General features: G+C 36.5%; 4 protein-coding genes and 2 long non-coding RNA genes across 11 annotated transcripts; 3 read left to right on the top strand and 3 right to left on the bottom strand.

The window, feature by feature from the left end:
* The first annotated feature begins 274 nt into the window (after positions 1-274).
* On the top strand, positions 275-9,163 carry LOC144967662 (uncharacterized). 3 transcript variants are annotated; one of them, XR_013644431.1, is made up of 4 exons: positions 275-626; positions 7,097-7,209; positions 7,736-7,812; positions 8,875-9,163. It is a non-coding gene; the product is annotated as an uncharacterized LOC144967662 (long non-coding RNA). The 3 variants fall into 3 exon arrangements; XR_013644432.1 differs by lacking the exon at positions 275-626 and adding an exon at positions 5,137-5,789; XR_013644430.1 differs by lacking the exon at positions 275-626 and having other exon boundaries at positions 6,090-7,209.
* An 8,205-nt stretch (positions 9,164-17,368) lies between these two features.
* Positions 17,369-20,775, bottom strand: LOC144967663 (uncharacterized). Its single transcript, XR_013644433.1, has 3 exons — positions 20,520-20,775; positions 19,372-19,551; positions 17,369-19,041 (listed from the first exon to the last, which is right to left on the bottom strand). It is a non-coding gene; the product is annotated as an uncharacterized LOC144967663 (long non-coding RNA).
* Positions 20,776-21,176: 401 nt separating this feature from the next.
* Positions 21,177-26,281, top strand: LOC144969538 (uncharacterized). Its single transcript, XM_078908673.1, has 3 exons — positions 21,177-21,568; positions 23,949-24,782; positions 25,369-26,281. The coding sequence occupies exons 1-3, from the start codon at positions 21,554-21,556 to the stop codon at positions 25,627-25,629; spliced, it is 1,110 nt and encodes a 369-aa protein (XP_078764799.1). The 5' UTR covers positions 21,177-21,553; the 3' UTR covers positions 25,630-26,281.
* Positions 26,282-31,097: 4,816 nt separating this feature from the next.
* LOC144967664 (DENN domain-containing protein 5B-like) lies at positions 31,098-91,384 on the bottom strand. Its single transcript, XM_078905191.1, has 25 exons — positions 91,102-91,384; positions 86,417-86,526; positions 85,330-85,619; positions 84,590-84,762; positions 83,234-83,359; positions 79,188-79,375; positions 77,559-78,390; positions 76,125-76,272; positions 74,550-74,646; positions 72,263-72,298; positions 64,869-64,979; positions 63,859-64,011; positions 63,054-63,144; positions 59,317-59,403; positions 53,884-54,013; positions 53,197-53,325; positions 52,163-52,284; positions 51,405-51,550; positions 50,017-50,135; positions 45,464-45,630; positions 44,898-44,980; positions 44,207-44,333; positions 43,268-43,442; positions 37,825-41,207; positions 31,098-31,234 (listed from the first exon to the last, which is right to left on the bottom strand). The coding sequence occupies exons 1-24, from the start codon at positions 91,202-91,204 to the stop codon at positions 41,018-41,020; spliced, it is 3,933 nt and encodes a 1,310-aa protein (XP_078761317.1). The 5' UTR covers positions 91,205-91,384; the 3' UTR covers positions 31,098-31,234; positions 37,825-41,017.
* A 269-nt stretch (positions 91,385-91,653) lies between these two features.
* Positions 91,654-102,671, top strand: LOC144967665 (WASH complex subunit 3-like). The gene is made up of 6 exons (XM_078905192.1): positions 91,654-91,831; positions 93,086-93,250; positions 93,626-93,760; positions 94,098-94,196; positions 95,452-95,516; positions 97,928-102,671. Exons 1-6 carry the CDS (start codon positions 91,781-91,783, stop codon positions 98,022-98,024), a joined length of 612 nt encoding a protein of 203 aa, XP_078761318.1. The 5' UTR covers positions 91,654-91,780; the 3' UTR covers positions 98,025-102,671.
* Positions 102,672-111,824: 9,153 nt separating this feature from the next.
* Positions 111,825-129,089, bottom strand: LOC144967666 (oxygen-dependent coproporphyrinogen-III oxidase-like). 4 transcript variants are annotated; one of them, XM_078905195.1, is made up of 13 exons: positions 129,072-129,089; positions 125,766-125,880; positions 124,841-124,901; positions 124,418-124,495; positions 121,978-122,115; positions 121,148-121,266; positions 119,746-119,812; positions 118,828-118,953; positions 116,244-116,355; positions 115,686-115,765; positions 114,865-114,944; positions 113,428-113,557; positions 111,825-113,020 (listed from the first exon to the last, which is right to left on the bottom strand). In XM_078905195.1, the coding sequence occupies exons 2-13, from the start codon at positions 125,855-125,857 to the stop codon at positions 112,934-112,936; spliced, it is 1,170 nt and encodes a 389-aa protein (XP_078761321.1). In that variant the 5' UTR covers positions 125,858-125,880; positions 129,072-129,089; the 3' UTR covers positions 111,825-112,933. The 4 variants fall into 4 exon arrangements, with proteins under 4 accessions (XP_078761321.1, XP_078761322.1, XP_078761319.1 ...); XM_078905196.1 differs by lacking the exon at positions 129,072-129,089 and adding an exon at positions 128,894-129,049; XM_078905193.1 differs by lacking the exon at positions 129,072-129,089 and adding an exon at positions 128,794-128,877.
* Positions 129,090-137,876: the final 8,787 nt, after the last annotated feature.

Raw genomic sequence — 137,876 nt, forward strand, 5'->3', positions numbered from 1 at the left:
TTGGCCCATAATTGCGTTCGGATGTCAGATCTGCTTATATGAACACGTTGCACTACTGCTTTTTGCTGTTTGAAGTAGTCCCCTTTGACTTACTTCCTCTCAAATGCTTTCAACAATTTTTATTTTCTCATCAAAATCCCTTTTCTGGCATAAAAATGATATGAACATGTCACAAGTGCTGTAAAAAACATACAAACAAAAATAGAAATCAGCGTGCACACGCACAGACACACACACACACACACACACAATAATAATAATAATAATAATAATAATAATAATAATACGAAGTGGTTATTTGTACTACCACTACAAATAGCGAAAACTACCGCTTTTCACTATTTGTACTCCCAGAACTCTTATGTGTTTAAAGTTGCAAACCACCGCTCCTTTACCTATTTGTAGCTACCTACTCCCAGCACTCTTATGCGTTTAAAGTTGCATTTGTGAGCTTTCAAGGACCAGCCGACCGCCGACCAGCCTCCACTTTTCGCGGTCTTTCTTTGAGAAGTGTGAAGCAAAAAAAATGGCCCTCTCGGTAAACGAGACATTCTCATCTTTTCTCCAATTTGAAAACATTCGAAAATGAGAATAATGTACTTTTTATTTAAAAGTCAACAAAGAAGGTAAGTAAACTTGATACGACAATTTTTTTCCTTAATTAAGTGGCAACTCATTTCTCGTCATTCTCACTCTAACTCTATCAACTAAGAAGAGTACACCACCTCAAACATTTGTCAGTTCATATCTTTGCTTTTATGAGGTCTATTTTCATTTTGAAAAGTTCAAAGTGAACAACTAAATGACGCCGATTCAGTGGTGTATTTGTTCTATCTTCATGTGAATAAATATTTTATTATTGACTTTTCCAAAATTCCAATGGGTCATTCAATCATTCATTTGTATGTCGTGATCTATTTTTCCTTGATTTCAGCTGTCTCAGCTCTAAACTATACTTTTCTTTCTCAATAAATAATTCATTTTCTGTTTGCAATGTATTACAGAGATGTTGATTTACCACATGTAAAAATTTCAAAGTTGTATCTGAAGCTGTTTCTGAATTATCCATTGGGATGCTGTGCTTTGGTCACATTTTTTCCTATTAAGCTATCTATATAGATTTTTTCCACCACAGAAACGGTCATAACTTTTTAACCAGTTGAGACAGAGCGATAATTTTTCACTCTAGTTAATGTTTCACTTCCCTTTATTTTTCTACGCTAAATTAATACCCATAGCCTAGGTAGTCGCATCGCCTGTGGCTGAGCCGCTGATCGAGCCCCGATATCGATGTTACGGCTCTGGAGTGAAAATTGTGTTAACCGGTGAACATAGTTTTACTTCCATTGCCGTGGAATCGCTTCCTGTGCACTAATTTCGTCACTTCCGGTCTCATTTTAAAGAGGAGAAGCCAGCGCATCAGGCGGCGTTTTCAGATTTTTAATCCGTTCATTCTTTGTTCAGATGCCAGCTGTTTGAAAATTTGGTAAGTTTTAACTTCATTTTAAATACATTTTTCATTATATTACCTATTTTTAATTAATGTTATATTATTCGCCAACCATTTTTTTCTATTTGTGTGAATTTTGGTGGTGATTGATGCTGGCGAAAGCGTCTTTTAGTGACTTTAAATACGATGCGTGTTCATGAAGTTGGCGACGGCCAACCAGGATTGCCTCTCGATGTATCCCCGAGTCTCCTGTGTACAGTGCAGTCTGTAAACTATCGACTGCTTTTGCTTTTGTGACTTGTATAAATAATTTCAAGCTGAATAATTGCTGTAAAAAGACTGAAAATAGTCCCATCCATAATTTTAGTTTTATTTTATGAATGAATGTTGAAACTGAAATGACTTTTTAACTGGGATGATACCGGACAACTAAAAATTATGTTCCACTGATATTATTTTTTATCTTTTATTTTTGTTTGTTCTGCAGGTTAAGTGTATTGGTTTAATTTAATGTGGTTAATTTCAATACAAATAATACAGAATAGCATGATAGAGTCAATTCAAGTGAAAGTATATTTCATTCATTACTTTACTCTTTACCACAACAAAAATTATTATATAACTTTTAATTTTGTTGATTTAATCATAATCGAAGTACTTTTTTTGTTTTCAGAGTCAGACGTTCATTATGACACCACATTTTCATGTTTCATTTCCTGCCTTGTATTTTTAAATATGAAATTGAAATAACAATATGAATTTGATTGTCTGCCACCTCCAACTCCCGTCGTCTGCCGCCTCGAACTCCAGTCGTCTGCCTTGTATTTTTAAATATGAAATTGAAATAACAACATGAATTTGATTGTCTGCCACCTCCAACTTCAGTCGTCTGCCTCCTCCAGCTCCAATAATCTGCCTTGTATTTTTAAATATGAAATTGAAATAACAACATGAATTTGATTGTCTGCCACCTCCAACTTCAGTCGTCTGCCTCCTCCAGCTCCAATAATCTGCCTTGTATTTTTAAATATGAAATTGAAATAACAACATGAATTTGATTGTCTGCCACCTCCAACTCCAGTCGTCTGCCGCCTCTAACTCCAGTCGTCTGTCTTGTATTTTTAAATATGAGATTGAAATAACATGAATTTGATTGTCTGCCTCCTCCAGTTCCAATAATCTGCCTTGTATTTTTAAATATGAAATTGAAATAACAACATGAATTTGATTGTCTGCCACCACCAACTCCAGTCGTCTGTCGCCTCTAACTCCAGTCGTCTGTCTTGTATTTTTAAATATGAGATTGAAATAACAACATGAATTTGATTGTCTGCCACCTCCAACTCCAGTCGTCTGCCGTCTCGAACTCCAGTCGTCTGTCTTGTATTTCTAAATATGAGATTGAAATAACAACATGAATTTGATTGTCTGCCACCTCCAGCTCCTATAATCTGCTTTGTATTTTTGAATATATGAAATTGTAATAACAACATGAATTTGATTGTCTGCCACCTCCAACTCCCGTCGTCTGCCGCCTCCAGCTCCAATAATCTGCCTTGTATTTTTAAATATGAGATTGAAATAACAACATGAATTTGATTGTCTGCCACCTCCAACTCCAGTCGTCTGCCGCCTCTAACTCCAGTCGTCTGTCTTGTATTTTTAAATATGAGATTGAAATAACAACATGAATTTGATTGTCTGCCTCCTCCAGCTCCAATATTCTGCCTTGTATTTTTAAATATGAAATTGAAATAACAACATGAATTTGATTGTCTGCCACCTCCAACTCCAGTCGTCTGCCGCCTCGAACTCCAGTCGTCTGCCGCCTCGAACTCCAGTCGTCTGTCTTGTATTTTGAAATATGAGATTGAAATAACAACATGAATTTGATTGTCTGCCACCTCCATCTCCAGTCGTCTGCCGCCTCTAAATCCAGTCGTCTGTCTTGTATTTTTAAATATGAGATTGAAATAACAACATGAATTTGATTGTCTGCCACCTCCAACTCCCGTCGTCTGCCTCCTCCAGCTCCAATAATCTGCCTTGTATTTTTAAATATGAAATTGAAATAACAACATGAATTTGATCATCTGCCGCCTCCAGCTCCAATAATCTATCTTGTATTTTTAAATGTGAAATTGAAGTAACAACATGAATTCGATCGTCAGTCTCCCCCAACTACTTCTGTATCATTGCTTGGACTTCGATGTATTTATTCAGTATCATTACCTGGATATTGCCTGTGTCTACATTCCATGCAGCCAACAACCCATAGTGCCTAGATTTTGTTGTCTTCTGTCTTTTGCCACATCTCAGCCATCTTATGGATTTAAGCGAGTCAGTACGTGAGTACCCTTTAATTATCTGTTCTCTTAGTGATGTTGAATGCAAAGCAATTATCAAATTTTCTAAAGTTCATTTCAATTTTAATGTAGTTTAATAGTTAGTCATATGATACATCTCTTCGAGATGTTCAGTTTGATATATGACATGCCTATGTTGCAGAAAGTTTGCAAAGTGTCGGTATTTATCGGCTTATTGTTTGTTATTATGTAATATGTTACGTAATATTCAATTTTGCATTTTCAGGTTAAGTTTTCTCTACCACTCTTATGTAGTTCTTGTTTTTAATTTTGCATTTTTATCACTGACCATGTTTGCATATATAAAGCGGCAAGCTTGTTTCTCCCGAGTACTGTTGGTGCCCAAATGTCTTGTCCAAGGATGCAAAAACATTGGGCAGTACATTTGCAAGTTGCATTTACTGACACTTGTTCAACTTTATTTCTAGCCCTGTTCATTGTTTTTTTGTTTTTTTTCTTCTCTCCGAATACCAGTCATCTTTCGTCTGTTGCTCATTTGCCAATGCCAAATATTAAGTGCCTTCCCCAAGGACACAACTTTAGTGTCTAAATTCATACGTTTCGCTCCTTTCCTCTTGTTTTAACAATTTTTGTGTTCAAAATTAATCATAGCCATAGTATTGTAAGCATGCTCTGGAAGAAGACCACCCTCAAATCTGTTTTTAAAGTTATTATCCGTTCCTCGCGCCTTTTTTTTTCATTTTCTAGGGTTATGTAATTGCATGACGTTGCATAATATTGCATAATAATCATTTAATTTTTTAAAAAATTGCTTCGTCTTTCCTTTGCGATCATTTTGATATATGGTTTTATATGTATTCCAACCCAAATAACCGTGATTTTCCATTTCCCCGCTTTTCGGTTGCTCTCTGGTCACAGTTTTAGTTTCTTTTTCCTCTTAAATTATATTAAGTATTTTGGTCCACTTTTGCGGACTAATAATCCCGTAACTTTGGTTCTAATTGTCACATTGTCATAATTTTGGTACCATTGAAAAGTGTATTTCTTGCAGAATAGCATGAGACTATTTTGAAAACAATTGCTGCAATCTCAAATTTTCATGCAACTACCTACATAGCCACTATTTTGAAAAATTCTTGCAAGTGCCTACTAAACTAAGAGGGTTGAACTTGAACCTGAACATGCTCCTTCTTCTTCTTCTTCTACTAATAACTACAACTAGATAGGTACTACGCCTCTCCTGAATGATCGGACCCGTTTAAGAAACTAAATCACGGGTTCCACCGGCGCAGCTCTCTAGACTTCCAGTCCCACAGTGCCCAGTATGGGCGGGAGACCTTACCCCGATGTTCCTCGAGCCTCGAGGTAGTTTCACTTTATAATTGTTTTAGCTTTTGAACTGTGGATCTTTTGTCAAACGTTTTATTTTAATTTTTCAAATTTAGTAGCACTTTAAAGGTCTGCGTTAGGTATCGCTCTGCTGTACTGTAACTGTAAGAGCGTAAGAATAACATGGTAAAAGTACTGTAAAAGTATGCTGATGAAAATGATATTGACAATGAAATTATAATAAAAGAAGAACAATAGAACTTATAAACAAATCAATAAAGAAGTAAGAAAAAACTGCCTCAAGAAGTGAAAAAAATTGTCCCTGTTGTTGAGATGTGAAGTGGACATAATCGTGTCTGTTAAGAATTAGAAGAAATGAAAGATGCCACTTTTTATTTTAAATGTAGATTGCACATTAGCAGAACACTAAAAAAAAAAGTAAAGAAAGAAAATCCAATGTGGCAACTTGGTTGCGAGTGAAAAAAGTAAAATTACTCCGCTCAGCATTGCTGCTGGTGTGATGTCTAGTGTTAGTTAGGTGTCACTATATTAGAGTGATATCTTGTTACTTCATATTTTCATTTTAAAACCTGTAGAACAACTTGATTGATTTGTAAATTTCCTTATATGACCATTGTTTTAGTTTTCCGCAGCCATTATAATTCAATTTGAAATATTGAAAGGTACTGGAGAGGAGTCTTAGCGGGGTTTTTTTTTGTCTGTTAGTTTTAGTTATAGGTCATAGTGCAGGTCCAAGTGTTGGAAATGTACAAGGTTTTATTTTTTATTTTAAGGTTAGTTGAAGGAATACTTTCCTTAGCTCAAGGAACGTGCAGAAGACCTCCCCTATTTACTACTTACTACTACTACCCAAGTACTAGTGCTAGACTACTTATTCCGCCACCTCACTCCTAAATCGACTGACACCACAGGCAACTGATATTACTTCTCTCTCTCTCTCTCTCTCTCTCTCTCTCTCTCTCTCTCTCTCTCTCTCTCTCTCTCTCTCTCTCTCTCTCTGAGTGTGTATCTGTCTGTCTATTTCTGCCCATCTCCCCTCTTTTTACTAATTAGTTTGTAGGTGTTTGGCAAATTCTCAAGAACAGCCAAGATATATGCGGCTGTGTGGCACTCACTTCCGGATTGGAAGGTCCTGGGGTCGAGCCTCGTCAAGGACTCACATTCTCTCACTGTACTCATGTGTATGATTTCCTATCCGCTAAGAGCGTTGTCTGTCAGAAGAAAAACATCGCCTAACGTTCTACTTGTTACGTGTTGCTGCTAGTCATGGATCCTTTGTAAAGTGCTTTGAGCATGTTTGGTGGATATTGCGGCTTATGAAAGCTCAATTCTTTTTTTAATATTTATATATATATATATAAAAAAGATGCAGGATGATGACGGGCATGCGCTACTTTATGATGTAGTATAAACCATTCCTAATATATGATTTTGCTAAATAGGCCTACACTCAAATTTTACGAGTGTATCTGGTGGCAAATATTAGACACTCGTTGCCACTGTGATTTTGATGAAACTTGGCTTATACACAGATACATGAATTTTCCTAATACGGCTTCAAACATGCGATCTGAACTTCAATTTATAATGAAGTAATTTTTCTCAAATGACAGCTTGATTGAATGTGACAAGATCCTTTTACTTAATACAATTCAATTTAGTGTGGTCTGTAGTTGTTTGCCTAATATTAGAATGCACAGAATTTGAATTTTTATTGACTTTAAATATTGAAAACAACATACCTTTGGGTTTCCATTTGTGCCATTCCATTCAGCTTTTGACCTAGTCCCTGATTTGAGTACCACGTCACAAATTTAAGTTCTTCGAGAAAACTCTCGACTTACTTTCTTATTCCTCTAACGTACTGAACTGTAACACCTTTGTCTCAGTTGGAGAAAATATTGCAATTTTTAAACTTAATATTTAGGTATTTATGTTATGATCTTTTATATTATTCCGTGTTTTTCAGCTTCCATCATATCACCCTGAGGAAAGTTGGCTAATTTATGACTTTTGTGTCTATGAATGCAAGCAGGGCAAAAAGCAATTGACTTCAAGCAAAGGAGTTCGCCCTAACCAGAGGTAGGAGGTTGTTTTTGGACGGGGGCAGGAGGTGTTTTTTTACTTTTACATATTTAAAAAAAAATGAAAATATTATATGCACAAGGTTATAATATTTCAGAATAACTCGGAAGTAAATTATCACCATCAGCTTTTCTATCTTGATTGCCAAGACAATTTTAATAAAGCAATCAAACTGATTCTGAATTTTAAAACATCCAGAGGAAGAGGCAATGTGTGCCTATCTGCAGCTCATTTACAGTCTTCAGTGGGCGGGCTGCACGATGTAATGCAGCAAGACAATAGTTAACTATTACCAGAACAGTTTTAAAAAGTGAAAGACTTGATTTGTTCAAAAAATCTGATTGCGCTGGATTAGTATTATTATTGAATGTCTTATTAAGATTTATTTTCAATTGCTCTATAATCTGCATGTTGAAATCCTTCACAATTGAGTTATGCAAGTGACAAGGCTATTAATATTTTATCATACTATGTTGTGGATAATTTTATTATTTTGTAATAAAAAGTTTTTCTTACCATGCAGGACTCTGAAATTAATACTGGCTTCTGAGGGTTACAGGGGCTAATCACAACCATGAAAATCACCCATGCGATAAATTGGTAAGACTCATTCATTTTATACTTATTTTCCATCGACATTTTGTCCCTGCAGTTTTTCACTGCCGAAAATTTTACACTTGACAGCAATTAATCGCAAATTCTATTTTAGTCGCAATTAGACTCAATTTTTTTTATAAATATGTATTATTTTTTCTTTTCTTGTTACTTTATATTTTCAGTACTTAATTGTCCCTCCCCCCTCCCACTATTGAGTGTAATATATAGTTCCATGTTGCTCCCTGTCTTTGTTATGGATTAAGATTGCTCATTTTTTTCCTGGTTCTTGCGGGGGTCTTTAGTTGGGAGGCAGACAGTCAAATACAGTACCTTTCTTCTTGAGATGATTTTTTATACTGTAAATCATCTCTCTGTTATGTACTGTTATAGTTATAGGTTTTGAATATTATTGCATTATGTAAATGTTTTAGCAGGATCCTTTGCTTGTGTCTCGGTGAGACTTTGAGGTAATGTCAAAATTGGTACATCTTTGAGGTGCTCGTGAAATCTACTGTTCCCTATTGAATCAGTCACCACATCATCATCCTTTTTATAGTGTTGTAAGCGCTATTAAGTCCTGTAAGACAATATAAGCAGATCTAGGTGGTGGTATTTTTTTGGGTCTTTTTTTTTTTGTCTTTGTTTATTTTTTGTTCCAGATAAGGAATTTTAAGATTTGATGGTTGTCCATAGACTTTTCAAAATAAAATTTGACTTTGACTATGAGTACGATGCAGTTATAAGTGCTTGATTTCTGAGGACTAATTATAAATGGTGACCACTCTATTGCGTTTTTGTATGCCATGAAAATGTTACAAAGACAATGAAGCGACGTTTTTTGGGAATTCTGCAGTCATTCATTTAACCCTTGAATTTGATGAGCGCCTGTTGCATTTTAGTTCATTCAAGTATTTTAGAGTGACAAACACAACTCGTGCATTATGGGTTTATATGCAGATTTTTGTCTTTAAATTGTCAATAAAAAATAAGATGCTTTTTTTTTGTTTTGTTAGCTGCTATTGCATACAATTTTGTACTTTTAATCTTTTTTCTTTTTACATTTAGCCATCCTCACTTTATCCGGAGAATCGCCTGCCCCTCGTGAATGAGACAGTGAAGGCTATGGCTCAAACAAAGGTGTCCACAACCCAACTTAGGCAATACATTCAATCAAGCCAAGGATAAAATGTATTGCCTAAAGATGTCGAAGATTTGCAGCGGAGATTGTTCAAGACTGATATTGACAGGACGGACGGTGAGACGGTACAGGAATTACTGAGAGAGATAGAGGAGGAAGGAGGTGTAACAAAGTTCAGTGTGAATGAGGATGGTGGTTTTGAGTATTTGTTTTAAGTAACGGAAGAATGAGGCGTGATTTGAGTGTTTTTTGTGATGTGTTTGTTATGGATGCAACATACAAAGTAAATCGATATTTGTATCCACTTGTGAATATTATGTGCATAGATGATGAGGGTCATGGCGGGCGAAAGACTGGAAATCCACGACCAACCTGAAACTGACATTGTACCAGTATGACGTGTGACAAATACACAGGAAGGGCTGTATCGAATTGTATCTTCAGTGACAAACAGGATCAATAGCTTGTTTCAAGTTATGGTAGAACATCAGTTTCTGCAAAGAATCTCCCAGTTGGAACAATTTTTGACTCTTGTCTCTGAAGATAAAGACTTTGACATTGTCGACATGACTGACTTAATACAGACAAATCCCCATTCTAACCCTCTTTCTGACTTTTCAGAGACACCAGACATTGTAAATGCTCGTACTGACCAGAGACCACAGACATTATAAATACACACTCTGCCCAGACAGAGACCACAGAAGTTATGGACACACAGACTGACCAGACAGAGACCACAGACGTTATGGACACACAAACTGACCAGACAGAGAGACCACAGACGTTATGGACACACAAACTGACCAGACAGAGAGACCACAGACGTTATGGACACACAGACTGACCAGACAGGGACTCCAGATAACAGAGACAGTTAGACTGCGAAATTTTTCAAATGTGACTCTACACAGGAAATCTCATACAGAATTCCCTTAATACCTTTACTCATTGTCCATTTGTAAAATTTATTTTCATGTAATAAACACCAAAAAAGTAAATTTTTAACGTGGGTGGGGGCTGTCACGTTACTGTAGAACGAGCTTAAGTCTCAATGGGATATTAGCTTTAGGCAACCACAAGTTGGTATTTTTCAAACCTGTTGCTATGCTATCTTGTAATGACAACGTCTCTCAGTCGCCAAACGTCACTAGCTATCCTTCACATAATGCAGGGTTGATTGTGTGAAGTACGTTTGGGGCCGGAAGATAACAAGGCATAGTGCAGGCTACTGTACTGTGTCAGTCCGTGAACGGGTGACCAATTCATAGTACAGAGAAGGCAAATCTGTTACTATATGTCCCAATAAAAATATAACACAGAGAAGGCCGAAACTGTGTTATACAGGTCGGTACAGAATAAAACAAATATAACACAGGAGACCAAACACTGTGTTGTAGAATATCAAAATTTCAAAGGTGGTCGGTCAGTGACGAAATAAAAAGGGACATTATAAGTCGTAATATCACATCCCAATAAAAATAGTGTGATAGTAAAAAGATGCCCGTTAACAATTGAGTCGGTCAAGTCTCTATCCAGATTCAAAAGGATAGTGCAAAGTCCTGTATGTAAAACAAATTTGAGAAGCATGGTTGTTCTCAATACTTGTTGGGTCGTGATCGGTATAGAGTGAAGTAGTGTTTATGCTACACATCTTCACGAAAAATCAGAGCAATGCTGTGTCAAGATTACAGAGGAGCAAGAAGACAAGATTTGTTTGTGTGTCTTTATATGTTACGGAATAGGTACATTTTGGTTGTCAAAACTTTCATTTTTATTTTGACATTTTCTTGATCTTTTAAAATAAAATTATAATTTAATTTAATCAACAGACTTGTTTAATAATTTAAAGATATACTTTTGTGGGGACCTTTTGTAAAATCATTAGTCCGATTGTAGTTGTAAATCTCTTTATATTCTAATGTCATAAAATCAGTGACACCACTGAATTCCTACCAGCGCTTTTACTCACCCAGTCCCTACCACCAGCGCTATTACTCACCCAGTCCCTACCACCTGAGCGGGGTTCCTGACCTCCCATAGTGGGCAGGGGGGTTCATACTATGTCTTCTATCCCCTTATATCTGTTTTCCAACATGCTTTCTGTCTTTGTCTTGGAATGAGATTACTTGGTTTTGTCCTGGTCCTGGCTGAGAGGGAAGCAGTCGAATGTATAGTTAGTTTTGGGAGATGATATTTCTTTCATTGTAAATCATCTCTCTGTTATGTACTGTATTATGTTTTATTTACATATTATATTTGATTTGTTAACATTTGAGTGTATTCCTCTTAGTCGGGACCTGTGCTTGTGTCTGGATGAGACTTTAAGTACTTTGATGGTGTGCTCTTGGAATCTACATCTGTTTCCCATTTGAACAAATTCCCCTTTGTCTTACCTTTTCTTGGGTGCTTTAATTGAATTCTATAACTTTTTACTATCCCATTTCTTCCTTTTTACTGGCGCTGATATGACCTTGATGTGTTGCAAGCGCCGTAAAACCCTCAAAAACAAACAAACAGTCCCTACCAGCAGCGCTTCTACTCACTGAGTCATAGAGCTTTTACTCACTGAGTCCCTACCACCAGTGCTATAACTCACCGAGTCCCTACCACCAGCGCTTTTACTCACTGACACTGTCCCTACCACCAGTGCTATTACTGAGTTATAGAGCTTTTACTCACTGAGTCCCTATCACCAGCGCTTCTACTCACTGAGTCATAGAGCTTTTACTCACTGAGTCCCTATCACCAGCGCTTCTACTCACTGAGTCATAGAGCTTTTGTTGAAATATCAATGAACAATGACGTCATTAGTTTTTGTACTGCAATTAGTTACTATCTTTTATCATAGAGTTAAGTCCGTTGGTTGTTGACTTTGTCTCTCTTCTGATTAAAACGTTATGGACTTGCAAGATGTCCTTTGCCATTATTTCTTATTAAATTCTACAGGTTATGGGCCCAGACAGGCTTAACAATTTTCGATGTTGAACATTAAAAGTGGAAAGTGACGTAAGTTTCTCTATTCGGTGTACTAGTGCTAATCAGCTAATACAATCAACAAAAAAAGATTGTGGTAGGGATAGTGAGATATAACGGCTACGTAGAAAAATGGCATCAGGAGGAGTAATGCACGTCCCTCTGTTGAAGGGGCATTTAAATTACAGTTGCTGGAAGATGCAAATGAAAATGTACCTGATTCACCAAGACTTATTCGAGTGCGTGACGGGGGAGTGCAGAGACACGAAGAAAACACAGAAGGCGCTGGCTACAATCGTGTTGGGCGTCGATCCGGGTTTGCTGTATCTGATCGGGACAGAGCCAAAATCAGCCAAAGAGGTCTGGCAAACACTCGAAAGACAATTTCAAAAGGATAGTTGGCTAAACAAGTTGTCACTAAAGAAGCGACTTTATAACATGAGGTTAACAAATAATGACGTGAACGGCCATATAAAAGAAATGACTGAAACATTTCAATCGTTATCGCTTCTAGGATGTAAAGTCGACGATGAAGAAAAAGTATGTTTACTTTTATCCAGCCTCCCGAAGCAATATGACATACTGGTAACAGCTTTTGGTGCTGCGGATAAGGCACCCTCTTTCGAACAAGTTACAGAAAGACTGCTAGCAGATGTAACTCGGTGTTCCATTGATAGAATGGTCCATCAGCCTGAAGAGGTTATGAAAGTGAAGAGCGCTGGCAGAGGAGTAAAAACAGCTTTAAAAGGAAAGTGTTATCACTGTCATAAAGACGGACATTATAAGAACTCTTGCCCTTTGTTAAGACAACACAAAAGAAGATTTCGTCGAATTCAAAGCCATCATCTTTACTTGTGGAAGAACAATGTTTATCCGGCAAACTCTGTGAAACACTAGATAATAAGTGGATCTTGGACTCAGGAGCAACTTCGCACATGTGTAACGACATAACGATTTTTCATGAATTCCAAAGAACTAACAATTTGGTTGTTACTTTAGGAGATGGACACAAAATTAATTCAGTTGGAATTGGTAAAGTTTACCTGGATTTAGAGGGTGAAAAGTGCATCTTAAATGATGTGATTTGTGTACCTGAACTTGCTCATAATTTGATAAGTGTAGCCAAAATCCTGAAACATGGGGAAGTGTAATTTTCTCCCAAGCTTCAGGAAAAATCATGAATGAAAAAAGAACTCTTGCTTATGCAAATTATGATCAAGAAGACAATCAGTTTATTGTAAAATGTATGCCTAGTAAAATCAGGCCAAACACCGACTATAATTCTGTTTTGAGTGTTGAAAGTAAACATGAATATGTTTCTCTTGATGATGGTGGTCAGAGTGTGTCAAAGGAAGACTTGTGGCATTGTAGATTTGGTCATCTTGGAGTTGATAATTTGTGTAAACTGTCACAAAAGAAGATGGTATCAAAGTTTGATTTTGATCACAAGAAGAAAATAACATTTTGTGAATTTTGTACCAAGGGAAAGCAACACAGGTCTCCCTTTCCTACTCACTCTGAAAACCAATGTCTCAATGATGTGCTGGGATTGATTCACAGTGATGTGTGCGGCCCTTTACCAAACTCATTGGGAAACAATAGATATTTTGTAACATTCATTGATGACTGCACAAGACATTGCTGGGTTTATGCTATACAAACTAAAGACCAAGTCTTGAGTGTGTTCAAAGAGTTCAAAACCATGGTTGAAAAAGTTACTGGGAAATCAATCAAAATCTTGCGGTCAGATAATGGCGGGGAATATAAGTCTAATGAATTTAAAGCGTTCTTGTTAGAATGTGGAATTAGACATGAGTACACCGTTCCTAAAACTCCTGAACAGAACGGAGTTGCTGAAAGATTAAACAGAGTTTTGATTGAGAAGGTCCGAACCATGTTGGTTCAATCCAGGTTACCCCAAAGGTTCTGGGCTGAGGCGTTAAATACAGCTGTGCATGTTCACAACTTGAGTCCTTCAAGAGTGTTAGGTGATAAGACTCCCAGGGAGCTTTTTACAGGCAAAAAGCCAAATGTTTCATATCTGAAAAGTTTTGGGTGCACTGCCTACATGCATATCCCAAAGGATGAAAGAAAGAAGTTAGATCCAAAATCTAGAAAGTGCATTTTTATGGGGTACGGTCAAACATCAAAAGGCTATAGGCTTTATGATACTGAGAAGAGAAGAATTATTCTAAGTAGAGATGTTATTTTCACAGAATGGAGATTTGAAGGTCTGCCAAGTAAGGGAGATGCAGCTCAGGAAAATGAATTTCAGTGTCCAATTCTTGATCTAAATTTAGAGTCTGAGACTGAAAATGATCATGAAACAAGAAACCTAGAGGGTAATGTTCATGAAACTGAAGCACAAATAAGAAGGAGTACAAGAGCTACAAAACCAGTTGAGAGATATGGAGAATGGATGTACACTAATAATAGTAGCAGCAGCAGCTATGATGCTGAGCCTACAACTCTATCTGAAGCACTGCAAAGGCATGATGGTAAGCTTTGGAAAGAGGCAGCTGATAATGAGTACAATTCCCTTCTTAAAAACGGTGTATGGAAACTTGCTAAGCTTCCAGAGGGAAGAAAGGTCATAGGTTGTAGATGGGTTTTTAAAAGGAAACTGAACCCTGATGGCACTGTTCAAAGATATAAGGCTAGACTTGTGGCACAAGGTTATAGTCAAGTGTATGGAGAAGATTATGATGACGTTTATGCTCCAGTTGCAAGGTTTGAGTCAGTCAGGGCAGTCATATCTCAAGCTGTCAAGGAGAAAATGAATATTCATCAAATGGATGTTACTGCAGCATTCTTAAATGGTGAACTTGAAGAAGATATATATATGAAACAACCTGAGGGTTATACTGAACTTGGAAAGGGAGAGGATCTTGTTTGTTGTTTAAAGAAAAGTCTTTATGGACTCAAACAATCTCCAAAGTGCTGGAATGAAAAACTAGACACATGTTTAAAGAAAATGGGATTTCAGAAAACTGTGGATCCATGTGTCTATGTACGAGAGAAAACAAAGGGTGATAAATTCGTTATTTGCCTTTACGTTGATGATCTGATCCTTATAACCAAAGATGCTGAAGAACTTGTTCAAGTCAAAAGTGACCTTTCCAACAAGTTTGAAATGAAAGATCTTGGTGAACTGGATTACTTTCTTGGTGTTGAATTTAAAAGACAAGAGAATGGGAGCATTTGGATGGGACAAGAATCCTACACCAAACAAATACTTACCCAATTTGGCATGGGAAATTGCTCACCGACTGATACACCGGTTTGCAACAGCCAAAAGCTTACTCCTGGAAATGAAAACAGTGAAAGAGTAGATCCTCGACATTACAAGTCTGCAGTGGGTAGTCTCTTACACTTAAGCAATAGAACAAGGCCAGACATAGCATATGCTGTAGGGTTGGTTGCTAGGTTCTCCTCAGACCCATGTAAGGAACACTGGGTGGCAGTAAAAAGAATCTTTAGATATCTAAGGGGCACAACAAATTTTGGCCTAGTGTATTCTGCGAATAACTCAGATGATGTTGTTGCTTGTGTTGGTTACTCTGATGCTGACTGGGCAGGTGATACTTCTGATAGAAAATCTACTTCTGGGTTCATTTTTCTTAATTCAGAAGGGCTATTCAATGGGGGAGTAGGAAACAAAATTGTGTTGCACTCTCAACTGCTGAAGCTGAGTACATTGCTTTGGCATCAGCGACTCAGGAAGCAACATGGTTGAACTCTTTGATGACTCAGATCAGTACTCTTACTGTTAATGAACCAACAATGGTTATTTATGAGGACAATCAAAGTACAATTTGTATTGCTAATGGTCAAGGGTCAAAGAGATCCAAACACATTGATATTAAGTATCATTATGTTCAGGATAAGATTGCCCAGGGTGATATTGTGTTACAATATTGTAAAACACAGGAAATGTTAGCAGACATTCTCACAAAAGCTTTACCAAAAGACCAGTTTGTGAAACTAAGATCATTGATGGGGATAAGAAAACCTATTTGAACTAAATTTGACAAGTTGAAGTTTAGGAGCTTCTACTTTACTGTATAGCTTGTTTATTAGTTACGTTTTTTGTTTTTAAAAAATGTAAAATTGATAACTCTACTGGCTGTAGATTGTTGATTTCGTTACATTTTTATATAGCAAATTGATATTTGCTGTTTTTTAAAATTTAACTCTGTGGGAGGAAAACTATTATAAAGTTTGAGTGTTCATTATACTAATGCAAATGATCATGGGCATTGTTATTGTGAATTTGATACAAGTTGATCATGAATTGAAATTTATGATGGGATGCTTTAGTTTATAAAGTATAGTTGTTTTTAGTTGTACAAATTCAGGGGGAGTGTTGAAATATCAATGAACAATGACGTCATTAGTTTTTGTACTGCAATTAGTTACTATCTTTTATCATAGAGTTAAGTCCGTTGGTTGTTGACTTTGTCTCTCTTCTGATTAAAACGTTATGGACTTGCAAGATGTCCTTTGCCATTATTTCTTATTAAATTCTACAGCTTTTACTCACTGACACTGTCCCTACCACCAGTGCTATTACCGAGTTATAGAGCTTTTACTCACTGAGTCCCTACCACCAGTGCTTTTACTCTTCGAGTCCCTACCACCAGTGCTATTACCGAGTCATAGAGCTTTTACTCACTGAGTCCCTACGACCAGCGCTATTACTCACTGAGCCCCTACCACCAGCGCTTTTACTCACCGAGTCCCTCCCACCAGGGCTATTACAGAGTCATAGAGCTTTTACTCACTGAGCACCTACGACCAGCGTTATTACTCACCGAGTCCCTACCACCAGCGCTATTACTCAGTGAGTCATAGAGCTTTTACTCATCGAGTCCCTACGACCAGCGCTTTTACTCACTGAGTCCCTACCACCAGCCCTTTTACTCGTTGAATCCCTATCACCAGCACTTTTACTCGCCGAGTTCCTACCACATGGCTATTACTGAGTCCCTAACACCAGCGCTAATACTATTAGCCACCAAATCCCTACCACCAGGGGGACAATATAAGCTCAAATTAGACCCCAAAAATTCTTACAGTGATGCAGAAAAAAACAACGAACAGATCTCTTTCAAATTTACACAAAATGTTTCTTACAACAAGATGGATAGGTTTAGCAATAGTCTTGAAAATAAATTTTTCAGAATTTTTTTTTGATTTCTTAGTGAAAATTTGGTGTGACTGACATGACAGGAAAAAAAAATTGATTTAAAAATTCATAAAACTGCTAAATTTTTGTTTAGCCCAAAACCCAACCATCATGATGCAAAACACATCATAAGAAAAATTCTGACCAAATTTGAAGACAATCTGATGGGAAACAATCCAGATGTGAATGTTAGAAAATCAGAGAATGACGCACAATGAAATTTTGAGAAATGAAAAATTTGTCTTTAATTTGATAATAAAGCTAATTATGCAGACAAAGGCCAACATTCATCAAGTATAACCAATATGGAACAAGAAAACAGTAATACTTTATAAATTGATCAAATTCTGAAAAAAATTATTAACGATTCGCTCACCCATACCTCTAAGAAAAAAAATTGCGAAATAATTTAATATCTGCTGTTATTCACCAAAAAATTACTTTAGTGGTCAAATATGCTTTATAGTTCTAAAATTCTTTAATTATATCTCATGAACGAATAATGTAATGTATAATTTGATGCTAAACACCAAAAATACCTAACTGAATTAAAAAAAAAAAACTTTTTCAAGGGGCAACATAAGCTAAAATTAGACGTAAAACCCTAAAATTTCTAACATAGATGCACCAAAAACTAGCATATAAATTTCTTTCAAATTTAAACACAATGTTTCTTTCATAAATAGCTATATCATGAAAACTCTTGGAATAATTTTTTTAGAATTTTTATTTGATTTCAACTGAAAATTTAGCGCGGATCGACAGGAACAAATGAATTTTAAAATTTATAAAATTGCTAAATTTTAATTTACCCCCAAACACTTACATCATGATGTTTTTTTTTTGTTTGTTTGTTGCTTTAGGTCTCTTCCAACACAATTGAGGTTATATGAGAGACCGCTGAAACAAAAAAACAAGCAATCTAACAAAAATAGTACAAATGTCAATCAAAAGCATAACCTAAAGATATCATAAGCTAAATTATAAATAACCAAGAACAAACAGGCAGAGGATTTACAGGAAAAAAAATATCCCCTGTCAAAAATACAATCACAAACCAAAGAAGCAGGATAGGCTAGTAAAGAGAAGAAGAAACGACATCACTATCGGATCGTACACCCATGCGAACATCATAGGTATATGATTCAAGGGTGATGCTCCCATCCAACCACCTGCACATCATGATGTAAAACACATCATAATCATAGAAAAGATTCTGAATAAATTTGAAGATAATTTAAAGGAAAATGATTGAGGTAGGATCGCTAGAAAATCAGACAAATGACATAAAACAGACATTTGAGAAAGCGCAAGCTTTTTCTATAATTTGACATAAAGTTAAAAGGCTGATTTTGCAGACAACTGAAAGAAATGATCCATCAAACTTTCAAAATATGACCGTAATAGGACAAGAAAACGAAAATTTTGTAGATTGATCTAAGTCTAAAAAAAATTATAATCGGTTCACTAACCCATACCCCTTAGATAAAAAAAAATGCTGTAAAATTGATTTTTTTACGCCCAGAGATAAAATAATTTTGTGGTCAAATATGATGTCATACCTTATGAATTCATCATTATAATCACAAAACCCAATTATTTACTGTATACAATAGGTTATACAGATGATTTCTAGATATATTAAATGATTTTTCAAAATATGATATGGCACGCTATCCTCATTTTTCATTTTTTTATTCTACTAGAGAGACAAGTCGTATAAAATTAGATATCTAGTCAAGTTGAACTGCAAAATCAATTCTATTTTAGACAATAAAACAGTTAAATAGTGCACTAGCTCTGAATAAAAAGCAATTTGCTTTCCCAAACCCTTGGAATAAAAATCTCTTTCGCCTCAATACAGAAAAAGTCCACACGACTTGTTTGCCACCACTTTTTTTGTAGTTCCACAAAGAGGGTTGATCCTGCTCTGGATGGAAAAATTGAAATAAAAAAGAGACACATTTCATTAGCAATTTTTGGAAATGGCATTATTGTCATAAAATGCATTTGTCAAAGACATAGCAATTTTTAAAAAATGATCATTATTCACACCAACACACTTGAAATTTCATTGGTTTTACATCCATAGAACAAAACTCTTGGCAACAAACTATAGTCTGTCGTTAAGTTAATACATTCAGTCGTGATTCAATTCAAATGATGCTTTGCCATTTTCATTTAGAAAAATGAGCATTTATTTTATTGATCACCAATAAAAAATGTAAAGGCGCAATGGAGATTTGAAAACATTACTAACCATTGTCAAAAAGTGCATGCAGACACTCTGGTCTGCTGGCCCAGATGATGGTTTGCTGATTGATGAGTTTTGCCACAGGCAAAGGTTTGCCTCAACACACCTTGCCAGAATAGCCCTTGAGCCAGCATCTTTATGGATTGTCAGGACACCAGTAACGTCAACAGTGTTCCTTCATGTTAGCTGTCGATGAAAACAAAAAATTAAATTTAATTCACTACAGCAAAATAGGCACATACATGCCAATGCTAAAGTTTATAAAAGCAACACTTCGCATGTTGAACGGGACATAACGTCTGTTAGGCGATATTACAATTTCTTCGGACAGAGACAACGCAGTTAACGGCCAAGTACACATTTTACAACTGAGTCCGGTGAGAGAAAGTGAGCAAAGTGCCTTTTCCAAGGGCTCAACTATGCGCCGAGCGAGGCTCGAGCCCAGGACCTTCCGGTCCAAAAGCGAGTGTCATACCACTACGACATAGCCGTACGTAATTTTTAAAAATATAATAAAAATAATCACACTAATATAATTATCTCACATTGTCATCATCATAGGCATTTCAAAACTACTAATAATACTACCACTACAGATATCTTATCATTATAAAATATTACTCTCTCTCTCTCTCTCTCTCTCTCTCTCTCTCTCTCTCCATGAACATAACATACAAAACCCAATTTTCCGATATAAAAAAAACAGCCCCCCCCCCCCCCAAAAAAAAAAGTTTTGAAAAAGTATGGACGATGCATGCTGTGTCGGCCATAATAAAGATAATAACAATAACTGAATGAAAAGTATTTTTTAAAGGACCCTGAGCCTGGAATGTCGTGAGTACTCGAAACCTCTTGATCTTGATAAAATTAGCAACCTTTTGACTGGGGATCGAACATTGAAACACCTGGTTTTAATCGCCTGAAAGGGAAGGGTGATTTAAATTATTTGGGGGGGGGGGGGGGGGGGGAATTAGTATTTTAATTTTTTTAAGCCCTGTTATTGTTATTTCACAAAAAAAAGTAAAAAAGTTAAGAAATTCGCGGGAGCGAAAAATGTGTCGTCAGCTGATGCACAATCAACAAACACACAACCCCAAAGCATGTTTAGTTATAAAATTAAGAAATGAATTAAAATGTGCATTTCGTATGCTTACCTTGTAAACTGAGTATTCTGTGACTTGAAAAGAGTGAAGAATTACCAAAGTCCGTCAAAATCAACTTGTAATAATAGATGTGATGAGATGAAGTGGTCACTTTTTGACTTCCAGTCCAGATAATTCATTGTATATTGCAGTTCTATCCGTATAAAATGTTATATTTTTAGTAATTACGCAAATTCTATTTTTAGTAAGAGTACAAATAAGCTCTGGCGTTATTTGCAGTGGTAGTACAAATAAGCGTAGCCATAATAATAATAATAATAATAATAATAATAATAATAATAATGATAATAATAATAATAATGATAATGATAGTAATAATAAATGGAGTTTTAAAATCGTTTTAAGTGTCCTAGTGTTCATGTGACGGAGAGCACCCTTGAAGGAGGAAGACAAAGGAAAGTTTGGACGGGCAATATCAATATCAAGGAATGAAGATGGAAGAACTCTTGGACATGGCCAACTATAGAGAAGAATGGGGGAAAGTGGTGAGAGCTGCATCCCACGTACCCCTCCCCCCGACGATCATCAGATCATGGGATGAATGAATGAAGTGTTCATGTTGATGCAAATCGCATGCATTTCCAAAGCTGTGCAAAAACACACGAGTGATTTAATGAACGGGGAGAAAACAATGGAAACTTCCGCTTTACTTTCACTTCATCGATTCCCGTCAAACCGATGTTATTCTGATGTGGGCAATTCACAGTAAATGCTCACTATTTTATGGACAGAGTTCCAGATTAACTAATTTAAATTCATCGAATGAATTGTTTTGATATAGACACCAATTGCCTTGCTCGACAAATCTACAATTTAGAAATATACAAGTTGATGAATTTAAAAAAAGTCAAAATGGAGACAATATTGAGGCCTTAGTTTTTGATAATTTTAGCAAAATTTAAGTTTAGTTAAGTCCATTTTGATACAACAGGTCATGTGAAAATTAGTTCGATTAAAATGTTTTCAGCGCACTTTTATCACGGTTGATAAAGACGCAGCATCCAGTTGTTTGGACTCCTGCCTTGATGTCAGGTTCAAATGTATGTCTATTTCATTATAATTATATGAGTGATTATTCGGGAGACCTTCCTAAAACTCCTCGTGCTTGCATTTCTTTCGATTTGTATTTTCACCGTGGGTCTTTTGTCATGAGTTTATTTATCGCTTTTATTTATTCAATTTGTCAATATATAGTAGCATTTTAAAAACTCTAGAACAAACCTTGATAGATTAGTGAAAGTTTAAACTTTCCGAATACGACCATTGTTTTAGTTTTCCGGCGCCATTTTGTTTTGTGAAGTATTGAAAGCAGTCATATGTTGTTTTTTTTTGTTTTTTTTTTTTTCTATTAGTTTAGCTCGAGGTCGGAGGATTTTTTTTTTCTATTAGGGTTTGTCATAAGTCTTAATAAAGGTGCTAGGGTGTTTGTTTTTCCTATTAGGGTTAGTTAAAGGTACTAGGTTTTATATTTTTCCTAGGGTTATTTGAGGGAATATTTGAGTTGTTTCCCTTAGCACGAGGAGCTTTCGGAAGGCCTTCCGATTATTCTATGACATGTGTTTGTTCTGGGTGTGTGTAACATTTGTCTAGGCCGACGTGCACTTATTTGCTGGTTGAAAAAAAAACAAATACCTGTTCAGGATACTGGGTGGGGATCCTGACCTCCCATAGTGGGCAGGGAGGTACATGCTGTGTCTTCTATCCCCCCATACCTGTTTTCCAATTGTTTCCTGTCATTGTCTTGGAATGAGATTACTTAGTTTTGTCCTGATCCTTGCCGGAGTTCCTTGACTGTGAGGGAAACAGTCGAATGTATAGTTATAGTTTTGGGAGATGATATTTTTTTCCTTGTAAATCATCTCTCTGTTATGCATTGTATTATGTTTAGTTTACATATTATATTATATGATTGGTAAACATTTGAGTGTATTCCTCTTAGTTGGGACCTGTGCTTGTGTCTGGATGAGACTTTTAGGTGATCTCAAACTAAGTACTTTAACGGTGTGCTCTTGGAATCTACATCTGTTCCCTATTTGAACCCGTTCCCCTTTGTCTTACCTTTTCTTTTGTGCTTTAATTGTAATTCTAGAACTTTTTACTATCCTATTCTCTTCCTTTTTACTGGCGCTGATATGACCTTAATGTGTTGCAAGCGCCGTAAAACCCTTAAAAACAAAAACAAATACCTGTTCAGGATATAGTCTGAAATACGTTTTTTCAATTCTAACAATCTTACATATTCTTTTTCAATACGATCGGAAATCATATTCGACTTATTTCCAAACTGAATAGCTTCCAAAGAATCCTGGCTTGAATTCAGCAAGTGGTCGTTGATGTTTTATAAGGATGGTACACCGTTTTACACAGAAATAGAATGAACAAGAGTCAATTCAAAATACTTGGAGATCGACTCACTTTTCAAGACATTTGAAAACCAATCTGGTCGTGGGGAAAAACGCCACGGAACAATCACAAAGCAAAAAGTGCGGCTATGTGGTCTTGTGATATGACACTCGCTTTCGGATCTGAAGATCCTGGGTTCGAGTCTCGCTCAGCGCATAGTTGAGTCCTTGGAGAAGGCTCTTTACGCACATTCTCTCACCCTACTTAGGTGTAAAATAAGTACCTGGTCGTTAATAGCGTTGTCTCTGTCCGAAAAAAAAATGTAATATTGCCTAATAGGCGTTATGTCCCGTCCTAAATGTAAAATGTTGGTGTTGGCCAGGGATCCCTTGTAAAGCGCTTTGCACATTTTGTGGGTATTGCGTGTAGGACAAGACACGACGCCTTTAAGGCGATATTATATTTTTTACGGACAGAGACAATGCTGTTAACGGCCAGGTACTCTTTTTACTCCTGAGTACGGTGAGAGAATGTGAGTTAAGAGCCTTTTCCAAGGACTCAACTATGCGCCGAGTGAGGCTCGAACCCAGGAACTTCCGATCCGAAAGCGAGTGTCATACCACAAGACCACATAGCCGCACATACATACATATGCGTTCATACATTTCTATAATGGGTTTGATTGCGGTAAAATTTCAGACTTGCACAATTTATAGTCTGGCGATTGAAGGGTTCTAAAATTTTCCCTTTTTTTTTTCTCGCATCTGATATATTATGGGATGGCTAGAGCGAATTAACAACTTGACAAGTTGGATTCTTCATACAATATAGACCATTCAAATACATACAATTATGATTTGTTAAAAAGTTGAATCTGATTTTGTTTAACTAAAAATACACCCCCCCCAAAAAAAAAAAAATATATATATATATATAAATAAATAAATAAATAAATATCACAGTGAAAATAATCTCAGGCAGTCGAGATCCCAGAACTCGGTCAGCCTGACCCAAAAAGGGAATTACGTCAATCAAGACGAACATTCTCTCAAATTCTCACTTTTTTTTTTTACGCAGAAAACACGGCTGTCGAATCGCCGAAGTTCATTGGAGGTGGCCGGAAAGTTCGACCCAGCGATTTGGGCATCCGATGAAGATGAAACGTGTTCACAAGAAAATGCGTCAAATCGAAAAAAAGCTGGGTGGTTTGACCGCTTTCGGATAATTGGCGTCCAGTACAATAAGGCAAAGGGAGCGGCGAAAGCATCAGAAAGACGTTCCCATAAAGCTGGTCCTTCGGGAATCCACGCACATTTTCCTGCCAGCAGAGGACCCAGGAAACTGAGCTCAACCCAGCAAGGGACATTATATCAAAAATCCATATGGCAAAGTAAAAAGACTGAGATCAAATTAGAGGAACTAATTAAAGAGTTTAATGAGCGGCATGGGCACCTAAGCGAACATCTTGTAAAATATCCGACAAGAAGCCACAATGGTGACGAACAATACAACCCGAATCACGACACCAATCCCCAAGACGTCGCGAACTGGGAAACGGCTAGCGACTCATTTGTGATTAAAAAATCCAACAGATGGCTTCCATGTTACATTCCAAAGTTCTTCAAGTTCATTCCAGAATTCTTATCGATTTCTCAAAGAGGTCTAAGTCAGGATTCGTCGGTATCGACGTCTTGTAGTGACCACATGTTTGCTTCCACTTCCGTCGATGACGGCAAATACGAATGGAACAGGCGTTGCGCTGCCAAGCACGAGAGAGTTCTGAGGAAATTAAACAGAGAATTCTTCGGTTCCGATATGGCATTGAGCTCCACGTCCATTGACCACAGGAAAAGTCACGTGAGATTCAGCGATGACGCGTCGCCTTTCCCGCCACTACCTCTCATTAATCCGGTAAGAAATTAGACTGAATCAGTATTCTGGAAGGGCACGTCATTTGGCCAAAAAAACAAAAACAAACACTCATCCTTCAAATATCGATCGATTTAAATGACCCTCATTTTGGCAAAAAAAAAAAAAAAAAAAAAAAAAAAAAAAAAAAAAAAAAAAAAAAAAACAAACCCAACAAACAAAACAAAACAAAAACAAACAAACAAAATCAAAACAATAAGAACCCCTCTCAAAACTGGGACTAAGGAAGACCTCGCGAGGTCCCAGGTTTGAGAGTTTTTGCCATGATAAAGGTCATTTATATCGATCGATATAAACAACACTCGTATTAATCTTTCGATTTGAAGAAGTATTCAAATTTACCAGATAGTTACAGAATTGCTGACTTCAACATTCTTATTTGGCAAATGTCTTTTTCTTCTTCCCCTTGTCCTCCTCCTCTTTATGTTCTTCTTCTTCTTCTTCTTCTTCTTCTTCTTCTGATGATGATGATGATGATGATAATGATGCTGCTGATGATGATGATGATGATATTTCAATGAGAATTGCTGTTCACGCACATTTACCAGATTGTATTTTCATTTTTCAGCCCAAAATTCGGCCGAGGTCAATATTCTGCTGTTTTCGTAGGGAAGATTCCCCTCATCTTCCACGAAGCGGGAGCATCCTGAAAAGTAATCATCTCAGTCGGACAGGATCTGAAAACAGCGAACAGATTGGAGTGGAAAGAATTACTGATACACAGTCTAAAGACACCATCGGCGAGGAAGGAGCGACACCGATTCCACGACAAGAGACTTACTCGATCCATGGGGAAGGGGGTCTCACTGGTTCATCGACTGAAGATTAACTCTAGGTGGGGTGTCACTGGTTAATCGACTGAAGACTATAGGCTAATTGGGAGAGGGGGTGACTGATTCATCGACTGAAGACTAACTTTATTAGTGGGAGAGGGGGTGTCACTGATTTATAGAGTGAAAACTACCTTTATCAGTGGGAGAGGGGTTGTCACTGATCATCGACTGAAGACTAACTTTATCAGTGGGAGAGAGGGTATCACTGATTTATAGACTGAAAGCAAACTCCATCAGCGGAGAAGGGATTATCACTGATTTATCGACTGAGGACTAAATCCATCAGCGGGAGAGGAAGTGTCACTGATTCACAGATTGAAAACTGTAAATGGGAGAAGATGGTCATGATGTACAGATTGAAAACTGTCAATGGGAGAAGACGGTCATTGATGTACAGATTGAAAACTAACTCGATGGTAGAGTGTGGCGTCACTGATGCCTAGTAGTGTCGAGCGGAAGTCTCGATGATACCTCAAGTCATCGGCCACCAACACTCAAAACTTCCCGAACTCGATGACCAAGGAAAAGTCGGGAATTCCCGAGAAGTAGCACTTCAACTGAGCTTTGGATGGCTTTTTTGTATTAAAACTTAAAATACATTAAATAAATTCACTTTGTATAATAATAAAACATTGATACCTATAACCATTTTGATCTATTTACGACGTTTGTGTTTTGTTAGCTGTTTAAAATATGATATAACGTCAATACCCAATACCAATGACTAGGTATTGAATGAAAGCACCGATGACTAGAGCGATGCTCGAGACTTTTTTTGAGTCTCGAGACTCAAAAAAGCATCGAGACGCAAAAAAGTCTCGAGCTTCGCTGGAATCATCGCCGACGAGAGAGGGGTGAACAATGCAGATAGTACACATTGTTAGTAACGCGTGCGTCGCTCGCGCAGTATAGTCTCGAGACTCGGGACTCGGGACTCAATACGGAGTTATAGTTAGACACCGAAGCTCGCCTAACGAACGACTTGCCCAACACGTGACCATTTTTTTTCTCGCGTCCTCTTCGTCTAATCTCGTCACTCCCGAATAGAAAGAGGAGGCGGAGCTCATATGATATAACGCAATGAAAGTTCTGTCCGATGACGGGTGGGGGGATATCACCTCTCCAAAACTTACCTTATTATATGAGATCTTGAGATTCTTATCCAATCATCGATTGCTCGTTTGACAGTTCGCTTGTGAACAGTTAGGAGACCATCTCTTGATTTATGGGCAGGCGGCTTTGCGTAAAGGCGGTGAGTGTTGTATACATCAAAGAGTACCGCTGACCGATGGGTAAATAGTGGTTGTGTAACCCAAAAGCCCTGCCGTCTCGACTGCAAGGTCTTGTATGTAATAGTTGCGTCACCATCTCAAGGCTCAGGAATTAATTAGTGAGCTGATTCAAACAATGTGGGTTTCAAATTTATCGTATACGTAATCATTTGGAAGCTACAGAGAAAGGTGTTTTTGTGTAATCCCTTTCACACACACACACGCGCGCGCGCACACACACACACACACACACAAACATATACAAACAATACACATCCCTGGTCGTCTATTGCCTATATTATTAATGTTAATATATACATCCCATGCTGATTGTCACTACCCCCCCCCCCCCCCCCAACCATTTCCACCATCCAAGTACCAGCGGCCTTTTCTCTTTGATTTCGTATCATGGTCTACCCGAAGCCCAACACCTCGATCGTTTGTGGGTCAACCCACCCCCCCCCCCCCCCACCTTTCCCCGTAATCAATTTATAATTTTCTCTCTGTATAGAGCGCCACATGCACAATTATATACTATTGAATGACACTGACCTTGCCCCTCCCCTAACACAAGCCAACAGCAACCCAAGCTATCCTCTATCACGTGACCTTAGATCCGATGCTGCATACCGCTTGAGAGTCTTCACTATCCAGATCTCGTTCATGGTCACGTGAGAAGGCTATATCCGTTCGGGTTCGGCGTTCGGGTTCGGCGTTCGACCCGATTTCGTTAAAAGCCTAATACGACAAGCATCGACGACCAAGATTCTCGAGACGAGAAAAGCATCGAGAACTAAGTGGAGGTCGGGAAGTTCTCAGTCGTCGATGACCTGACTTCTCAAAACCTAAAGCATCGATGACCTTTTGGTGACCCGGATGCCCTCCCCTAATGCCTAGGCAGGGAACTAACTCCGTCACTGGGAGAGTGCCGATTTGAAAGTATCGTGAAATTAAGCAAATTTTTGATGAGTTAAACAAGTGGAAACGTTCGTATAGGCTCAGAACGTGATACACTGTATATATCTCTTAAACACACGCCGTCTACGAAGACCAATTCACTAAAATATTTGCGGGGCAATGTTGAGCCCTTGGAAAAGACTGTTTACTCACATTCATTCACAGTACTCATTACACTACTGTAAGCTAAATTTTTATTTTACTGCACATGCCGCTTGGCGGAAGCTCTCCAGTATTTTTGTTATTATGGCTACATTTGTAGAAGGTCACAGATCCGTCTAGATCGATGTGTACATATGCGTATCTATATACACTTATGGGCCTAATTTAACATTGATGTAATGGACAAAATTGTGGTCATATTTTGAGATTTCCATTGCAACAATTAGCCACTTGGGTTATCAGATCTACAAATAAGTGCATGTCGGTCTAGATTCATAATTTGTAATTTCATTGGATCGTAGATTTGGCACAAATGACAGTCAGACTGACGGAGTGAATGACAGACTAATCACGTGACATAATTTATAAAGGTATAATGGATAAAGAATAAAATGGAAACAGAGAAGAGAAGACTCGTGGGACGAGAAAAGGATGGGAAGGAAAAGTAGAGTGAGTGAGAGAGAAATGGAGAGATGAGAAAGTGTGCGTGTGGGTATGTGCTTATGTGTGTATGTTAGAGAGAGAGAGAGAGAGAGAGAGAGAGAGAGAGAGAGAGAGAGAGAGAGAGAGAGAGAGAGAGAGAGAGAGAGAGAGAGAGAGAGAGAGAGAGAGAGTATATTTCTGATTGTTGATATAATGGTATCATTTATTTTGGTCTTTAAATTGCGTGTTTTCCCCCAAATCATTTCGTTATATTTTAACTTTTGTTTGTTATGCGACTTTGGGGCATTGGTGTCTGAGTATGGCACTCGTCTTCATACCAATTGGTCCCTGGTTCGATTCTCGCTATTGGAGGCGCAAGTTGAAACCTGAGAAAAATGATCTAGCTTTCTCTCTACCGCTCTGGTGTAAAATGAAGGCTGTTTTATGGCGCTTGCAACACGTTTAGGTCATATCAACGCCAGTAAATTAATAGGAAGAAAATTGGAATGTGAAAACATTCTAGATGTACAATTAAAAGGATTTGAGGAGAAAAAAATAAGACAAAAGGGAATTGGTTCGTTTTTTTTTTTTGTTTTTAAGGCTTTTACGGCGCTTGCAACACATTTAGGTTATATCAGCGCCAGTAAAAAGGAAGAAAGTGGGATAGTAAAAAGTTCTAGAATTACAATTAAAGCACCCAAGAAAAAGTAAGACAAAGGGGAACTGATAACAAATAGGGATCAGATGTAGATTCCAAGAGCATACCACCAATGTACTTAGTTTGAAATCACCTACAAGTCTCATCCAGACACAAGCACACAATCCAACAAAGAGGAACACACTCAAATGCTTACATTATACATTCAAAATAAAAATAATAATAATAATACATAACAGAGAGAGGATTTACAAGGAAAAAAAATACCATCTCCCAAAACAATAACTATGCATTTGACTGTTTCCCTCCCAGCTAGGATTCCGGCCAGGGCCAGGACAAAACCAAGTAATCTCATTCCGAGACAAAGACAGAAAACATGTTGGAAAACATATAAGGGGATAGAAGACACAGTATGTACCTCCCTGCCCGCTATGGGAGGTCAGGATCCCCACCCAGGGGAATTGGTTCAAATAGGGAACATATATGTAGATTCCAAGAGCACACTATCAGTTTTTTTTTGTTTTAAAGGGTTTTACGGCGTTTGCAACACATTAAGGTCATATCAGCGCCAGTAAAAAGGACGAAAATGGGACAGTAAAAAGTTATAGAATTACAATTAAAGCACCCAAGAAAAGGTAAGACAAAGAGGAATTGACTCAAATAGGAAACAGATGTAGATTCCAAGAGCACGCTATCAAAGTACTTAGTTTGAGATCACTTAAAAGCCTCATCCATGCACAAGCACAGGTTCCAACTAATAGGAATACACTCAAACTCAAATGTTTACAAATCATATATAATATGTAAACAAAACAATACAGTGCAAAACAGATTTACAAGGAAGAAAATAATTTCCCAAAACTTTAACTGTACACTTGACTGTTTCCCTCCCAGTTAGGGTATCCGCCAGGGTCAGGACAAAACCAAGTAATCTCATTCCAAGACAAAGACAGAAAGCAAGTTGGAAAACATACAGGGGATAGAAGACACAGTAAGCACCTCCATGTCCACTATAGGCATAGGAGGTCAGGAACCCCACCCAGTAAATGAATACCAGGCCTTGTCTCCACCGAAAACAAAACTTAATAAGCCTTGATAATGTCTCACTCTTCATATTAAAGTGCTGCTGTTGGCTTGGGACTCCTTTTAAATCACTTTGAGCAAATTTAATGAATATTGCTCTATATAAAATTTTACTTTTTTAGTATAAGCGTTTGACAGTGTCCATTGGAAGAAAAAATAATGGGATAGTCAACTTCGACAGAATCAACACTGTTCAAGGCCAGGTACTCATTTTACACATGAGTATAGAGCGAGAATGTGGATGAAGAGCTATTTTCAAAAAGTTAACTTTGAGCCGGTCAGAGTCTGAAGGCGAGTGTAAAAACACGGATTGCTATGGTGGGTATCAGATGGCACAGGACCAAGTGGAGATTGTCGTTGGTTTTATCGCTTTTAAGGGGTTTACGGCGCTTTCGACACATTTAGGTCATATATCAGCGCCAGTTAAAAGTAAGAAAATGGTGCCGTGAAAAGATTCTAGATTTACAATAAAAAAGACAAAGGGGAATGGTTCAAATAGGGTACATGTAGATTCCAAGAGCACACGATCAGTGTACTTTTAGTTTGAGATCACATAAAAGTCTCATCATGACATCAACACAGAATCCCACTAAGAGGAACACACTCGAATGTTTACAGAATATGTCTAAAACATAAAAAATAACTAACAAATACATAACAGAGATGATTTACATGGAAAAAATCATATCCCAAAACTGATACTTAACACCTGACAGGTTCCCTCTCAACTAAAGACTCCGACAAGGGCCAGCACAAAACCAAGCAATCCTATTCCAAGACAAAGACAGAAAGCAACTTGGAAAACATATTATTATAAGGGGATAGAAGACATCACGTGACCTCCTGCCCGCCATGTGAGGTCAAAGGTAGACATTGATATCAAATCCAAGTCAAAGAAACTCAGGCATTCGATCATGAAAATGTTATTTTATTTCTTCTTCTTTTCATATTTGCATAAGAAGATTTTTGTGATCGCTCTCTCTCTCTCTCTCTCTCTCTCTCTCTCTCTCTCTCTCTCTCTCTCTCTCTCTCTCTCTCTCTCTCTCTCTCCCTCGCTCACTCACAAACACACACACACAAAACAAATACACACAGAGATAATAAAATTACAACCATAAATGCACCAACATCACATCAACTCCATATAATAAAAGCATTTGACAATACATTTTTATAATCGACCCCAGATTGTCCTATTTGTGTACACACGTGGACCAGACGTCATCAGCAATGCTCACACACACAAACACACACACAGGGCAATAACGTATGCCGGCAGTACGGTATTAATTAAGTACAATATTCAACCAACAAGTCTTTTAACTAATCAGTAAACTGCCGTACTCTGGAAAATCTCGTATTTAAAAATTTGGCCAGAAAACTCGACCTTCAAATATCCATCGACTTAAATGACCCCCATCTTGGAAAAAACTCTCAAACCTGGGACTTCGTGAAGTCTTCCTTGAAGTCCCAGGTTTGATAGTTTTTGCCAAGGTGAGGGTCATTTAAATCGATCGATATTTGAAGGACGAGTTTTCTGGTCAAATTTTTAAATACATGTTTTTCCAGTGTGCAACAGTTTACTGATTAAAGACACATTGCGTGCTGTTGGGTGTATTTTATCTACTACACACTGATGGTGTGCTTCATTCATACACACATGTTAAAGGTGTGCAACATTCATACACACTATTTCAATGAGGACGATAGAGTCCTCACCACTACTACACGCATGAAATATTTTAAAAAATAAAAACAAAAACAAACAAACAAACAAACAATAAAAAACAGGAAAAAAATAAAAACGGTAAAAAAAGAAGAAAAAAAATTAAAGAAGAGAGATAGAGAGATAGAGAGATAGATAGATAGATAGATAGATAGATAGATAGAGAGAGGACAGGAAAAAATTGCCAACATAATTTTTACCCCCCCCCCCCCCACAAAAAACCAAAACAAAACAAAAAATACCCCTAAATTAAAAAAAAAAACCCAAACAAGTAACGAAACCCGTAGAAAACCCTACCTCCCCCCGCCCACACCAAACAATAAAAATGAATACAGACATCACTTATCAAGAGGTCAACCCAATGCGTCCAGCATTAGACAAAACGATTGGCAGCTGAATGAAGCCAATGATTCAAATTCAATCATGAAGCATGAACGGTGGGATGACCTTGACCTTTCCACACCCATCTCGAATTGCGAAACAGAAAACCTGACTAAATGAGGCGTTGGGGAAACAGGATTCCTGACATGACGAGATATCATTTCCTGGAGAGGTGACGTCACCAAGCAATGCAGGGTTGTAGCTGTCCACGGCGTGACAAGATGGTAGGGGATCTCATCCAGTGCGACAAGATTGTTTAGTCTTTCCATCAAATCTTTACTCAATGCTTTTCTTACTTCAGACCTCCCAACTACTAAGAAAAATTCGTAAAATTAGACAATTTTGGCTCCAATTTCAGAACTTCATGAATATTTCTAAGTCATTAACACGTATTGAAAATAAAAATTGATAACAGATTACATAATTTTCAGGATTTTGAAGTGTTATTTCATCCTTGTCAGGGTAAATAGTAGTCGATCAATAAAGTTAGCTTTTCATCTCCTAAAAATTAGGAATGATTAAATATTCAAGTCGGCAGGTCGGATTTTTCCATCTGTAAGAATTAAAAACCTTGTATGAGAGAATTCTTCTTCTAGGATCCATGCCTGGTCCAGGCTTCGGATACTGCATGAATTATCTCTCTCCATTCCTCCCTGTCTCTTGCTTTTTCAAACAGCTCTTGGATTGTTAGGTTGGTGAAGCCCTTCAGTTGGTCTATGAGTGTTTTTCTTTGTCTCCCCCGGGCGCGTTTACCAGGTATTTTTCCACAACTTGCCAGGTATTCATTCTTATCTTTCCTTACTATCAGTCCGAAAAAGGATAGTTGTCGATCTGCTATTAAGGGCATTAGTTTCCTTTGTTAGTATGTTTGTTTTAGCACTTCTTCGTTCGTTTTGTGTGCAGTATACGATATCAATGATGAGAGAATAAAAATGACAAAATAAAAATTAAAAAAAAAAAAAGAAAAGAAACACACTTAAACGAGAAGTTGAAAAATATTCCATTTTGCAAACAAAAATATTCCAGTTTTCAAACAACCTGATTTTGCAAAGAATCTGATTTTTCCCTTTCTCATCACTTATGAACGCAGACAGAAAGCCACATAGACAAAACTGCTACACTACCAAAACTTTTTTAAAAAAATCGTCATCCAATCCAACAACAAAACAGATAATCCCCAATCCTACATCCCATAATGAATTATGGATTTACGACACTCAATACATATGGCGATGGGTTATGAATGTTTAAATTTTAAAAATGGTACAGAATTGAACTACTCTACAGGCATATCTTGAATACACTTGGATCTGAGATGTTTGTTTGTTTTTAAGGGTTTTACGGCGTTTGCAACACATTTAGGTTATATCAGCGCCAGTAAAAAGGAAGAAAATGGGATAGTAAAAAGTTCTAGAATTACAATTAAAGCACCCAAGAAAAATTAAGACATAGGGGAAACTGGGAACAAAAAGGGATCGGATGTAGATTCCAAGAGCATACCACCAATGTACTTAGTTTGAGATCACCTATAAGTCTCATCCGGACACAAGCACAAAATCCAACAAAGAGGAATACACTCAAATGCTTACATTATACATTCAAAATAAGAAATATAATAATACATAACAGAGAAATGATTTACAAGGAAAAAAATATTATCTCCCAAAAAAATAACTATGCATTTGACTGTTTCCCTCCTAGATAGGACTCTGGCCAGGACAAAACCAAGTAATCTCATTCCAAGACAAAGACAGAAAGCATGTTGGAAAACAGATATAAGGGAATAGAAGACACTGTATGTACCTCTCTGCCCACTATGGGAGGTCAGGAACCCCACCCAGTTGGATCTGAGACCACATCCAATTGTTTTCATCAAGGCGACAGTGAAAGTGATGAATGGGGTTTTTGTTTTGTTTTTAAGGGTTTTACGGCGTTTGCAACACATTTAGGTTATATCAGCGCCAGTAAAAAGGAAGAAAATGGGATAGTAAAAAGTTCTAGAATTACAATTAAAGCACCAAAGAAAAAGTAAGACATAGGGGAACTGGGAACAAATAGGGAGCAGATTTAGATTCCAAGAGCATACCACCAATGTACTTAGTTTGAGATCACCTATAAGTCTCATTCGGACACAAGCACAAAATCCAACAAAGAGGAATACACTCAAATGCTTACATTATACATTTAAAAGAAATATAATAATACATAACAGAGAGATGATTTACAAGGAAAAAAATATTTCCCAAAACAATAACTATGCATTTGACTGTTTCCCTCCTAGCCAGGACTCCGGCCAGGGCCAGGACAAAACCAAGTAATCTCATTCCAAGACAAAGACAGAAAGCATGTTGGAAAACATGTATAAGGGGATAGAAGACGCAGTATGTACCTCCCTTCCCACTATGGGAGGTCAGTGAATGGGGTTTGTTTTTAGAGCAATGAGTTTATCCTGACTTTTGTAGCATTCAATGGACAGTACTGACGTGCTCTGGAAAAACACGTTTAGAAATTTGTCCAGAAAACTCGTCCTTCAAATATCGATCGATTTAAATGACCCTTGTCTTAGCAAAAACTTTGAAAGTTTGAAAGTTTTTGCTAAGACGAGGGTCATTTAAATCGATCGATATTTGAAGGACGAGTTTTCTGGACAAATTTCTAAATATGTGTTTGTTAAGAGTACGGCAGAGTAGAAATTGCTCGCCACCCTTTAGGCATCACACAAATGTGTGGTAAAATTCTTTCCACAAGATCTCAATGACCCAATCACTGGACAGGGTGGACAGGGGGCTCAGACAAAATCTCATCTGGACCAAGGATCATTTCATGTCATGACCCTCCTTTGCTTGTGACACGAGTGCTCTACTTACTGAGCTGTTGATTGGATCAGCCTGGTTGTGAGTTGGGTTTCCACCAAGTTCCATCGCCGTTACCCCCCGCTCTTGGTGAAAACAGTAGGGTTTGTAGTTGTAACCAAATGAAGACTAAGAAACATTTTGATTTAAAAATAAGCTCATTGTGGCCATGAAGGGTTAATTTGGTGGATTTAGAATACAAAAAGGTAGATAGGGTGAAAGACTCGTTGAATACACAGTTCCAGGACTGATGTTGATTCATCAGAAACAAAAAGTGGGAACTTGAATTTTCCTACTTCAATCGGAGAGGTCTGGAGGGATCAGTATTCGTCCTCCAATCAACTGCACTAAAAAAACAAAGAAACAAAAAACAAAAAAACAAAAAAGAATGATCGCTCCCAAAACTGACTTTTCAATATGAAAAGATTGACACGATCTCAAATCTTATTTCCATTGTGCGAATGACTTGTACGATAGAAACAAAAAATATACACATGTCAACCTGAATAACAATAATAACATACATATTTATAATGTCAATAACATGAATGGACCTGTATATTTATCAATAGCAAACAAAATACATGATATCTATGTGTAGTTATCACAAATGCAATGGCGTGTAATGTGTAATGTGTTATGAGTCAGGACAAGGATTGGATCAATAAATAAGTAGGAGGACGACATGTGAACTATAATAAAGTTTGACATGTTTGACAAAACAAGATTCTTTCAAACTCAAACCTCAGACAGACAAAGGCTTACAGTAACCAGACTGACGTTCCACTCAACCATTGCCATTCAAGCTCATTTATCCACAACATTCTCCCGTTTCCTCTTTCTACAACAAAATGTGACCAACTGCGTCAAAACAATGTTATGTTGAGGAAAACTAAAGATCTGAAAAAATGTGGATGAATCAGAGCCAGAAAAAACAAAGAAAAATACAAGAAAAAAACATCCCAAAATATCAATATCAGCCTGCCTCGACTGGTAAACTTAATGTTTTTTTCAAAGTGACAAATTGGGGACTGGGCACTGGTGGAAGATAAGCATGAAATAGTGTGTATCAAACAGTGCCACGATAAAGAAAGAAAGAAAAAAATCACCTTTAAGTTTACTAGTCAAGGCAGGCTGATATTTTGTGATTTTTTTTCTTGTATTTTTCTTTCTGCTTTTTCTGGCTCTAATTCATGTGTTAATCAAGATTCTGAACTCTGAATATCAGGTTAAAAGGGTCAGGAATATGGAAAATTGATTTTTCTCAATTAAAAAAGTCTGTTAGTTTTTGTTTCGTTTTTAAGGGTTTTACGGTACTTTCAAAACACGTTTAGGTCATTTTAGCACCAGAAAATGGGATGGTCAAAAAGTTATAGATTTACAATTGAAAGCACATGAGAAAAAGTAAGATAAAAGTGAATGGTTCAAATAGAGAACAGATGTAGATTCCAAGAGCAAACTATCAGTGCACTTAGATTAAGATCACCTAAAGTCTCATCAAGACAAAAGCACAGGTCTCCACTAAGAGGAAAACACTCAAATATTTACAAACCAATATATATGTATAACAAAAAAATGTAACAGTGCATAACAGAGAGATGGTTTAAAAGGAAAAAACAAAATCTCCAAAAACTATAACTATACATTCGACTGTTTCCTTCCAGTCAAAGACTCTGGCCAGGGCTAGGACAAGACTAAGTAATCCTATTCCAAGACAAAGACAAAAATCAACTCAGAAAACAGACATAAGTGGGATAAAAGTCATAGCGTGACCTCCTGTCCACCATGGGAGGTCAAAGACCCCACCCTGAGTCTCTATTCATTCTATTCAATAAAACATTAAAAAAAAACCTTCACCCATATCTCATACTGCAGATTAAATTTTCAGAATTTTAATCTTCCCGTCATAAAATTGTTTTGAGGCGATGGATCACAAATACACATTGCATGGATCATATAATTTGAGTAGAAATTTTGTGAATCAAAACTACCTGGCCATTTAACCACTGAAGTGTGTGTATGTGGCCACCTTCAATGTTAAAAATGGAGACATGAATATAAATAACGTGTGAATCCAAGTATTGTTAGGGCAGTTCTAATCATTGTCACTGTTATTCTAAATTGGCAATTCTTGTCAGTATGTAAGTAAATAAACAAATCATTTTGTAACGATGATAACAATGACAATGATGATAATGATGACGATGATGAAAACAACGATGATACAAAGAGTGACATTAATCAGGATGGTATGGATGGAACTTTAGAAATAAATAAAACTTTGAGGGGCGGAATGGTGGGGAAAGAGATGTCATGTGTTGATTCGACACGGAATGGTGCTGCAATAACACACGGGATGATGGGAGGTTGCAGCCCTGAACAAGGGGGGGGGGGGGGGGGGGGGGAAGAGGGGGATTAAATATAACATTGTACCAACCAATCAAACAAGGGAAAATGAAAACAGTAATATTCATGTAAGGACCACAATCATGGTATATCAATGGATGCCACCATTTGGTTATCCAAAAATACAACCAGAGATTCATTAAGATTTCAAGTAAATCACTTTCCAATGGAGAGGAAAAGTGCCAGATGAAAACTGAGAATAAAAAGTGACGTGGTCAGTTAGGATAGCTCAGTCAGTTGTGCGACAGCTCGCTGTCCTCTCTCTCTCTCACCAGGCAGAGGTTGTCGTGTCAAGTGGATCCTGAGTTTGGCACTGACCCTATGACATTTTATTCTCTGTTTTCATCTGGCACTTCTCCATACCCTATTTTCTCATCAGATCAATCAGTTCCACCTTGATCCAAGGTCTTGAATGACTGCGATAGAGCTGTGATGACACCATAAATACGATCAATATCATTGGTTGATGGGGGGAAAAAGTACGTAAATATTCATAAATCAAATGAATCCATCCATATAAATGCAAAGCTCACTACAGTCATAATTTGAGCATTCTGTTCCATGTTGGGGGAATGCATTTGTCAGCGATTATGTCCCTTAGTTGTGTCCAACTTAGTGAATATGATGAAAAGGAAAACTTAAGTCTTAAAAAAACCCCCACATTTCTCATGACTTAATGGTTTCTATGGGTACGACAATCACAAATTCCACCAACTCATGAGCACAAGCTGCAACGTGTAAATGACAGTCCTGTGTGTGTTTGTGTCCTTGTAAATATTCTGTCATCAATCAAGGGACTGAATTGGGAAGGGAATGCATTCACTCCATTTTATCTTCTTTTCCTTTATGAATCATTTTGCCAATCTGCACTGATGAGTTGTATTGAGTGGAAACACTGCTGGCGGCAGATTACATTTATCTAATATCCATACAAACTCATCCAGACACTAATAGATGACGGTTGAGCTGAATTGTAAGAGACTTTTAAATGTGATCCACTAGAACAATCGCTATGACATCAGGATGACACCATGGCATCAGGTTGACACCATGGCATCAGGTTGACATCATGGCATCAGGGTGACACTATGACATCAGGGTGACACTATGGCATCAGGGTGACACCATGGCATCAGGTTGACACTATGCATCATGTGACTCTATGGCATCAGGGTGACACTATGGCATCAGGATGACACCATGGCATCAGGTTGACACTATGCATCAGGTGACTCTATGGCATCAGGGTGACACCCAGACAGACATTGAAATATGTCACTTTACATGCTGATCATGAAAAACATTATAAATCAATGAACTTCCAATGTGGAGAATAAGCTGGTTAAAGGTCAACTTTTGTAACTCTGGTATTTTGGCTTTGAAAACTTCACTTCACAGCTTATAATAAAAATTATATAAAATTAATGCACTTCAAATGAGGAGAAAAAACTGTAAAATGTCAAATGTTGTAAATGGTGTAACTCTGTACCACTTTGAAATCCAATCTCCAGCATCCAGGTAACCCAGACACAATACCAGATTGAAGTGACGGGTAACAAATGATTGACTACAAAGAAAGTGGATGATTTGATTTCTAGTAAAGCTTTCATCATTTAGTATAATCTAATCTAGCCAAATAAAAACAATAAGAACTCTTTGCAAGGTAAAGCTGATGTAGACAATTAGGCAAGACGTGTCCCTGTCATAGAATACAACAACAACAAAAGACATATAAAAAAGTAAAGCAATAAAGCTAGGAATGCTTAAAAAAATGAATATAACAGCTTGAAAAAAGAACAAAATTCCAAACAGTTGACGTATCGGGCTGAAAACTGAAAACCCTATTTCAATCCATATCAAAGACAATTAAAACGTTAACACATCCCATTCAATCCAGATTAACTGGAAAAATACAAAACTACTCTCCCATGATTGAATGAGATGTATTAACATTGTTCAAAGAAGGGTTTTTGGCCCAAAACATTCTGTTTAGTATTTCTTTAATTAAAAAAACAAACTTATATAAATTGTTTTGGCTGGATAGCTCAGTTGGTTGTGTGAGTGCTCGCTCTGTCCCCCCCCTCTCTCTCCTGGCCAGGGGGAGGGTGTGGTGTCAATCAGATCCTGAGTTCGGCACTTACAACGTGACTTTTTATTCTCTGTTTTCATCTGGCACTTTTCAATACCCTATGAACTATTTGTGAAAACGGTTACATCTGACAATTTGTAAACACAGACACATTTCGTGGGAGAAAATTATGTTGGAAAAGAAATGAAGTGTCAACACATGTCCATTTATACAATCTTAACAAATGATATGGATCATATCAATACATTAGTTTACAATAATGGTTACTATTGACATTTATATTTATCACAGATCTACAGTACCGGTCAAAGGTCATGAAAGATGGCAAGCAATCAATATCTCATAGCAAAGAAAGGAAAGCACAGAGCCAAACCATGACATTATTTACTGCAATACACTAAACATGTTTTGTGAGATTAAATGTTTTTGTAACACAAACACTAACGGAACCCTCAACCATCAAAAGGTTTCACAGAGCATCCAATGCTGATCATAGTTGACTGAAATCATATTCTGAGAAGGGTCCAGATAGGTAATGCCATTTGAATTCAAATTCATAAATGAAACCAATTGTACAGCCGATCATGTCCAATAGATTGTACTATGGAGGAAGAAGGGGGGGGGGGGGGGGGGGGCAGTGAGAATAGTGGTGGAGAGTTGTCTGTTGGCTCTCGTACATTTTACAACACCTCACTCATATGTACGTACACACTCTCACACACACACACACACACACACATTCGTAAATAATCACCCATAGGCAAGTTGTCAACTAGATGTAATCCAAAACATCCCTGAATCATCCCAACCGTTCTACTGAAAGTTGCCACCTCCCCAACCTCAGTTTGATCATATTTCTCCAATGAGGAGAGATTAAGCTCAAAGTAGCGATTGGATGGTATTTGAAACGAATTACTTCCTACCCCAACTCCCCACCACTAACCAGTCAAACGACACAATGTGCTATCATGTCGGATTAAACCAGGTCATGCTTTAAAAGGGGTCCTAACCAACATCAAAACTTTAACATGTAGGACGAGACATGATGCCTGCTAGGCGCTTTTACAACCTTATTCGTCTTTAGTGTCTCATCCATTGTGTTTAGTTGACTAATGGGAAACCCGAAACATCCAAATCATCTGTCTTTGTGAATTAAATTAATGGTTCTATTCCATTTTATTATTGCTATCTACTTCTTCTAGATTCCAAGCTACGAACAACATTTGAAATATATGCACATTTGTTAGTACACGTTAAGCTAGGGTTCAAAGGTGAATGTTTTAGCCAATCACACACGTTACACTAGGGTTCAAAGGTGAATGTTTTAGCCAATCACACACGTTACGCTAGCGTACAAAGGTGCATGTTTTGGCCAATCACAGATCTACATTGATGCCTCTGAGCAGTGAGTCCTCCAGGGGAATGGTGAAGTCGGACAGGGAGTCCAGGATGTGCATGACAAAGTTGATATGGCTGGGATTACGGAGGAATGAGTTCTCTTCGTACATCTGGGCAGTGATGGTTGTGTTGGCCATCAGGGGTAGCCAGCGATGCAAACATTGTTTTCTGGGGAGAGGTGGGAGAGGAAAGATGAATCAAAAGAATGAAAATTGGAGACAGGCTAACAGCAGCCAAACCAAATCTGCCATATGCAGACACAGAAAGCTGTATATTTGATAAAAAAAAAATATGAATCAGATCTTCAAAAAATATGTGTATCAAGCCAAAACTGAATAGTTTCCCTTAAATATAATGCCACTGTTAAACGCTTATAAAAGATGTGAAAAAAAGAGCTTTCTTAAGGAGTAAAATGCTTTCAATGTGCTAAAATCCCTTTAAAAGGGGAACCAAGCTAATAGCAAATAAGAACTGGGATCCATTACATTGATCATTATAACATCATTATATTTGCTACCAGCAATTGATAAATGATTCATATTCCAGAATGTGTTTAGAAATGATTTTTAAAAAGTCCATGTTATTAGATGAAAGCTGTCACATTGTGCAATTTTGCACGAAAAAAACTCCCATTTGATATCAGTTGTGAGTTTCCAAAAATATTTATAATTCCTTTTCATTTCAATAAATCAACCAAATAATTCACAAGACTTTTAGAGGAAGGTTGCTCATTACTCATGCTTCATTTGGAGTCTGAATGAAAAAAGTGCCCCTTGAAAATCTTGACAACAATAAAGGTATTCAGATTTAGCGCAATATCCACTAAACGTGCTCAAAGCACTTTACAAGGGGTCCCTAACCGACAGCCACATGTAATATGTAGAATAAGACATGACGCCTGTTAAGCGATTACAATTTTTCCGACAGAGACATCACTGTTAATGGCCAGGTACTCATTTTAAACCGGAGTACGGTGAGAGAATATCAGGGCTGCCAGGCAGGTTTGAAAAAATCCGCTCCAACCAAACGGTGTCTCTTGGACACGGACTGAATTTCAGAAATCACTACGGAAACTGAATTTTGAAGTAAGGTACATAAAAATGTTACTCTTTATAAATTAGCATTTCAATATGTTTAAAAAAAAAAAAATTTTAAGGGTTTTATGGCACTTGCAACACATTAAGGTCATATCAGCGCAAGTAAAAAGGAAGAAAATGGGATAATAAAAAGTTCTAGAATTACAATTAAAGCACAAAAGAAAAGGTAAGACAAAGGGGAGTTGGTTCAAATAGGGAACAGATGTAGATTCATTCCAAGAGCACACCGTCAAAGTACTTATTTTGAGATCACCTAAAAGTCTCATCCAGACACAAGCACTGGTCTCAACTTAGAGGAATACACTCAAATGTTTACAAATCATATATCATATAATATGTAAACTAAACATAATACAATGCATAACAGAGAGATGATTTACAATGAAAAAATATCATCTCCCAAAACTATAACTATACATTCGACTGTTTCCCTCCCAGCCAAGGAACTCCGGCCAGGGCCAGGACAAAACCAAGTAATCTCATTCCAAGACAACGACAGGAAACAATTGGAAAACAGGTTGGGGGGATAGAAGACACAGCATGTACCTCCCTGCCCACTATAGGAGGTCAGGATCTCCACCCAGGCATTTAAATATAAGCAATTTAGTAAAGATTATTGTACAATACATACCTTAAACAAGAGAGTGCAGAGTAGATAGAGGGATTTGTGCAGAAGAAATACATTAAACAAACTAAACAACATCAATTTCAGAGGCCCCACCAATCCTCAAAAAGTAACCATTCACTGCCCCATATTAATATTATCTACATATCTCTACTCATTCATCGTAAATGAGCTCCTTTCTAACCATAATAATGACGCTACTTAATTTTCGGGAGTTTTTTATTTAGTTTTTTTTTTGCTAATTTTTTTTTTTTTTAATGGCCTCGAAACTTCGCAAAACCGCGAAGCCGCTTTCAACCACAATCATCTGGCAGCCCTGAATATAAGTAAAGAGCATTTTCCAAGGACTCAACTATGCGCCGAGCAAGATTTGAACCCAGGACCTTCCGATCCAAAAGCGAGTGTCATACCACTAGACCACATAGCCGCACAATGTCTCCTTTCATTTGAACACATGAAAAAACTTCCCAGCATCAAACTCAGATAACAGTTAATGAAGGACCTACCTGATGCCTACACAGATAAAGACTTGGAATTTTCCGTCCTTGCCAACTGTGTCGGATGCTGTGTTGATTTTACCTACCAGGTCACAGAATAGCCAGTAACCAGCCCTGTACACATCGGTCAAACGTTTGGCTGCACTGCTATTCAATGTGTTTTCAAAGAACCCCTTCAGACGCTCTGGAAGGAAATAATACATGATAAAGAACTGAACAAGTTTGTATGAAAGGTGCCAGACAAAGCAAGAAGGAAAAATACATGAAAAAACAATCCCAAAAAAATCAGTCGACCTTGACTGGGGATTGAACCTCAGACCTTCTGATTACCGGTCAGATGTGCTACCATGTAAAACTAAAAAAAAACAAACCTCAACATCCATATAACTCATTTTCATGAATTCACCATGCTCAATGCGCTTCACGATATTTCCCCAGTTTGCCATTTTGTACTAAATTTCCATTTCATACAGTTCTGCTTGCCTGCAAGGCATGCAATATGTACTAGCATTTTTCCAATATCCATGATTAAATTTCCTTCTCTTATTTACCTGAAAAGGCCGAAACGTCGTTTATTTTGTTTTGTATCTTTTATAAGAGTCATTTTTACTCCCTATATTTTACTATACATTACCTATAGCTAGGTATGTGAGGTTAGATCAAAATACAATCCTGACTGTAAAGAGTAAAATGCAAGAGAATAGTAAATAATCCTACAAAATTGTTAAGAAAACAACAGATCCAAAGTCAATCCCCAGTTTACCCATGTAATCCCAAATGAAAGTCAATCCCCAGTTTACCTATGTAATCCAAAATGAATGTCGATTCACAGTTTACCCATGTAATTCCAAATAAAAGTCAATTCAAAGTTTACCCATGTAATCCCAAATGAATGTCAATCCAAAGTTTACCCATGTAATCCCAAATGAATGTCAATTCAAAGTTTACCCATGTAATCCCAAATGAATATCTTGTTACGGAATAGACGAGATGATCGGAATCCAAACTGGAAGACTTGTTCCATACAATTGACCAATCCTTTGTCTCCACACAATAGAAATGTGATGTTACCACGCTGGGGGAAAGAAACGGTGGACATGATTATGTTAAGTATCCATTTTAAACGTCATAAAACGTGCCTAAAAAGTGTGTATGAAACCGTGTCACACAAAGTAGAAAGGAAAATATAAGAAAAAAAACCCCATCCCACACAACAGTGAGGTGGGGAGTTGAACTCGGTACCTTTTGATTATGACACCAATAACGTATTGCTGTGCTACTCTGCCCTCTGTGATTGGTTACAATAATAATAATAATAATAATAATAATAATAATAATAATGATAATAATAATAATAATAATAATAATAATAATAATAATAATAATAATAATAATAATAATAATAATAATAATATAATAATAATACTAATAATAATAATAATAACAATAACAATAATAATACTTTGTTCATCCAGACGAAATTTTTAGTAGTATTACACTTGATTCACAAGTATTACAAGCCATACAAAAAACAGAAAAATACAAGAAAATAAAATTATTTCAATTATAATTCAACCTTCTTGCTTGCACTGAAGATCTGCCCCTCCCTCCCTTCCCCCTCTATCCAATTAATGCTCACCTCCTTTTCAGGCTTGTAAAAATGTTTGACAAGATTATTCACCGCTTGTCCCAGATTTTCCTGGATCTCAGCAATCCCAGATTCTGTAAAATAGAATGGATAAAATAAAGGACTTTTTTGTCAGGAGAAAGACTTTAGTGACCAAAATTTAAAAGATTAATTTTTCCAGACAGTTTAATCAATCTGTTGCTTTGTCTGGAAGATGCAGAAGTTTATCTCAGGTCGAAATAATCACAGATGAAGGACCAATAGCCTGCATTGTATTGTTCTCCTGTTGTGCCTGGCAGAATGTATGATGTCAAAGACAGGTGAGTCACTTAGAATTTTTTAAAAATATATAAAATTGGTCAAATAAACAGGAAATGGTATGTACTTCTTGGTAAATGGGCTTATGAAATTTCAAAAACAAAATTGAAATAACAAAAAGAAAAAAAAACATTTTTCATGGCCTAAAAAAATGTAAAAATTTCTCTTTCAAAAAATGTACAAAAAAAAACAAAATTAAAGAAAACAAAACAAAAAAGACGAAACAACCAATCCGACAACAGCAACAACTAAAGTCTTACGAGCTACTGTCTGTTTCCTTGGTGACTTAGGAGAGCAAGTCCTGGGAGGTTGGGACACAACGACCTCGTCCTCTGTGTCAATGGTGTGATGTAACAATTCTCCAACCAGCAGACGCTCTGTGCTTCCATCGTCCACACCTCGACCCAACCATCGGCCACAATTGAACCTTCATCACAAGTACAATATTCTCTTGAGTTATAATAATAATCCTTTCTTAAAAAAATATAGCTTTGTGGAGAACATTGTGCTTATTTGAGTCAATAAAAAAATTGATACAGCGCACAACTCTACTGAAAGATTTGAAAAATAGAAATGTATTTTTTACAGATAGATAAACAGATAACTTGATTTCCTTTTATAATTTAAAGTCAGTTTGAAAGTGCGTTAAGTCAAACAGATATCATAAAAAATTTACCGAAGACACTAACACCTCATGACCACACCCTCAACTCTATCTGTCCAGTAGAGTCCTTACTTCCGTTGTGTTGATTTAGCGGTGATCAGTGTTATGTAGTAGTGTGTTCTCATTGCGTGTATGTTTATGTGTGCGTGCGTGTGTGTGTGTGTGGTGTATACATATGTGTGTGTGTGTGTTTTGGAATGTGGTTGCGAGGAAGAAAAATAAAGGGGGGGGGGGGGGTGTCCATCAAGTAGAGAAATTCCTGAGCAAAGGGGGGGGGGGGGGGGTATGTGTGTTTGCTAGGAACTGTCAGATTGGCATTTTTCAGCAAATCGTGGCATTCATAGTGATATAATTCACTTGATCACATGACGGTATTCGGATTTACAGAAATTTTAAACAAGTTTCACCGATTAACAACATCAACGAAAATTACTGCTGATATTACTGTCGTTTTTATGCCATCGATGTGATAATTATTGCCTTGGGAAATATTTAGTTAAACGTTGTCGGCAAACTGTCAATTGGATCTGTCTAGCTCCTAGCCCGAACAAACCAAAAGTAGACAGATTCGGGGACATGATATTTTTCGCGTCCGCTTCAGATTTTCATTTGACCTCACATAAGTTAAGTAAATGGGAGACATTCCGAAAGCTTCTACATCCCCAGTATTCATTCAATTTGTATTTTCACCGTTGATCTTTTGTCAGGCGTTTATTTATTCAATTTGTCATATAAAAGCGTTTTAAAAACTCTAGAACAAACCTGGATAGATTTGTGAAAGTTTAAAATGTCCTAATTTGACCATTGTTTTGATTCTCAGCCGCCATTTTAATTTGTGAAGTATTGAAGGTAGTGCAAAGCACTCCCAAGTAAAGCGTGGTAAAGACTTGCGACTTATTGATATTGATATCTACTGACTGATAAACTAAAATCATGCCGAATAAAGCATGGCAGCGACGACAAGCACATCGATTAAAATGTGCATCTAATCGTAATCAAGCTAATCAAGAAAATGATTCTGGCAATATCGAATGAAAATAGTTCTTTCCCCGCGAAATTGCGGGCTTTTTACTAGTAATAATAATAATAATAATATATAATAATAATAATAATAATAATAATAATAATAATAATAATTATAATAATAATAATACTAATACTATATTATATTATGGTACCTACGCCATGACCAAGGTGTGATCCAGTCCCTTATAGTGTAAGAAGTTAAGGACCAAAACAAATGTCTGAGTGGATTTCTTCAGTTACTTTAATCAATTTTTCCCCCCAATATTTAAAATAAGCCAAAATGACTCACAAAATCGGCGAGCATGCGTTTGAATATTCGGCACCCCTTATCTGGAACTCCCTTCCAAGATATATCAGAGACAGTAATGATGCAGAATTCTTTAAAAAAACAACTTAAAACGTTTCTTTTTAATATGTAACACTGTAAAATTTATTGCTTTGTTTCATTCTGCATGTTTGAGTGAAAGTTGTCACGTTACTGTTAAGCGCTTTGAGCTTGTTGAGATATGGGGTAAGATGCTATATTATTATCGTTATTATTTTCTAAATGTCCATTTTTATGCAATCATATTTTATATAACAACCAATTTCATTTGGTTGCTTTTTGACAATAAATCTTTAATGGCTATCATTATTTTCTCTGGAGATTGTGTTTTGTTTGTAAATGTTTTACAGCACATGTGACTCTTAAAGTAGTGCCAGTAAAAAGTGTAAGGCCATGACACAAGATGTATGAGACAATACTGAGTATTTGGGTAAATTTTAAAAGACAAAGTTTGACAAACTACATTAACTTCCCCCCTGCCCCCTCCCTTTTTTGTTTCCTCTAAAAGATGAAAGACGGTAATACAAACACACAAAAAAAGCAAAAGAAAAAGAAGGTCAATGTATATAAATAATAATAATAATAATAATAATAATAATAATAATAATAATAATAATAATAATAATATAATAATAATAATAATAATAATAATAATAATAATAATAATAGATCTTTATTGTCCATAATTATGGAAATTTGTCATTTAGTTACACTTGTTATAACGTTAAATGATAACTGTAACATTGAACAGATATTTCACTCCTACTTATTTTCTCTCTCTCTCTCTCTCTCATTCACTCACTCTCTCTCTCTCTCTCTCTCCCTCTCTCCCTATCTTCCTCTCTTTCTTTCACACGTGCGATATACACAACATAAACATATTCATTTAGTTTTCAATTTGTTACAATTGTGGCAATTCGACACCAAAAATTATCATCATTATCAATTGGTCAGTTAATCTAACATTAAATAAATTAATCAGTTAATCAGTCAACGAATCAATCCTTGGTTTTTCTGTACCATATGAAATATTCAAAATTGTTATTGCTGATGGAACGAACGTTGATTTATACTTGTTAGTTCTACATTTAATCTGACAAAACCTTCTCCCAGATGGTAAAAGACTAAATTCATGGTATAAAATATGTTTTTTATTGTTGGTAATTGAGAATGCTTTCCTTTCTATTGCTTTTCCATGAATTCTTTCTACTCCATCAACAGGATGGTTTATTATTTTTGATGCCTCTTTGATAGATTTTGAAATTTTTGATTTATCTTTAAGTCGGCATCCGCCAAACCATATGGTGCAGCCAAACGCAATTACACTTTTAACCCCCGATCCTCGACCGCTGTATAAACGTAACACACCATTCCCACCTCACTGCCGCCGCTGTCGTTTAAATGTAACACACCTTTTCCAAGTGAAACGCGCATCAGTTGTAGAAACGTAACACAGACCCGACCTTGATTCAGTAAAAATTCCATTGTGTTCTTTATGAAATAAAAGCCGAAGTTTGATTGGTTGATATTATTAGTTTCAGCCAATCAGCAAACAGTTTATTTAAGCTGTTTGGGTTGAGTATGAAGCTAGTTTTTGACGTAAGAAATGACGCAATCAAACCCGTGTGACGCTATATGTTAGCTACGTCATTCAAACTTGCTAGGCAAGTACTGGGAACCGGTCGTTATTTCCGGTTGACCCCAATGCGGTACTAGAGTTAATCAATGAGTCATAAACTCTTAACATAGTTTTCTTCCTTACTTGAAATGTTCTCAATTTCCTTAGGATGTATAATCTTTGGGCAACTTTCTTAGATATTATATTAATATGTTGAGAGAAATTGAGGGAACTTTCGATGGTTATTCCTAAATATTTAAAATAGTCAACTATATCAACAGCATCTTTACCGATCGTCACACACTTTAAGTCGTTTTTATTTTTTACACCAAACACCTGTTCTTTCGTTTTTTCAACATTTAATTCAAGCTGATTTTGTTTACACCAATCGGTGAATATATTTATTTGTTTGGTGTATAAGATGTACAGGATTGGGGAACTCACGCAGCCTTGGGGATCCGTTCGACTACGTTCTTTTGTTGGAGATATGTTCACCCAATTTTACACATTGCGGTCTATGGGTCAGAAACTCTTTATACCATTTAATAAGGTAGTTTGGAATATCCATGTTGCACAACTTTTGAAGCAAAATATCTGTGTTCATGGCATTAAAAGCTGACGAAAAGTCGACAAACAGGATTCTGGCGTAATTCGAGGGCGTTTGGTCAAGGTGTTTTGAGATCGAATTTGTGGCGGTTAATAGTGCGTCTTCTACACTGAGATGTTGCTGGTATGCAAATTGGTACGGATCTAGCAATTTCAGGTGATAACATTTTTGTAGGAGCTCAGATTTTTATATATATATATATATATATATATATATATATATATATATATATATATATATATATATATATATATATATATATATAATATATATATAGATAGATAGTATGCGCTTAGCTAAGAAGCTCATAATATTGCCATCCGGAAGTATAACGGACCAAAACACAAAACTGTGTGTATCCATGAATGTTTATAGTCTGGTTAATACAGTTCAGTGAGCATTAGTCATAAACGCGGATGGCAAAAAACAATAACAAAGACCTGAGTGACGTCATCTTCGAACTATCTAGAGAGAGAGAGAGAGAGAGAGAGAGAGAGAGAGAGAGAGAGAGAGAGAGAGAGAGAGAGAGAGAGAGAGAGAGAGAGAGTATGTGAGAGCCCAAGAGCCCCGTACCTGTAGGTGTGTCCCGTCAACTCATTCCTGACCAGGACATATTCGACCAGCCATCTTGGCATCATGCCCGAATTGTCATGGCCGATACGTAAGGTGGTCAGGATGCCAAGGTTACGGTGCTGGAAAATAAAATATTTACTGGTTAGATCTTTGGTTGTTAAAACCCTCCCCTTACAAACAATTGGGGTCCCAATAGTTCAGTTGGTATAGCACTCGGTTCACATGCAAAGGGACCAAGGTTAATCCCGGGTGCAGTCGTGATTTTTTCTGACCCCCCTGTCCACCCAGCAGTGATTGGGTAGCTGGGTCTTTTAGATCTGGGGGAAAGTACTTTGTGATAGACTAGCGTCGTTTCCAAAGGGTAGCAAGGAATTGCTATTGTCAGTTTCACACTAAAGAAATTGGGATAAACTCGGTTCCATGTGCCTAATGGCTCTGAAGGAATACCTTTTTTTTTTTTTTTTAAACCAACAATTGAAAAATTTTCCTATTTGTTATAGTAAACAGACTGTTACAAGCAGTCTTGAAATGATAAGTCAATTGGGACTGCCTCAATCCTAAGACATTCATTCTATGACCAATCCATTCAAGTATCCGATTTGAGGATCTTTGCCAAAAGGGATACTTCCTTATGATTACAAAACATAAATCCGTATCCATTACATGTCATATGGGAAACAGGAAATATTGGATTGACTACTACTCTCTAATTCCATCAGTAATACAGTTAATTCCATTTATTAGCATATCAGATATATACACATTCCGGCAATTTACTACACTTGCTTCATCACAGGAGGTTTTTCAATACAACTTCTCCATTTTATCACACTTGTACAAATTCCCATAGTTGTGTAATTAAGTGAAGCGAATTGTAATCAACCCCCCCCCCCCCACATTCCCCTTCAAAAATGAAAACCCTATGGCGCAGAGCTGCCAACCTAAGTACGAAACAAAAGTGTTAAGATTGCATGTCAAAAATAATAATATTTTCAAGCAAATGACCTAATTGATGCGGTCAGCTTTATCATTAGCTAATATTGGAATTCAATATTTGTGAGGGCTAGGAATGTAAAAAATTCAATTCCGGTATCTTTATTCCTTTTTCTTTTTCATAAATAAATTTTAAGAGTAAGGAACTAGGGTATCAAACAAACCATTATTGCTACAAGACAGCAACTGTGTAAGAGATGAAAATCATGTAAAATGTATAGAAACTTTGTAAAAGTATGAGAGGAGCAGAGTAAATTGATTCTAAAGTAAGAAATCGTACAATTTAGGAGGAAAGCATCAAATCATACAGAGGTAAGAAAAAGCATAAAACTATGATTTTTATTGTGCACAGTTGGAAGCTCTGAATGGAGTATCAATCCAGGCTACCATCTCACCTCAAAGCTCATTTCCAGAAGACTTTTGGGAAAATCCAAGAGATCCGTGCCTCCCTTTTGGCCAGCCACTGATATCCAGACATGGGCACTGGTCGTGGAGCAGCCCAGTTTGGTGCTGGGGAAGATGAGCACTCTGTACGGCACCACTGGGTGGGAAATGAACACGGACATGAATTAGCTCTGTGCTGCTGTAAACTTACAAAATACTATTTCTTAATACTGGTCAGAAAAGTTTGATTTGAATAACAATGGGATAAGATGACCTCTAAAACTAAAAAAAAAAAAGATGTTTGCACCTTTTACTTCTATAAAATGTCAGGCTTGAAGCTTTTTTGACAAGTTGGCGGCAATTTGAAATGAATTGATGTCTGAAATGGAACTTTTTCTGGCCTGAAATGGTTTTTATAAATGTGTTTTGCCTGTCTATGTCAGTGTGTTTTTCCTGTCTATGTCAGTGTGTTAAAATTATCTCCACTTTTCTTTTGGTATGTATTTGACATTCAATAAGACTCACCTCCTTTTCATTCTGGTTAATTTTTTCCCCATTGTTATAAAATATTCAAGTTGAAATTCGAAATAAAGCCTCTGACTATGTCCAATGTCTTCATTTAGAAATTGTATGATAAGGACCATATCACGTACATTCTGATAATTGCCTCTATAACATTGGTTTTAAAAATTCTAGTTATGCCTTTGTTTTGTTTCCTTATTAACAAGAATATATATTGTCGTCAATTGCATCGATGTTATTTCCATACCTGTGTTAGGGAATGTGTTGGTAAAACAGAAGAAGTCAACAGCGTTCAGAGACAGCAGATGGTACAAGAATTGCTCTCTCTCATCCTCACATCGCAAGAAGGCATATCGCTTATACAAGTCCCTGTGTGCAAAGAAATAAAAAGTTTAAAGTCATTAAAAAAAATAAAATTGCCACCATCAGGTGATCTGGTCTGACTTATTTGACTTATGCCTCTTGACTCTGATCTGGTCTTATATGACTTAATGCCCCAAGCTAGCAAGTTTGTCAGACATTCCAGCTTCCACTGTTTTTATCTCTGTGTCAAAAGCTCTTGTATAATAAAAATTTTCAGATTTTTTCATGGTGTCACCGTTGTGTGGCTTGGTGATATTGTGGTATGCATCTCGTTTTTGGACCTCAAGTCCCCGATTTGAGTCGTACTCAGGTATAAAATGAATACCTGTCCAGCAACACCGATGCCTTTGTCAAGAAGAGTTGAAATAGTGTCTTACTAGCACAATATCTTATATGTTAGGAGTTGCTGTTGGCTTTAGACCTTTGTAAAGCATTTTGAGTACAATTAGTGGATATTGCACTATAGTAAACCTGAAGTTTAATTTCTTTTATTGAAAAAGAAAGTTGTTTTTATGTGTAGTAGCTAGAGTTATCATTGGGCTGTCTTACCACATGTTTTAATGCTTTGGATCATACATACAAACGTACAATTCTTTCCCAATCCCTTTATTACCTCGACAAGCTGGCATCTGACAAGAGTTGTTTTAAGTACCATGTCAGGCAGCCCCAGAGACCAGCGATCACATCATCCTCCACTGCCCAGTCACTAAACTTGAAGGTGGCTACGAAACCGTCCTTAGGGCAGAGGAGGACTTTAGAAGCTGGGTTGACGAAATAAATTTGGAGTTGTAGTCATATGCTACTACTGCTAGTACCCTGACACCATTTCCCCCCAATCCCTATATTACCTAACAAGCTGGCATCTGACAAGAGTGGTTTTAAATACACTGACAACATTTTCCCCTATACCTTTATTACCTCAACAAGCTGGCATCTGACAAAAGTTGTTTTAAGTACGCTGACAACATTTTCCTTTCCAAGGCCAGTCGGATCAAGGCTCTGGTCCGACCCACTTCTGTACGGATGTCTGACATCTGCTGGACTTTCCTATGTTGATACAAAACAACAAGGAGAAAATATAAGGAACAATTCTTTATTATTTGACTTTCAGAAGCTGACCTAAAAACCAAGAATGGAAATGTATAGTAAAATAAAGGAAGTCAAAATGACTCTATAATAAAATATACAAAACAAAATAATCAACGTTTCGGCCTTTGATCTTCTTCAGGTAAACAAGAGGAGGAAATATGTTATATTGACTAGAATTTGAAGTGACTTTGGGGTCGTGGGATAGCTCATATGGTTGAGTCACGATCTCCCCTGCCTGGCAGAGTAAGGTCTGATATTCGATCCCCAGTCGAGGTCAACTGATTTCTTGTGATGTTTTTTTTCTTGCTTTGTCTGACACCTTTCATACAGACTTGTTCAGTCCTTTATCTTAAACCAGTGCCTGCACCTTAATTTCTTAATTTAATATTTTCTAAAAATCCAATTATCTCCCTTCAGGTGAAAGACAGACAGCTACATAGATGAATAAAGCAGATAAAAGAAGAAAGATGAGACAATAGGAGACAAGAAGAAAGATGAGATAAAAGTCAAATTCACCTTAGATCACTTAGAAGTGACTTAGGCATTGGTCTCAAGACAGGTAACTCTATTCGTCCCTGACTGCTACGACGTCTGTGTGTCTTCTCTGGGGGACGATCCACCTTGTCCGATTCCATTGTGGAAAGATCTGGAACACAGAGCATAGTAATGGCATGTCATCAGATGATGAAACTGCTCAGAATAGGATGGAAAGTAATATCTCACATTTCACATCTGGTAGCATAAAGAACTGAACAAGTGTGTATGAAAGGTGCCAGACAAAGCAAGAAGAAAAATACAAGAAAAAAAACCATGCCAAAAAATCAGTCGATCTAGACTGGGGATCGAACCTCAGGATCCCCAGTCGAGGTTGACTGATTTTTTGGCATGGTTTTTTTTCTTGTATTTTTTCTTTCTTGCTTTGTCTGGCACCTTTCATACACACTTGTTCAGTTCTTTATCTTACACTGGTCCTGCTCCTTAATTTTTTACATCTGGTAGCAGCAAGGCAAAGTGGAATAAGGAAATGGAATGATTGACTCCCGTCTGCTGTATGACTGACTTTGGGGTAGGACAAATATCCCAAGCACATTTGGAATATAAAAATAAAAAAATAAAAAATTCCTTTATTCATCTCATAGGGGAAATGTGTCTCTAGAGTCTATTCCAAGGGAAGACTGGAATAACCCAGGCGTCAGCTGCAGTGCAGTGCCGCAAATTGAGCTAGGGCGAGGTGACTTGCTCAAGGCCACACAGCACAGCGACGGGTGATCGAACTCAGTACCTTTCGGATATGAAGCAAAGACCAGTTCTGCTGAGCCACGCTGCCCCTGCAGTGCTGCATTGTGGCTGTGGCTGTACCTGAGATGTTTTCAATCTTCAATGAATCTTAATTTATTTTATTTTAAAATCTTTTTTAAAGATTTACAAATTTTTAAAATCAATGAACTTATATTTAATCATATCTTGTAAAACTAAAGTTCAATAAAGATAAATCATCCTACTATTAAATTATATAATATTTCTAATTATCAAAATGTAAAACATAACAAATATTGCTTCTTTCACATTTTGTTACTTGACCCATGATTTATAATTTACAGATGTTCGTTTCCTACTGAATCAATAATAAAGACAAATTACAAATTCTGTGATTGATTTTAAATAAATTAAATGTAATTAAAATAAAACCATTGAAACGACAACATTGCCTTTCAAAACGACAACATCCATTTTCAATGGTGACATGCTACGGCCAATTTAAAAATAGACACACACACACAAACATATAAGAGAAAACTGAACATAAATGGACATTTAAAAGATTAGCATTTCCTTTGACTTGATCTCCATCCACAACGAACAACAATATATCAATATTTGTGACCCATCACGCCACTCTGGTTTGAATGGACTTCATAAGAAAAATGGAATTTAAAGTCAAAATAACCAGAATGTAAACATTTCAGGGTTTAGAAGATTAAAAAAAAAAATTCACTCTCTGAAGTGAAAAGTTATGAACGGTACAAAAATGAACAGAACAGAAAGTCTGTCCTTATTCTGATGTATTCACGTTTTTACTGTTTTCATTCTTGGCTGAAGAAGGGTTTTGAACCTAAAACATTCCATGTATCGTATTATTTGTTCTTTTTCGAAGCTGTTATATTCTGTAGTGTACAAATACAATACTTTTTACACTCCTTTTACAATCCACCTGTTCTAGCAGTTTGACTTTTATCTCCTCTTCAATGTAGTCATTTATTTCAAAAACCCAAATCTCATCAGTTGAGATTGATATCATTTTGAATTGATGAGTCGTTATTCCATTCAAAATGCCTCCTAAAGCTGTCAAATATCAACACTATTGTGGGTTATTAAAACTGTCCAATCAAATGTTTAGTACGAGAAAAACCCATAATATATTGGTGTGTGTTGTACAAGGATTACACATGAAGGCATTAAATATCAAGTATTAGAAAAAAAAAGCAGAAAACAACAGTATAATAAACTACTATCTTGATGAGTAAAAAATACTACAACGTTTTTTGACATGAATGGAGTGTTAGCAATGTGTACTTATTTGCAGGTCTGATAACCCAAATTGTTATGGGCTCATCGTTGTAATGGAAACACTCTCCAACCAACACAAACCATCGTCCATTACAACAGTGTTAAATCAAGCCCCCATGATTGAGTTCGGTTATCAGCCTGCAAATATGCACATCTAGGGCATTAATGTTGTATGAACAAATTTACTATTATAATCATTAATATTTTACTTTCAGTCGGATAATTTTAAAAGTTAAACATCATTGGAAAGCTTTTCACATTACAGTGCTTTGGTAGAACTTTCTTTTTCTTAACTTTGTACTATCCTCCCCCCTCCAGACACACACAACACACCACATCAATCTAATATTAAGAGGATTTAATCAGATGATGAAAACTGAATCAATACATTTTCAATTTTTGGTTTACCCATATGAAGTACTGGGCTGTGGCGGTGGGTCGACTGAATTGAACAATAAATTCGTAGGACTCCAAAGATAATGTTGGTTAGCTGCAGGTCTTCCAGGTTAGAATAATAATAATAACAATAATAATAATAATAATAATAATAATAATAATAATAATAATAATAATAATAATAATGATAATAATAATAATAACAATAATAATAATAATAATAATAATAATAATAATAATAAAAAAAATTAAAATAATAATAATAATAATAATAATAATAATAATAATACAGATATTAGGTTTTATGGATGTTTGGTATTTGCGGTAGCATAGTGTTAAATCTGGTAAGTTTCATATCTCATTGTAAGCGTTAAATTATGCACTGATATTATCAGCTAGATAGATGAATTTCAAAATAAATTGCTCAAATTTCCCTCTCAAAATCTTGACAATATTATATAATCACAAGACTACATAAAAATAATGAAACAAAGATGACAACATTTAAGTCGACAAGCAGAAGAAAAAAGGCAATAGTGTCCAATCTCACATCGAAACGACATATTTATTGTTGAAATATTCCATAGATTCTCATACAGTAAACATAAATATAATCATATAATCAAATCTGTTTCTTCTTCTCTTTTTTCTTTCTTTATGACTTTTGTGTGATCTACCCTTTTCACTTTGATTTCGTGGTTTGACCACTCTTCGTGCGGCTATGTGGTCTAGTGGTATGACACTTGCCTTTGGATCAGAAGGTCCTGGGTCAGAGCCTTGCACGGTGCATAGTTGAGTCCTTGGAAAAGGCTCTTTACTCACATTCTCTCACCATACTCAGGTGTAAAATGAGAACCTGGCTGTTAACAGCGTTAAAAGATTGTAATATCACCTAACAAGGTGTCATGTCTACACGTTAAATGTTGCTGTTGGTTAGGGACTCCTTGTAAAGTGCTTTACACACGTTCAGTGGATATTGTGCTATATAAAGGCTCAAGTATTTTTTTTTGTCTTCCTGTAGTATTGACAGCACAACAACTATTAGGCTGTGCTGACGAGATTTCATATGCTATTATTATCTGTCAACGTTTTAAAACTAAAAGGTGTGCGTGAACTGGTTGGTCTAAGTAACACAAATCTAAACTGAAATGCCTATGCTCAATTCAAAAAAAAGAAAGAAGAAAATGACAGAATGTGAACTCATAATTTAAAAAAAAAAACAAGACTTATTAATAATAATTAAATACAATTTATAAACAATCCAATGTTTTTTTACTCTATGTAAGTAGAATATCTATGTATTATGTAGCATAAGCATGAAGTCGTTCTTACAATTTATATCACTCCTTCCTAAAATAAGTTACTCATTCACAATGATTCGAGATGCGTGTAAAATGGTTTTGAAAAGGACACAATGCAGGAGCCTGACTTTTGTTATAAGACAAAACGATGTCATCCTGACCCAAAGATACTGCACAGTCTACAGAACCAAACCAAAAAACAAAACAAAACAAAAACAAAAAGAACAAAAACAAAACTAACAAACAAACAAACAAAAAACACCCCTTCCCAACTAAATAACAAACAAAAAAACCCCGACCCTCCCTGAAGCATGTAACACAATGGGGATGGTCATGCGTGAATACAAAATGATTGTACGGCTGTAAACACATCAAGATGGCCTTGGCTGCACACACATGGTATGTACACTTACCAACCAAAGGGGAACAACTGGAAGGGACGGATTCATGCACTAAAATGGATGCCGATATAAATATTTCCAAATGTCAAAATCTATGGTCAAAGAGCATCTTGTGGTACTGCACTACTCAAGCATTCACTCAATCCATGTGATCATTCTCTAAGATGACAAGTTTCCTAAAACCAATTTCCATTATCATTCTCCTCAGTTCCTTGTCACCTTCAATTGTGAAAGGCTGAAAGACTTAACTACATTAAATATTTGCCCATTACAAAAAAACAAAAACCAAAAAAACCCAAAAAAACAAAAAACAAAAAACAACCTCACAAACAAAAAATATACCCCCTCCCCCCGAAGTTTTTGGAGTGAATTTAACAATGTTTGAAAGCGAAACTTGGGTCATTATTTTAGTACTTGGGAGAAATGTAAGATGATAGGATATATGAACAAATGTGAGGAGAAGAAAAAGACAGAAGAAATGTAGGCCAGTAGCTAATCTAAGATAAATATAGCTGCAAATCTTTTTCCATTGACAGAAAAAATATATTTCTATTATCATGAACAATAAATATTTAAGTTATAAAACAGGATAACATAGAACTGGATTAGTAGAAATCACAAACGATAGAAAACTGCTTGGATGATAATAGTAGAAAAGGGGAGGATAAGAAATGAAATGTAGAAAAGAGTTACAAAATACAATAAATACAATAATGATGGTCAGTAATTGGAATAAAATAATAATCTGTTATTTCGTTGATGCACTCACAGTTGGAACCAATGAGGACATCATAAGATGTTTCCAAAACCAGCCAACCACAGGCACTTTTACATACTTTCCTTCTGACAAACCAATCAAAATGCAGTAAAACTTCCAAGGTTTCTTGCTAATAATGTTAAAACTAGGACAAATACTTGTAGTCAAATTTTCAAGGAACAATCTTTGACAGTGAGTTATTCACATGCATTCCAATTGTTTGTGTATCAACACTTGAAGATACAAATGGCAAAGAAATATTACTCTGATAATTTGAAAAAAAAACAACAAATAAATATGACAGCAATTGAAAGTAGAAAGCATGCATAATATACACAACAGTGATTATGTCTGGTGGTAGTACTGACTACAACAGGAGCAGGCGTAGGCTGGCAGTAGCTGCAGTTCTCACAATTAATAGTGATTGGGAAACAAACTATACACAAAGACACATTGAACAGATCGGTCAGCTGGTAATTTGGTGGTTACACGGTTGGGACAGACTGACCAACCGTCCAGGACTTACTACTCAATGAGATGGATCTGCCCAGGATTGTGAAGGACCCGTCCACTAAGGAGCGGAGGTCGATCAAGCTATTGCGCTTGGGTAAACCTTTAGAGAAAGAGGATGGGTGGGTAGGAATGACATATTGCATGAAATATACAGTCAAAATAATCACAGCCACTTTGTTCAAGACAGTGGGGAGTTATTGTTGAAATTATACTCAGTCATTGAGTAATGATGGATTGAGGTGACAAGGCCTTCTCAGCAGTCATTCCTGGCCGTTTTATTGAGATGGAGATTCTTAATATTAATTTATTCTCAAATGTCTTAACTTTGAATTTGTTAGATATAAATGGAATCTTTCTAATTCAATTTTTTTACATTTTATTCTTTTTCAATACCTGATTTAAAGTTACTTGACGATATGAATAATTCATCTTCATATCTGTTTTTCCAACTAGCCATAAAAATTATGCTTTAAAATGTCAAGATAAAAATCTTATCTCAAAGAATAACCAATTCGATGTGACATACAATTTTATACAAGTTGATTAGTACAGGGCATAACCTGTTGGATACCTGCAAGACGAGCCATAAGATTATCATGCCTTTTATGCTTCAAAATGCCTTTATTTGTTATATCGTTATTCCATATCAACAATTATAACCAATATTTAAATGTCCGCAATCCAAAATTAAGTTTTAAAATTTGCACTTATAGCACATTTTCACTGCTTCGTTATGCTCAATATGATTCAAAATGCTGACATATTTCTCCTGATGGAATGTGGCATCGATTTCCATTTGATACAGTACACAGTACATTTCAGACAACCTTTCTTGCACAGACTCCCTTAAAGTAGACATCATTGAGTATGGCCAGATACTCATTTCCATAAAAGTCTCGCAAGGCAATGTTTGTTTTCTAGTGCCTTGATCACCATGCTAGTATCTACTCTGGGTGCAGTCTGTGATTTAGCGGAAATGGAATTTTATCCAAGGGGTAACGAGCAACTGTTCCAGCTAATTTAATGCTACAGTCACTGGGATTCACCCCTGATTCCATGGACCTTATGGCTCTGAACAACTACCATAAATGCATTAAAAATTCTTCAAACGAGAGGGCAACTGTTGTTTTACTCCTACATCAGAACTGAACTAGTATAAGTAATATAGATGTGTACAGTAGTCTTTCAGAGACATAAGGCCCATGGAGCCGAAGTTAATCCTGGTTTCTATAGCGTGAAATGGACAATAGCAATTGCTTGCTATCCTTTAAATAGGACACTAGTCTATCGCAAAGTACTTTCCACCAGATCTATCAGACCCAGCTACCCATTCTTTGCTGGCTAGACGGGGGATCAGAAAACAATCTGGACTGCACCCAGGATCGATCTCGGTCCATTTGCGTGTGAAGCGAGTGCTCTACCAATTTTTATCTCTAATTCTCTAATTTTACCAGCCTCTTGATGAAAAAAGGTAAGGCACAAAATCAGGTAAGATAATAAATTAAAGAAAAAATCCAGCCTCGTCTGTGAAGATTTGAAAATGCACCATGTTAACTCAAGTCCAGGCAAACAAATAGTGTTATTTTTGCTGCTCCTCTTCATTCCATCATGACCAGAATTAAAATGAGCTTTAATTAATTCTATCTCCAAGTTGCTTGGAATGCACTTTGACCTTCTATCCTCGCAGATAAAACACATATCTTACTTCAAATGTGACCTACTGCCTCACAATGGTAATATGTCGGGGTCAACCAGGTGCTAGATAGTTTATAGTAAAAATGACCAGAAATATCTGATTTTAGATTTTACGTCACTGAAGGAATTCCATCTATCGCCTTCAACAAAACTTATACCATTAACCCAAATTTTACATTTTTGACCATGAGATTTACTTTTTGGCATCAAAATCACACTGATATAATACCAATTTGTGGAAGTGGTTGATGGATTAAGATAAAAGATAAACCCCAATTTGTCCAAAAGTGTTAACGCTGTCAAATCAAAGAAAATAAAAAAAGAACCAGCTTTCAGACTTTGTGATCAAGCCATATCTCAGCTTTCAGACTCTGGGATCAAGTCATATCTCATCTTTCAGACTTTGTGGTCAAGTCATATCTCACCTTTCAGACTTTGTGATCAAGCCATATTTCAGCTTTCAGACTCTGGGATCAAGTCATATCTCAGCTTTGTGATAAAGTCATCTTAATCAATTGGTATTTGAAGTTTTAGGACCAAAATGAATGAAATGTGTTTTATCAGAGGTCAGATCTAGATTTCCATGGTTGTCTGATTGGCTGGGCATAATATTGAAATCAAATCAAAATGCTACAATGCACTTTGAATTTTGTTATGTCCTTATCCACGTCATTGCTGTGGACAATCAAGATGGCAAGTCAAAATAGGAATAGAGGTAAAATGCAGAGGTTGCTGACAGAAGCTCGAAAAAAAAAACCAACAAACGAACAAAACAAAAATCCCAGAAAAATAAACTAAACAATATAACAACGCCTCCCTCCCCTCAAGACCCCACCCTGATGAAGAGGTTGATTATGAGTTCATTTAAATCATTAAAAGCAATCATGTGGACGTTTCCCAGTGTGGAAAAAAATGATAGATTTAAAATGAAATCTGCAGATGATTGTGGAATGATTGAATGGATTGTAAGGATGTCTTTGAGGATTGAATGGATTGTAAGGATGTCTTTGAGGATTGAATGGATTGTAAGGATGTCTTTGAGGATTGAATGGATTGTAAGGATGTCTTTGAGGATTGAATGGACTGTAAGGATGTCTTTGAGGATTGAATGGATTGTAAGGATGTCTTTGAGTATTGAATGGATTGTAAGGATGTCTTTGAGGATTGAATGGATTGTAAGGATGTCTTTGAGGATTGAATGGATTGTAAGGATGTCTTTGAGGATTGAATGCACTGTAAGGATGTCTTGGAGGATTGAATGGAGTCAAAATGTATAGTAAAATAAAGGGAGTAAAATGACTCTTGTAAAAGATACAAAACAAAGTAAACATCTTTTATAAGAGTCATTTTTACTCCCTTTATTTTACTATACATTTTATTGACTCATTTCGGCAGCTCTAGATTTTGGTACTCATGAGTCACCTGACACAGAGTAGTGGATGGGTGATTTCTGATTGGTGCATCTCAAAGTACGCATTAAGGGACTGAATCAAAAACAAACTCAAAGTTCCCTTAAAGCATGGTGTAAAAATAGAAAAGAGAACAGGTTAGTTAAGAAGACAGTATATAAAAAATGGAAGAACTTCACTGAAATGTTGCTGTAATAGAATCAAACCAAGAGTTATGGCATTGTCAATTTTACAATTACAAATCCAAACCTGGCACTGTCAACAAATAGAAAATCTTTGCATATTTCTGACCAAAAAAAAACAAAAAAAAAAAAATCTGTATAACCCAAAATTCTGAATTCATAGCATTCTTGATATGAATCATCACTTTAAAAAATATAAGAATTGATGCAGTGCAATACGATTTAGTTAGACATTTATATCTGAGTAAAATAACAATATATTTATTTAAATTTTCATTTTCATGTATGGCTTGAAAATCTGAATCTGGAGGTAAAAATTCGAATTTAGCTAAAATTGCTCCCCTCCCCTCCCTCCCATGTATATTAAATTAGTGTCAGTGGCAGGTCTGCAAATCATTTGTTCACATGAGACAGTTTGAGACATGGGATAAAATGGGAGTCTCTGATTCCTTACAACCACTAACCTGGTGTCAATAGTTTAGAGTCCATTCCTTTATCTCCACCTTCCTCGATGTCCTGGTAACTACACAGATGGGACCACACTGCCGACTTGCCCTGGACACAAACATGAATATATGATATATATATATATATATATATATATATATATATATATATAAATAAATGTTTATAAAAAGTAGTCTTTCAGAGCAAATAATGCCCATTAGTTTGTTTTCTATGGCATTATATGGACAATAGCAATTGCGTGTTACCCTTTGGATAGGATACTAGTCTATCTAAAGTACTTTCTGCAAGATCTAGCTACCCAATCACTGTTGGGTAGACAGGGGGGGTCAGAAAAATAAAATCTAGCCTGTGCCTGGTTTTATTCTTTGGCGCTTTGTGTGAAAAGTAAATGCTATTCCTATTGAACTATTGGGACCATGAATATGATGGAAATATACAATGATTTAAATGTTGGAGTCTAGAGGCTATTTCTTTCATGCGATGTGCCAAGCAACAATCAGCATGGTCAATGATTGGATGGGTGACAAACATTGCAAAGACTGACCATAGAATTCTATCATTAAGAAAGCATTGTATTACATCCCATCACTTAAGATAGGAATATTCCAAGAGTGACAATTCTAAATGGTATTTAGAGTTAGAGGTAAATTGCATGGTATGAAAAAAAATAAAATAATAATATGGCTCAATGAAAAATTATGAAGCGGATTAGACATTAGAAACCAATTTACCCTTAATGTAGTTTTTATATTCATGTTTGTACACATGGTTAAAGTTTAGCTGGTGGATTAAAACCTTTACCTTCTTGGTTTGTAATCCGTGACTCCATATCCTCTCTAAGAGATCACACAGACTGGCAATCAATGTGTTTTCCTCCACCCCTGTAATGCTGGCATCGCTATGGCCAAGCTCTATCGCCTCCTGACCCATTTTGTCTACCAACATCCTCTTGGTCTGGAATAGATATGATTAAAAAAAAGAATAGTTTCAGATCAATTAGGTTGACAATCCTCAGTACAAATGAATGCGATGTGAAGAGTAACGGAATCCTACAGAGCAATAGGGTTTTATCCCGGTTTCCACAAACTCAAATGGACAACTGCTTGTTACTTAGTATAGGCAGCTAATCTATGAGAATGTATGATTTAGTGTAATATTGCCAATGTAAAGTGCATAGAAAACGATATTGTCATAGTTATATGATGTAGAAATGCTATTTATTATTATTATTATCATTATCATCATTATTATTACTATTATCATTATTATTATACTATTACAAAGTACTTTCCTGATCTAACAGACCAAGTAACCCAATCATGGCAGGGTGAATAGAGAGGTCTGAGAGTAACATTGACCACACCCAAGACTGACATCAATTCCTTTACATGTTGGCACTCTAACAAGTGAGCTATCAACATCCCCAAATGTAGTTGAAGTAAACACACACACACAAACCAATCTTCTTTGGTCAAAGGTCAAACCTAAACCCTGAGACCATCTGCTTATCAGACAAATGTCCTACTGCCCTACTGTTAGACCCCTCATCAATAAATGGCTCAATCTTCCCCATATCTTTTATCTGTGTAAAGTATTTAAAACATGGGCCTTTTGTCCATGTGGAGAAATGGGAATAAGTCAAGTACGTCAAATCTATAAATTCCATAAAACGAAGGAAGGGAAACAGAGCTGGGATGGTGTAAGGATATCTGGAAATATTTAAGTAAATGGAGAAAGAATAACGTTAAAAAAAAAATATTTTGAAAAGCAGTTCTTAGCAATAGGCTAACCAGTCCATTGTCCGTATTTACCTTGGTCTTGCACTCCTTCAGCAAGGTGTCCACAAAATTCCATTTGGTCTGGGCAGAGCGTTCTGTTGATATGGCAGGAACAATTTGGTGTTTCCGGTACTGAAGGTAAAGCTGTGGAACACAATCAAAGGGTGAGGACTAAATATTGACATTGATTCTATATGGCTTGACTCAATGATTTGAGGAGTTGAATATAGAATTAGTTAGCAACGAAAGTCATGACATTCTGCACAGATATTTGACAAATACTTAGAATCATCAGAGACAAAATAAAAGTTAAAATGTAATCCCTAGTGTCAACTCTTAAATGTTCAAAAAGTTGTAACTTACTATTCCGTGTATTCTCTTATCTCATTTCGTATTTATTATTACAAGTCACAAAATAATGGTTAAATCATCTCTTTCTTATATTATGTTACATTTATTTCTTGTGAGGATTATCGTATTCGAACCATTGTGTCACTCTCTTCAATTCAAATAGTTTATGAGATGTTCTCTTAAATTTTCTATTTGTCAATCATATATATATTTCCTTTTTTTTTCCCTTAATGAAACAAATTGAGAGATATTTTTTATTTTGTTAAATGACTTTCTTCACTAATCTTTAACAATAAACTCAAAACGTACCAAAAGCCCACTGAGTATGAATTAGTTGATCATAAGATCATTCAACAGTAGTTGAGAAACTTTAAAAATGTGAATGAAAATTAATGTGACGATTTGGTGAAATCCTTTTTCATGAAAAAAGATAAATAAATAATAAATAAATAAATAATGAAGTTATATAGCACCTAAACATACCATACACGTTAATCGTGCTCTTTACATAGTTGTAAAAAAAAAATAAAAAAAATTATCATGACACGACATAAGGATGATATGATAAAAATAAAATGTCAAAAACAATACCATCCACTAGGGGTATTTGTTTCCAGTATCAGTTTTGAGATAAAAATGCCCAATCAACTCTCTTGCCACCCAAAATGTCATCTCTCAAAGTTTGTGATTAGAATTATGTATTTTGTTTGAGGAACAAGTAAAATGTCTTCAGCATGACGATGAGCTGGGTGCTCCAGATTGACTTGAAATGCCTTATCCGCTCCGCAATATAACCATCTATAATGTGATGGATATTTTGACATCCAACACCGGATTCTGTATCTTCAAACTGTGGCCAAAGGCAACAAACAAAAGTATTCGTATACATTTTAAAAAAAACAGAATTGAAGTCAAATATTGGTATTTACTCATAATGCATGAGTTTTATTTTTGTTTATATGAGTATCACTTTAAAATGGTGCTTAAAAATTGATGAAAGCGTAAAATCATTTGATCATATATATCCATTTTGGAGCAAAAATACTATATTTTGAAAACTTTTACTTCAAGAATTATCAATGACGCATACATGTCAAAATATCTACAAACCGAGACATCTAAGAATCCAGTGTGAACCAAAGTGACATATTTTTAGTTCGCTTTCTGTTTTCTTTGGTACTGTTTCATAATGTACTGACATGCATTCCTACACATTATCACCAAAATACGAGTATCAGGGACCATCCATGTGATCCAGGCTTTGATGAATTCAGTTGCATTACTGTTACTGTCCAGTTCAACAACACAATACCACGTGGTAAGGGTTAATGAATTACACATACAGTGTTATATTTGAACCAAGCACAAGCTATATTTATATCAACAAAGACAACAAATTTCAAGATGGTTAAGAAGACAAAAGCAGTTAAGAGCCATCACCAAGTTATGCAAACCATCCATTCTATGGTAATTAATTCATTGTAACAAAATTTCTTATTCCAAGACCATGTGTTAGTCTATTTGTGAGTTTGTCACATTATATGTGAAAATGTGGGCAAAATTGTGCATGGATGAAATATAAAATAATTATATAGAATACACTCTATTGTTTTATATTACTCATTGTGTTTCACATTTCATTTGTTCAAAACAGTTTTGTTTTTCCTTTTTAAATGATAAAAGAGTGTCAATCAACCTATAATTTGACATCAGTCAAAGGCCAGGATTGAAATATCTATACAAAGTAAGAGTGACCTTACAGACACCTGCCAACTTGAGCATTTAAAAATCCGTAACATTTAGGGAGATAAAAATTATAATTGCTGTAATCAACATTAAAAATCAACAATTTACCCTCATAAGGTTCAGATAACACTTCAAAAGTCTGGCATCAACTTTCAATTTCAATAAGTTTTAATGACTTAGAAATGCTCATGAAGTTCTGAAATTGGAGTCAAAATTTCGTAATTCTACGAATGTTTCCTAGTACTTGGCACGTCTGCCTTACATTTGGAACTTTTGCTACAAATAAAATTGTATAAAATGTCATTGTAACAGTAAATGAACGAAAATTGTTGGGGCTTTTTGGAATCAGAAAATAAACATTTAATGGGTGAAATAATACCTAAAGGAGATTCCTGGGACCTTCTCTCTCTTATAGTTTAGAAAATCAATACAAATAAATGCATTCTGGGTGTAGTGTCAATTCTCTAAGAACAAGTCCTAAATGCACGACTATCAACCTGTTTATAAATGTTTAATAGAATTTAAACTCCCTTTATTTTACTATACATTTTATTTGCTCATTTAGGCACCTCTAGATTTTGGTATATTTAATAAAACTGTTTCTGATTTTCATTTTAGATGTAAAAACTCTAAATGTGACCCAAAAACTTGAAAAAGAATTATGTCATGTGAACCAGATACTGAAAATCGACTTTTAAGTCTAAATCTATAAAGTTAATTTACACAAATATGCCCCAGTGAGATCAGTGAATGAAGATTCTCAAATTACAAAAGCATCCAATATTGTCATTCTAACCAGTTTCAATTAGAATGTTCACCCCAGCATAACACCATATTGAATTGATGGGTCACAAACAGGATATTTCTTCCTATCATCGATTCAGGAACTTAAAGAGTTAACAAATAAAATCAACAAAACATTAAAATGAAAAGTTATCAGGGTGAAGGTCGAATCCAACATTTGTTTATTCTAAATAACCAGATAATTTCCATAGATAAACATAAAATAAATGATGAATGATTATTTTAATACAAAAACACAATTTAAAAAAAAGACAAATTATAAAGAAGGAAATGAGGGAAAAAAATATAATCAGAATCACGTTAACCCTTTACTAGCGAGACTGATCCCACTCTTTTAAAATATTAATTTCTTCCATTTGTGATCAGATCACAGCTACAGGCACAACAATTTTTATAGAGATAAAGAAGGCCATAAAAGTGAAGCAACTCGGGCTTTATAAAAGCCACTGAGTCTCATCACTTTTGGTGACAATGAAAAGATATGATGACAATGGAACCTTGCCTGTAAAGGGTTAAGTACTTTTAAATCAATAAATCCATTAAAGTGTGGATGGAGAAGAGAAGGTTAACTCAACAAGTGCTATTAATCTAAATACAGTAAATTGTATTTTTAAAAAACTTGTGCGTTTGTGTCATTTAATCAATGTTTGAATTTCTTACCCTATGTGTTTGCTATGATGGTGAATATGACGAGACACAAAATTGAATTTTATATTCATCTAGTAAGCTTGTTAGATTGGTTGATGACGAATTACTGTCATAACACCTTCTCTCCCTCACAATCAAAAATCCAAAGAACGTCAATAATAATTTTTAAAAAATGCGAACCAAATCTATTAAAAAAACAAAAAACAAAAACAAAAAACCCAAACCACCCCCCCCCTCTCAGAATAAACTAAAAATAAAACAAAACAAATACAACCAGACTCTCTTTTAAGAGCATACGTTAATTAATCAAAGCAAGTTTCATACACGTGTGTGTGTGCGGCTTAAAGCTTGAACACACCAAGCTAATGGTCAATCCCCCCACACGTCAATTGGAAATGAGAGGGATGTGTCAAGTGTTAGAAATGGGAGTAAGCAAAGGGAATACAGTTGTGGGGTTATGGCAAAAAGTTTGAATCTTCAACATAATGATGTAAAAAAAAAGGTTTCAACATAAATCAGAATTTGACATTTTACTTATTTTCTTTTCATTGGACTTTTCATTTACAATAAAGTATCTAGAGCTGAGGGGTCCCAATAGCTCAGTTGGTAAAGCACTCATTTCACAATCAAAGGGACCAAGATTGATCCAGGGTGCAGTCGAGATTTTTCTCTGACCCCCCTGTCCAGCCAGCAGTGATTGGGTAGCTGGGTCTGTTAGATCTGGTGGAAAGTACTTTGCGAGAGACTGCCATCCTATCCAAAGGGTTACAAGCAATTGCTATTGTCTGTTTCACACTAAAGAAACCGGGATAAACTCCGGCCCCCACTCTGAGCATCAAGGACCAGCACTATATACAAAAAATATTTACATTCACTTCAAATAATTCTTACACTTACATTTATCATTGCACAATTCCATTCAAGAAGAAAATAACTCCACTCCAGATACAAAACAATTTGTTGAGAGAAGATTTACAACCTATTACACAAATTTTAAAGGTAAACAAGCATCATGAGTATTTTACTCTTGACCAAATTGGGAATTTATAACCTGATCCCAAATTCCCATAGCCGGACAGCAAATGCCCAAAGAGGGGCTTGAACCAGGGTCTCTCAGGTTACAATGCAAAGCTCTTTCCACTTGACCACCTGGATTACAATCATCAAACCACAGCTTAATCCAATCAACATTGGAAATTTTTAAAAAATCAAATCAGATTTGCTATACCAGGCTTGTAGGATTGACGACCGAAAAAAAATCTCATTTCAATACAAAGATAATAAGAAACCTCCATGGGGTCTCTAATATATTTTTTAAAACGGGGTCCAAGTAACTTTGTCAAAATCTTTATATAATGATGGGTAGCCATCTTGTTTTTTTTTTTTAAACAAATCATTTGTCTGTGGAAATATGATACCTTTTTAATTTATTTTTTGTATTCTGAATATAGACAATAGTGCATGGAATGTGTATCACTCTACTTATTGCTATAGAAACCAGGAAAAACTCCGGCTCCACATACTATCATGAGTGGCATATGGTCACTTTGAAAGTCGTCCTTCAGAGCCGTAAGACCCATGGAGCTGGAGTTTTCCCCGGTTTCTATAGCATGAAATGGTCAATAGTCTATTGCAAAGTACTTTCTGCCAGATCTAACAGGCCCAGTTACCCATTTACTGCTGATTGGACGGGGGGGGGGGGGGGGGGGGGGGGGGGGTTGGAAAAAAAATAATCTTGACTGCACCCGGGATTGATCTTGGTCCTTCTGCGTGTGAAGCGAATGCTCTACCAACTGAGTTACCAGGGCTCCTTCACTTTAATGAGTTATAAGATAAATAAGATGTATATTTTGTAACTAGAAATACATAGTGTTTTTGGGATCAATCCTGATTTTAGCCCATATGATAATGTGTAAAATCCTTCATTGCTATGCTCTCTGTCCATAGTTTTAAAAAATCTGATACAATAGTATGTGAAACTTTTCTCTTAAAATAATATGTGAAATCAACACCGATATGAGATTTAAAAAAAAAAAAGGGGGGGGGGGGGGATTGCCTGATTGTCTTTAAAACCCTTCGATATTCTCTCCAAACAAGAAAAAAAAGATGAGAGCAATGAGCTTTATCAATATACGATTTATACAAAATTCCATCCCTGCAAGAACTTGGTGGGAAAGTTAGATAAGAAATGACTTTAAAATGTAAACACCTTGAAAAATGATCTTTTCACTTCTAATGAGTTCATTTATCTATTGCGGCTATGTGGTCTAGTGGTATCACACTTGCTTTTGGATCGGAAGGTCCTGGGTACGAGCGCATAGTTGAGTTCTTGAAGAAGGCTCTTTACTCACATTCTCTCACTGTACTCAGGTGTAAAATGAGCATATGGCCGTTAACAGCGTTGTCTCCGTCCTAAAAAAATTGGTAGTATCGCCTAACAGGCGTCATGTTCCGACCTAAATGTTAAATGTTGCTGTTGGCCAGGGACCCCTTGTAATAAAAATAAATAAATAAAAAGTAATAAAATATAAAAGCTCAATTTATTTATCTAGTAATAAACAACTTGAGAAACGATCAGCTCACTTCTAATAAGTTAATTTCTCTGGTAAAAATAGATTGTCTTACCAATAACATTCTATATTCCATGAGATTCTATTCTATAACAGCATCAATACAAAATCATATGGACGACGTTTCCATAGTTAATAAAAATGACAGGGTGGGTACTTAAAGATGGGAAGGTAGTAAGGGTTGATAGATAAAGGGTTCAAGGTAGGGAGAGATTGAAGTTGAAATCAACGAATATACAATATATTGTCAATTAATTAACTAAAAGCTACAGTAGTTATTGGCTATACATTTAAAGGTTAATATTTGATAAGCAGTTGTATTGTACACTGAACAAATCTTTCATTAGGTCTACTAGACTATATATATATATATCCTATAGCTATAGCAAGGGGTTACTCCCGTTCTCAGGGACAATTAATTTTATTAGAAGTTTAAAGATTTATGACCGAATATCTATTATTATGGTTACATATATAAATATTATGATCAGACAAATATATTGAGGAGAAGATTTAAATATATTCTTTACTGGCCAATCCATAAATATTCACCCAACCTCATTTTGCCATCTTATATCCATAACATGAACTGATATCTGAATTTTAATGTCTCAAAATTAAAAAAACAATAACTGGTTTAAATGAAAGGGTAGAAGGGTTGATTGTGATCGTAATTTAAAACATTAAAAAACAAAACAAAAATAGACTTGTTGTGGGATGATGACCTCATATCAAATATTCTATTACTATCTATACCTTGTACACATTGGTGTATTCATAGATTATTAGACCCATGATCCTTTACAATAGGGTTCAACAGTCGTGATGTCACTTCCCTCGTAATGACGCATAGAAACTGGTTTTAAACTATCGGAACAATGGCGGATGCCATTATCCCCATCACCGGCCTTATGGAATAATTCTCCGACAAGCATAAAAGTGTATTCAGAGGAGAAAAACATTATAAATCTGATCATGCTTAGACTTTTATACATTCTGATCACATGACATGTGAAAAAGTTCAAGCTAGCATGAAGAATAAAGAGTATACATTTTCTTTGTTTAGAACAAAGCTGCTGGTTGCTGGGCACACGTGACATCAGACTATTGAATCCGATTGGGATATAACATTATACATTGGTTACTTGGTAATTATAAAGAGAATAAGATTTCTAATACTAATAATGAGAAGTAGTACAGCCCTTGATGTCTAACCAGCTGTTACAAACAGACTGACGAATCCAGCCCAAGCGACTCTCAACAAAACAATCCCTGTATTAAATGACACCAGATAAATTTGTTACTTACATTCCATAGTTTGGTTTTCTTAGCATCCTGCTTGACCTTGGAGAAAGTTGGAGGAGGTTAAAGGTTAAAGGTTAAGCATTCAAATTCATGCATTTCAAGCTCCTTGAGCGACTGGACAACTATTTCACAGTTCTCGTCTCACTGGGCAAAGCCAAGAATAAATAAAAACAAACAAAAACAAAACGAAAACATGCTGAGGTGAATTCTCATTTTCATTTTGGTCCAAAATGCAAACAGTGGGATGAGAAAAGCACTTGTAAATGTGATGATACATGTACATTACGGCACTTCCAAAGACATTCAATTATGGATGTTGTATGCGAGCTAAGTTGCTACCCTACATCATCAGATGCTGGTTTTATTGCATTTTAATTGGTTGACAAAAAGAAAAATTGGTAAAATAGTTTGTGACCAGCTGATTACACCACATCTCATTGGGAATACATACTGATATGTTCAAACATGTACAGCATATATTTCTTATTGAGTCATGACGCAAGGGAGGCCCCAAAGATACAGATGTTTGAAATGAACTGTAATAAAGCTGTACATGTAACACACAAAGAACAATGGCAGGCTTTTCTTTTATGTCAGATATTCACCATCTGTTCAAGGATGCATCTCACATCACTCCAATCTTAAGAATACACTTGGGAGGAAATTTGATCAGATACAATTGGGAAATCAAGCACATGAGATGCTGATTGAGTTCTTGCTTAGAGAGGAATTTCATTCAGTTGTGGGATAGAAAATGGAAAAGAATTTTTAGAAAAGTTTCGGTAAATAAACAAGTTAGGAGATATCCAATGTTTTGTGTATGATGAGAAATAACAAATAGATGGAGCTGACGTTTCTGCCTTGGATCAGAAACTTTATAAGTCTGCATTCTATTTGGTTAAAACCAAAGTTGGATTAAACAGACATGGCTTGTTGCAGAATTTTTGTCATGAAATGTTTCCATACATCCTGACTGTAAGGGTAACACCAATATTAGGCAAACAACTAATTCTCCTCTGCAGCGCTATCATTTTCCTTTCCTTCATGTCTTATTGTTTAATTTCCAATAAATGTGTTCCATTCCATACAGACTCGGCATCCACATGGATACAAAGGGTTAGGAGGATATCATGCCAAAATGCATAAAAAAGATTGCACAGAAAAAAGTGTGATTTCCAAATTCCAATTTCCTCAAAGGAAATCAGTTGTAAGCTTTGGCTTTAAACAAGCGGTGTGTGTCATATTGCAAGCTATATCAAAAATATATGAAATGCTCTATGACACATCAACAACAAAGAAAAACATTTATATAAGGGGTAAACATTGGTAAAAATACATAAAATATTCCTAATTTTTTTTGATAGAAGGAAAACTAACAAGGACATGAACAACATAAAATAGAATTTCAATACATTATACAACACATAAATCACATAATGGAACTTTTTATTTTGTCTTTTCAAGCGCTTTGACAAGCAAGATTGGTTGAGAGTCAGTTTATACAAAGATGAAGAGGATAAAAACTGGTTAGGACTCCTCACAACAAAGACCAGGTTCAAACCCAATATGAATAGCATAAGTCTAGGGATGAAAAGAAAGATAAAGGAAAAGAAAGGTTTTGTTTTCTATCAAAATCAACAAGAGACCAAATGACCTCTATCTATGAGGATCTAGAATGTTCTATGATATGGGTAACACCGCAATCCACTAGTGATATAGAAAGCAAACACAGATGATGCTGTGATATACTCTTTTGAATCTTTTGGGAAATAAAACAAATGTACACACAGGGACATAAAACATGTGGGACAGAAATGGGGTCAAACCAAACAATCCACGACACCAATCCTGCCGTACAACCACAAATCACAATCTAAAATGTTCATTTTCACTGGAAAACTTTTGATTCCAAATATCAATGGACTGAGGTGACACCAACTTGTTAAAATGTTTACGACTAAGACATAGAAAATCATTGATAGTTGAAGTTAATATTTTTGTATCAAAGTTTATACGACTGAAACCTCATAAAAATTCATTGATAGTTGAAGTCAATATTTTTGTATCAAAGTTTATAGGACTGAGACCTCATAGAAATTCATAGATAGTTGAAGTCAATACTTTTTGCATCAAAGTTTAATAATGGTTTTGTCTTTGTACAGCAGAGTTAAATGGTCAAATAAATATGAATCTTACGACATCCAACATCAATGACAAACCATTGTAAAAGAAAAGGTGTCTATGATACGAAAATGGATTGAATAAGGACTAAAGCAAAGAAAACAATTACCTCTTGCTGCTCTTGTTCAATATTGGTCTGAAGATGTTCTTTATGTTGCATCTGGCGATCTTTTCGGCGCCATTTAGCGTTATCACGGAACTTTGATCTGCAAAGAAGGAAAAGTCATTTCCAAAATGACAACTCGATGAATGTGACAAATTCCATTTTAAATGTTTTCAGCTTGATGATTTCCTTATCATCTAACAAATGCCATAAACAGTAATGCCAATGCATAAATATATTAACTTAACAAAAACAATGTGTGACTGTCAAGCGTTACATTTAAATAAAACAACACAGGCAACAAATGATAACATTACCACCTTTAAAAAAACAAATCCCTTTTAATCCGATATAATGAAATCAAAATAATCTGGGAGACAGAATACAACATTTATTACACTCTTGTGTTTTGCTATTCACACTAGCTTTCATTGCACACTGGCAAGCTCTTGCAGCATTTGAGAACAGGCCTGAATTTCTATAATGTATCTAGGCAAGGACTGTACATTAACAGATCATCATCATCAGCCCTGTGTGGTGTACATTAGCAGATACATGACAAGATTTATCACGTGAGCATCTCATTCAACCCGAAGGAAGATGCTAAGGGAAGTAATTCTGGAATAAGCAGGACAGAACTTTGAAGCCCTTCAGTCTTGGTGAGAAAAAATCAAGTATGTCCCCTGAGATATCAACTCTTGACCTTAAGATCACCAGGTGAAAAAAATTCTTGATCTGTTCTCATTCATTAAGTAATAAACGCCTTACATTTTAAAATATGTGAGCCTTTCTATAGTAAAATATCCACGAATGTGCTCAAATAGTTTACATGGGATATTTAGCCAACAACAACACAGAGCATGTAAGACGAGTCATACAGCCTGTAAGACACAATTGTGATTTCTTTTTGACAGAGACAATCCCGTTACTGGATGGATACACATTTTTACAACCCAAGTATGTTGAAAAAATAAAGGTACAGACCTTTTCTAAGAATCAACTTTGTCCCAGCAGGATCTGAATCATGGATCTACAGGTCACCCAAGTAAATTGTCATCCCATTTGACCACAAAACCATACAACACAGTCTTAGCAAAAATGAATTAATTTTAAAAAGGTGAGCTTTTATATAATGCAATATCCACTAAACGTGCTCAAAGCATTTTGCAAGGTGTCCATGACCAACAAACACTTAACATGTAGGACGAGTCATGACACCTGTTAGGCGATATTACAATTTTTTCAGACAGAGACAACGCTGTTAACAGCCAGATACTCATTTTACGCCTGAGCACGGTGAGAGAATGTGACTAAAGAGCGTTTTCCAAGGATTCAACTTTGCACCAAGCGAGGCTCAAACCAAGGACCTTTTCATCCGAAAGCGAGTGTCATACCACAAGACCACATACCCGCACAGTCGATCCAGCCTCCTGTTGAAAACCTCTCAAATATTTTAGCCCAATATTAACCAATATCCAGATCTATAAAGAGTCTAACAAAATGTCTAACTCCCTGACAGGCAAATCTAAAATATGAATGAAGATCTAAAAATAACTGATTTCCTCAGATTGCCTATCTTACTTGTTGGCAGGTTCTGAGTTTAACAACTCTGTGCTGAGTAACGGAAAGATGCCAGCGATATACTCGCTGGGAGAAATGTGACTGGCAATCTCATGGGGACGAGTAGCCGTGTAGTCCATGCCTTGGGCTTTCTTCTCAATGTACTGGCCTGGGAGAGAAAGACAGTTGGAAAAAAATAATTGACATCACACCAAGGATAATGGTGAAATATTAATGGCTTCCGCTGCAAACATTTCAACCCCAAGAACTTGCTGTTTAACTCTTCAACTAACAATGCACCAATATCTATAATGTAGTCCTTCAGAGCCGTAAGGCTCATGGAGCCGCAGGTTATCCCGGTTTCTATAGTGTGAAACGGACCATAGCAATTGCTTGCTATCCTTTGGATAGAACGCTAGTCTATTGCAAAGTACTCTCCACCAGATCTAACAGACCCAGCTACCCATTCACTGCTGGGTAGACAGGGGGATCAGAAAAAAAATCTTGACTGGTACCCAGGATAGATCTCGGTCCCTTTGTGACTGAAGCGAGTGCTTTACCAACTGAACTATCGCGACCCCCTATGTCTATAATTATTAGGTAAAATTATCTATGAAAATTCTATATTTTGATGAATCCACAAGTCCAATGGACCATAATATCATCAGTAGTTTTCAAAAAATCTCCTTCATACTTGGGTTTTCCCTGAGTTGTATACCTTGTGACTGAAGCCAACAAAATATTGTATACTGTAATGTTATTATGAGGTGACATGTCAATTGCAATCAAAATACTTTAAAACTGTCTATTTATTTGACTAAAAGATTACTGATAAACACACACATACACACACACTCTCTTTGCTCAAAACCAGACTTCAGCCATGGCCCAGACTAAATGATGTATGTCATTTCATTCCAAGGTAAAAATGAAATCACATAGACAGGGACAACTTGTATATGGGAAAATAACTCTCAACCAATACCCCCCCCCCCCCCCTGCCTTGCTGAAATATATAAAGATGTAAGCAAACTTTAAAAAAAAAAGAATAATTATGAATCGAGTTATTAGCATTTTACTAAAGGAACAAAAAAAAAGAAAGAAAAAATATCATCTTTCCTAGTTTCGCTCAGTTGGTAGAACACTCGCTTCAATGTAAAGGGATCGAGATAAACAGGTGGAGAGACTAGAAATAATATAATAATAATAAATTGTGCTTTTATAGCGCATATTCCCATTGGAGGGCTCAATACGCTTTACAATAAAATCTCGAGAATAAAAAGAAACATGAAAACATGACATACATGACTACTAATTCGTTTGTTCAGACCATCTCCTAAATATAGAACAATCTGGAACTGAAATAACCAATCAAATAACTTGAGACATGGAACTCTCATCCCAGAAAAAAACCACAAAGGACAAAAATTTCAGAGTTGTGTATCTATTATCTACCTGCTTGCTCCAAGCATTGGCTGGGGTTGTATGTAATGATACGAGGCTCTTCGGAAACCCCATCCTTAGACTCCTTCAGCTCTTTGATCCGTTGGTCAAACAAATATAAGTTTGGCTCTGCCTCTTCCCATTGGGAAATGATCTTGTTGTCCATGAGAGTTGTGTACATTTGAGTTTCGATAAAAGCGGATAGAAATGGCAGGTGGGCAGCTGGCTGGTCACTGAGAAATGCAGCCTTATCAAAACTGTGAACCGACTCGCGATTACTTAACCAGGATTCTAGATCTTGGGATGGGTTGATGACAAAATTTTCATACGAGGCAAACATATGTACAAAACAATTGAGGAATATCTCCCGTACAGTGTTATTAAATTTTAAATCATTGATTTCTGCAGACGTCATTCCTTCTGGTTCCGAAGGGAGCTGAGAAACGTTGATGTCTTCTTGTGACTTGGTTTTGTTGGATGCACTGTTGTTGTCTTCCAGAATGATGTCTTCAATCTTGTCCTCCAGTGAGTCCCACAAGCCTGTTTCTTTGGCAAGACTAGAGATCTTCTTCCAGGCTTCACTTTGCTGAAGAACGTCTTTCCTCTTAGGAGAATTGGACGTGTTGATTGAGCGTAAAGCAGATGTAGATGACGTTTTTGGACTGTAATCTTTCTTAGGGCCTATGGAAAAATTCTTTTCAATTTTTTCAGCACCGATGAGATTTTGAAATTTTGTCATGACTTCCGTCAGCTCGCCTTTCAATTCGTTTTCATAGGGAAATTCTGGTAGATCTTCTGGGAACTCCCATTCCCTCTTGTCCAGGTCCACAAAACACATGTTGGCCTTGGAGATGAAACAAAAACAAAAACATTTAAAGAAATGAATAAATTAATGCTCTCTATTTACACGACTTGCTTAGAGTAAGTTTAAAATAAAGAAATAAAAATGTAAAAGAACCAAAAAAAAAAAACCAAACAAATAAAAATAAAACAAACTAAATAAAAGAAAACTCAATTTTAAAAAAATGGTAAACTGATCTTCCATGTATGTTATGTAAACCCACAATAAATTCTCATTACATGTCACTAAAGCATTTGTAATGGTCTCATTGTTATGAAAAAAGTGTCCTGTTATCGCATGGCAGTCTTAATAACGTGAAGAGAAAATAAAAGATATCATTTTTGTTAATTAAGTTAACCTAACTCTACTTAAGAAATTAAGGAGCAGGCACCGGTGTTAGATCAAGAACTGAACAACTGTGTATGAAAGGTGCCAGACAAAGCAATATCACGTCTAACCGGTAATCAGAAGGTCTGAGGTTCGATCTCCAGTCGAGGTCGACTGATTTTTTGGGATGTGTTTTTTTTCTTGTAATTTTCTTTTTTCTTGCTTTGTCTGGCACCTTTCATACACACTTGTTCAGTTCGCTATCTAACTCTACTTAACAAGAAATGAAGTGAGTAGGAAAGTGCCAAAAGACAAATAGAGAATAAAAATTTTGCAGTGGTGAGGGCTCAAACCTGCAACCTTACTGGTACTGTCTGGCACTTTCCTACTCATTTCATTTCTTGTTATTGTCAAAATAAGTGCCTGCTCCACCCACTTTTCTGACATAAATCTACTTCTAATTTTCGACTCACCTCAGAGGGTAAAACCATATTAGAACGGTCACTGTCGATGCCTTTGTGAAGGCCCATGATGTACGGCACAGGAGCATCAAGGAAATGTTGCATAGATGCTGGCAAGATGGGAACATAAACCAGTTGCCACATGAAGGGAAATGCCAACGTGTTTATGCCTTCTGCAACCAGCATCAAATGGTGATAATCTGGCGAGGAAAAAAAAAGGAAATATACTCGATAGTAGGAACATGCAAATACAGATTTCAATGATAAAATAAGTCTGTAAGAGGTTGATTTCTATTTTCAACCAGATACATTAAAAACCCCCAATAAACTGGTCACTGTGTTAAGTTAAAACAAAGTTTCCAAGTTTATCTCATCTTAGGCTTTATCCAATAACTCGTACAATTTGGTGACAACAAAGATGAAAGTGAGAAAAAAAAGGTAAATGGAACCAAAAAATAAAATGATACCATTAATAACCAATTGTAATACCGCCACCAATAATAAATAATAACGTGAAGTTGAATGTAAGCTTCAATTTAATTACAAAAACAGATCAAATGAACGTTTCGGTTTCCCCTTTATCAACAAAACAGGATGAATGAAACACCACAGATGAATGAGATGATGTGGTAGTGGCGTAGTTAAGATGAATAAACAAAACATTGGTTGGCAGGATATATTATGCTCCTTTGTAAGGAAGCACGAATTAGAATAGAATACTAGATATTTCTAAAAAGTGTGCAATTAATTAAGTGAAAAGATGGGAGGCGGGGAGGAACTGTGTAATGCAGTTTAGAAAATGAAATATAAAATGAAATATAAAAACGTGTAGACTATTGTTGGAAAATAAATATAATGGAATTGAAAATAAATACAAATAATATAAAAAACAAAAATAATAAATAAGGGATGTCGGTATAAGTATAATCATTTGTGGCAGCAGCAGTAGCAGAAGGAACAGTAAGTACTTATATTATTATTATTATTATAAGAGACAAAGGTAGTATAATATTTAAATTAGGTCCAGTCTCGAGTTCATGCCGTGAGGTGAAAGGGTGTTCAGTTTTAGTATCAGTTCTGCCTCCCTATATTTTCTATGTTTTTTAGTGGTGTGACAGAACTGAAGGACGGCAACTTGGATGTCGTGCAATCCTCGATGACTGGACCCATTGAAGTGGTGGGCAACAGGTTTGTCCTCGTCGTTTTCAATAGACCGCAGATGTTGTCCAAACCTGTCGCTTAGTCTCTTGCCAGTTTCTCCCATGTATGTCTTGTGGCAACGTTTGCAGATTATAGCGTAAATTAGGTTACGATCCGTGCAGGTGAAAGAGTGTCGGATGTACCACACTTTATCCGGGAATTTGATGGAATTTTCCACGAATAAGTATGGGCATGTCATGCATCTGCAACGTCCACAAGGCTCCGTCTTATGTTGATTACCAGCCATATCCATCGTCAAGTGGCTCCTAACTAGTATGTCCCTCAAATTACGGTCCCGTCTGTAGGCGATTAGCGGCGGTTTGTTGAATATATCCCTCGTTTCTACATGCTCCTGAAGAATCTGACGGTAGTTGGTTTTTAAAATTTTGATGACTTCCTTGTTGTGTGGATGATTCGTGATGACTAGGATAGGTCTGTCTGTTTTGCTGTCACTGTTGTCAACTGGTTTCATGGCAGCTTCCCTAGAGATGTTTTGGATTTTGTCAACCGCTTGTTTTAATATGGATTCAGGATAATGGCGGAAAAAGTCAAGCATTTTATCCTTTTCTACCGTGAAGTCCTCATCATCCTGGCAGATACGTCTTAGTCTTAGTAGCTGTGAAAATGGAATTGAACCCTTGCATTTGGTGGGATGTGAGGACGGGTAGAGAAGGTATCTGTGACTGTCCGTTTCCTTGTAGTGGATAGACGTCATGAGTCCACTTTGGGTGAGGGAAACTGCGATGTCCAGGAATGCTACGTGAGTGGTGGATATCTGATGAGTGTACTTTATTGCGGGATGGAAGTTGTTGAGGGCAGTGATGAATTTGTTGAGTTGCATTTTAGTCATGTTGGTAACGCCGATGCAATCGTTGATATATCTTTTATAAAAAGCTGGTTGGTGGCCGTCGTATTGGGAGAAAAATTTAAACTCAAGGTGTCCCATGAATAAATTGGTGTACGATGGTCCCATTTTGAAGCCCATGGCCACTCCCGAGATCTGATGGAAAAATTGGCCGTTGAATTCAAAGGAGTTGAGAGTCAAGACTAACTCTGTAAGTTGAATGATAGCATCGGCGTTAAATTCGGGTAATGGGTGTTTGTCAATGAAGTATCGGATGGCTTGTAATCCGTCTTGATGGTGAATGGAGGTGTAGAGGCTGTGGACATCCATCGTAAATATGAATCTATTGTCGGGTTGTGTGAAGCTGATGTCGCGGAACAGATGAAGGGCGTGATTGGTATCTTTAATATATGTGGGAAGATTGATGACGATTTTTTTGAAGATGTTGTCAAGGAAGAGAGAGATTTTTTCTGTGGGGCAGGAAATGGCCGAAAAGATGGGTCTTCCAAGGGGCAAATCCGTGGCATTTTTCATTTTGTGTATTTTAGGGAGCATGTGGAAACAGGGATTGCGGAGTTCGCTGGGTGCCAGAGTTAATATCTTGGAGTTGTTGGGCACCAACTTGTCTTCGATAAGTGTGTTGATGGATTTGTGCACGATGTCGTTGTGTTTGATGGTGAGATCAGACGGGACTGATGCATAATAAGAGGTGTTATCTAGTTGTCGTTGGGCTTCCTTCTTATATGTTTCTGCATCCCAGACGACAACTGCTCCCCCTTTATCTGCCGGTTTGATGACGATGTCTTTTCTATTTCTGAGGGAGCGGATGGCGGACCACTCTTCCTTCGTCAAATTACTCCGTTTGATGGGTGGCACCTTGCATCGCTTAACCTGACGACTGGATATAGCTATAAAATCATCGAGTGTGTCGCATTGGCCAGGCTTCGGTGTCCAGTTGTTATGTTTGATGTTGAATGGGACAAAGGGATTGTCATCACAGTTGTCGCTCTGAGGGTCTTGGCCATTAGAACTGCTGAAGTAGAAGCGGAGGCGTAAGGTACGCATAAAACGTTGAATGTCCGCTTCTTGCTGGATATGATCAAGACTGTTGCGTAGTGGGACGAATTTGAGTCCTTTGCCTAAGACAGTCTTTTCAGCCTGGCTCAATTTGATGCTAGGGAGGATGCAGGTGACCAGTTTATTATTCTGGTTGGGAAGAGTGGTCATGGTGGTGTCTGTAGCACTGGGGTGCAAATCAATGGTGGGTTGAGATATATAAGAATGAGTTGTAGGACAAGATGTGGATTCATGGGTGGTGAGGGATATGATCTTTTTGGCCTTGGTGGTTTTAAGGCTCGAGAAAAGCCTTTTATTTTGCAGGTGTATAAAAAGCCAAATTGCTTTGTACAAATCAAGGTTAGAGGATAATAGATTTTTAAGGTGTAAGGTTGATTTACGAATGATGTTGGAATAATCATTGAGTGATGATATCAAATTAGTAATCGTACTCGTTTAAGTGCAAAATTCTTTTCCGAGCCTGAGAAAATCTGCCTTCGCTCAAAGCTCAAAGAAATAAATAATAACGTGAAGTTGAATGTAAGCTTCAATCTAATTACAAAAACAGATCCTTACAAAGGAGCATAATATTTCCTGCCAACCAATGTTTTGTTTATTCATCTTAACTACGCCACTACCACATCATCTCATTCATCTGTGGTGTTTCATTCATCCTAATTTGTTGATAAAGGGGAAACCCGAAATGTTCATTTGATCTGTTTTTGTAATTAAATTGAAGCTTACATTCAACTTCACGTTATTATTTATTTCTTCGAGCTTCGAGCAGCAACATTTACACCACCAATAATAATAATAACAATAATAATATTAATAATAATAATAATAATAATAATAATAATAATAATAATAATAATAATAATAATAATAATAACAACACCAAAATTCAATCCTGTTTACATTGCAAACCAAATGATGTTGAGAGAGGCCAACTAAGTACCTGATGAGTAAAGCAAAATCTGATGTTCTAGGAGGACACACTTGAAGACACCCACAATGATCTCCACACCCAGCAACTCAAACATGTCATAAAGTGAGTAGTCAAATAGTGGGAGCTCACTCAGACCTGAAATAAATACAATTACAATGTCAGATAGTGAAAACAACTGCATGTATTTTACATGATAAACTGATAACGCTTCTGCTAGAAAAAAAAAACCCAACAACATACAACTGAAGATTTTTATGCTTATTTTTCCTCCAGCAGATTCATTTAAAAATTGACGATAATACATTTCATATGGCCAATCTCAATTTCTTTTAAATCAGTTGATATGGTAGATGCACTTTTATTTGAACAGTACCTGGGAATTGGAAATCTATTTCCATATGGTCTGCTGGATGAATAAGTACAGCATTTTGATTGTGAAGCACATAGAGAATGGTATGTCCAAGGGAACCTACTTTATAAATATTCATATTAAACCATTCTATTCAGCAAACACATGAAATTGTCAGTCCTCTGCTTCATAAAAGGCTTTTTTTTTAAACCATTGAAAACACCTGGACTTTTAAAGTAGTTCGTCAGAGCCACTGGGCCCATGGAGCTGCAGTTTATCCTTGTTTCTATAACAAAAATAAAATAAAAAATAAAAAATAAACTTCCCTTTATTCATCCCATAGGGGAAATTTGTCTCTAGGGTTATTCCAAGGGAAGACTGGAATAACCCAGACGTCAGCCGCAGTGCCGCGCCGCAAATTGAGCGAGGGCGAGGTGACTTGCTAAAGGCCACATAGCGCAGCAGAGGGTGATCGAAGCAAAGACCATACCGCTGAGCCACGCTGGGTGAAATGGACAATAGCATTTGCTAGATACCTTTTGGATAGGACACTCATTTATTGCAAAGTACTTTCTACCAGATCTAACTGACTCAGCTACCCAATCACTGCTGGGTGGACAGGGGACAGGATACAGGGTTGGGGTGGGGGGGGGGGGGGGGAATCTGGACTTCACCAGAGATCGATGTTGCTGCTCGAAGAATAAAATAACAATGTGAAATGGAATATAAGCTTCAATTTAAGATACGAAAACAGATAAAATGGACATTTCGGGTTTCCCCTTTACCAACAAAATAGGATGAATGAAACACTACAGACGAATGAGATGTAGTAGTGGCTTTGTTAAGGTGTTCATCTTAACAATGCCACTACCATATTATCTCATTCGTCTATATACTCGTATATTAAATTGAAGCTTATATTTAATTTCACATTGTTATTTTTTTTCTTACTCATATTAAAACAACAAACTGCTGGATTAAGATGGAGAAAAATAAAAAAAACATGTACAACTTACTCGGTCGTAAAATACAAATGGGGCCAGAACAGCCATAATACTTCAAACTTCTGCCTGCAGGAGGTAGTGGGACATCATAAATTAAGTTGAACACATAAGACTCCAGAGTCATGGTGAGTTGTGTTGGTTTGGTGGATGCCTCGTACAGCTGCATCAAGAATTGACGAAAACACCTGGAATACAAATTGGAAAGTGTTGCCTCTAGGGAGCCAAAAATAAGGGAGAAGAGAAGGAACAGGATCTAATATTTACCCTTTACAAGTGGGGCCCAATAGACCTTAGATAACCACACCTCTCGGACTGTCATCATAATGCAAACAATGTCAGTGATTGGAAAACATTGCGAACTACACAGGTTTTACTATCGATGTCATGTGTCTTGCTCGGTGTATAGGCTCTTTACTCACATTCTCTCACCACACTCAGGTGTAAAATGAGTACCTGGCTGTTAACAGAGTTGTCTGTCCGAAAAAAATTGTAATATCGCATAACAGGCATCATGTCTCATCCTTCATGGTAAGTGTTACAGTTGGCCAGGGACCCCTTGTACTTGTAAAGCATTTTGAGCACACAGTGGATATTGCGATATATAAAAGATACATTTTTAAAAAAATGTGCCTCCTGGCACTTAGATACCTAAGGTTAAGGGTCATATGTCCCAAGTCAACAGGAAAAATAATGATTAATCAAAAAAAACCCAAACGAAACTGTAAAAAGGTAAGGATGACATTTGTACAGACCTGACAAAGGGTAATGGTGTGACAAGGCAAATACATTTGGTGACAAACAGCTTGTCTCTGTTCCTGTTGAAATGCTTGCTGACCCCATCCACGTCCAGGATGGTACGTCTATGCATTGTGGTCAGGGTGTGCATACTATCAAGCACATCCTTGTTTGTCACCTCTTCATAAAAGACCAAAGCAGATCCATAAGTTCGTGATCCGTCTTCGCGTGTGATCAGAAATGAGTGGAATTTTGGCAGCCTTGATTCCTTTTGGGCTTTGAAACCACAGCCTTTTGGCAAACACATCTGCAAGGATAACATTAACAGTATAACATCAATAACAAATATTAACTTATAAATCTATCTGAATTGTTTGACATTTGTGTGAATCACATATTATATAACAACCATAACAACTTGAGCAATTGATTAAATGCCAAGAGCCTAATTTACTCACTACTTCTTGACCACTTAAAAGGTATGGAATTTCAGACCAATCTCTAAATTGGATAAAATAAAGTCTTCCAGATATGACCCAAACAGCAAGAGTACACAGAACAGTCAAATGAAATACCAGTAATATTCGACGTACCTCCAGGAACAGTTTCAGGACCATTACTTATTCTACTTTAGATACACGGCATTGATAAATATCTATTTGACATCAAATTAAGATTATTCGCAGATGATAATTTCTTGTTTAGAGAAATGTACACTGAAAATTGATAATGACATTTTGCAGAAAGACGTTGATATTCTTTAACAATGGGAAAAGAAATGGAAAATTTCATCTAGATAAATGCAAGAATTTGAGAATCACAATTACTAAACCAGTAAAATATTACATTATATAAATGATAACATTCTAAAAAAGACTCTAAATAGTAATATAAATAGGAGTTTTTATGACAAATTTAAATGAACAGAACAAAATAAATATATGTATGTATGTGAGAAGACAAATTCTTTCCTTGAATTTTTCAAATGTAACACATCAACCTGCTCAAATTGACTTGAGGCAATGCTCGATAACTGCATGTTCTGACAATGATATTATTGATATATAAAATTATCACACAGGCATCAAACAAATCTGTACACACCATTCCAATGGCATCAGCATCAAATTGATTCCATGGGACAGACTCCGGGAAGTGAGCGAGAATTCTTGATTTATAATGACGTTCAAGTGGAGAACAGCTCACATTTTCTTCTGATTAAAAAATAATGTAGGGAAAAATATACATGGATTATTATTATTGTAATATTTTGCTAGAGGCAATGATTTTATAGTTAGCTTATACAACAAATATATTGGCTTTATCACAATGACCTGCTTCACCACCTTCGTCATCATCATCACCATCATCATTGCGTCATCGACCCCGTAGTATTCATGATCATCATGACTACCGTCATCATCTTGATGATTATTTGTTTTGTTATTATCTATTCATGTTTGCTTCTCTGCTGTGAAGATATTTGTTTCTACTTGACTGATGGCTTATATTAAAGAGTCAGTTGTGCATGTGTGTGCATGTGTATATTATGCCCACTATAATATAATTAATTGTATTTTATAATAAAGCTCTAAATCTAAAGGAAGTTATATTTTAATGTAGGGCATAAAAGTAATAAAGCAAGCAAAGACAATGTCTGTATTTTATAAGCAATCTTTGATTTTACTGATTTTCTAAGACAACGTCAAGTCAGAATTAAATTACAATAAATAAAAACAAACTCATTATATTTATAATTTCTTGGATAATTTATGACAAAAATGTCCTCTTTAATAATATCAAAATCACAGTGGAAATATTTTCCCACAGACGACGTGGTGCATCTCTGCCTCAGCCTCAAAAGACAACCGATGACAATGTCACTTAACGTTTAATATTAGCCATAAAGCTGCGACACTTCTATTAGAAGTCCAGATACTTTCAGAAGGCAATGGGACACGAATTACTGACATCTCTTTGTCATTGACATTTGTCAATATTCAGTTTGACTTTGTAGAGAGGTGAGCCGGTGTTACCAATACTTAGCTTCTATACCAGGACAAATCATTCGTTTGGACAGAAAAATAAATAAAAAACTTACCGCTTACCGTCAAAAGCAGTTTAGATTTGAAGATGCATTTGTTTTCTATCAAAAAACATTCGGTACTAGACAATCCTTGATGAATTTCAAAAGTTGTGTTTGAAATTATATCCTAAATATTTTCATGATTCATTCCTCGCTAAATCGTGTGTTTTTTACGTCTGTCCAATGGTGCCGCGCAAAACAAACAAAGGTTTTTTAAAAAGTTTATTGAGAAAAAGATACGGAAAAAAGTGTCCCTAGATAGGTATGCAATTTGGTGCATTAGTGCAGTAAAAATTGGTGCGCAAAATTAGTTTGTAGCAGATGCGAGACTCTGTGTGTGTGTGTGTGTGTGAGCGTGTGTGTGTCTCTTTCTTTTTTTTTTTGGGGAGTGCCTACGTACACGGTCACGGGGCATCTAGCCTCAGGATCTACGTACACGTAAACTGGTTTACCATTGCAATTGCAACACAAGCTGTCGTGACCGCGCGCCCTCGTGTGTGTGTGTGTGTTATTTTTTTTTTAAATCAAAACAATTTTAACCATTAATGGCGAGATTCCATCTTACACTCCCCAAACTCAAGATCTTACTCTTAATGTTATCAAAGACAAGCTTTGCGATTTATAGTTTAATTGAAGCCCGAGTCGAAATATACTATTACTTGAGAGCCTCGCCTTTGGCCTACCAACCTCAGCTGCACGTCCAACTCGCCTTGAGCATGCATTCACGTAAAATATAAAGATTTTTTTTAAAAACCTACCTCTGTTTCAAAAACTAGCATCTTTCAACTTTCTAAGAAACATTTTGATTTTTCAGAACTTTAGTTCGTTAAAAAATACCGGCCAATCTGACCCGTTGAGTCGAATGAAAACGAAATTTTGTTGTTTACACGGTTCAAAGGAAATGTCGTAAATAAGCTTTCATGGACTTCCTGTGTTGTTTTTACAGTGTCACGTGACCTTTTTGAGAAATTTGTCGTCTGCTACAAATAATTAGACCGGTAGGGGGTAGATATTTTCGTTGGCGAAGAGAAAAAGTGAGTATTATTTCTTGGACTTGTAGAGAGGCCTGGGGTCCACCAGCAGTCAAGTTGATTGAATAAAAGAAAAAAAGGCCTTTTTTATCCGCCGCCACCACCACCGTGAGAGTGGAGGGGGGGGGGGGGTGGGGGGTGGGGGGGTGCATGCCGACGAGAGGGAGACGTGTCGATTGGTGACCTTGGTGACGTAGACATCTCAAGGATGCTGGCAGTTGCAGTTGCAGGTGTTCTTAACCCCTTAACAGCGAAGCTAATTTTTTGCTTTTAGATAGTAGTTTGCTTTTATCTTTATTATTGTTAACGGGGAATACAGCGTTTCCACCAAGAGAGTAGTCAGACTATCGCAACTCGGACTTCAATTGTCTATAATAGGTTTGCCGTTACTTGTCTTTTGATGATAGAAGATTTGGTGTTAGGTCAAAGATCAAATTTCGCCGCTAAAAGGTTGCATTGCTACTGGGTTTGCTCCCCCCCCCCCTCCTCCTTTTTTTCTTCTTTTTTTTTCAACTTAGTATTGTTGATTGCTATTTCCTTTTTTTATGATTAGCAAGTGCCGTAGGAGTCTCACAGGATGCAGGAGTACTGCAATTAACCCTTTGCCCGTGACATTGATTTTTTTTGTTTTCAAATAATAGTCGTCATTTATATTATTTTTTAACGCAGAAAAAAAAAAAACGTTTCCACCATAAGAGCAGTAAGAATATTGATAAAAAGCGCTTTGAGCACGTTGGGTGGATATTGCCCTATATAAAAGCTCAAGTTTTTAAATTGTAATTTGTTTTTTTTGTCTTTTGATGAAAACGGTAAGATTTTATTTTTGGTCCAAGTAAGATTGATATTCGCCTTTAAAAGGTGAAGTTGTTTTTTTTTTTTTCAGGTTTTTGCTTTTTTTCAAATGCCTAGTGAGAGAGAAAAAACAAAACAATCATACATGTATCTGCAAACAGCAGAACGTTTTCATTTTACAATGAGATGGGAAGGGGAAGGGATAACACTATGACAAGAGAGGAGAGAGAGAGAGAGAGAGAGAGAGAGAGAGAGAGAGAGAGAGAGAGAGAGAGAGAGAGAGAGAGAGAGAGAGAGAGATGGGCGGGGGAATGGGGGGGATAGTAAGGGGGAATGGGAAAAGATGAAAGAAACAATGGGTTGCCTGATGACGTAGATCAAAGGATTGTTACAGCGGTGTTCACGGTGCGTACTTCGTGAAATTTTAACCTTTTACAGTGACACTGATTTTTTTCTCCAGATTGCTTATGCAGAATAGATCGTTTCCACCAAGAGAGCAGTAGTAAGAGTATATTTCGACTCGGGCTTCAATTAAACTATACATCGCAAAGCTTGTCTTTTAATGATAACATTAAGACTAAGATCTGGAGTTTGGGGAGTGTAAGATGGAATCTCGCCATTAATGGTTAAAATTGTTTTGATTTTTTAAAAAATAACACACACACACACACACACGAGCGCGCGCGGTCACGACAGCGAGGACCATCTATTGCTTGTGTTGCAACGGTAAACCAGTTTACGTGTACGTAGATCCTGAGGCTAGATGCCCCGTTACCGTGTACGTAGGCACTCCCGAAAAAAAAAAAAAGAAAGAGACACACACACACACACGCACACACACACACACACACACACAGAGTCTCGCATCCGCTACGAACTAATTTTGCGCACCAATTTTTACTGCACTAATGCACCAAATTGCATACCTATCTAGGGACACTTTTTTCCGTATCTTTTTCTCAATAAACTTTTTAAAAAACCTTTGTTTTGCGCGGCAGGCGGCAGGCGGCAGGGCACTTGGCACTAGGGGGCACCAACCATTGGACAGACGAAAAAAAAAACACGATTTCGCGAGGAATGAATGATGAAAATATTTAGGATATAATTTCAAACACAACTTTTGAAATTCATCAAGGATTGTCTAGTACCGAATGTTTTTTGATAGAAAACAAATGTAGCTTCAAATCTAAACTGCTTTTGACGGTAAGCGGTAAGTTTTTATTTATTTTTCTGTCCAAACGAATGATTTGTCCTGGTTATAGAAGCTAAGTATTGGTAACACCGGCTCAGCTCTCTACTGCTCTCTTGGTGGAAACGATTTATTCTGCATAAAAGCAATCTGGAGAAAAAAATCAGTGTCACTGTAAAAGGTTAAAATTTCACGAAGAACGCACCGTGAACACCGTTGTAACAATCCTTTGATCTACGTCATCAGGCAACCCATTGTTTCTTTCATCTTTTCCCATTCCCCCTTACTATCCCCCCGCCCATCTCTCTCTCTCTCTCTCTTTGTCTGTATTTTTCGACTTTGACTTGGATGAAATGACATTTCAATTTCTTTTTTAAACCAGTCTCTCGTTCGTTTCTCATAAATAATTCTGTTGATATCTCCAACTCACGATGATGACGAATTCTATAATTTTGACATGTTTAGGACTTTATGAGAGTATTTTAATTTTAATAAATAAAACGAAGCCTGGCTTTGGACGTTGAGAAAACTTTCAATTGACTTAAATTTGTTGAATTGGTAGACAATGAGAATATTCTAACGAAAAGTTAAAATCTCTCTATGTCGTCTTTATTTTGACGCAGCGAAATTTACAAAAAAAATTAAAGGGGACTTTTGTATATAATTAAGGCAGACGATGTCTTCAACTTACCCGATAACGAAGACAGCTTGTCTATTTCTAACCCCGATTCTTCATCAAGACCACAGATCACAAAATAGTCTACGAGACGGTTTGTTTTATCATTAACAGCCATCTCTGAAGAACTGTGTTTCGTATGATGAGTGTCTACTCAAGCCATGATATAAAACTAAAGAGAAATTTAGGGATCCATCATCACAATCACATCCGCAAAAAATCCATAGAGTCTGCCATAACAGCAGTCAACATTGTTTTGACTGACATCACTGAACCAATGACCTCCCGTTGAGGAAGTGCGAAGTTGAGTAAGTTTCGAGAGGGCGCTGCTAATGAAATTGTCTAAAAGGATAAACGTAATACTTTTAATATTGTTTTTATTCTTAATGATATGACTATGTCATTATATGCAATTATTTGTAAGGACGTCTACAAATATAAAATATAATATTCATAATCAATATATAGCAAATCATGTTAAGGACTATTTCATAATGGTCACACGATTATTTTTTACTGTTTTGAACTTAGTGTAACCGCCACTGTCAGATTACCTTGACCTTTTTGGGACACGCCTACTTCCGACCCGTGATAGCAATTATTTTGGTTTGTTCCAAGACCAACTTTCAGTTTCACAATGGATTAGGACCAACTTATAAAATCAACTAAATTGAAAACTCGAATATAACTAAATATGGATGCAGATGGGTTGCCTCTTGTCGGGCCTGGGATTGATTACACCAAGGTAATGGTGGAGATTCATCATTAGTTAAAGTACGACAGCAATGTGACTTGTACCCATCACGGCCAGGTGAAGGCCACGGTCGTCGTAGTCTAAATCTTAGTAATATCTAGACGTCTTCTAGTAATAAAATAGGTCTCAGTCTCAGGTCCAGTTCCCCATCGCTGCGATTATTTTCATTCTCTATTGTTATTGGCTCTTCTCTACTCCTTTCTTAAGAATATCTTATCGTGTATTATTAAGTTTATTGAGAATCTGACGTCTCCACGATGTAAAAGTAAGGCAAGTTTCACATCAACCTGGCATCATAGAGCTAAAACACCACTACTATATAAAATCCCACCTTTTCATTTTATTTCATTTTTTTTTTCATTCATAGCTTCATTTCTTTCTTGTGTGTGTGTGTGCGGAATGAAATATTCCAAAACATTCAAGTGAAAATAATGGTTTAATAAAGAGGCGTGACCTTTGTGGGCGGGGAAGATATATGAGAGTATACAAACACCACAACTCTCATCATCCAGAATCCTAAAGATCCAAAGAGTGATTGACTTTCTTGGAGAAATAGTTTTTTTCTCCAGATTACTGACAACCCTATGGTGCTGCTATGTGGTCTTGTGGTATGACACTCACTATCGGATCGGAAAGTCCTGGGTTCGAGCCTCACTCGGCGCATAGTTGAGTCCTTGGAGATGGCTCTTTACTTACATTCTCTCACTGTACTCAGGTGTAAAATGATTATCTGGCCGGTTACAGCGTTGTCTCATTCTAAAAAATTGTAATATCGCCAGCAGACGTCGTGAGTCTCGTTCTACATGTTTCGTGTTGCTGTTGGTCAGGGACCCTTTGTAAAGCACTTTGAGCACATTTAGTGGATATTGCGCTATATTAAAGATCACATTTTAATTAAGAGGTATTGCTAGTCTGACTTGACAAATGAGACAAATGACACTGCCTGACATTTATGACCGCATTTCTATGGGCTTGATGGAGAATAGTTGTGTTGGTTTGAGAGTATTTCCATTGCAACAATGAGCCCATAATCAAACCTGCAAACGTAAATATACGTTGGCAGAGGCGTATTATCAGATATTTTTGTATAAGGATTTAAAATGAATGGTATTCTTCTTGTGCTCCGGTCTGGTTTTTGTTTTGAAAATGTTGTTTTATAAATGGTTGAGAACTTTATTACAGATACTAGATGCTATTATCATTATATCAGTCATAGTCATTAAAGCCATCTTTTTTTTTTCGCAGGTGGAAGCAATCAATCAGAAACGAACAATCGCCTTCATAAATCATTTTGTCACCCATACTGCGCGTTTCTTGAATCGATTTTCTTGTGTATGTGAAGAGAAGCTAGAAAGCCTGAGTGGGCGTTTGCAACAACTTGAAATTTCCCTCAACATTTTAGAAGCCAAGGTAGGATGATTTTCATTTAGGATTATGTTGGGCCTCACCACCACCACAGTCACTTGTCTCTTTCAGCTAAATTATTGTTTTACTATTCTGTCTTAATATTTTTCTGTTTCTTATTACACAACTAGTTTCCCCTTCAGATAATAAATTAAATTGTACTCTTTTATTATTATTGTAAAAAATATTATTACAAAACACCATAACAAAGACAAGAAGAATAATAGTCTGATTATAATTAAAATTCTTTCATTTAATTCAAAGATAAAGAAATATTCTTGGCCATGGTTTTTCAGTTACTTTCTTTTATTTTTTTCAAATATCAAAAATGCAATTATATTTTCAATACTAGAAATAAACAGTCTCTTCTCCATGTTGCAGATTTCTTCCATTCCTGGGCTTGAGTCAGTCACAGCTCCACAGTCTAGCTCAGCTGCTCCTCAAGCCAATACAACTCCATCATCAACAGAGGCACCACCCCCTCCCCCACCTGGACAAGGAGCTCCAGCCCCTGTTGTAAGTTTTAGGATTTTTGTTTTAAGGGCCTCGAATTTTCACATTAAGATGAAAAAATTTTGAATGCAATCTTTTTCTCCAAATTTATTGACTGCCTGTGAACCTTCCTCATTTTCCAAGACAAAAGAGCTCAGCAATTTTATGATTAACAATACCAATGCTCAAAGTTTCTCACCAAATTACTGAAAACTAATCATTTTTATGAACTATCAAAACAGAAATCTGAACTCTGTCAAGTGAGTAAATCTTTTCAGGTCTCTATTGAATTCTTGAATGTAATGTAACAAATTAGTTGTATTTTAATTAAATTAATTTATTTATTTATTTACCACGACAGGAGACGCCAGCAGTCCCAGAGCCTGCACCAGAGCCAGTGGCTCAGAACAAAGTGTCCGAAGATCCAAGATACATCAAATTTTTCAAAATGTTAAAATATGTAAGTTTAGCTTCTGATGACAACATGGATATATGACAAACTTTTGTTTTGATTTTTATAGAAATTATTGTTCAGTGATGTAGAGTAGATGAACTTAACTCTGTTGCAATAAAATTCTGCTGTATAAACAAGAAACTATGTGAACTGAAATGATGAGTATTCTCTGTGTATTTTCCGAGTCCTAAACACTTCCTGTTGTTTTAATCCTCTTACCAAGCGTGAGTTTGCAAAGTATTCAAACTGGGTGGGGATACTGACCTCCCATAGTGGGCAGGGAGGTACATGCTGTGTCTTCTATCCCCCCGTACCTGTTTTCCAATTGTTTCCTGTCGTTGTCTTGGAATGAGATTACTTAGTTTTGTCCTGACCCTTGGCTGGGAGGGAAACAGTCGAATGTATAGTTATAGTTTTGGGAGATGATATTTTTTTCCTTGTAAATCATCTCTCTGTTTTGCATTGTATTATGTTTAGTTAACATATTATATTATATGATTTGTAAACATTTGAGTGTATTTCTCTTAGTTGGGACCTGTGCTTGTGTCTGGATGAGACTTTTAGGTGATCTCAAACCAAGTACTTTGACGGTGTGCTCTTGGAATCTACATCTGTTCCCTATTTTAACCAATTCCCCTTTGTCTCACCTTTTCTTTTGTGCTTTAATTGTAATTCTAGAACTTTTTACTATCCCATTTTCTTCCTTTTTACTGGCGCTGATATGACCTTAATGTGTTGCAAGCGCCGTAAAACCCTTAAAAAAAAAAAAAAAAAACAAAGTATTCAAAAACAGAATAATAAAGAGGAAGAAAATTTATAAATTATAAAAATAAAAACTATGAAACAGTGCTCAGCTTTTTGAGGAAGAAAATATGTGTAGATTTCATTAAGCACTAAAACTAAAAGACGTTAAACAACTCATTTGTGTTTTTTTATGGAGTAACAAAACCGTGAAATTCATCGAAAACAATGAAGCAAATCTATTGAAAATTCTCAAGAAAATAGAAGGAGTAAAGACTACAGAAAAAATTGACAGAAAGAATAGAAATGATTTTATTTACGAGTGTGATTATGATTACATGTCATTTTTAGCTGTGGAAAAAAAAAGGTTACTTAAAGAAAATGAAAATTAAATTGTAAGTTTGTCGTTCTTTGATTAGATTCAGATTTTCAGCCACAAAATTTTCCGGTTCAATATTTTCTTCCCTATTTAGTGTTTGCCTCCATTTGCATTGAATTGTTTGTCTCTATTTCCTTCCAGGGGGCTGCTGCTGAAGCAATCAAATTAAAAATGGCCCATGAAGGGTTGAATCCAGACTATCTAGAGTAAGTTGTGACTGGGATCATTTTTATTGTGACAACCTGATGACATAATAATGCAGACATGCCAACTCTCCCGATTTTTTCAGCAAGTTCCCGATATCTTTTCTCATTCGTTATTTTTATAATTACCTAATATTTTTGCTGATTTGGATTGTATTCTAGATGATTTTCATCACAGAACAAAACATCATCATCACCACAAGTCACAGATTTGTTCTAAAATTTTCCAGAATTTTGTCCCTGAAAAGTTGGCATGTCTGTAATGGTTTAAGATTATTCAAGTTAAAAAAAACTCAAACAATACAGTGCATTCTAAGTTGCCTAAGTCGATTTTTACCCAAGTCGATGTTTTTTTCTTGGTCCCTCCCCTTCTTCCTATTTAACATTAGTAAAAAAAAAAAAAAAATCCGCATAAGTCGATGTCGCTTAAGTCAATGTTCTTATCACTCATGACCACAATAAAATCACAAATAAACAAGTATTTCCATTGGTTAAAAAAGCTACCAGTAAGAATTTTCAATTCTGAAGAATATCCGTGAACGATTGGCGCACACCAATGTGATGTAGATGCTTTGCTTGACATCCGTGCTCAATGTACATAAGCAGTATCGAATAACTTTGATTTCTTCATCTCAAATTTTACATTGTCGCAAGTTCAAGTTCAGATTTTTTTTTCGTTCTAATCCCAGGCCATCCTATGTAATGGCCCTCTTAATTAGTATCAATTTTATCAAGAATTCAAGTCAAGTCTACAACTACAATAGCAAACCTATCGCGGAAAAGGAAGATTCAGCTGATCGATGCATTTGAACAGTCTGGCATGCGACAGAAAATCATCGCATAGGAAATTGGCATACCAGCCATTTCTGTCTCGACACTTTACAAGAAGCATGACCTTGACCTAGAGGCTCCTACCCTCCCACCCTTCTGTTTTTCGCTGAATAATTTCACTTAATTGGTGTACATTCTGCATTCAAGGCAAAAATTCCGCTTTTCACCTTTCCAATCGAGGAAAATAAAAAAATAAAAATCTCTAGTAAAAAAAAAGTGAGCAGTGGCTTATTTCGTCAGCATCTCCTATGGTCAATCAACACACATTTTGTGTGTCTGATTAGTCCCTTCAAAGTGTGTGCAGCTGATGTCGGATAATATTTTATATTTGGGAGGGGGGTTGACCGAAGTATGTATTATTGCCAATATATAAGTTCAATGACCTAGGTAATATTATGTTGGCTGGAATCCGGAATCGGTAATATTATTGCGTACCGTCAGCTTTTTTCCTAATTTAATTTTAGCCCTGTGTATTTGTATGTGTGTGTGTGTGTGTGCCGGCACGCCTGTTTGTTTGCTTAGGTGTGTGTTGAAAGGGGGAGGAGGGTCCTGACAAGGTTAAATCCATCCATTCAATGCTTTGCTCTGAGACTGCCAGAACCTGTGTGTCCTCTATTATTATTTGCCCCCCTTTTTAGTCTTTACACAACCTGCACATTTTTACACATATTATATTTTATCATTCGAGTACTTTTGGATTGTCTATTACATTTTCTGTTGCAAAGCATGTCATAGTCAATAACAGTAAGTTGATTCCGCTTTTTGATCTCAAATTCAGATTTTTATGTATTCTGATTCCTCTTTGGGGCTATTGGGGATAAGAAAGAGCATCTGATGACCACTACTGGGACCTCTAGTTTTCTGGTCAATTCAATGCAACCAAGCAACGTCAGCGAAAAGCGCAACATGAAGGGCCATACTTATTCTAGATTGGCTTGCTTTGTTCACATGCATTTTTGCTCATTTTGGTAACACTCCGGTTAAGTTGATTTTTTCAAAGATTAACTCCCAGCAAAGTGTTCAAGGCTTTTCTGCCCTTCTAGTTTTGTGATGAATCATTTCCCTGTACTTTTCAACCTGCACTGGCTGTCAATCCACACAATACAATGAAACAGGATACAAGCCTCTGCTTAAAGGCCTTTGCATTGCTTTAACACAAGTTGTTGTGAAGAGCTGGGGAAGGATTTAGTTTTCATTAGTTTTACTAGGTTGATAAATGAAAAGTAATCCAAAGTCTGAAGGTCTTACATAAGAAAAATAGCAAGAATCGTTTTTCAATGAGTCGTAAAAGCATGGACAATGTTGATACTTTGAAAACCTGTTGTTGTCATTTTTAGAACTTATTCCATTTTTTTTCCATCCCAGTCTCTATGTTTTTGGATTACTTGTTATCATTTTTTTTAAAGACGGGGATGAAATCCAGATCATGTGTATAATTTAATTCCTTGAATTGCTTTTTAACATCAATGTCGTTTTGCATCTATATCAGTTTTGATGTGAAAAGTAGCACGTCTTGTAAGGTTAGAGTAAATTTAACGTTTTCAACTTGTCTCTTTTAGATAATCTATTCCACTTTATTTCAGTGACCCCGATGCCCCAGCCCCAGATGGAGGGGCTCCCCCACCGCCCCCTGCTCAAGACAGTGATTCTGATGAAGGCAGCTATTTCAGTGACGAGTGACACATGTTAACATTGGAAACTTCTAACAAAACACAAATTAACTCACTTTTAGGATGATCTGTCTGATTTGGATTTCCCCAGAATGCACCAATTTTAACGGCAATTTGATATTGATGCTAGATGTGTTTTGTTGACCACATTGGTGCATTTGTTAGGGTTATGATTAGAACAGTTTTGAATTACAAAGTTTCAAAGTTTATTCTTAGGCTTTCGCCAGTAATTCATACAAGTTGATGACAACATACACGAAAGTGAGGAATAAAAAAAAAAAATTAGAAAATAATGGTAAATGGAACCAAAAAATAAAATGATACCATTAATAACCACACAAAAATACAACAATGGTAATACCACCAATACTTACAACAATAATAATAATATTAATCTAGTACTATTGTTTTTGTAAATGAGGACCACGCTTATATTTACAGAGATGGGATGCCAATAGTTTTCATGGCATAGATAAGACTTAAGTTTAGATGAATGATTTCTATTGTATTGCTAGTCATAAACGTAATTTAAACATTAGGGAGTGTTATGTTATCATTGTTGTTTTTTTAAAAAACAAAGTCTTCATGGGATTTACATTTACAAGTGCACGATAGAATTAAGGGTTTTTAATGCGAACAACGAATATTTTATGCATAATATTGATCCTTGACTTATCTTGAGTTAACAGCAAATACCAGTAAAATAGATGGTACTCGTGCGATTGTTTTTGAATGCTTGTGTGAGAATTCTTATCATCATCGTTTGTTCCTCGTTTGCTGTTGGATTTTAACTTTAATGCATACCCAGTTTTACAACTCTATCACTAGGAAGTTTGATAATATTAAATAAATCAAATTGTGATTTAATCATCTAGACTCGTAGTATTATCCCAGTAATGAAAAGACACTCATTGTTGTAGATTGCCGACCCAAATCTTACTTAAAACTCTGAATTTTTTTCATCCCTGTTTCAATTGTTCATTGCAATGTCCCATTAAATCCTGAAAAAATAATAGATAAGGTGTGAAAATAAAGCATCATTAAATGTATTGGGCACATCAGCTTTTTTCCTAAATGTTAACAGTGCTATGTGGCCTTGAGCAAGTCACCTCATCCTAGTTCAGTTCACAGCACTGTACTGTGGCTAACGCCTTGGATTATTCCAGTCTACCCTTGGAATAGATCCTTGAAACAAATTTCCTGTTGGGGATGAATAAAATGAATTTCATTAAAGAAAATTTTTTTTAGCAACTTTTTAAAACGGCTGTTGTCCGCTTACACTTTTGATTTTATTTTTAAAAAAATTTTCTCCAAAGCCTTGATCACAAAATTGTTTCTGATTTCATTTGTTCCCTAATTTCATCGGCCTTTTCTATAAAAGTTTTAAAAAAAAGGAAAACTCCCTTTGTCCACTCAGGGAAACATTTCTTTTGGGTCGATCTCGAGAACAGGTCAAGAAAACCCAAATGTCAGCTGCAGTGCAGCACTGCATAGTAAGCAATAGAGGCTCAATTTTTTTTGCTTTAGGAGATAATGAGATGTTGACAGCAAGGCTTGATACCGGGTCCTTTAGATGAAAGTCTTGTCCACTTGGCCAACCCACCCCAGATTTTCCTACAGGATTATCAAACAGTTTTGTACATTTATTTTTTTCATGTTTTGACTTATAAATTACTGTGAAGAGTTGTATTCATTACTATGCCTGATGTAATGTCTGGTTTCTTCTGATAATTATTTCCTTAAGATCGCTGGTCAATTTTTTTTCTTGTACATTTCTTTCTGCTTTGCCCGACACTGTTTCATACACACCTTTTTCAGAATGTTATCAAGATAAGATACAGGCCATTATTGCTATAAGGGGTGGGGAATCTTTGGGCTTATGATATTCCATCCTAATATATTTCAAATGGCTTCTTGTAAATAGTTATAACCCTCAACCATGAAGTTTCATATAATATAATGAGTCCTGTATTAATCTTGTGTCTTTATATGATTGAACACAAACTAGCTAAGGGAGCGTTCACATATTACGTCATCAAAAATTTGCCCTTTTTAGACCCCCCCCCCTCCCCCAAGTCATCACTTATCATTGACCTGACCCCCCCCCCCCCCCCTCCCCCAACAGATGATGACGTCATCTAATTTAATAAAAACTAAAAGATAACTTTAATTTCACAATATTTATTATTCATTTTTCAAACCATAAACATTGATTATCAACGTTTGATAAAACACATTCAGACATTTTATTAATTTCAGAAACTGTTGATAATTTATGTTTTACGATACAATGGGGACATAAAATTTAAATTTGCAAAGATAAAATCTAACAAACATTATTTAAATTAGGCTACTTGGTGCAGGTGCTATTTAAAAAATTTCAGAAAGTGTAATTTAAAATAGTATAGGAGGCAAATTATTTTATAGCATATTAGTCTTTTAGTGGAATGAATTTCTGTTTCAATTTCCAAACATAAAATTAATTGATTCAAAAATGTTTCTGCCTTGGACCTCTGGCAATGTACTATAAATAGTATCATCAATTTCATCTTCATCGTCATCACTTTCTCCCTTTTGCTGTTCTTCTTGTATGGCGCATTTTCGTGAATGGTCTTTCATTGCTGTGATCGAGGAGTGATACAATGAACATTTAGGGCAAGTTCGCCTTTTGAGAAGTGATACCCCTTTCCCATCTTGTTTCTTGAGAAATACTCATCATAGCAATTTATGTTTTGATGACATCATCTTGGGTCTGACCCCCCCCCCCCCCCTCCCCCATGTCAACATTTGGTAGACCCCCCCCTCCCCCCCTAGCTGATGACGTTATATGTGAACGCTCCCTAATCCTTAAGTCTATTTCCCCCTTCTTTAGTCATATAAATCATTTTCACCCATAGATACTTTAAGAAATCAACCATTTATCTTGAACAGATTTTTACATCTCATTCATGATAAGTAAGAAAGGAAAAATTGAAGAAAAAGTCTTCAACGAAGTGGGCATTCTCAATACATGTTGAGTATGTGTATGCATGCTTTAAAAATGCTCTAAATCCTCCTTGGGGAATAATCACGGTATTAGATTTACAATATACCAATATATATATAATACCATATAAATGGTATACCATTATATACCAATAAATGGCGGCTATAGAATTCTTACAGAACCAAAGTTGTTATGTTGTTTGGAGTTGTCATGTTGTCTGGAGTCGTCTAGTTGGAGAGTGAGGGTCATATCAGTATTATACTTGAATCATTCCATGTCATCATCTGTACCAAACAATATCTATGGGGATCATCGTTGGGATGAAGGCTATTGAAATGGGATCATCATTGGTATGAGGCTATTGAAATGGGATCATCATTGGGATGAGGCTATTGAAATGGGATCATCATTGGGATGAGGTTGAAATGGGATCATCATTGGGATGAGGCTATTGAAATGGGATCATCATTGGTATGAAGGCTATTGAAATGGGATCATCATTGGGATGAGGCTATTGAAATGGGATCATCATTGGGATGAGGCTATTGAAATGGGATCATCATTGGGATGAGGCTATTGAAATGGGATTATCATTGGGATGAGGCTATTGAAATGGGATTATCATTGGTATGAAGGCTATTGAAATGGGATCATCATTGGGATGAGGCTATTGAAATGGGATCATCATTGGGATGAGGCTATTGAAATGGGATTATCATCAGTATGAAGGCTATTGAAATGGGATCATCATTGGGATGAGGCTATTGAAATGGGATCATCATTGGGATGAGGCTATTGAAATGGGATTATCATTGGTATGAAGGCTATTGAAATGGGATCATCATCGGTATGAAGGCCATTGAAATGGGATTATCATTGGTATGAAGGCTATTGAAATGGGATCATCATTGGGATGAAGGCTATTGAAATGGGATCATCATTGCGATGAAGGCTATTGAAATGGGATCATCATTGCAATGAAGGCTATTGAAATGGGATCTCATTGCTATGAAGGCTATTGAAATGGGATCATCATCGGTATGAAGGCTATTGAAATGGGATCATCATTACGATGAAGGCTATTGAAATGGGATCATCATTGCTGTGAAGGCTATTGAAATGGGATCATCATCGGTATGAAAGCTATTGAAATGGGATCATCATTGCTATGAAGGCTATTGAAATGGGATCATCATCGGTATGAAGGCTATTGAAATGGGATCATCATTGGTATGAAGGCTATTGAAATGGGATCATCATTGCTATATGAAGGCTATTGAAATGGGATCATCATTGGTATGAAGGCTATTGAAATGGGATCATCATTGCTATATGAAGGCTATTGAAATGGGATCATCATCGGTATGAAGGCTATTGAAATGGGATCATCATCGGTATGAAGGCTATTGAAATGGGATCATCATTGCTATGAAGGCGATTGACATTTTAAAAAAGCAATGAATGAAAGGTTGATTCAAAACCAATACAGTGAGGATTTTAGAACACACATTTTTGCCTCAATTGTTCGTTTTTCGAATTTTAGTGAGTCCTGGCAAATGAAAAATTTGTAAGCATAATTAATAATTGTTAATGTAAAAAAGTAATATATATATTATTATTCTTATGATTACATCTTTATGTCATATTTTTCATTAAAATATTTTTAAAATACTTAGTCTCCCACCTCTTTCATTTTACATTTTTATACATCGCGAAAAACGTGCAATTCAGTTTTTAATGCACAAATTGTTAGATAGGTTGGCTGGCTTGAAACAGCTGACATCTTTGACATTTCTCCCCACGTCCTCTTCTGGGTTTTCATGTCATGCTCCAGGGTCCTTCTCCAACCTCTCCCTCTCCTCCTTGTTCCCTGTGAGGTCCATCTGAGGACTGGTCAGACGTGCTACCACCATGTGTGGTGGTAGCACATCTGACCAGTAATCAGAGGGTCTGAGGTTCGATCCCCAGTCGAGGTCGACTGATTTTTTGGGATGTTTTTTTTCTTGTATTTTTCTTTCTTGCTTTGTCTGGCACTTTTTATACACACTTGTTCAGTTCTTTATCTTACACCAGAGCCTGCTCCTTAATTTCTTTATTTGATATTTTTAAAAAAAACTGATACCCCAACGGCAAAGACTTGACTGCATTTAGTATTATCTACTGGTACTTTCAGACACAGTAAGAATAATCCAATTCTCAATTTTAAAAAAAAGGAGCTTCTCTAGCACCAAGGATCCATTCCAAGACCTAAAAAAAACTCCATTTCACCTCATTCAAGGAAAAAGGAAGATAGAAGGGGGGGGGGGGGGGGGGAAACAAAAGTTATAAGGTTATTGAAGAGACGCACGCAATATCAGCCAAAAACATGTTTTGTCTATATGGAACATGCAGAAAACAGGAGGATCTATGTAAAATATATTTTATTCTGTAGTCAACATTGATGATAAGAAGAACAAAACTTCTCAAAAATCAAGAGTAATAAATCCCATGACCCAATATTAGTGACACGAATACAGTGCAACACGGATAAAACAAGCTTGGATATCAAGAAATCCCTGCTCCATTGAAATCGAAGACAATAAAAAATCAGTCTTTTTTGTTTGTTTCATGAATAAACATCCTTCGTACAATACAAACCATCAAAATACACACAACCATTTGTGCAAGAACCAACATGTACAAATTCAATTTCCCTCATCAGAAATCACGGATTTTCAAATTACACAAACATTTAACAGATCACTGGATGTGATCAGAGAGCAGACACATAATATGTTTTATGCTAGTTTCATGGAAGATTTGTGAATTTGGGGCCCATTGAACTTTTTTTGTGTGCAAAATTACAACTTGAAGACGAATGGCAAGCAACATTCAATGAAAGTTTAGATTCAACAAAATCGGATCTTCTATCCCATTGACTCCATTTGTATCCGAATTGCACTGTACAAATCTTTCGTTATAATTTATTAATTTAAAGCTTGTCTATAAAAGTAATGGCAATGATGATGATAAAAAAAATTATTATTAATCATAATAATAATAATAATGATGATGATGATGGTAATGACAATAATAATATCAGATAGTAGCTTTAACCTAGCAAGAAAAAAACTATTGTTTCACATTTATTTTTCGTCACAACATGACGACGACTTGTCACGCCATTCCACGATGAATAGGGTTTGTCAACATATGAATTCATCATAACGTCCTATTTATCAGTAACTCATCATACAGTTGTTTTAATTGATTGTCGACAATGGCCCAGCAAAAAGGTTTTAGCATGGAAATAAAATACACGAATCCATGTCTGACAAAATTAAAATAGATATCTGAACTGCATTCATTCAAATTTTACAAATTAAAAGTTATGCAATAAAAGAAAAGACCTCAAGCACCTCGATGACACACAAGAACTGAGATGTGAAAAGGATTTAGAGCACCCGAGATCTATCGCATCAGTGTCATCAGAGGAAAGAACTCACTCAACAAGTCAGAGAAGCTGCCAAAGCGTCCCAGTCCAAAGATAAGAAGGCAATCAGCAATAAGTTAAGTAAGTCAAAAAAAAGAAATCAGAGACTCTATTCAATACGGAACAAAAATGAAATAATGTAAATGATGGTGTCCTTGTCATGTTCATGTTTATTGATGGGGTGAACAATTAGGGAGCAGGCACTGGTGTAAGATCAACATCTGAAAAGGTGTGGATGATATGACACAGGGTCAGACAAAGCAGAAAGAAAAACAAAAATCAGCCTGGTTTTACTGAGTGAGAATCGAACCAGGAGATCTGAAGTTTAATCATGCAGGCTGATTTTTTTTGGTGTGTTTTTCTTTTTGCTAAGTCTCCACTTTTTCATACCCATCTTTTCAGATTTTTGTTGTTGTTGAACGGTCCTAGAGGTATTATTAGGGTCATATCAGATTAGGATAAGGATCAAGATGAAACAGGTCAAAATATTAAAAGTCATGAGTTTTAGATTTCAAGAAAATAAGACAAAAAGGGATTATGCTTGTCTTTAAGGCTTTTACGGCGCTTGCAACACATCTAGGTCATATCAGTGCTAGTAAAAAGGAAGAAAATAGGATAGTGAAAAAATTCTAAAATTATAAGTATAGGTACCCAAGAAAAAGTCAGCCTGCATGACTGGGGATCGAACTTCAGATCTCCTGGTTCGATTCTCAATTCTCAGTCAAGGCAGGTGATTTGGGGAGGGGGGGGGGGTGTCCTTGTATTTTTCTTTCTGATTTGTTAGGCACTGTTTCATACCCATCTTTTCAAATAAAAAAAATAAATTTATTGAATTTTCGTGTATTTTCATGGTCGTATCAGAACCAAGAAAAGGACCATGATGAAACCAGTCGAAATAATAAAATTCATGAGCTTAGAACAAAAAGGGATTCATTCATACAGGAAATAAAAATAACTCCTATGAGCACGGATCCACACAAGGACACAATAATAATAAATATCTGAAATATATCCAAATTGTTAAAAAGTATAAATGACTGAAACATCATTTCCAAATTGTTGCAGTGTATAAATAACTAATAGACATTTATATCGTGGAGATGATTTAATTTACAGGGGAAAAAATATTGTCTTCCGCAAAAAAGAAAAGATATGTTTGAGTGTTCCTCATTCCATAATAAAGGATCCCAGTTAGGGCCAGGACAAAACATTGTAGCCTGTTAGAAGCATTGTACCCTGTTAGAAACATTGTTTGTTTTTGTTTTTAAGGGTTTTACGGCGCTTGCAACACATTTAGGTTATATCAGCGCCAGTAAAAAGGAAGAAAATGGGATAGTAACAAGTTCTAGAATTACAATTAAAGCACTCAAGAGAAAGTAAGACAAAGGGGAATTGGGAACAAATAGGGATCAGATGTAGATTCCAAGAGCATACCACCAATGTACTTAGTTTGAGATCACCTATAAGTCTAATCCAGACACAAGCACAAAATCCAACAACGAGGAACACACTCAAATGCTTACATTATACATTCAAAATAAAAATAATAATACATAACAGAGAGATGATTTACAAGGAAAAAAATATCATCTCCCAAAACAATAACTATGCATTTGACTGTTTCCCTCCCAGCCAGGACTCCGACCAGGGCCAGGAAAAAACCAAGTAATCTCATTCCAAGACAAAGGCAGAAAACATGTTGGAAAACAAATATAAGGGTATAGAAGACACAGTATGGACCTCCCTGCCCGCTATGGGAGGTCAGGATCCCCACCCAGTTAGAAACATTGTACCCTGTTAGAAACATTGTAGCCTGTTAGAAACATTGTACCTTGTTAGAAACATTGTAGCCTGTTAGAAACATTGTACCTTGTTAGAAACATTGTAGCCTGTTAGAAACATTGTACCTTGTTAGAAACATTGTAGCCTGTTAGAAACATTGTACCTTGTTAGAAACATTGTAGCCTGTTAGAAACATTGTACCCTGTTAGAAACATTGTACCTTGTTAGAAACATTGAACCCTGTTAGAAACATTGCACCCTGTTGGAAACATTGCACCGTGTTGGAAACATTGAATATTGTTTTTAAGAATGGTGTCCATGATAGATTTGATGTTAAAAATGTTCCCAGTGTGAAAGTCAAAGGACATTGAAAATGGTCAGTAAGTAGATGAGTGACAATGGCTGTAAATTTAATTCTATGTCCTCAGTGGTTAGCCTTTGATTTGTGCATTTTACCTTGAATTTCAGGTTAATTCGCCTCGCTCAGACATTGACAACAGGTATTGTAAGAGTGTGAGTATAAAAATGGCACCTCGAAGGCAACACATTCCAATTGAAAAGTAAATTTGTTCCAATATGATCTGCAGGAGGAATAAATCTAATTTTACAAAGCCCAATGACCAAGATCAGAACTCTGATATGCCTTGTAGAAAACGGATTACTGATCTACCTACCCCAAGTGCCATTATTGGAAAAGGCTCTTTATTTCACCTCTTCCTCACAAGACCTTCTCCGTGTTTTCTTTGACCTCCCAACCTTCCTTTTTCCCTGAGGGCTCTATCTAGTTCACGAATGAAAGCTATGACAACAGTGAATACTATCATCAGGTAGAATAAACTTATCCAGATGATATCTCAAACATCATTTAAACTAATCTATAAGGATTTTACTCGTAACAACCAGAGTGTAAATGTTGGCAACAACCAGTCAACCAGGAAAAGGCAACTCCCCATACCTCAAACTAGAACAAAGTTGTCCATTTTGATGACCTTAAGATAAGAGACATTCGCTTAGTTGCAGGTTACCTTCCAACAGCTCACATTTGGGTCTAATTTTATCTTGATGTGTCAGTGTGAGGCATAGTTAGTATTTCAAAAGGTGTGGGAACTCATTCAATGGAACAATAACAACTTAACCCGTCTGGCTCAACCAAGATCTAAGGACAAAGGAAGATCAGCAACTGAATCTCAATACCATTGAGGATCTTCACACATTGCAAACAATTGCTGCGGAATGACAACATTGGTTAGACCTAAAGGACGACCTGGTGGAGGCAGCTGAGGCGTCCCAGTCCGATGACAGAGATGCCAAAAGTCCATAAGTCATATAAGTCATATATAGTATTTAACATTCAAGATCTCAAAACAACAGGTTGTTATTTGACATATTTCAGACATACACCCCACGGCGAATAAAACTAACGTAATTTTTGACTCTTTAGTTTTTGCTTTGATCTTGCTGGATCCCCCGTGCCACCCACTGTGCATCTTCCCCTGTCGCCCATTCCACTCCCCTGATCACAGGCAAATCACTGATAACAGGGAACTTCACCTGTCACAAGTGATTAATTACCTGCACCTTCGTCAGTTGAAACAAGGGGAGGTAATCCAGGTCCGAAAACAAGGGTGATAATATCAAAAACTGCATAAGAAATGCACTCCTTACATCATTTACTACTGGATGCCTATGTGTCACACACGATTTCTTTTCTGATTTTTTAATATTTTAAGTTTCTGTGGTAACTATATATATTTTTGTGAAGTGCCAATTGGATTATAAAGCAGATAAGAATATTTCAAATTAGTGAGTGAAATTGTTCTGTCCACCGTATATCATTGATTAAAATATTTTTAAAACATGTTTTGTCACCATGAGGGTCATATTTTCTTACACCCAAAAATAATACAATAAATTTGCAAATAGTATGTCCAAAAAGTACGCTTAATTCACACGAAATAAAAAAGTTATGATTATTTAAAATCCGGGCAATCCGTTGTGTGAAATAACATTATTATTTTTGGTTGAGTGATTTTATTTTTTTATATTAATTTTATTTGTGGTACTGAAACCATTTTTTTTTGTACTACAGACAAGAATGGAACATTCTCTTGAAACTCATATAACAAAACTAAATAATCTATGTAGACTTTGTGGCAAAAGATGTTTGAACAGACAACAGAGTCGCAAAAAGATTACCATCAGAAATGTGTCTGATTTCAGTAAGGACATTTGTATTATTTGTCGTGTTAATATAGATAAAGACTCTAAAAATGTTCAATCTCCTGCTATATGTAGAACATGTATTACAACTCTAACTAACATTAAACGTAGAGGTAGTGAAGCATCACAGAATCAACTCATAGATAGGATATGTGATAGTGATAAGATTTGGAATTGTTTTGACTCCAGTCTCAGTGAGAGTCAATGCTCATCATGTTCAGCATACAACTCTTTCAACAAAGGAAATAAATTCACAAAAAACAAAATTGACCTTTCAACTGATACTTCTTTTCCTAGAGAGGTTTTTGAACTTTCATCAAATCTGTATGACAATCACAATGCAGAGGACACAGAGTTAGCAAACAACACAAGTTCAGTGACAATTCATTCAAATTTACATCGAGACACAACAAAAAATAGCTCAGATACAGCACATGAATTAAATACACAAATAGCAAATGATGAGGACAATGATGCAGATGTACTTAGGCGTCTTGCAAGACCGATTGCTGGTGAGGACTCAGAAAAAACATTCACGAGAAACAAAAACATGATCTCTGATTCAAGACCAATTTCACCTTTATTTGAAAATGATAATGTTTTCCCCGACCCTGTTGCCAAATCGACGCCCATAAAAAAACAGAAGGACATGTCAACAAGCCCATTCAAGACACCACCATCAAAAAAGCCAATATTAGTTGATAGCACAACATCACCCTTGACCAAAGGCCCTGTCATTGTCGTACCATTACAAGACAAAGATACACCACTGAACAATGAGGAGCTTTTTCTACACACACATTATGCTAAAAGACAAATGAAAGTATCAGGGGACAAAAACACTTTACGATTTAAAATTGGAGGGCAACCCCTTGTATTTCAAAAAGTTATACAGCCACGAAAACCATCAGCTGTCTCCAGTTCTCCACAAAGAAAGAAAAGAGCTAAGGTAATAGAGAATGTGAGGTTGCAAATGAGTGGGATGACGGATGATGATGTTCTGTGTCAGAGGGTTTCTGAATTCAAGAGGATAAAGGGGAAAGGGAAGACGGAATTTGAAAGAATAATGGGGTTTAGAAAAAAATTATCTGTCCAGGAAGCACTAGGAATGAAGGAAAGTATGAATATATCATACCATCAATTCAAGATTCAAAACAGTATTTTAAAATCTTTAAGCGCCACCCATCTTCCACACGAGCATGCAGTTAGGTCACTACAAAAACATTTAACAGGGGACGATATTGTTATAAAAAGGATGTTTTTTGAAGACCCGAAGTCAACAGAACAAGCAGAAATGAATGATGCTTTCATCAAGGACTTATCTGATTTTGTATCACGGATGCTGGAGAAGCACGACAGCAAGGGCTCACTCACATGGCATAATGGCAGTATACCAGAAGATGAGATTTGGATAAAAGTGGGCGGTGACCATGGGAAGGGCAGTTTCAAGATGGCACTTCACATTCTAAATATAATTAAGCCAAATGCCAGGGACAACACCTATATGATATCAATAGCTAAAGTTCACGATACAACACACAATATTAAGATAATCATAGATCATTTAAATCCACAATTTGATGCTCTGAAATCTTTAGAATGGAGAGGCAAGAAAGTTAGACTGTTTATTTTTGGAGACTACTGGTTCTTATCCAAATTGTATGGAATCTCAGGACCCTCTGGTACCTATCCATGTCTCTGGTGCCTTGCCAGCAAAAAGACAATGCAAAGCCAACTACAATGTTTAGCTTCTGAGAAGAGAACTCTTTCGTCCATGAATGACAATTATGAGGAATTTAAAAATAACGGAGAAGAGCTTAGCAAAGCGAGGCAGTATAACAATGTCATCCATTCACCTATGATATCCATTGGTCTAGACCATGTAGCGCCTCCATATCTGCATTTGCTTCTTGGCATTGTCACCAAACATCACAAAAATCTAGAAAATGAACTGAATGCATTTGATGACGAAATCTCTGAGGAAAGAGCTACACTTTCAGGGTTGAAGGAGAAATCTTACTATAGAAAGTATGGCCGGTGTTGGGAAAAGGCTGTTGCATTAAAAACAGATAAAGACTTTGTACGAACATGCCTTGTCATGAGTGATACGAAAGTCGAAAAGAGGAGGTGGGAGAAGCAACTTAAAAAGATAAAGAAAAAATTGCAAGACATGAAAGAATGTAAAGAAAGTATCATCGGACCAGTTAGAAAAGCAATACAAAACGTTTTAGATCAGAATAAAATTGTCAGACAAGCATTTCACGGTGGCCACTTCATTGGCAATCACTGCCACAAATACATAAAGAAAGAAATCTACATAGACCTTACAAAGACAGCTATACATGCAGTTAGTACAAACACCCAAAGAGACACAATAATCACGAAAATAATTCAACTTGAGATCAAATATAATACTTTAAATGACAGCTACAGAGATGTACATAAATTAGTATCCCATTCAAATCCCATGTCATCAGAAGAAATTGAAAAAGCAGAGGAAGCCGTCACAAGGTATTTGCAGAATTACAGAGAAGCATTCCCTCACTCAATTACCCCCAAATTACATATATTGGAAATGCACTGCATTGACTGGTTGAAGCGATATAAGATAGGGTTAGGATTCCATGGAGAGCAAGGTGGTGAACTGCTCCACTCTAGCATAGGGAAGATTGAAAAAAGAGCAGGAGGACTTCGAAGTGAAAAAGCAAAATTGTCTTTCACAATGGAAACATCATTGCTTCAAGTTGAACCAGACGTCAGTAGTCACTTCATAAGGGCCCCGAATAGTAATCCTAAATATTAGAATGATATCACTCCTTTCTGCTTGGTGTTGAAAATAGATGAGAAACTATTATTAAACTGTTTATTTGTTTTCATAATGGTGTTGCTTGCATTGTGCTTAGACATGTTTTTTTTTGTTTGTTTGTTGCTTTAGGTCTCTTCCAACACAATTGAGGTTATATGAGAGACCGCTGAAACAAAAAAACAAGCAATCTAACAAAAATAGTACAAATGCAAATCAAAATCATAACCTAAAGATATCATAAGCTAAATTATAAATAACCAAGAACAAACAGGCAGAAGATTTACAGAAAAAAAAATATCCCCTGTCAAAAATACAATCACAAACCAAAGAAGCAGGATAGGCTAGTAAAGAGAAGAAGAAACGACATCACTATCGGATCGTACACCCATGCGAACATCATAGGTATATGATTCAAGGGTGATGCTCCCATCCAACCACCCGCGTGCTTAGACATGAAACTTCGTTAGTTGTGATGTGTGAAAATAGAAGAGATAGTGATAGAAATATTTCTTAGTAAATATATTACTGACAATGTGATCGGGAATGTGAGAAACCATAGAATTTTTATTATTAATTAATGAAATATGACATCAAGTGAATCTTATTCATAAGGAATAATTGGATATCAGTTTTATAAGACACACACTAACACGTCATCTAATGTGACTGACTAATTTGTGGACAGGATACTGGTGGATTTGATAAGGAGTTACCACAATATCAAGACCTCTCACAGGACTGCCAGGTCTGAACATGCCATAAAACTTACATACACTTTTTCCTCATTCTCTTCTGCTTCTGATTATCCCAAAATTATTTGCCTGTGCGGTGACTTATGCTATTTATTCACATGCTTCTTACCAATTATAGTTATGATCTTGTATTGAATTATATTACAACTCATGGAGAGTGGCGTTGCAAAACCATTAGGTTCATAACCATACAAATGGTATGACAATATTCTTTACATTATGAAGAACAAGAATATATGAATAAGAAAAAGTTACGTCAACGGATTATTGAGCAACGATTATTTGAAAATATCAATAAAATGCAGAATCCAAGAGCAAACATACAGGTAGCAAAAATGCCGATGCCGGTAGCATGATGAGTCATCGACCTGTCACAACTTGATTAATTACCCTCCCACCGGTGGAGCGGAGCGCTGGCTCAAACTAAAAGTTCGAGTTTTAGTCACCGTGACCCACACACATTGACATGTTTGATCAAAACAGACAAAACCAACCACCTTGACATATTTCACACAAACACACACACACACACACACCCACACACATTGACATGTTTGATTATGACAGACAAAACCAACTACCTTGACATATTTCAGACACACACACACACACACACACACATTGACATATTTGATTATGACAGACAAAACCAACTACCTTGACATATTTCAGACACACACACACACACACACACACACACACACACATTGACATGTTTGATTATGGCAGACAAAACCAACCACCTTGACATATTTCAGACACATACACACACACACACAGACACACCTACACACATTGACATGTTTGATTATGGCAGACAAAACCAACCACCAATACAATAATAGTAAATAAATCAACCAATCATTATACAGTACAAAAATGACCAATCAAAAAACTTGAATCAAATCCAGTCCCTGGGTTGCTTCAGCACTTCCATCAATTCTTCCTCCTTGGATCCTAGGCCAGGATTGTGCATGTATTCCCATCTCTGTAATAGATTGAAATAGCAGGAATTAGACTATCAAAAGTAACAACAGAGATGCAGACTAAACATATATACAGTTATACATGAACACTAATGAACACAGCAACAAGAACAAAATAAATGAAATAATTCAAAGACCTATATAATGAAAAGAAAACATTTGATAGTTTAAAAAGCAGTTGATAGTTTAAAAAACATTTCATGAACTAATTCAAAGACCTGTAAAATAAAGAAACAAAAATCAGCAATTAAAAGAATATTATGTCTATTATTTTTTAAAACTTACAAATCGACACAATCTTTTTTCAACCTTAAAAAAATGTACCACGGTTAAATTCTAGATTAGGCACAGATTTGTTTTTAATGGGAAAAGGATTCTTCCAAATTTCAAGCCATTCAATTAAACGTACAGCATTGAGCGGCAGAGACATGAGAATACTTTCATATCTGGCCCCCGGTGTGTACAATCCAAACTTGGTGCCTCTGTCATAGATCAGGTTGAATTCCACGTATCGCCCTCGTCTCAGTAACTGCCATTGTCTGGAGCACGGATTGAACAAAAAAAAAAGTAAATATTCAAGATTTTTAAAAAAATCATACAAGGTAAATGACAGGAATTGATTTTCCAAGAATGCCCGGCTCTCTAAAATCCAGTTTCCTTTAAGATTCAATGAGCTGTGTCTCCCATGAAATTATAATAAGAAAAAGATTTATTATCCAAATTAGCTGTCCTCGAGGCAATTTACCAAATGTGACACTCTTGTCTCCATCTGGTATAATGTCAGAGAAAATCAGAAATTAAAATCATAAGAAATAGAATAGTCACATCTTCCCAATCTGAACACCTCCAACCCCAGCATTTAGTCTGGATTACAGAGACATCCGGACAGTGGAATCACTCTCTATAGTCTACAAATAAAGAAAATTAAAAAATCTGTCCTCAGGTAACAAGTCCGGATAATGGAGACATCCAGATTAGAGAGACATAACTGTATTGGATTTTTTGCACTTAAAAAAAACAACTATAATTTTTCCTCAATAAAGCAATGAATCTTAAACAATATCCCATCACTTTGGCTGTGGATTCAATTTTACAAATCTAAATCACCCAATATAATAATGTTAAAAGATGACAAATCACAAATTGCTTCTTTCTTACCGCTATTCAAAGTCAGAAAAATAAATTGCAGAGGGAGGAATAGAAATACTCGATGTTAGGAGTCACGATCAAACCAGATATTTTTAGTAGGAAATGTACAAACAAGTGTGATGCTGGAGGGAAACTCAATACTCGTGATTCCTTCATTTAAAGAAAATTCATCCAACATTGATGCAACATTTAAGTCATGATTCTTAGATGCTTACTCTACTGTATAAAATAGACGGGCACCCACAAGACTATGGGAAAAAAAGAAAAAAAAGCCCCCCAAAAAGTAGAAGTGCTATCGAAATAAATTGCAATGAATGTATATCGCCATCAGAATTGTCGCTGATGATGTTAATGCGAGAAAAGCCGAAAATGTACACCCCTCCCCTCTCTGCATTGGTCAAATTACATCCCCCCCCCCCCCACTGCCTGCCCCCTTCTATTCTGACCCCCCTCCCCCCTTCTATTGAAGTTTGCCACTAGGGTACCAGCTTGTAGTCTAATTGAAACATCTAAGTCTACTTTCGCATATTTACATGCATTATAGACAAACTCAAATCATAAGGTTATGTATCTATCGTTGTTTTAAAAATAATACATTTTTTGTTGGTTTGAAAGTTTTTTCCACATAACAATGAGACTATAATCAATTTGGATGTCAAATTTGTCAATAAAATATAAGGAAGGTTATGGATGGTACCTTTCAGCATAAGAGTAAGGATCTCTCTTGTGTCTTTGGACAATGGGCAGGAAGGAGGGAACCACTGACTCTGCACAACTCTGTACAAGACCAAAAATAACACTGTCATCAAAATAATAATAAATAAATAGAATCTTATCTTATCAAATTTGACTGTCAGCAATAAAAGGGGGTGGGGGGGGGGGTGTGAGTAGGAACAGCTGGGGGAGGAGGAGGGAGAAGGAAGGGAACATTAAAAGATTCACTCATCTTATCAAATTAAAAAAAAAAAACATTGAATATTTGTAGTGACCTTATAACTAATGTTACAATCATCTTAAAACCTGGACCAGTTAATTCCATAATAAGAAAAATTAATGAATAATAATAAAAAGTTGAGATGCGCAACCAAGTGGTTTTTAAAAACTACACTTTTCGTACTCCATTATGTAAGATGTAATCAGCCTTAGTATTCAACAAGGGATTGTAGATAATCCATCAAATAAATGTCTGTTGTCAAAAAGGATTATTCATGTTGTTTCAATGAGCAAACTGGGGGCAAGTAATTTGGCACAAGTAAAAATATAAAAATGGCTGAGGCAGGGCTCAAATCATGTGTAAACAAAGTTATATTATGTCTATCATTTTTACGATTTGTTTTAGAGCACATCCTTTACAATTATACCATAAAGCTGTGTCTATAATAGTACTGGACAAAGAAGAGATATAAATACAAAAGAAAAAGTAAAAAAATAATTCCATGACATGGATTAAGGTATTTGGGTCTGAAAAATGGATTCATCAGTTCATTAATAACAAAACCATTAAAGCAAACTTATTACCGTGACAAAATCAAAAGCTTTGTCTTGAGTCGGTTCGTCAACATCGTCAAAGAAAATGCCTCCAACTCCTCGTCTCTCTCCTGATAATGGAAATCAACATTGAATGAGATTAGACCTTGTGTCTATTTAAATATTCATGAATGAGTTACCAACGTTATCAAGAGGACAAGATAGAATGATTGCTGATGTCTGCATCCGTATTTAAGTAATAACATTTATTAAGATTTTATCAATGGTTCATCAAAATAACTGAAGCCTTTTACACAGTATATTTTTCTTACAGGGTAACATGTATTTAACATATAGGATACCACCGCATGCAGCCTTTTATGGCAGAGTTTTTGATATAAATCTGCAAAATATTGGTTATGATAAAGCAATATTGTCTCCGACTCAGAATTGTACTCATGCCTAAAAGTTTGCAAGTCTCATCTTAATGCTTAAATTCATGCTGTTATATCATCAGATTTTAATTTAAAAAATAATAACATGGTGCTTAGAGATAGGAGTGTAGCATGACCTATGTAACCTTTTCCTTTTAAAGCATTTGCCACTGACCTCTGTGTACAATGTGGAAGTAGTCGTCACACCATTTCTTGTATTTTGGGTACAGATCTCTGCCATGACTGTCACACGCCTTCTTTAGAGCCGTATGGAATGTCACTATATCCTGAAAGGAGTCCATGGATCAGGGTGGAGAGTTGAAAAAATTACAGCAGAAGATAAAAGGAAAACAATCTAGATGTGATTAAGCATGATGCAGTTGGGTAACCTGATCCTACCCAAAAAATAACACAAAAACAAAAAACAAACAATCAAAAACAAAACACAAACACCCCCCCCCCCCCCCAACACACACAAACAAAAGCAAAGTTTATATCAACCAGTTTTGCTCTATAACCTAGTTTTAAAATTCCTATCTAAGAGGGAAATATCCGACTTTGTCTCTAAAAATAAACCATATACAGTAAAATTACTTTAAACCGAAAGAAGCTAAACCGAAAAATACCTTAAACCGCAAAGAATTTAATAAATTGTACTAGTTTCTTCATTATCTTTGTACTAATTCTTACGATGAACCGAAATACTTCTAAGCAGGACTTTCTTTAAACCGAAACAACTTGAGAGCACCTTCCCTTTTTTTCTCTCTATTTTTCTTCAAAAATTCGGGCAGGAGGCCACACGTAATAATGCCCGGCGATATTAAACAAAGAGCGTAAGTATAAGATGAGGGTGATGGGGGGTGGGGATTAGGTAAACACTTCAATCACTGCCTAGGACTTCATATACTCTATAGATGTCACTGATCACTGCACTTGGGCTTGGCCAACACCACAATCGCACAGACTTGAAAAGGAAGACAGCGGGTGACTGGCAGGCGAAAAATGAGGAAAGAGGGGGAGTTGGGGTGTAGAATCACGCAAGCGAGATATTCTCGCTCGTGTGTTGATGCTTTGGAACTGACTGGATTTTTAACACGACAATTGACATGCCATTTCATTTCCACTTTGTTTAAATGTGTGTGTGTGTGTGGGAGGGGGGGGGGGGGGGGGGGGTTCGATGTATTTAGGCCTTTGAACCTAATGGCTTTTCAACAAAAGAGAGATGTGTAGTAGACAGCTTAGCACTTACACGCCTTTTCACTTTTCATTTCAACTTCACTTCACCTCTGAGTAGCTGCGCATCATTCATTATCAATTATCGCACAAGAACTTTCGATCTTATTTTAGCTTTCATTTTACTAAAAGATGTCTAAAAGAAAGCACTGTGCTTACACGTTGGAGTTTAAAATCAAAATACTACGTGAAGTCGATGAAAAAAAAGTTGATCAAGATGGAGATATAATGTAAAATACACGGCATCCCGAACTCAACTCTTTCAACAATTTTGATTTGAAAACGAAAACCCCCAAAAATATTTTTTAAACACACCCAAAGAACAAAAAATTAAAAAAAAAAAAGAAAAAAAAAATGTTAATGGTTACGAAGACGGCATTTATTCAACAACTCCATTTAACGGGAAACCCATGATGCGATTAAATGAGCAAATTCCTTAAATAGTTACTACCCTTGAAAAACATTGCAAAACGGGAACTTGCTTTAAACCAAAATGTCTTTAAACCGAAATGGTTTAGAAGGTCCCCAAAATTTCGGTTTAAAGTAATTCTACTGTAGATGTATATTGATTCAAACTGTATAAGTGGCAAACCTGGCCAAAGCATTCAACTCAAATACAAATAGACCAGATTTGAATCTAAATGGAATTAGAGACTTTTTTGTCTGATCTCTAGTTGGTAATATTATGTAGCTCGTCTTTGCTAAAAGTCATATTTAAACCTAACAAACAAGAAACAAACAATTCCTGTCTAAAGACTAAACAGAATGCCATCTGTTTTGTTAAGTTTTTAAGGATTTTACAGCGCTTGCAACACATCTAGATCATATCAGCACCAGTAAAAAGGAAGAAAATTGGATAGTAAAAACATTCTAGATGTACAATTAAAAGGACTTGAGGAAAAAGAAAGACAGAGGGGAAATGGTTCAAATAGGGATTGTGTTGTCTTTGTAGTGCCAGTCCATTTGATTCTGTCCTAAGCTCTTAAAATTCAGTCACCGATATAACACAACGTATCAATTTCCAGAATTCAACAAACAATTAACAAACTAGTGATGACTCATCTTTTGTCAATTCAATCAAATCTACTAGAAAACCAATTCTTGGAATCATTTGGAGTCTACACAGGCATGCCTGGTGGTATACAGAACAAGTAAGCTGGATCTCACTGTTAGAAGATTGTAAAGTATGATTGGTTGGGATAGTGCCTGAAACGGTGTAGAAAATATTTGATGAAGGTACTATTGGAATAGTAATTTATTTAAAAAAAAAAAAAGAAGTACAGGCCTCAGATGAGAATGTGCAGCGTCTAATTCATTGTCACGTGGCTGAATAGTCTTCATTTTTCAACCACAAAGTAACATCGCTGTAATGTGTGGCCTTGCCCTTGCTAAACCCAGAGAAATTCTTATCAAAGTAAATTTCTCCCTAATTGAGGTAAAAAAGTTTTTTAAAAAACAAAAAAACAAAAACAAAAATAAAAAAAACAAGCGAAAGATTTTTATATTAAAAACATCATCACCGTTACCTTCTCATCCAGATATGACGGTGTAAGATCAGTGCCTCCACCAAACCACCAGTGTTTGTCACCATTCTCATCCGTTACTTCAAAATAACGGTAGTTGAAATGGACTGTTGGAACATGGGGGTTTTTCTGGAAAAAAAAATTGGTGACGGATGAGCTTCACTATTATGGTAGCTTTTCACTCTTATGTGTCACAAAATAAATGAAAGCTTGTTCTACAAAGAATTTTGTTTTCATTCTAAACAAACTACAGCTTCCATTACAAGAACATTTGCTGTTACTGTACTCTTAGTGAAAACGTTTGGATAGCTGTTATAACCAGGTAAATGGATTTAAAGGCAGGTAGACCATCAAGATTTGCTATATTAAACCTCCTTTATATAAAGATCAATCACTTTTTAAGATTCAAAAGGTAAACATGAAACACTGACATTGTGTGCTGAACGACATTTGGCTTGGATTTTTTTCAAAAACGTGAGAGAAAGTGAACATGTGAATTTGGAACATTATGGGATAGCCCACTTGTCATTACAACTGTTCAAATAATGAGGTAAATGGTTTGAAAACAAAAAATCATGTTATAATCAACGGTAGACATGTGTTTATTTTGTCTGAATAAAGATGAAAATGTTTTTCAACAAGAAAAATACAACAAAAATTGCAATCAAAATTTATGAAAGTCTAGTAAGCTCAAGTTTTTAACCTGAACAATTCAAAATTTGTTACGATTTTTTAAATGGAATAGACTGAATGCAAAGTAAAGTTTAAACAAAAAATAGTCTATATAATGAGTGAAACTGTAAGTACCAAAAATGCCAAGTACACAATAACAAATTTTAAATAACGCCAATTCTATTTTATCCCTTTCATAATCTACAGAATTTCACAAAAATGCTTGCCAAAACTATTTTTTAAATTTACCGGGTGAATTACTGAACTGACTCCAGCGGCAAAGAACTTGAGTGATTCCCCCTTCATTTTCTTCCCTCTGAAAAATGAAATCAGAATGTTAATTCTTAAGAATAAGAATTCTTACAATATTACAATTCTTTTTTTACACTAAAAAATCATATCATTGCCAAATAATAAAATAGAAATTACATACTGGATGTAGAAAAAAGGCAGAAGAAAGGAACAAAATACTGATTATCAATAAATAAAACATAAATTGACATTAAATCTAATTCAAGGCCATCATCTAACAATCCCATTCAATAAATGCAGTCCGCTGTGTCACAATTTCAATATTCACACTAACCGCCAGCTGTAATTCTCTTCCTTTCATTTTTTTTGTTCTATTCATTTTTTAATGTTTTATTTTAATTGGCCCTTGAAAAGTAGTCTTTCAGAGTCATTAGGCCCATGGGGCCACATTTTATCCTGGTTTCTATGTGAAACGGACTATAGCAATTGCTTGCTATCCTTTGGAGAGGATGATAGTCTATCCCAAAGTACTTTCTGCCAGATCTGAAAGAACCAGCTACACAATCACTGCTGGGTGGGCAGGAGGGTCAGAAAAAAACTCGACAGCACCAGGGATTGCTTGGTCCCTTTGCATGTGATGCGAGTGCTCTACTGATTGAGCTACCTGAAAAACCCTATTACTGCTCTTTTAGAAAAAACAAGTGTTGTTAAAGGATTAATATTTGTCTTCTCTCTGCATCCATACTCACAAGTTCTTTCATTATTTTTGTCATTCATATCCAAATCAAGTTGATAGTGTAAGCAGTAAACTGCCTTACCCAAGGTCCTAACATTGGGGACTGAGTCTTACAATCATTATAACTCTTCCAGTCATGGACCATGGTTCACATTGTTTTACTGTAATTCTTCCAAGGCAAAATATTGTATAACTAAGCCACTGATTCTTCGAATGACTTTGAAATGATTTAAACTGAATCTGCACAAAGCTAAGAAAAAAAGTTAAACATTAAAAAAAAAACAAAAAACAAAACAATAACACCTCCCCCTCCCCTCGAAAACCCCCAAACATATTTAGCAAAATATACACTAAACTTGCACAAAGAACTTTACAAGGGGTCCAAAACTGAAAGCATTATTTAAAGTGTAGGATGAGATGTGAGACACACTTACATTTTCTTTTTTCAACCAGGATAATGCTGTTACTGGTCAGGTACTCATTATACACCTGAGTGTGGTGAAAGAATGTGAGTAAAGTCTTTTCCAACTTTGCACTGCCCACAGGGGGATTCGAACCAGGTACCTATGGGTTCAAGTGTCATACCACTAGCTGCACCGTTAATTACCCCCCCTCCCACCCCTAAGAAAAAACAACAATAAAAAACACAAAAACATGGGATACCTGGCTCTCATCTGCTGCACAGCACTGGGTGGTAAGATACCATGGACAACCGAAACACCCACCCCAGCCTTTTCAAAAACGGTCCCATCTTGTAAGACGCATGTGATGCCACCTCCCCCCTGAGAAAACATATAGGATAAACACATTGTTTTTTAGATAACATGGTCATTTTTAAGACAAAATTTTAAGAAATTAGATTTAGTAGTAGTAGTAGTAGAAGTAATAAAAAATTGTAGATGTAGTAGTAGTAGTAGTAGTAGTAGTAGTAGTAGTAGTAGTAGTAGTATTAGTATTAGTAGTAGTAGTAGTAGTAGTAGTAGTAATAATAACAATAATAATAATAATAATAATAATAATAATAACAATAATAATAATAATAATAATAATAATAATAATAATAATAATAATAATAATAATAATAATAATAATAATAATAATCATCATCATCACCACCCTCAACACCATCACCGTCATCATTATTAACATATTCATTTTAAAATCAAAACTTTAACTTGCAAGAAATCAACTCTGGAATAAAACACCACGCATAAAAATGAGGGGTCGACTGATTTCTTGGGATGTGTTTTTTTTTCTTGTATTTTTCTTCCTTGCATTGTCTGGCACCTTTCATACAAACTTGTTCAGTTCTTTGTGTATGAGAATGATTGGCAGGCTGATTCTATTCGGATGGGTTTTTTTTCTTGTATTTACTTTCTGCTTGTTCAGTTCTTTATCTTACACTGGTGCCTGCTCCTTAATTTGATATTCTCATACACACCTTTTCAGATATTTAAAATTAATATTAAAGTAAACGAACAAGAATCAATTACCTCTTTCCTTAACCAACGATCAACTTTGAATTTGGTCCTACTTCCTTCGTCTTCCTCTTCTTTTTGCAAGGCCCTGCAAAATTCTGACTGGATTCTCATTATCATGGCTTCCATTTTAGACTTCATGTCATCTCCATTCTAAAAATAACGAGAGTAGTTTGTAAATAGGATTGATACATTATGCTAACAACAGTTTTAAGTTATGGTATCAGAGGGGGTCCCGAACACAGTTGGTAGAGCACTTGCTTCTCATGGAAAGGGACCGAGATCAATTTCGGATGGTCAAGATTATTTTTTCCTGACCACGCCCCTCAACCCCTTTTCCCTGTAAACCCAGCAGTTATTGGGTAGCTGGTTCTGTTAATTTGATGGAAAGTACTTTGTGATAGACTAGCATCCTATCAAAAGGGTAGCCTGCCTATAGAAACTGGGATAAGAGAGAGAGAGAGAGAGAGAGAGAGAGAGAGAGAGAGAGAAAGAGAGAGAGAGAGAGAGAGAGAGAGAGAGAGAGAGAGAGAGAGAGAGAGAGAGAGAGAGAGCGAGAGAGAGAGAGAAAGAGAGAGAGAGAGAGAAGAGAGAGAGAGAGAGAGAGAGAGAGAGAGAGAGAGAGAGAGAGAGAGAGAGAGAGAGAGAGAGAGAGAGAGAGAGAGAGAGAGAGAGAGGGGAGGACCACAGGCTTTCCCTCTCATAGCTTGTTACAGGAATAATATAATATGGAGTATGATGAAGATGGTGAATGGTGTTATAGGGGAATGGTGAAAAAGGATTGTAACGAAAATATTAGGAAGGTTGTTGTGATGATGATGAAGATGTGATGATGATGATGACGACGATGATGGTGATGATGCCGTTTTTTTTGTTTTAAATTTTTTTTTTTTTTTTACGATAACTACTATGTAACTAGTGTGCATCTTGTGTGAGTGTGTCTATGTCAATATTGTATTGTTATAAATGTGTAACCAAATGACAAATTGCCACTTTTTTTGGGACAATAAAGATATATTATTATTAAACTCCAGCTCCGCAGGCCTAACGACTCTGTAGGAGTACTTTGGTATCAAAACCAGGAAAAAGGAAGACAATGGGATTGTGTTACTTTAATAAAATTAGAGATAATTTGCACATTCAAGTGGTAAAGATAGAAGACAAAGGGGTAAGAGGGGGGGGGGGGGGGGGGTTCAAAAAAGGAGCAGAAGTAGATCCTGGGGCCATTTAATTGTGTCTTATTTAAGACTATTTATAATATTCCTGCCAGGCACAAGCTCGGGAATCAAGCCAAAAGTTTTCAAAATGTCAAAGACTAGCAACAACAATATACGTCCATAAGAGCTAATTTCTTGTAAAATCAAAATTTCACCTTCTCTAGAGGTGTAAAGCGCTTTGATGCCTTTGAAAAAGGCACCATACAAATAAAATTATTAATTTTTTAAAAAGACAAAAAAAAAAGACGCATTTCTGGCAATTATTTTTAGTGGCAAATCGGATGCTCTTGGCATCACTTTGATGATTTACTATAACACTTAAGTCTTTTTCAACATCTTTTGGCATAGGACAGCAATAAAGGACCTTCACCTGTCTCTATCCATGACAAGTGTCTTCAATGAGTTCCAAGTCTTGCATAATTTATTCACTTCAGCCTCTAATAATTCAACTCAAAGTTATCTCCCTTTCAAATATATAACCATCAGTATTGCGTGTCCTACTAAGACAGATTAGGAAGCGATATGTGGCTATGTGGTATGACACTCGCTTTCTGATCAGAAGGTCCTGGGTTCGAGCCTTGATCAGCGCATAATTGAGTTCTTAGAAAAGGGTCTTAACTCACACTCTCCCACCATACTCAGGTGTAAAATGAGTACCTGGCCATTAACAGCGTTGTCTTTGTTGGAAAAATTGTAATATCGCCTAACTGGTATCATGTCACGTCCTACAAGTTATGTGTTGTTGTTGGTCAGGGAATCTTTGTAAATCATTTTGAGCATGTTGAGTTGATATTGCGTTATATACTTGAGCTTTTATATAGCGCAATAACCACTAAACATGCTCAAAGCAATTACAAAGGGTCCCTGACCAACAGCAACACGTAACATGTAGGACAAGACATGATGTCTGTAGGTGACATTACAATTTTTTCCGACAAAGACAACGCTGTTAACAGCCATGTACTCATTTTACACCTGAGTATGGTGAGACATGTGAGTAAAAAGCCTTTTCCAAGGACTCAACTATGCACCGAGAGAGGCTCGAACCCAGGACCTTCCGATCCGAAAGCGAGTGTCTTACCACAAGACCACATATAAAAGCTCAAGTTAAAGTTATCAATCAGCCACTGAGTCACTGACGCTCTTCTTTATATCAAATTATATTTTGTAAAGATTGAAGCTGATCAAACAAACAAACCAACAACTATAATCAAATGAATCAATAAAATCCTCCCCACCTCCTTGAGTACAGTGAGGTCTGTGATTGGCTGGGACATCCACGTGTCTACAGACTCGATGTCGGGTTTCCTGGCACTCTGGTCCAAATCATGAGATAAATTTTATTTAACACTCAAAACATTCATCACAAAAAAAACAAAACAAACAACAAAGGAATTGCATCCATTGATTACTTTACATAGAGACATAAAAGTATTCTTGCATTACTATTATCACCTGTCATCATTATCATTATCATCATTATCAATGATTATCATTACTATCATTATAATTATTATCATCACCATTATTATGTTTTACTGCATTTGTTATTCTCTTTTCTTTTCTATTTTTTTTGGCCAGGTTTTCTTGGATAACTGAATCGAGTAAAATAGCTACAAATTGACACAAGCAATACAACCTCCTATCAAAATGTTCCCTACCTTCCATCCAAAGAGAGATAACTGTAACACAGTTCCTCCTCCTACCAGTTTGAAAACCAGTCTGAAATTTTAAAAAGTTTGAGGAAATAAAATAAATTAATAAATTAATAAATTTCTTTACACAAGAAGTAAATCCTCTCTCAGCTGACACAAGATTGCATTTCTCCTTCCCCTGAGGTGTGAAGCCAAAAGGCACTATATAAATAAAATTATTAATTTAAAAAAAAGAGATATCTGCCCCATTATATCTGTTTCACATGTAAGTCAGCGATAAAGGACCTAAAATCTGTCTGCATATTTAGCACAACTATCAAGACAGTGATTTCCCTATTATGTTAATGACGAAAATAGTAGCGGTGAAAATGAATTGCAACCAATCGCATTCAAAAACAGCATAAGTGGCTTGGCATGAACACCACATTCTAGTGAATCATGAACACCACACTCTAGTGAATCATCTTTTTCTTTTTCTCGTTGATGATGAAGTTATCAATTACCCATCTCAAGCTTCTCAAATCAATGAAGAAAACAAAACAAAAATATGGTCAAACATTCCTAAACAATATTTTAAATACAAAAGTAGGACAATGATAATCCATAAAACTAAAGGATTGAAGCAGTTTAATGCGAAAACAAATAGAAATATGTCAAGCATTTTATGAATTCAAAGAGCAATGGGATGAATATTATTTTAAAAAATAAATAAAGTCAGTCTCATATCTAAACAGAAGTTTGGAATTATCTTATTAGCTTGTCAATGGTCTGGATCTGAAGTAATGTAGTTAGGGACACCAGTTGCCTCCCACATCCTTTCTTCATTCGCCAAGCTACCAATTTATTGTTTGGTAAACAAATTAGCAAGGCTAGAAGCAGTCTAATCCTCTGCCTACACCAATAGCTTGCCATAATAATAATAATCTCATACCTTTTATTCTGTAGCCGAGTTCCAGAATTGGAGGTTCTTGTCGCTCCTATGGCCATAAAAGTTTGGAAACATTTTTGGAAAACTCTTGACATCCTCCTTTCCTTTAGAAAAATTCCTAGAAAAGAAATATATTTGTTACTGTTAAGCTACAAACTAGATGAAAATAAACGGATAATAAATAGATCCCTTAAACCCTTTTCAAACTACAACCAGCCAACAAATAATCAAACTGACAAATAACTCAGCAAGATAACGGATGTCTTTTTGTAAAGATTTCGTTCTCCCTAATTTGAGAAAAAAAAAAAGAGAAATATCAAAGTGCGGTAATTCATATCAGAGTACCATTACCATATTTTTGGAAACTACCTTGAACCACATTCGAGAAAGATTGATCTCTATCTTTAAAATATCAGTATCTTTATCAAAATATTTTTAAAAATGAGATACCGAATCAGAACTAATCACATTTACATGACTGCAAGTTGAGAAACTCGCTTGGGTAAAAAAAAAAAGTAAAGAGGTTCCTAACTCCTAGAGCTAGACGTAAATACACACGATTTCGCAAGGAATGAATCATGAAAATATTTAGGATATAATTTCAAACACAACTTTTGAAATTCATCATTGTCTAGTACCGAATGTTTTTTGATAGAAAACAAATGCATCTTCAAATCTAAACTGCTTTTGACGGTAAGCAGTAAGTTTTTAATTTATTTTTCTGTCCAAACGAATGATTTGTCCTGGTATGGAAGCTAAGTATTGGTAACACCGGCGCACCTCTCTAGTCTGAAAACTTGCTACCACTGCTAGATAGATCATCCAATTTTCTCACCTCACGCCTGCCCCAGATCCCCCCCCCCCCCTCCAAGACTATCTATTTAGTATCAGTGTGGTAATTTTTGAAACACAGTGGCTATTTTTACAGTCCCGTAAAGATGGTTCTCGGGGCTATTTTTACAGTCCCGTAAAGATGGTTCTCGGGGCTATTTTTACAGTCCCGTAAAGATGGTTCTCGGGGCTATTTTTACAGTCCCGTAAAGATGGTTCTCTGGGCTATTTTTACAGTCCCGTAAAGACGGTTCTCATGGCTATTTTTACGGCGTTGATGCGATTCTGTTCAATTATCCGCATAGTTATAGATTATCATCTTTTTGCAGTATTCAGAAAACTTCACATATCATTTCTCCCGATATTTAGATGTACAGATCTAGAGACGGTGAATGAAAGCAAAATTAATTTCATTTAACATATTTAGATCTAAAGCTAAAACTAAAATTAACAAACAATTAATGTAAAGTCAATTCTCTTAGCGATTTTTACGGTTCTGTCATTTTTATTACATATGATTTTTTTGTTTTTTTTTGGATAAGTTATGTTTGCAGTACAGAACAGCCCGTTTTCCATCATCAGTGGGCAGGTTAGGTTGTATGTCTTGATTTTTTTTCTGTCAAACATACATAATATAGATCTATTATCAAACACTGAAAGTATATTTAGTTCCTGCTTGAGTCGGCACCCCTCAAGATATAATACTTTACAGGTTGGCTTTTGTTTACACTTTACCAGTATAACCAGTCAGGAAGGACTAACGGTTTATACAATTTTAAAAGACGTAGACGTCTAACATTCAGGGTGCAGTCTTCTCACGTGAGAGTGGGTTTGAATCCAATTTCAGAAAAGAGGCCGTTCACAAACCAATTGGACACATTTTGACCATAATTTTAGAACCCCCCCCCCCCCCCCAACCATATTGTGGACAAATGACTAACCCCCCCCCCCATGTTGATGTCCATGGTAAAGATGCACATTGCGAAACACCTCATGCTTAAATATTGTTCTTTTGAATAATTTTTTTTTTAAAGAAAGTAAATAATGATGATGATTCTCTACCATGGGCGGTCATGATCCAAAAGAATAGAGGTGCCCAAGACTGATCCTCATTGGGGCGCCGAGGTGAAGAGGGCATTTTACTTTGGTCCCACCATCGCGTTCCTCCTACTCTACCGATTGACCCAGTGTTTGTTCCGACCAGACAAGAGTGGTCGCTGTATTGCTCCTCCCTTCCCAGTTAGGAGGTTGTTTTATTGTTCTCCGCCAAAGCGGTGTTCACCTTGTGGTCAGACCCCTCTGCCTAGGCTTTGAGGTACCACTAGGGAAATAGATTGATAGAGAAAAAGAGAAAGGAAAAAAAAAAGAGATAGAGAGAGAGAGAGAGAGAGAGAGAGAGAGAGAGAGAGAGAGAGAGAGAGAGAGAGAGAGAGAGAGAGAGAGAGAGAAAGAGATAGAAAAAGAAAGAGATTGGGAAAGAATGAAAGAAAGAGAGAGGGAGAGAGAGAGAAAATGAGAGATCGGGAAAGAAAGAAAGAAAGAAAGAAAGGGATAGGGAAAGAATGAAAGAAAGAGTGAGAGAGAGAGAGAGAAACAAAGAAAGAATGTAGAAAGACCGGGAGAGAGAGAGAGAGAGAGAGAGAGAGAGAGAGAGAGAGAGAGAGAGGAGAGAGAGAGAGAGAGAGAGAGGGAGAAATAGAGAAAGAAAGAGATTGGGAAAGAATGAAAGAAAGAAAGAGGGAGAGAGATAGAAAAAAAGAGAAAGTAAAAAGAAAGAGAGAAGAGAGAGAGAGAAGAAGAAAGAAAGAAAGACATAGAGAAAGAATGAAAGAAAGAAAGAAGAGAGAGAGAGAGAGAGAGAGAGAGAGAGAGAGAGAGAGAGAGAGAGAGAGAGAGAGAGAGAGAGAGAGAGGCTGCTAACTAGCCGCACCTGAACGAAGTGAGTGAGAGTTTTAGAGCTAATGGCGTCTACTCAGCCAATCTGTTACTATCTATTTATAAATCTATTACCGCAACGCCGTAAAAATAGCCATCAGAACCGTCTTTACGGCACGGGACTGTAAAAATAGCCCCGAGAACCATCTTTATGGGACTGTAAAAATAGCCCCGAGAACCATCTTTACGGGACTGTAAAAATAGTCACTGCGTTTTTGAAAACTGAAAATTGCAGATAAATATTAAGACTTAGACCTGTCCTCACCACCAGGGCCCAGGGTTAAAACTAAGAACCTAGAGAAGATGGGAAGCTTTTGGATCAATTTCAAATTTAACAAATGATACATAACAGTAACAGTTATTACCCAATACTTATACTTCATAGAAGATAGTAAACTCCCTTGGCAGTACTCTATGAATGTGGCTTTATACTGTGCATGCCCTCTAAATAGAAAGTTTGATTGACAACAACATACGATTGTCACGAACATCCGAACACCGAACAGATGGAAAGTGAAAGTGAAAGTACTTGAAAGTACCTACCGTTTAAGATGACCCATTGAACTTTGAATGATTGACCTTGACATTAATGCAAACCAAGGTTAAAAATCGTCGTAAAGTTGTGTGGGCTTTAAAACGTTAGAAAAAACTGTAGTAACTGAAACGTACATTGCTTTTACACAATCAAACAAAAATAATTTAAGACATTAAAAGCAGTTGGAGGATCATAAACGGGAATGCCTACAGAAGGTATATATTGGAGATGCAGGCCAAGGAATTAAGGGAGGAGCTGAAGAGAAGAAGAGAAGCAGGGGATGATGTGGTCATTTCGAGGAAAAGAGTCATCTTCAGGGAAAAGTTTAGAGAACAAGTAAGAAAGATAGACAGCGATGTTGGAGGAAATGACTGGGACTGGGACGAGGAATGACTACATGGGAAACGTGTCAGTCCAATTGCCCAAAATGTTTCTGAGCAAGGATTCGAACACAACAAGACAATTCAAGAAAGAGACATAGGCCTACTGGTAAATGATGAGGGGCAGCAAGTGAATATGAAAACAACGCAGACAATGTACACGAACGCAGACAATGTGATGAATAAGAGAGAGGAGCTAAAGGCTATGGCAGAAGAAGAAGATCCAGATGTGATAGCGATAACAGAGGCTAAGCCAAAGAATGCAACAGAGCAGAGTTAGGTATTGAGGGATATACTATAATAGCTAGCAGTTATTTCGAAACTTCCGGCAGAGGAGTCTATACTTATTGGTGAGGGAAAACCTCAAGGTTAACCCCATAGAGGAACTCACAGATCACGACTTTAGGGAGAGCGCTTGGTGCTTGATTGGAGTGACTGGACAGAGTCAGATACTAGTAGGGGTGATTTATAGGAGCCCAAATAGTACAGGAGAAAATAATGAGAGAATGTTGAAGATGATAAGGAGGGCGTCACAAAAAAAAAAAAAAAAAAAAAAAGCATTCAGAGATAATTATTATGGGAGACTTCTACATGCTGAACTGGAGTGGAAAGGGATGGACGAACCAAAAGAGGGAAGCCTGGAGGAAAATTTCATAGAAATCATTGAATACCTACAACAGATAATAAAAGAACCCACAAGACAGAGAAAAAAACAAAACAGAAGCCCAACGTATTGGACTTGATATTGATGGAGGAAGAAAATGACATTATCGACCTGAGACTGAGTCACCCACTGGGAAAAAGCGACCATGCGACCATACTCCTAAAACTGAGGGCGACATCTGAGACTGTGGACGACAAACTGACACTCAGATATAGGAAGGCTGATCTAGAGAGTATGAAAGAGGAACTGGGGCACATCAAATGGGAGGAAATACTAATCGAGGACACCGTAGGAAACATCTGGAGTAGATTTACCAGAGTGCTCCACCAATGCTTCGAGAGAAACATCCCGAAAAGCAGAGGGAACCGGGTTGGGAGAAGAAAGCAACCTTGGATGACGCAGGAAGTGAGAGAGGAATTGCGGAAGAAGAAGGCAGTAAATAGTCTTCTAGAAGCAAAACGGAAGAGGATTGGGACAAATTCAAAAGAGTGAGAAACGCAACTACTAAGTAGTCCGACAAGTGCACCAAAAGTATGAGAACAAGACAGCAGAGGAAACGAAAGAAAACCCTAAGGCATTCTGGGGTTATGTAAACAGTAAAATGAAGACAAGACAGGGAACCTGTGACACGAGAAAAGAAGATGGCACCTGGGCATCTGAAGATGAAGATAAGGCAGAGGTGCTAAATCTCTTCTTTGCAAGTGTCTTTACGGTGGAGAACCAGGAAAACTTGCCAGATATTGCAAAAAGAAGTAATATAGATCCTGCACAATGGCCGAATACTGAAGAGAGAGAGAGAGAGAGAGAGAGAGAGAGAGAGAGAGAGAGAGAGAGAGAGAGAGAGAGAGAGAGAGTAATGAAGAGACTACAAAACCTAAAGGAGGTTAAATCACCTGGACCTGACAATCTTCATCCTTACATACTAAAAAACTTGGTAGAGCAGCAAGTAGTACCCCTAACCAAGATATTTAACCAGTCGATGAAAGAAGGAAGACTCAAGGGAGTGGAAAGAAGATAACGTCACAGCCATATTCAAGAAGGGAGACAGAAAAAAATCCAGAAAACTACAGACCAGTGAGCCTGACATCTATCGTCTGCAAGCTCATGGAACAGCTGATTAGAGAAGAAGTAGTTGATCATATGACCAAGAACAAACTATTCAGCAAAGAACAACATGGTTTCATGGCGGGAAGGTCTACAGTAACAAACCTACTTGAAACAATGGATGACTGGACGAGAGACCTGGAATTAGGCAACAATTTAGATGTCATATACCTCGACTTCAGAAAGGCATTTGACAAAGTTCCACACTGGCGCCTAATCAGGAAATTGGAACAGTATCACATTAATGATCAGATACTCAAATGGGTCCGAGATTCCCTCAAGGATAGAAGACAAAAAGAGATAGTGAATGGAACAGCATCAGCGGAGAGACTGGTAACAAGTGGAGTTCCACAAGGAAGTGTACTGGGACCAGTTCTCTTCCTGATTTATATCAACGACCTGCCAGACAATCTATCATCTATGTAAAGTCTTTGCCGATGATACTAAGCTCTACGGAGTAGCTAATATAGAAGAGGAAAGAAACACCTTGCAACAAGATTTGAAAAAGCTTGAAGAATGGTCCGAAACATGGCAGATGGAGTTCTTCTTCTTCTTCTTCTTCTTCTTCTTCTTCTTCTTCTTCTTCTTCTTCTTCTTCTTCTTTCTTCTTCTTCTTCTTCTTCTTCTTCTTCTTCTTCTTCTTCTTCTTCTTCTTTTTCTTCTTCTTCTTTTTCTTCTTCTTCTTCTTCGTCTTGTGGAAACCTCCAATATTGTCGAGGATCGCTCCACCGTTTGTAGGGTTTTACATTGTAAACTTGTTAAAACTCTGCACATAGTACTCATAAAAAAATACATAGATTAAAAAGTCACGTTGTGAACTCTAGCAATCGCGTGAAGGCATGTTGGCAACCGTTTTCAGCCACTTCAGCTGGGAGGCTATTCCATAGTCGGACAGTGGAAGGGAAAAACGAATACATGTGGGCCTCTGTTTTTGATGTTGGGATGGTTACTCTTGCTGTGTGTCCCCTCGTAGTTCTTGTGCCGATATCTTTGATGTCGTTTGGAAGTTTAAGGCACGGATTTTTATAGTAGATTTTGTGGAACAATTTAAGTTTATCTATTTTTCTTCTCTTTTCCAGAGGTTCAAGGCCAATCCGTTGTGTTATTTCAGATGCACTTGAGAAAGGATCGAATATGTTTGTGATGCGTCTTGCTGTTTATCTTTGGATGTTTTCTTAGGTGTCGATGTTTTTCTTTGTATATGGGTTCCAAATTGAGCTGTCATACTCCAAAACTGGTCTAACAATAGTTTTAAAAGCAAGGGTTTGAGTTGAAATTGGGCATCTTTTTAAATTGCGGGTGATGTAAGCACTTGTTTGATTTGCCTTTGAAGCCAGGTGACATATGTGGTCGTTCCATTTGAGGTTTTTAGCAAACTCAATGCCAAGGTATTTTGCTGTCTTTACATGTTCCAGGTTTTGACCATGAAGTTGGTATTCAAATGTAATCGGTGTTTTCTTATTTGTGATGGTCAGAACATTGCACTTTGATACGTTGAATTCAATTTGATTTGTTGTTTCCCATTCTTGTAATTTAGCTAGATCGTCATTTAGTGTTTGGCAGTCGTATGTTGTTCTTATTTGATTATAAAATGCTGTGTCGTCAGCAAAGAGGCGCACTTTTGACCTTATACCTCGTGGAAGATCATTTATATACACTAAAAATAGGATGGGCCCAAGGACTGAGCCCTGAGGTACACCCGATGTCACCATTCCGATAGTGGAGGCCTCGCCGTCTACAAGAACTTGTTGGGTGCGATTGTCCAGAAAAGCTGCAATCCATTGTAAGGTTTTGTTCCTGATACCAACGTCATACAATTTCTGGATTAACCGAGGGTGAGGAACCTTGTCGAAGGCCTTGGCAAAGTCCAGCAGCACTATATCAATTTGACCTCCTTTATCAATAGCATCTGACAGATCAGTTTCATATGAACGGCGCTTCCTCTATCCGTGCTGTTCATCACACAAAATTTTGTTAGTTTCGAGATATTCCGTGATTGAGGATCTCACTATATTATGTTCTAACAGTTTGCAGCAAATGCAAGTCAATGAAATTGGACGGTAGTTTTGAGCCCTGCTTCTATCACCTTTCTTGTAGATGGGTTGGACATGAACGTGCTACCAAACAATTGGTATGTCTCCCGTTTCAAGAGAGAGTTTGAACAAATGTTTGAGGGCAGGTGCAAGTTCGTTACTCAATATCTTTAAGAGACGGGATGGTATTTTGTCTGGGCCACATGCTTTCTTTGGATCTAGAGTGGCGAGGAGTTTTGAAACGCCCTCTACTGTCACATTTATTTCGGCCATAGTGTTGTGATCGTTTTCTTCGCCCTGTGGTTGTTGAGCGAAAATTTTTGTATGAGCTTTTGAAGCAAAAACAGAGCAGAATTGGTTATTAAGCATGTCTGCTTTTTCCTTTGCGTCAGAGTATATATAATACATGATCATGCTCAAGGGGCGCTATACCAACCGAATCGCACCTCCTACTTTTTATAAATTTCCAGAGCTTTCTGTTTGAGTCTTCACTGACAAGTTCAATGTAGACAAATGTGCAGTTCTTCACCTAGGAAGAAAACAACAGAGAAGCAAACTATACAATGAAAGAAAAACCCCTGCAGAAATCCAATGGGGAAAAAGACCTCGGAGCATTTATTGACAGGAAGCTAAACTTCAAGAAGCAAATTCAAGATGTTCAATCTAAGGCTGGTAGAACACTCGGAATAGTGAAAAGAAATTTCAAGAATCTGAAACCAAAACACATGACTACCATCTACAAGACTATGGTTAGATCAAAGCTGGAATATGCCAACTGCATATGGTATCCGAAGTGTGAGGGAGACAAAGACTGTTTGGAAAGAGTGCAAAGGAGAGCAACAAAATGTATCACACACCTGAAAGACAAAGCCTACTGTGAGAGACAGAAAGAATTAAATCTCCCGACCTTAGATTACAGGAGAAGAAGAGGAGATATGATCCAAACATATAAAATAGTAAGGGGAATGGACAGGGTAGAGGTAGGATTTCTTAAACCAAACAAGAACATTCAGACACGAGGAAACAGCAAGAAACCGGAAAAAGAACGTTTTAAGACAAATGAAAGAAGGAACTTTTTTCAGCTAGAATTGTTAATAACTGGAATAAACTGCAAGAAACCACAGTATCAGCAAAAAAATTGAATAAATTCAAAGCAGAGTTGGAGATAAGTAACATCCTAGGAAACAAGTTCAGTTATGAGAATTGGCCCAATCACTATTCATTTATAGATGAGGAGGAGAGAAGGAGACTACACCAAGTCTAAAATCTCTAAACAGAGGTATCCAGGTATCCAGGTAAAAACTATCAGCTCCCATCAATGTGTACATATATAAATAAGTGCAACGTTAGAAAAAAAACTGTAACTGTAAGACATACATTGCTTTTACACATTCAAACAAAAATAATTTAAGACATAAAAACGATCAGCTCCCACCAATGTGTACATATATAAATAAGTGCACGTCGGCTATGTAGTTTTAATGTAGTTTTTTTTTTTTTTTTTTTTTTTTTATGGAACTGTGTTTTCAGGAACTGTGTATTCAGTCCACCGGAAATAAAAATATTAACTTACTTTCTTAGGCCACCTAACATGAGCCGCAAGTCTTGTCCTCCATGATTTTACGCAGCTCCCGGATGTTGTCCATTCCTGTGTCATCTAGCAGACAGTCAATGTATGTTGTTTTCTGCCTGCCTCTGTTTCTGGTTCTTTCAAGTGGTTCCCATAGCACAACACTGCCAATTAGCATACAGGCAAAGAACGGAGAATGGCTGAAGGAAGTTGACAGCTTCAAGTACCTAGGAGGTTGGACCCAAAGCAGTTCCTCTGATATATTTGTCAGGAAAGCATTGGCTTGGAGTGCCTGTCACAAACTCAGGAAAATCTGGAGCTCAAATCTACAGAAGGAAATAAAGAAGAGACTGTTCCTGGCAACGGGAGAGTCAGCTTCTATATGGAGCAGCGACATGCGGACGGCTCCGGACAGCAATTAGTAGGACCCATTCTAAATCCTAAAACAAACCAATCATAGTATTCTACGATGCAATCAAACAAGAATTTATATATGAATATTCGTTTGTCGAAGTGAGTCACAGACGGTTCCAAGAAATAGTGACGTCACTTGTAAGTTTTCTGTACTCATGGAAAGTCAACCAAAGTGTTGAGGGTTTATGGAATACTGTGTTTATGGGTTGCCTTGTGAGAACATCTCTCCAAATGACACAGGTTATGTTTACAATACTAGAATAATGAAATCCAAGACGAAGTATAAATTTTAAAATAATAATTCGATATCGATGTTTTCTTCTTTTGAGTAATAACTGAAAGCGTGTCTGTGTGAGTGTGTGTGTATGTGTGTGTATGTGTGTGTATGTATGTGTGTGTGTGTGTGTGTTAGTGCTCTTAATAGATTATCATACTTGTAACTATAATAAAGATTCTACAGGGATTCAGAACAATAGCGCTCTTCTCCATACCAGCCAAATCAATCCTAAAGCTGTTTTGAGGAAAAGGTTCACCATTATTATTTTTTCATCCATTCATCTCATTTTGTATCATATAATGATAATACCTCATTTATAATATTATGTATGTATTGATTATTTGTGACTTATAAAATAGTTGTTTCTCTCTTAAATATAATTATGTAACTTGTAATTACAAAAGTAATGATTTACAATATTTTATAATTTGCTCCGTCAAATGTAATTTCCCCCTATTACAACGAGGTCAACCAATAACTGATTTAGATGGAATGCTTCTCTACTATCACAAAAAATATTGTGTGTGTGTGTGTGTGTGTGTGTGTGTGTGTTTGAGTGTGTATAGTTAGAAAACACACATAAAGAAAGAATGTCATAAAGGTCTAAAATGCCAAAAGAAAAATTATATTAAATGTTAACTATCACAACTCTATTTGAGATTTTGTATGAAAATTATCTTGCAGTTGGACATGACACATGTAGAAAAAACGCCCTCATCAAATTTTTCAACAATTATTTTTCTGTCTTTGAAATTGTTAAAGTTTTAATCTAATGTTTATGTCTAGGATTATTGTATAAAACAGCTGCCTCTCTTTTCAATACATTTTAAGAGACTGTCTTATTTTACCTAATAATACGGTATATTATTTTGCTAAATGTTCTCTATAAAATCACAGACCACCCTTTATGTTTACCTACCATTGTATGACTATACATATTAATATTAATAAGTTAGTTGCAAAGTCATACATTGAATTTAAATCAAATAAAATTCATGATAGTTAAATATGAAATTTTGGTAGGCATCTTTTAAAAATATTATCAACATCTCTAATAAATTGTACTACCAGTTTAATGATTATTACTCAAATTAATTATAATAGAGCTGCCTCGGTCTAAGATTCATTTTTAAATCGTTATACGTAACTTGTAATCACTTTGTATATAGTTTTGGTGAGTGTTTATAGTGATGTATTCATGATATGCACATATAATCTAATTGTGGGTATAGATATTCCACAAATACTTGTGATACTGTATTTTGTATTGTTTTTGTTTTAAAAAGATCCAATTTTACTCAATACCATCTGGCAGCAGCCTCTTATGGTTCTCACACTACTACGTTATGACGATCGACCCAATCAGCAAAGTCCGGTCCGCACTGGTGCACCGTCGCGAATCCGCCCGGTAGCATCGTCACAACACACCGTTCAACTAGATGCTCTGCCGTCTCGGGTTCTTGCCCACAGCGGGTACATATTGGACAGGTAGAAAGACCCCACCGATGAAGCGCACTTGCCGTAAGGCAGCTCCTCGACCGAAGCCGATTCGCAGCCACCCAATGTCTCCTCTTACTGGTATCAAAGCCTGGCAACTTCTCACCAAGCTTAGAGGAGTGTACGTCCCCGCCCCCACGAGGGATTGAATTCGTCCAAACCGACTTCCATCTCGTATGTGCAGCTCTAGACGTAGTCAGGATTCTGCGTACAAGGGTTATTTCGGCTCGAAACGGGGGCACCGTCCATTATGCGCATCAGAGGGGTATCCCCATTCCCTCTCTCTTTGAGCTTACTCAGCCAGTTTCCCGTAATCGTCTCCTTCCGGACATCGGGGGGCTGGATCGCTGCCATTATCGGGCCCCATTCTCTAGGAGTTGTTGCTAGCGTTCCTGACACTATGTGCATCGACTTGCGAAGTTTTACATCCACCTTCTCAACGTTTCTGCTTCTACCCCACACTGGAGCGCAATACTCCGCGGTGGAATAGCATAGTGCCAGTGCGTACATTCTCAGGAGCGCTTGGCTAGCGCCCCAAGTCGATCCCGCCAGCTTCCTCAGAAGACTATTCCGCTTCTCTATCTTCCGGGCAACTCCTTCGAGATGCACCCGATAGGTAAGGCTGCGATCCAACGTCACCCCTAAATATTTTGGATGCGGCTCATATGGGAGTGGCTGGTCCCCAACTAGGACATTCAGTTTGGGTGTGCCAGGCACTGCATAGGTGAAATGCAGTGGCCACGGTTTTTGAAGTGTTCATCTTCAGGTACCACCTGTCGAAGTAGGATTTGAGTCTGGTGACGTCCTCGCTAAGTACGCTCTCGAGACGGGTCCACACTTTACTCTGAGTAACGAGTGCCCAGTCGTCCGCGTA

This window comes from Berghia stephanieae, chromosome 3 (genome assembly GCF_034508935.2).
Source record: "Berghia stephanieae isolate SIO BIC M18660-M18661 chromosome 3, UCSD_Bste_1.3, whole genome shotgun sequence".
Taxonomy (NCBI): domain Eukaryota; kingdom Metazoa; phylum Mollusca; class Gastropoda; order Nudibranchia; family Aeolidiidae; genus Berghia; species Berghia stephanieae.

Coding starts and splice junctions, on each gene's coding strand:
- LOC144967665 (XM_078905192.1), top strand. CDS start 91,781: ATGGATGCAGATGGGTTGCCTCTTGTCGGGCCTGGGATTGATTACACC. Junction 91,832..93,085: donor CTGGGATTGATTACACCAAG/GTAATGGTGGAG, acceptor TTTTTTTCGCAG/GTGGAAGCAATCAATCAGAA. Junction 93,761..94,097: donor AAGGAGCTCCAGCCCCTGTT/GTAAGTTTTAGG, acceptor TTACCACGACAG/GAGACGCCAGCAGTCCCAGA.
- LOC144969538 (XM_078908673.1), top strand. Junction 24,783..25,368: donor CACTACCTCTCATTAATCCG/GTAAGAAATTAG, acceptor TTCATTTTTCAG/CCCAAAATTCGGCCGAGGTC.
- LOC144967664 (XM_078905191.1), bottom strand. CDS start 91,204: ATGGCTGTTAATGATAAAACAAACCGTCTCGTAGACTATTTTGTGATC. Junction 53,326..53,883: donor TCACTTCTAAGTGATCTAAG/GTGAATTTGACT, acceptor GTATCAACATAG/GAAAGTCCAGCAGATGTCAG. Junction 43,443..44,206: donor ATTCATTTGGGATTACATGG/GTAAACTTTGAA, acceptor ATTTCCTTCCAG/AGCGTCTGAAGGGGTTCTTT.
- LOC144967666 (XM_078905193.1), bottom strand. CDS start 128,875: ATGTATCATTTGTTAAATTTGAAATTGATCCAAAAGCTTCCCATCTTC. Junction 124,902..125,765: donor ACTCGGCTACAGAATAAAAG/GTATGAGATTAT, acceptor TTAAAATTTCAG/ACTGGTTTTCAAACTGGTAG. Junction 121,267..121,977: donor ATCGTTGGTTAAGGAAAGAG/GTAATTGATTCT, acceptor ATGTTTTCTCAG/GGGGGAGGTGGCATCACATG.